This window comes from Taudactylus pleione, unplaced genomic scaffold (assembly GCF_031769625.1).
Source record: "Taudactylus pleione unplaced genomic scaffold, aTauple2 ptg000519l, whole genome shotgun sequence".
Taxonomy (NCBI): domain Eukaryota; kingdom Metazoa; phylum Chordata; class Amphibia; order Anura; family Myobatrachidae; genus Taudactylus; species Taudactylus pleione.
The window spans coordinates 3144494-3288672 of NW_028284921.1; the positions used below are offsets into that span (position 1 = coordinate 3144494).

Genomic DNA, 144179 nt, shown 5'->3' on the forward strand with positions numbered 1-144179 from the left:
TTACACATTTCATTACCTTCAATCCCTGGTACTTGTAATTTTTCCAGATCATTTGCTCCAGTGACTGGAGTAATTTCACCAGTACCATATACAGTGGGACACTCGGCTATGCCAGTAACTGCACCTTGTTGCACAACCCTGACATTTCTCTCCCAAGATATTTCATTTTCCACAAAAATTATATCTGGCTCCCCTTCCAGGTATTCCTGGCTGATTCTAACATGTTTCCCTTCCTGGTATTCCTGGCTGATCCTATCATGTTTCCCTTCCTGGTATTCCTGGTTGATTCTAACATGTTTCCCTTCCTGACCTGCTCGGCTAACTCGTTCTCTTATAGATTCCAGGCTAGGGTCAGTGTCCTGTGCAGCTTTGATAGCATCCCTCTGGACTACCTGGTCACTGTAAGGAGTTAGGGCAGCAGCTGCCCCGCCCTTTCCCAAATCAGTGTCTGAGACTGACCTGTGTACAGGGAGGGAGGGGGGATGAGGGAGATTAACCTCTATTGAGCTGGTTTCCACACCTGCAAGGGTTAACTCACAGCCCCTCTGTGCTGCTGTGGGCCAGGTCATTACTGTAAATGAAGGGGTTACATTGGACGAATTGTTGCATACAGTATTCACTCCAACCCCTGATGATGGTACATTTGCAATATCATCTGTTAACAGTACATTACACAGTTTTTCATTAGGGTACACCGTCAGACCCAGTTCTGACTGACCGGACTCCGGCCTGTGGAACTGCAAAGGGTTATCTGCTAGAACAGAACTTTGTACATCACTGATACCATCACATTCATTTGTACTCATGCTGGGGCGGTCAGCAGGGGTTACCTGGGGAAAAACTGGGTTGGATTGTACCTTTGAATCATTTACAACATAATTCTCAGTTACATATTTAGTTTGCATTTTCCCCAAATCACACCCCAACAGCACTGTAGCAGGTAAATTGTCCAGCACTCCAACATCCCGGATACCTCTCCCAACTCCCCAATCAAGATACACACGAGCCATAGGCACCTCTGGGTGCATCCCACCCACTCCCCGCACTGTAATAGTCTTCCCTGGAATAATATCCTTGGGACCCACTAAGGCTGGGTGGATGAGAGTCAGGTCTGAGCCAGAGTCTAATAGCCCAAGTGCAACTTGGTGTCCTACCTGGACTGCTTGTAGATTGTCCCGGGGGTGTCCTTGGGGCCTTTCCACACACAGGATGGCTGGCACAGGTTTCCCTGCCGGGCCACTCACAGGAGAAGGTGTTGATCTTTTCTTCTTGGGGCAATCAACACTGATGTGAGTCTCTGAACTTTTGTCGATAAGCCTCAGGGGTGATGTTGAAACGCTGTAACAAGGCTTTTTTAATCGCAGCATAATCACCATCCAGTTCCTGGGGAAGATCTGCAAACACTTCCAAAGCTTTTCCTCTTAGCCCAGGGGTTAAATAACTCGCCCATTCACTGGGGTCCAGTGCAAACTGTCGGCAAGTCTTTTCAAACCCCCTCAGGAATGTATCGAGGTCGCCATCCTTCTGCAATACAGGAAATTGATCGTGCCGGGGCTTTTTCCTACCCGGTTCACAGGTAGCATTCTGTCCGCGGAGTCTGGCCATCTCCAGCTGGAACATGCGCTCAGCCTGGCGCTCCTCAGCCTTTCGGACTGCCTTCCGCTCAGCAGCTTCCTGGTCAGCTCGGCATCCAGCAGCTTCCCTGTCCACAGACGTTTGGAACTGCTGCATCAGCTGCAGAGTTGTGGCAGCAGAGTCCCCGTCCTTCATATGCCTGGCAGCAGTTTGAAGGAAACTCTCTAGTGCAGACTCACTTGACCCAGCAGAGGTGTCCGACTCCCGCTGTGCATCTGTTGTAAGGTCCAGTACAGATTGCGCCTCTGCAGCAGGGTTGTCCATTGTCTGGCTACCTTCAGCAGCAAGATTCCGATCCGCCACTTGGAGTAATTGGGCCAGTTGATCCTTGTTCTGGCCCTTCCAGGCAATGTTTCTCTCCATACACATGGCCACAAGGTCATCCCTTTTCTGTTGCAGGTACTCTGTGGTCATTCTGGACCTCAAACTAATTGCCAAATAAAATAGAAAAGAAAAACAAGAGAGGGGGGGGGGGGAACAGAAACTATTTGCTATGTATGTCCGTTTAAAATCTAAACCTTGAGCGTAATTCTCCGGTGAATTTATGATGTAGTTTCTCTCAAGAATTACACACCATTAATTCCCTTAAGTTCTTGTGATAAAAACAAAAATTATCATCATCCCACCGCTTGCCACCAATTTGTCACGACCAGCCGGCCGATTCTCCAGATACCTCAATCTGAGAATCGCCAACTGTGACTTATGGTTACCTCAGCACGTGCGGTTACTATAACACGGTTCTGCCACCACCAACGAAGTTAACAGGAGTCGTTAGGTTCTCCGCTCAAATCTCAATTTGCACACTCACTTACATATAGGTACGTAGCTTTGACCTCACAGGCTCGTGAATTCGACAAGAACACGGAGAATACACTGGATTAAGAATGTTTAATCCGAAAAATATTTCCAAGGTTATTGATTACAGAAAAAGGTAGTACAAATATGGACAATACAAATATATCACAAATAGGTTTCAGAAAGTAAAAGGAATTAAAAATGAAAAGAACCCAGAGTCTTTACATTTAGACTCAGTCGTGAAGGAGACACAGGAGCATTGGATTCTGGCCAGTCGTCAGGACTCTCCTTGGGCACAAGAACACTTATCACTGAGGGAGATGCATAGTTATACCCTCACAGCTGCACTAGCCCCCACCTTTGGGTTTTCCACTCTTTCATTGCTGTACACTGGGCATTAAGAAATCGGCCACACCCTTCCATATTGTCTATAGGAAGTAGGGGGTCTTGAAACAGTGTGAAGGGGTCTTTAGAAACCAATAAGCAGGTAACATACCCTACATTCCTGTCATCTCCCTTCTAAAGGATTTTATATCCCATGACCTGGCTTGACCAGGTCTGACCATCTGCATTAAGGATGTATCTCTCCCCAAACTTTATGGCCTGTAGAGAGAAGAGATGGTTATCTAGATGCCTGGTTCCAGGAAGACAAATCTCCTCCAAGCTTTGTATTCCTACAGGTCAAATACAGGACACTGCCTAGAAACCATGTTGATACACACATTTATATATATATATTTACATGACATCATTCCTGGTGTTTATTCTCTGGAATAAACGCCACACCTCCCCCTGAAGATGGGCACAGGAGAGACAGTGATTCACCCATCACATTCTCTCCTGTGACCCCCACTACCATGTCTTCTAATGGCAGCGCAGCAGCTTCTAAATCCACCAAGGGGTCAGATTTCTGATAATTATCATTTAGGTGACACATGGCTATTACACAAGCTTCCATGTTATGCCAAGCTATGAGAAAATTACTGTGGTGCACAGTCTGCCTCTTCCACCCATCCCCTTGTGCCAACATATTATTGATATCTTGGAGATATGGTACTAGTAGCTGGGGACTTTCCCAGGCAGCCTGTAGCTTGGTCAGCTGCATAGGGCTCAGCACCAGGCCCTTTTGGCCTAACTCAATTGTACCCTCCCTCATGCTGCAGTCATACCAGAGCTTCTGTTTCTCCTGAGCAGCATTCAGATCGTTCTGCGCCATTCCCCTTAGGGACTGCAACTCCTCCCTGAACGTCACCATGTATGACACCACTGACATTTCAGGGGGAATCAATTTACCTTCCCACTCTTTCCTAACCAAATCTAAGTGGTTGCACACCCTGCACCCGCATAGGAGTCCAGAGGGTTCCTGCGGCACATCGCAGTATGGCAAGAGGAGATGCGGCAGGAACCTCTCCTGGTCTCTTCCCTGGGATTTCACAAATGTCCTAAGTATTTGGTTTAGGGTGCTGGAGTGGGATTCAGACCGGTGGGAGTACTCGGCAGTACCTAACATAGACACAACCTTCTCATCAACCTTAGGGGTAGACCATGCAGTCATAGCCTCCACCATGTCTGGTCGTGGGTGAAGGATACCTCCTTCTACCCTGTGCCTTGAATATGGCACCTCACTCATGCCTTCTGGGCAGTCCTGGGCCTCCAGCTCATCTGACCTGGTCTGAATCACTGCTGGTTCAGGTAGGGAGTACTTCCCTTTATCACTCTGCCCTGGCTCCATCTCCTTACACAGTATCTGGGAGTGATCATTGTCAATCTCTAGCTCCCTGAGACATGACATTTTTAAACAGTTGGTTACCAGCCTGCATTTCTAATTCAAGGGGTAGGATGCTTAACTGTGTCAGCTGTGGCTCTGACACACCCTCCTCCCTCACAGGATCATCTAATTCTGATACATTGCTATCCAGCATTCCAGTCAGGTCCTTATCCAACAGCCCAGTGGGGGGTGTATGGCTCATGACTGGGTCAGTGGTGTGTGACAGGATCACAAGCACAGGCTCAGCAGCAGGAAGTTTGAGGCTAAGGTTCTCTCTGTCATAGTTAGTTGGGGCTAGAATCCTTTCCTCCCTCTCATGACCCATCTTAGCACAGAGATACATCACATACTGGGAACTATGTAATTTGGCCCTGATACCTGGACCATCAGTTGAAATACAAACAGGGTTAGACTCTAACACATTACTGACCCTACCAGATTCCATCTTGAAAACTTCCTGTCTTCCTAGATCTGCTGGAATGAGGGTCGGTGTGTGAGGGTGGGGAGACTTTGGACACACAATATTACTGTCCTCTGTGACTGCTAGCAGACCACTGCTCATTCCTTCAGGGATTACTGCCCAGCTCCTCTGTGCTGCTTCCTCCCTGGTATTTACAATTATGGCAGGAGTCACATCAGACACACGTTTACACATTTCATTACCTTCAATCCCTGGTACTTGTAATTTTTCCAGATCATTTGCTCCAGTGACTGGAGTAATTTCACCAGTACCATATACAGTGGGACACTCGGCTATGCCAGTAACTGCACCTTGTTGCACAACCCTGACATTTCTCTCCCAAGATATTTCATTTTCCACAAAAATTATATCTGGCTCCCCTTCCAGGTATTCCTGGCTGATTCTAACATGTTTCCCTTCCTGGTATTCCTGGCTGATCCTATCATGTTTCCCTTCCTGGTATTCCTGGCTGATCCTATCATGTTTCCCTTCCTGGTATTCCTCGTTGATTCTAACATGTTTCCCTTCCTGACCTGCTCGGCTAACTCGTTCTCTTACAGATTCCAGGCTAGGGTCAGTGTCCTGTGCAGCTTTGATAGCATCCCTCTGGACTACCTGGTCACTGTAAGGAGTTAGGGCAGCAGCTGCCCCGCCCTTTCCCAAATCAGTGTCTGAGACTGACCTGTGTACAGGGAGGGAGGGGGGATGAGGGAGATTAACCTCTATTGAGCTGGTTTCCACACCTGCAAGGGTTAACTCACAGCCCCTCTGTGCTGCTGTGGGCCAGGTCATTACTGTAAATGAAGGGGTTACATTGGACGAATTGTTGCATACAGTATTCACTCCAACCCCTGATGATGGTACATTTGCAATATCATCTGTTAACAGTACATTACACAGTTTTTCATTAGGGTACACCGTCAGACCCAGTTCTGACTGACCGGACTCCGGCCTGTGGAACTGCAAAGGGTTATCTGCTAGAACAGAACTTTGTACATCACTGATACCATCACATTCATTTGTACTCATGCTGGAGAGGTCAGCAGGGGTTACCTGGGGAAAAACTGGGTTGGATTGTACCTTTGAATCATTTACAACATAATTCTCAGTTACATATTTAGTTTGCATTTTCCCCAAATCACACCCCAACAGCACTGTAGCAGGTAAATTGTCCAGCACCCCAACATCCCGGATACCTCTCCCAACTCCCCAATCAAGATACACACGAGCCATAGGCACCTCTGGGTGCATCCCACCCACTCCCCGCACTGTAATAGTCTTCCCTGGAATAATATCCTTGGGACCCACTAAGGCTGGGTGGATGAGAGTCAGGTCTGAGCCAGAGTCTAATAGCCCAAGTGCAACTTGGTGTCCTACCTGGACTGCTTGTAGATTGTCCCGGGGGTGTCCTTGGGGCCTTTCCACACACAGGATGGCTGGCACAGGTTTCCCTGCCGGGCCACTCACAGGAGAAGGTGTTGATCTTTTCTTCTTGGGGCAATCAACACTGATGTGAGTCTCTGAACTTTTGTCGATAAGCCTCAGGGGTGATGTTGAAACACTGTAACAAGGCTTTTTTAATCGCAGCATAATCACCATCCAGTTCCTGGGGAAGATCTGCAAACACTTCCAAAGCTTTTCCTCTTAGCCCAGGGGTTAAATAACTCGCCCATTCACTGGGGTCCAGTGCAAACTGTCGGCAAGTCTTTTCAAACCCCCTCAGGAATGTATCGAGGTCGCCATCCTTCTGCAATACAGGAAATTGATCGTGCCGGGGCTTTTTCCTACCCGGTTCACAGGTAGCATTCTGTCCGCGGAGTCTGGCCATCTCCAGCTGGAACATGCGCTCAGCCTGGCGCTCCTCAGCCTTTCGGACTGCCTTCCGCTCAGCAGCTTCCTGGTCAGCTCGGCATCCAGCAGCTTCCCTGTCCACAGACGTTTGGAACTGCTGCATCAGCTGCAGAGTTGTGGCAGCAGAGTCCCCGTCCTTCATATGCCTGGCAGCAGTTTGAAGGAAACTCTCTAGTGCAGACTCACTTGACCCAGCAGAGGTGTCCGACCCCCGCTGTGCATCTGTTGTAAGGTCCAGTACAGATTGCGCCTCTGCAGCAGGGTTGTCCATTGTCTGGCTACCTTCAGCAGCAAGATTCCGATCCGCCACTTGGAGTAATTGGGCCAGTTGATCCTTGTTCTGGCCCTTCCAGGCAATGTTTCTCTCCATACACATGGCCACAAGGTCATCCCTTTTCTGTTGCAGGTACTCTGTGGTCATTCTGGACCTCAAACTAATTGCCAAATAAAATAGAAAAGAAAAACAAGAGAGGGGGGGGGGACAGAAACTATTTGCTATGTATGTCCGTTTAAAATCTAAACCTTGAGCGTAATTCTCCGGTGAATTTATGATGTAGTTTCTCTCAAGAATTACACACCATTAATTCCCTTAAGTTCTTGTGATAAAAACAAAAATTATCATCATCCCACCGCTTGCCACCAATTTGTCACGACCAGCCGGCCGATTCTCCAGATACCTCAATCTGAGAATCGCCAACTGTGACTTATGGTTACCTCAGCACGTGCGGTTACTATAACACGGTTCTGCCACCACCAACGAAGTTAACAGGAGTCGTTAGGTTCTCCGCTCAAATCTCAATTTGCACACTCACTTACATATAGGTACGTAGCTTTGACCTCACAGGCTCGTGAATTCGACAAGAACACGGAGAATACACTGGATTAAGAATGTTTAATCCGAAAAATATTTCCAAGGTTATTGATTACAGAAAAAGGTAGTACAAATATGGACAATACAAATATATCACAAATAGGTTTCAGAAAGTAAAAGGAATTAAAAATGAAAAGAACCCAGAGTCTTTACATTTAGACTCAGTCATGAAGGAGACACAGGAGCATTGGATTCTGGCCAGTCGTCAGGATTCTCCTTGGGCACAAGAACACTTATCACTGAGGGAGATGCATAGTTATACCCTCACAGCTGCACTAGCCCCCACCTTTGGGTTTTCCACTCTTTCATTGCTGTACACTGGGCATTAAGAAATCGGCCACACCCTTCCATATTGTCTATAGGAAGTAGGGGGTCTTGAAACAGTGTGAAGGGGTCTTTAGAAACCAATAAGCAGGTAACATACCCTACATTCCTGTCATCTCCCTTTTAAAGGATTTTATATCCCATGACCTGGCTTGACCAGGTCTGACCATCTGCATTAAGGATGTATCTCTCCCCAAACTTTATGGCCTGTAGAGAGAAGAGATGGTTATCTAGATGCCTGGTTCCAGGAAGACAAATCTCCTCCAAGCTTTGTATTCCTACAGGTCAAATACAGGACACTGCCTAGAAACCATGTTGATACACACATTTATATATATATATTTACATGACATCATTCCTGGCGATTATTCTCTGGAATAAACGCCACAAGTATATGTTGCTGTTCCCCAATGTGGAATATTTGCTGATGACATCCTGAAAGGTGGCATCAGCTATCCACAGGTAGTTGCGGATCTCCATCAGCAGCGAGATGTGAGACTGACTATCCCTCTGCAGCAGCCACTTCTTGGTCCAGCAGGGTCTCAGCCTCCTCGTATGCTGGCCCTTCTCCCTCTCACCTCTCACCTTCACCACAGCATAGGCTAGCAGAACTCTATAGCGATAAGGATCCATCACCATAGAATATAGTATAGAAGCACTTTGTTGAGCCAGGCAAAACAAAGCAGAGCACAATAGCAATGTACAGCATTCAGCAGGTATACACCAAGCCTCACTAGCCACAGAGCAGAAGTGTGCAGAGCTAAAATGGTGCCTGCTTTAGATACCCCCTAGTTAGTCAAGCCCATTATTTAAATTTAGAAGAAATCTTTAAGAAAATTGTCTGGTGTTTTGTTAGCAAACAATATATTGTGAACGCACTAATGATTTGGAGATTGTTAGCGACGTGCGATATATCGTTTCTCCAGGACTGCCGGGGAGCTGCTGGATAGTTCAAAGGAAATCGTTAACGACATTGCATTGTTTGCGAGTTGTCCAGTGTATGGGCACATTTAGGGTGTGACAATGATTTGTGCAACTGTGGAAATGACTTGCAGATAAGCCTAAGGGCATTAAATTTGCTATGGCATTTGCAGAAAGCTAGGAGTAGTAGTGCTCTCTGAAGGAGAACCATCCAAGCACAGTATTGCACAGCCTGCTGTTATGTGGTGTGTAACTGACCTCTGCTGTGTTGATGCTGAGTGACTAGGCATCCCCCTCATCTCACTATAGTATGCTATATCCTTTCCACAGCTCTCAATGACTTTACATGTTGATGTAGAGCAGCCTCTTGTGGTTTGTTTTATGACTGAACATTTTTTATAAGAAATTTAGACCCTTAAAAAGCAACATTTATGAACATTCATGGCATGAGTGGTACACCATGTCAGCGTTCAAAATGTTAACATTCAGAATATCTACATGGTCAAAATGTTGACATAATGTTGACCTCTTCAGAATGTCGACAGTGAGGAAGTCAACAGTACTATTTTACCCTAACTGCAGCCTAAACCTAACCGCAGCCTAATGCTAACCCATAGTGGTGATATGTTTTGAACATGTCAACATTTTGTCATCGTCCACTAGTAGAATGTTGACTTTATGAACATAAACATTTTAATCGAATATATCGACATTCTAAGTGTCAACATTCCTGTCAACATTACAGTGTCGACATTCTGAACGTCAATATAGTAACTACATACCTCATGGCATCTAGAACTCTGAGTGCCAGAGTACTAGTGTTTTTCCAGTAAGCGCATGTTCACATGATGCATCCCCAAATGCATCAGTACTGGAAGACTGGTGCAACAATAAGGAAAGAATTATGGTGACTTTGTAGCTGCTTCTTACTGATTGATTGTTTATTGATCTTTCCAGTAGATAATAATACTTAAACATCAGCATTGCGAATATGGGCCTGATTCAAAGTATCACAATATTGCAATGTTTTCAAAATACTGCAATGTTTTTTGATCTGCACATGTGCAGGTTCTGATCTATGATCTCGTTCGGAGTGTCCCACAGAATACCTGCAGGTGGGTTGTGACAGGGGGGCATCATTAAGCCACGCCCTTTTGTGGCAAATTGCCATGGTTGGTTTAAATTTAAATAGGGGTGGGGCTAAATTACGCTATTCATAGAAAATGGCATCTCTAAGCCCTGCCCCCTACATGGGGACACACGATCGCTGCGGAAATTCTCCCCATTCTGCCCACTTCACTAGGAAGTGGGCAGGATACGGGAAAAGTGCCTACAATTCCAGGGGTGCGGGAGGTTGCCTGAAAAATTGGGAGCCTCCCATGAAAACCGGGAGGGTAGGCATGTATGCCCCACAGCCGCAGCATGATGGACACTTGGCGGATGTTTTGGGGGCATCTTCAGATTCTCACCCCCCAACCAGCAGAGTGGCAATCAGCAGCAGCAGTGACAGCAACCATGCAGTGCCAGATTAAGGTCCACATGGGCCTGGAGCTGAAATTTATGAAGGGCCTACTGTGTGCCGCCACAAGGTGTGTGATCAATGCTGTGGAAGTTTTAGTAGTGTTTTTTTTTGGGGGGTGGCCAATGTTGAGGGGTGTGGTCTGCACAGGGGGTGTGGCTTGTGCCGAGGGGGGTGACTAGCACCTTCCTTTAAAAACCTCAATCTCCCTCCCCTCTTCGCTTAATGTGATAGTCTACAAAGGGAAAAAAAAACTCTTGTTAATGTGACCGTAATATGACAAAAAAGAAAAATGTCTCTTATTGATGATGTAATGTGTAACCCCTCTACTAGATAGCTTACAGGTAACTTAGTGATGTAAATGGGAAATCTCTCTATATAAAAAAAGAGAGACCTTACCATAGGAGCATATCGATTAAAATATGTGGTCTGTCCCCAGAAATGAAGAATCCTAATTGCTGCAAATCGCGGCACTGAGGCTGTGTATTGCCGAGCAAGCAGGGCTAGAAAAGCGCTCCTCTGAGCCGCTATGTGCTATTTCTGCCAATATTTGATCTATCTCATGGGAGGGGGGCGGTGTCGCGGCGCGTGGTTGGGGGGAGCGGCATCTCAGACGGCCACTAGCTGTAACAGGAAAATAAATTTATTGTGCACAGCAGGACAGCAGATGATGTGGGCCTATTTTGAATATGGGGCCTGGAGCTACAGCTCCAACCACCCCATTGTTAATCCGGCCATGGAGTCATGCTCAGAGGGAGGGAAGGGCGGCGCACACTGGTGGGGGCTGGGTGGATGCAGCCCCAGCAACGATCACTAAACATCCAGATGGAAGAGGCTGATGGGGGGCACAGATCCTAAGGGGCCGGCACAGGCAAACAAATAGGCAGAATTGCCATCCTCATCTCTCCACAAATGGTTACATTAACACGCGGTTTCACACTTCTCCAGCTAACCAGATCCCAGCTCCACCCTGGCTATGCTAGGCAAGTCATGTTACAGCCAACTGCCATGCCCAGTGGCGGAACTTTCGATGGGCGTGCCCATCTGCAAAAACTTTCTTTGGGCCCTATCCTTCACCCTACTCTAAGTTCAAAATGCAGTGGGTGACAGGGAGAGGTAGAGGGTGACAGAGAGAGGCAAAAAGTAGACAAGGAGAGGGTGGCAGGGAGAAGCAGTGGGTGAGAGGGAGAGATAACAGGCAGTGGGTGACAGGGATATAGTGATAGGGAGAGGTGACAGGCAGTGGGTGACAGCAGGGCCGGCTCCAGGGTTCTGAGCACCCTGTGCGTGGTGAAGGTGTGGCCTAATTACCATAGGCCATGCCCCCTGTGTGACGTTATTTTGAGGCGTGCCCGCATGGCACACCTCCAAATAATGTCAGGCTGGGGGTAAAGCCCAGCACTCCATCACTGGCTGGGCTTCCCCCAGCCCTCTCCCGTCAGTGAATGATTGCCGCGCACATGCGCGCGGCATCCATTCACTCTCTGGGGTTCCAGCACCGCCGCACAGCTGCGGCGGTGGGGGTCCCCAGCCTCCCGATTTGACCACCCATGGGCCACTTCAGTACTGTCCCGCTGAAATCAGGCTGCTGGGGAGGGGTGCCGCCCTCTACGGGTGGCACCCCTGTGCGACCGCACTGGTCGAAAACCCCTAGAGCCGGCCCTGGGTGACAGGCAGTGGGTGACAGGGAGATATAACAGGTAATGGGTGACAGGGATATAGTGATAGGGAGAGGTGACAGGCAGTGGGTGACAGGGAGAAGCAGTGGATGACAAGCAGTGAGTGACAGGGAGAGAGTGATAGGGAGAGGTGACAGGCAGTGGGTGACAGGGAGAGGTGACAGGCAGTGGGTGACAGGTAGAGGGAAGAGGCAGTCTGTGATGGGAGAGGGTGAGAGGTGACTGGGAGAAGCAGTGGGTGACCAGAGAGAGGGAGATGGTAACAGGGATAGTTGACAGGCAGTGGGTGAAAGGGAGAGGGCATAGACAGTGGGTGACAGGGAAAAGCAGTGGATGAGAGGGGATGACAGGGAATGATGACAGGCAGTGGGTGACAGAGAGAGGGAGGGGCAGTGGGTGACAGGGAGAGGGTGATAGGGAGAGGTGACAGGCAGTGGGTGACAGGGAGAGGGGAAAGGCAATGGGTGACAAGGAGAGGCTGATAGAAAGAGGTGACAGGCAGTGGGTGACCTGCAGTGTGTGACAGGGAGAGGTGAGAGGCAGTGGGTGCCAGGTAGTGTGTGCCAGGCAGTGGGTGATAGGGAGAGGGTGACAAATATATTACTATTTACTTACATGATACAAGACTCCTCCTCTCCTCATTGTAGTTTAATGCTGGGGATGGTCAGGCGCTGACGGCAAGAACTGCCACAGAGGGAAATAGTTGGGCTAATCGGGGAGGAGCAGGGGGGAAGAGGAGGAACATGGAGGAGAGAGGAAGAAAGGGGAGGAGCATGGAGGAGAGGGGGGCCTAGCCTCCTCTGGCTGGATCACAACCACAGTTTATTTTCTTTCCATGATGTTACCACTGAGATTGACTGGCAGCCTGCGTGGTCTATAATGAGTCAATCTGACTCATTATAATGCTGTAGACCTCTATATGGCGGCGGGCCCCGGTGCAGTGCACCGGCTGCACCTCTGGTAGTTCCGCCCCTGTCCCAACATGGTGTCATGATGTCACTAGACAGAGGAGCCAATCATCACCCTCTCCTTGTCATTCTCTAGGAAGACTTCCACCTGGGCTGCTCGGCGCTACAGTTAGCCAATGAGGAGGCGAGATGGGAGGGGCCATCAGACAGCAGAGAGGGAAGAGCTGGAGACATAGCAATAGGTTCCTGACTGCTGTCACTCAAAGTAATGTTTGTGAAAGAGGCTCTGCCCCCCAGATTACACATGGATCTGCAGCTGGAAGAAGCCCAGTAAAGTATCTCTGTAATAGCTTGCTGATGAGGAGAAATGATTAGTATGTATGTATGTAGAGGATCTCAAGAAACATTTCAGTGAAAACCCAATCAAAATCGGTTCAATAGTAAGAAGATATAGACATAGAAAATGTACATACAACCATAAAGCAAAAGTCCTGCACCTGGCTCGGCTCGAGTGGAAGTCGGTGATTACGGAAGTCCCAGCATAACTATCACGACCAGGTCAAGATATTCTCCTAGGCATTGTAAAATCTCCACCAAAAGAACCGGAAGCTGCATATGTGTGGTGTGTGTGTATGTATATGTGTTGTGTGTGTGTGTAGCCAATTAACATGACAGCGAGATAAATCATAGCATGTGTATATAATATATACAGTACATATACAGTACATATATTGTGTGTGTGTGGGTGTGTATATATATATATATATATATATATGAAATAAAAAGGGTGAGAACAAGCGTTATAGTACATAGCATATAGTACATATAGTATAGTATATCTTATAAATAAATACGGTATAATGCTTAATAATAGAATACGTACCATGTATATCTATTTATATAGGCATATAGATTCCTCCTGACGAAGTCCTGCTATTATTGCCTTAGAAACAAAATGCGTTGAGGATGCGGTGACCTCCGTTACTTATAACCAGCTGACGTTTTCAGATAAGCCTTTTTTGAAACTTTTTCAATGTAATTACACATTTCTTATGTGTGTATGTGTTGTGTATAAATAAATATGGAGCTAATTATATCTGCATACTGCATGTGATAGAGAAATCGCTGGATCCAGGAAAAGACACATATTATATGTAAATAGGTATACACGTTACGCATTCTATTATTAAGCATTATACCGTATTTATAAGATTTACTATACTATATGGCGCTTGTTCTCACCCTTTTTATTTCATAAATCTTTCAACCATGGTTTTATTGGAGAACTTTGAGCTGCCACCGTGAGAATGGGATTATAGTTGATTTACCTGTGAACATTGACTTATACAGATATCCACTTAAGGTTGAGCGCTTGTACAGTACCACCTTGTATTAATATATATATATGTTTACGGCAGATGGGCATTCCGGAGCACCTGGAGAAACTGATGCGATCACTCTACATGAGTCAAGAAGCCACAGTCAGGACAGCTTTTGGCAACACGGATTGGTTCAAGATCGGAAAAGGCGTTCGACAAGGCTGTATTCTCTCGCCAGCTTTATTCAATCTTTACGCCAAAATGATCATGAGACGATGCAGTTTGGACGAGTCTACAATTGGAGTAAAACTCGGATGGAGGAACATCAACAATCTATGATATGCCGATGACATGACTCTGCTTGCTGAAAGTAGAAAAGACCTAGAATATCTGGTCAGAAGAGTCAAAGAAGAAAGCGAGAGCATGGGACTGTACCTCAACATCAAGAAAACAAAGATAATGACTACGGCAAGTGACGATGCAGTCCATATTGCAATCGATAATGAGGACGTCGAAACGGTACGAGACTTCCTCTTTCTGAGTTCTAAGATTGATCGCAGTGGAGAATCATCTACTGAAATAAAGCGATGAATTGCACTTGGCCGCAATGCTATGCTAGGAATGACGAAGATATGGAAGAGCAACGATATCAGCAGCGCAACAAAAGCATGGTTGGTCAATGCAATTGTTTTTCCGATCTTTATATATGCATGCGAAACCTGTACACTCAAGAAGGCAGATCGCAAGAGAATTGACGCTTTTGAATTGTGGTGCTGGAGGCGAATGCTGCGCATACCATGGACAGCAATGAATATGAACAAGACAATCCTAGAGCGGGTCAAACCAAAAGTATCATTAGAAGGCAAGATCACCATACAACGACTCTCGTATTTTGGACATGTCATGCGGGCTAATTCCCTAGAAACAGCGCTAATGCTTGGATTCGTCAGTGGGTCCAGAAGAAGAGGACGCCAAAGAACTCGTTGGCTGGACACAATAAAGGCTGACACAAACATGCCCATAAATGACCTGAAGGAAGCGGTCAGAGAAAGAGAAGCATGGCGTTCACTGATCCATAAAGTGTCTGAAAGTCGATGTCGACTAAACGGATAATCATCATCATATATATATATATATATATAATTTCATAAGAAAGTAATAGAGTACACCCACCATGGACTTTTGTAAACAGACTTTATTCTTTAAAAGTTGTATGACATCATAGTGCAGTCGATGTTTCGACAACAACCTGGCCTTTCTCAGGAGAAAGCCCACATCATATACTCTCCTGGAATGTTCAAGGCCTTAATGACAGCATTAAGCATTCCCTGGTCTTGAATCAGGTGAAAAAGTCTCATGCACATATTATTTGTTTAATGGAAAAGTACTTAGTGGGAGGAAATGCATTGGCTCTGGGTGGGTTGGGCCCATCACTCCACGCATTCCATGTATTCCTGGAGAGTATCATATCCTTTGGTTTTGTACCATAGGAAGTTCGGATTAACCCCTTTGGGCAATATGTACAGAATGTGTCCAGGCCTCTATCCTTGTCACTCATTGTACTTGCTATTTATATTCCCCATCTATATTCCAGTAAGGTCCTTAAAATTTGTTGTGAATGTATGTCTCTGTCTCCTGATACCCCAGTTATCTGTGTTGGCGATTTTAATAATATGTTGCATCCTACTCTGGATAGATGACAGGAATGTCCTGTTGTGTGAAGTTCTTCTCCTCATTCTTTTGCCATCTTAGTAGATGAGCTTGGTCTAGTGGATGTTTGGAGGGTGGGGCATTCTCACTTGGCTTGGTACTCCTGCTTCTCTGCCCCCCATCACTGCTTTTCCAGGATTGATCTATCGTTGATATCCAAGACGCTGGTACCGATGGTTGTGAGGTAGAGTATCGGTCTCGTGGTGTGTCGGATTCTGCCCTGCAGTGTTGTCTCTTGATATTGCTGCTCTGCAAGGCCATTAGCTTTGGAATTTCAATCCTTTCTGGCTCACACTAATGGGTGCTGGCTCGGACTTGGAGTCCCAATGGAGAGATTTATTTTCTGAGAAAACTTCCTCAATCTCTTTGATGTTTTGTGTGATGCCTTGAAGGCCATCCTTTGGGGCTCCTTGATTGGGAGGGTAATAAGTATCAAAACTTTTCATAGGCAAAGGAAGCAGACTTAGAATACCGGTGTAAAATGCTTAAGCAGCAGTATCTAAATGACAGCTGTCCTTCTACTAGGTCCTCCTATATGGAGGTAGCTAAATTACTGTCTGATTTCCTTCTTGATAAGTCTAAGAGATGCCTACTATTTGCTAAACATAGTAAGTATATGGATTAAAAGAAATATGGTTTTGGCTTATCTGGCCAGAGAAGTCAGGGCAATCACAGATAGCTCAGATTCGTGATCCTCTTGGTAATTTGTCCTCCTCTAACCCTGCTATAGTAAATTTTGCTGCTTTTTACAGCTCAAAGGCTCATTTAACATTGGAAAAGCTGCTTAAATATTCAGGTCATGTTTCCCTGTTGTCCCTTTTCCCGGGCAGTAGCGCATTTCTAGATTTTCCACTCACCATAGAGGAAGTTGAGGAAGCGGTTTCTTCATTCCTGGATGTTAAGGCCCTGGGAGTAGATGGGAATCCTATTGAGCTATATACGAAACATGCCTTTTTCTTTTTCCTTAGACTACTTGATCTTTTTAATGAGCTGTGTGGCCTGGGTTCTCTCCCTCATTCTATATTGGAGGCGATCGGTTTTATGGTCCCTAAACCTGGCAAGGAAACTCTTTGTCCTGGCTCCTATCATCCAACCTCTCTCCTCTCTACTGACATTAAAATCCTACCTAAGATACTAGCACTTCATCTTAATAAGGTAATTGGTGAAGAGCCTCCAAATCTTAGAAGAGTTTACTTGACCTTGCAGCTAGCAGACTCTGTGGATGATGGAGCAGTGGTTCTACCTTTTAGATGCAGGGTGTGTGGCTGGAGCATCTTAAAGAGCAAAACCGAGCTGCAAGAACTGACTGACATCAATGTCAGGTTTCAATTGAAGCTGTTGATAGTCAGGTTTTGGACAGCAATCTAACATCAATAACGGTCAGTTTTGGTTTAAGACCAAAACCGACCTTTAGTAATCTAACCCCATAGAATCAATTCTTGTATGCAGCTTTCAAGCTGAACAACATCATAAAGTAACAACAACAATTAACAGATAACAATGTTAACCTTGGGCCACTTTTCGACAATCCATTCACAGAGCAGATTAGATATAGTACCGACTGACGAATATAGAGGGAATGAGGGGATAAGGGTAGGTTAGAGGATAATGGGAATGTGGTCTATCAATAGTTGCCAGGAATACCATATGGTGGGGTATATGTACTAAGCCTTGGAGAGAGAGATAAAATGGAGAGAGATAAAGTACCAAACAATCAATTTCTCAAGCACAGCATGTATGTCAGGATGCGGCCTGGGTTAAGCCGCTACTCACCCCTACGCCATCGTCTTCATGCTCCGAGGCATGTGGATGGCAGGCCTAGGAACAGTTGCTGCTGAATATTCTCCCTGGGGTCTGCTAGAATCCTCATGTGCGTGTCTTGGTTCCATTAGCATGGACATGGGTGCTGCCATGTTGGTTTGAGTCATCTGACTAGTATCCTCCACTGGTAGCCTGCGGTTGGTCAGCTGCTTCTTTTGGACAATGACCAGCTACCTAAGGGTATTTTAGCTTGGTCTTTGAAACAGAAAGTTGCCTGTGCAACTTAGCTTCTCTAGTGTTCATTTGCTGAGACTGCGTCCTAGGCTCAACACTATTCTCTAGTGTTCTCTATCAAATTGCAACCCCTATGATTCTCATCGCTATACAGAATCTGGTCCACTTCGAAGCTGTCATCCTTCGTTAAACAGCATCTGGTTCACTCCAAGCTGTTACCCATCACTATACAGCATTTGGTTCACTCCAAGCTGTCATCCATGGCTTTACAGCATCTGATTCACCTGAAGTTGTCATCCTTCGCTATACAGCGTCTGGTTTACTCCAAGCTGTTACCCATCGCTATTTAGCATCTGGATACCCAGGGTTTCCTCTCCGCTATTCAACGACCGAATCAACCAGTAGTACTATTCACCATACAGCGTCTGGTGCCCCAGTGCAGCTATCTAGTAAACATTATCTGGAGTGCAAGAGTTGTCCCCATCGCTATTGGGAACTGCCTTCTAGTTGTCCCTCCAGTACATTTGTGGTTTTGTCCCTTGTCTTGCTACTCTCGGATACCTACTCCTGGGGCCGCAACCTGTTCACTTGGTGCAGGGAAACCCATATCCCGCTTGGAAGGGTCACTGGTGAATGCCGTTAGGTGGATTAGACTCCACGCCCTGGAGTAGGTCTCACCAACATCTGTGAGTAGCCTATGAGGAAGACTTATATATTACCCCCTCGTCTGTTGCCTCCAACTCACCCTAACCTCCCAGATACTGAGACTAAAACTGTGAACAAACCATACCTGGGCCTGACAATGTATACAGTTAGGAGCTGATTGGTTGGTACTTTATCACTCCCCACTTTAACTCTCTCCAAGGCTTAGTACATCTCTGTTGGTATGTTGGAAGCAACGCAAAATTACTTGTTTAGTTAAACATGGAAGAGTATGAATGCATTTCTCTAAACACTGAAATAAGGCAGGAGCCAATAACTCTTTGTTTTGCATGGTATCCAACCAATCCATATTGATATTTTGCAATCTTAAACTTTAGCACTGGTGACTTTTAATCTGTGCTATCCAGCTAATAAGCGCAATATACTGCATAGCCCAAATAAAACACAGCCTGGCTCATTTTCTTGTGTTACAAAGTAAAGCAAAACGCTCTGCTTGTGAATGTGGTATTCATACTGGGAGTAAAAAATAAGCAGAGTAGTGAAGCATTGAATTTTTTCCACACGCTGTCAAATACGAGTGTCCTGCAGAGCCTCGGAAATGAATTGTCTGTGTGGATGAGGCTTTTGATGTGCCTGATAGTAGCACCCACTGATGCTTAAATATCACACTGAAACTCTGGTGAAACTGAAGATCAATCTGCAATTTGTCAAGTGAATGCATTCTGCCTGACATAACTGAGAGCTTTTCTAATGATGGCTCACAGTGTAAACCACATTTTCATTTATCTGTGAGAATCCAGAAAACCAATAAACTAATCATGAACCAGACATAATACATTTTGCTAGACATTTTTTTAGGTCAGAACTCCTAAGAAAGATCATGTGCCAGTTCAGATCCATGTTTGTGTTCTTCAGATGACATTAGTTTGTGAGGCATGGCTGGGGCATTACAACCTCTATTTTCTGGATGTCTTGCAGTGATTTGTTGCAAGAAGACAAAGATATATGTTTTCACATAAACAGAACAATTGTCATTTTGCCATTTCTTCAGTCTGGTATTTATTTAGCAAAAAAAAATAATTTGTCCTCTACAGATAATTGTTAACACTATAAGCTTTATGTACTAGTTACAGGGAACTCTTCCAGCATATTATAGCATGTGTGTCACTGGGTCAATCAATGCAACAGCATATTATAGCATGTGTGCCACAGGGTCCCTCAATGCAACAGGACACAAGAGAGGTGTTTAAACCTCAGTTAGTTCTTCTGAACACAATGCCTCCACTATAGTCAGTTTCTCTCTTCAGGTTGCGGGTCTATGCAGAGTGCAGCATGAGCTCACGGGGGGAAACCCTACCTGACTCCTTAATACCTTCACTGCTAAGGATGAGCCTGGTGGAAGAAAGTTATATATAACTTGTGTGAGTACTGCATAGAAATTGATATTAATGTTGGAATATGATGAGCGCATGCTTGAAAACATTACCTCAGCATAGAGGTGATAATACCCTCAGCAGCAAAGTGAAGAAATCTGAAGCCAGGACATGACAGTTTGTTGAACTTCACCGTCGGTTGCAAATTGCCTTCCAGCCAGATGCTTCTTCTATGGTCCATAGAGATGGAAATCACTCGGTGCCAGGCCAGGGCTGTTCGGGAGGATGATCCAGTACCTCCCAATGGTAGCGCCGTAACAACTCACTCGTGCGGTTGGCTGAGTATGGCCTGGCGTTATCATGCAACAATACGATGGCCGGCCGGATCGCTGCTCATCATGAACGTCTGTCCTGTCATTATCAAAGGCAGTGCACCAAACCTAAAGTTGTTTCAGTGACATGATGTTATCACCGTACACCTTGACTAGTTAGCGATGAATTTCAGCTGTTGATGTGCCCTTTAGACGCAGAAATCTGATCACACTACGCACCTCAGTATCTAACTGATATGAGGCACAGTCTAATGGCCACGAGGGAAAGCAGTGGTCTACCTGCTCTAGCCTAGTGGGAAATTAGAATGAAATAGAGAACATTACACATGTGAGAGGTCTTGTTACCTTACTAATTGAGTAGTAACCTATTGGCTGACATCTGGCAAATAGAGTGTGGTAAAGGTAAATGGTAAAGATAAACTGGTTTGTTCTCCAAACAACAATAATGGAAAAGTTGTAGAATGGTATAACTCTAAGGCTGGGTACACACTATGTGATATGTAGTTCAATCAGGCAACAAACATTATATCACATCGTGCATCGATGGGTGTGTACAGATGATATGTCTGTGAACGATGGCTTTCACAGACATATTGAATCTGTCCTGCAGCACAGCCGATGCCGATATATCGGCATGTCTGGCTGTGTGTACATGCAACCTGCTGACCACACATTCACGAATGAAGGTAAGTCCAGGCACCCTTAGCGTTAGCCGCGGGGGTGGGAAGGTTAGTATTAGGGAGTCTAGCGGGTTGAGGATAGGTTTGATGAGATTAGGGTTAGGCGCCCTAGGGGGGAGGGTTAGGCACCCCCAGGGAGAGGTTAGGGTCAGGCACCGCCCCGGGAGGGTTAGGTTTAGGGAGCGGAAAGAGGGGGGGATAGGTTAGGGTTAGGCACTAAGGGGGGGAGGTTAAGGTTATTCACCGGGGAGGGAGAGTTAGGGTTAGGGGGGGACAGGGGAGGTTAGGGTGCTTAACTGCCCCTGTTGGGATCTTGATCCCATCGGGCAGTGGCGTATCTATAATGGGTGCAGTGTGTGCGGGGCACATGGGTCCCCGGGTCCAGGGGGGGCCCCACACCGCACACCCTGCACCTATATTATTTTAAATGTACCTGTCTGTGTTCCTGCGGCGGCTGTCAGCGCTGCTCAGAACACCGGCAAATGGCCGCGGCATCCATTTTTCCGGTGGTCTGTGCATGCACAGTAGACTCCGGGCACACTCTAGTGCCTAGAGTTTACTGCGCATGCAAAGAATGCCGGAAAATGGCCGCCGTGGCCATTTTCCCGTTGTTCTGTGCATGCGCAGTAGACTCCGGGCACACTCTAGCGCCCAGAGTCTACTAATGCTTCGGTGGCTGGCCAGCCACATCAGTCGGCTGCAGGCCACTGGGGGGAGAGGAGGGTGCACATGGGCCCCCTCCCCTCTTAAGACGCACCTGCCGTCGGGCATCCGGTGTCTGGCATTTCAATCCCATTCTGTGCAAATCATATAGCTGCATATTTTTGGGAGTCTGTCTCATTTTTTTCCATTTAAACAGCAAAGGAAAAAACATGAACCACAACAAATGCAAAAAAACATGAAAATCAGTAGGAAAAAAAAGAAAGTGAAAAAGCAATACAAGATTTCAAATGTCCAAACTTTAACGATTTCATGTGTGTTAGCTAAGTTCTAAGGGCTCTATTTATTATCATTATTTTTGCTAAAATAAAGTGGAAAAGGGTGTTTTCACACCCTTTTCACATTATTTTAGTTTCACCTAAAGTTACTACAGGGCAATTGGAGTAGAATTCATAAAATTCTACTCAAACCCTTAAGTATCACTTACTTTTAGTAATCAGATCGCATTTCCCATAATTGTAATGGGAAATGCGATCTGTGTGCAAGTTACTAAATATAAATTGTGAAAAAAATACCGGGGGAAGCCCTGTGATAATAACGCCATCTGGAGGTGGCATTATCCAGGGTCTCCCCCGGTTACCGGACTCCTGCTCCACTCTAACGTGCAGAGCAGAGCCCGGAGCCAGCCCCAGTGATCAGCTGTTTGGTCTAAACAGACCACATGCTAATACACTGCAAAAAAAAATAAAAAAATAGTAAAAAAAAAATTAACTTACCTGAGTCCAAGGACCAGAGTTTGGGGCTCCGGTGATGTCCTCCCTCCGGTCAGCTGGTCTCCCATACTGCACTGTGGCCCGGTCATCGGGTGACCGGGTCCCAGTGCAGTATGGGATGTCAGCTGACCGGAGTCATGGAGGACATCACCGGAGCCCAGATCATGCTGGTAAGTGCAATTAAGGGAGGGGGTCGCAATCATGGGGGGTGGGGCTTAGCGCCAGGGGGCGGGGTTTAGCATCGGGGGGTAGCAGTGGCGGCCGGTCAGCGCATGCGTGGGCACTTGCCACTGTATTTTTTGTGAATATACCGTGATAAGGCTGCGGAGGGGATTCGCAGGGACAGAGCTTTATCCCAAGCTCTGTCCCTGCAAGGGATTTGTAATAAATCCCTGTGATATTGCTTGAATTCGCAATATGAATTCAGTCGGTAATATCACACTACAATCTGCATTCCCAATGCGGATTGTAGTAAATAAAGCCCTATATGAGAAAAACCGGGTTCCTTATATAGTTACTTTTTGTAATTAAATGATGTAGGTTTTTTTTAAGTCCCGTATATGTTACATGTGCGCGCGCGCACACACACACACACTATTATAAATTCCTATGTTATACATGTCTTAGTTTAGCATTCTCCCCCTTTACTGGATCTGCTGTGACAGTACACAACAGTTCTTACATAATTAATAAGGCATATTCATTTACAGGTTTTAGCTTAAGAGTAACCATAGCAGACAGAAATTCATTATTTATCGCAGTTTCAAAGTAAGCTAGTCCTTACCATTCCAGTTTCCTTATGGGTGCTTTCACTACAAGTAGTATTTCTATTGTTGTGAGTTTGGTAACCTGGCAAACGAGGTGACAATTTGGGTCTGGACAATGTAAGTGGTGGGGTTATTTATATCCATGGATGGAGACTTGCTAAACATGGAGATGAAGTCAGAAGCGGACAGACAACAAAGAAAAGTAAGGTTCAGGATAGCATCCTCTTATAGTGGGCGAGTGCTGAAAGAAGTCTATACTGATGGAGACTCCGTGGATTCTGAATGTGCCAGCAGCTCAGAGACCGACCAGAACAGCTTACCCAGTGAGACAGACGGCCAACAAAATGGCTTCTTAGGTTCGGAGTACGATGAAAGTGAAAATGAGCCAGACGACTTGCTTGTTTTGGCAAGAGCCACCAAGGACAGAGGATTTGGAACAAAACGAGTGAATATACTCAGTAAGAATGGAACAGTCCGAGGAGTCAAACACAAAGTCAGCGCAGGCCAAGCCTTGTTTGACAACTTGGCAAAGGTGTTCCAGGTAAGTGGAAAAAAAAGGACAAACAAAATATATGGAAATAGACATTAAAGTTAAATAGACACTATTGCAATATAGACACTGTAGATAATCTCTTTTTGCATCTTAATGAATTTATAAAGCTAACAGCCTTTCTACTTCTAGGTACTATACTGTACTTGTCAATGTTTGCAAAATAACTCATTAAGGGCCTTATTCTTTGGGCGGCCCCTGATAATTAAGTATCCAAGTCGCCATGAGTTGTGGCAGTGGATACTTAACTACTGGAGAAATTGAGTATTGCTGCAGTGTGGGGACAGCTGCTCTGAGAAGCACAATGCAATGGTGTTGGAGGGATTAGCTTGGATCTCTCTTCGCAACCTTGGACCTCTTCCATAGGATGGAGTGGGTCACCATTTGAAGATGGTGTTAGTTCCCGCAAAGCAATCTCAGTTTCAGTTTTTGGATTTTGCTGACTGCTAGGCGGCCCCATCGGGCCCCTGATAATGAGTGGGCCTGTCCGCATATGTGATAGGCTCATGACGAATAATGAATAAGCCCCTAAAAGGTTGTACCAATTTACAGTTTATTCATTTTGTAACCTACTTAAGAGACTGGAAGATATTACATATAGAATTACACTCTGCCAGCCTCTACCTTACTGGGTGTCTTGTATCTGGTTCAACTCAGGCTGATACTACAGCTCCTAGCACTCTGATTGTCATCACATAGCTATGATCCAAGCAAACTTATTTGTATTTCAATATTAAACCATAGTTATTCCTCACTGTATAATGGTGCAAAAAGCGCTGACTTTTTAATAGTACTAGCCTAATAATGTCCATTATATATTTCTACCAGCATAATTCCTCAGATATATTGCAAAATGTACTGTACTGTGACTGTGCCATATTATTATTACCAGACACCAAACATGTATTGCTGTTGGCTAAGCATTTATTTAGTGTTATTCTAGAATCTGCTATATAAGATACACGGGACCACTTGTCTAACAGGGACCACCAACAAAATAATGCACTGCACAATATATATTATTTATGTAGTTATTTATTGGAAACGGCAGGAAGGAAGCCATCAGATAGTGGTATGGTAATTTATCTGTTTCATTATGACGTATGTTGCCCTGTCTTTGTAAATATTCATGAATTAACATTCAGTGTTCAATTTGATTAATGTCATGCAATTGTATGACTATGGGCTTTTTTACTATAACAATGTATATATGTATAATGTATGTATATCACTATCAGTATGTTACTATAATTATACTTTATTAGTGTACACAGAGCCGTAACTAAACTGTTTGGTGCCCTGTCCCAAAACAGGATTGTTACCCCCCCCCGCCCCATTTTTCAAATAGGGTCATAATATGCGCGCCCAAAAAGTGGGTGTGGCCTCACGGTTAAGCGCAATGACAAATCTGATTTTGTCCTGTACGATGATAACGGGGTACCAATTTTATTGCACCACTGTTATCTGAGTGTGAATCCAATGGCTGCAGTGATGATACACAATAACTGTGCAGTATAACTCACCAGCTCTAGATGTAGGAGAGCGCTGGTGAAGCTGAACCTGCAGCAGGATTTGTCCATCAGAACAGCCGTGCACAAGCCTGGGGCCGGAAGTGTAAATCACTGACTGAAGGTATAGAAAGAGTGTTACTCGTAGTGTGTATGCAGCAAATACCCCAGGTATGACAGTATTTGAAATGTGTGTTAAATAAAAGAGGATGTGACTGAAGGTGCTTGGGGAGATGACCAGGTGGAGGGGGAATCGGTCAGGGAGGAGATAGGAGATGCCGGGGATAATAAAAAAGAGCAAGGTAAAAGTAATAATAATTATAAACAGAAAATTTGCAGGCCCGAACAGCACTCCCTGCAGTGTGGTGCCCTGTGCCACAGCACATATCGCACCACCCTAGGCCCTATACACATAGATGTCCATTCATTATGTTGATTATCAGGGACCTAGCGGCCCTGATAATTTAGTATCCAATTTGTTGTAGCGGTGAATACAAATTCACCAGAGCAATGAAGCATTGCACCGATGCGGAGACAGCTGATCCAAAAATCAGCTGTCTCTGCGGTCTCCTTCACTGCTACTTTCATAGAGTTGCCGAGTCTGACTCTGTAGTGCTAGTGCATACCTCCCAACTTTTCATCCTCCCAAGGAGGGACAGGTAACGCGCCAAAGGTGTGCGCGGCCGAAAAGGATGCTTGGCTTACGCAAGAGGGGCGGAGTCTACTGAAAAAGGGGCGGAGCCTCGCGGCTTCCCCAGTTTTCGTCACTATGGCGGTGTGCCCAGCACTCTCCGAGATGCTGGGCAGCCCCCAGGCAGTCCTAACACATGAGAACAGATGCGCATGGCATCTGTTCTCCTACTGCACACCCGCTGCTCTGCTATGCAAAGCAGTGGCATGTGCTCTCCCCAACTTCCCCCTCACTGCGGGACACTGCGGCCCGCGGGTGGGACAGCCGCAGAAAAACTGGACTGTCCCGCTGGATTCGGGACAGTTGGGAGGTATGCTAGTGCGCCTGCATGAACTGGGCTCCAGGCGCAAAAAGCCCGGGCATCTGGTGGAAGGAGCTGGACAGGGGCAAAGGGGCTAGAAGTTCGGCTGGAGAGGATTCAGACTCAGCAGGTGAGTAGTGCGGTGGGGTTTGGTGGTAGACATACCTAGACCTATGGGAGCCTCATGGAAATTTTGCTATGGGGCCCCCATAGGTCTCGCTATGCCCCTGATGGCAGGCCAAAATAAATGCAGAATAGCTCTGAAAAGTTTGCTCTTCTCTAGTTAATATCATGCAGACAAACTGTCTACCTGCAGCCTTCAAGTGGCATTTACATTGCCTGTTATGTATAGTCTAAAGAAACCACTTCATTCAGGCTTAACTATTCCCTTAATATTCAGTTTTACAGACAGTTGTGCAGCAACAATATTATTACAATATTTTTAAGCCATTTGGAAACCATGACCTTAAGACAATATATTTTCTGTCCTTCAAACCTAGTTCCTGATCAATGGCGCAATCTTATTTTCGTTTGCATATGTAGGAATTGATTAATAATGTAACCGTACAGAGGTGATGTATAAGTGCTCATTAATCAACCCTCAGCTGGATTTAACCCATTTTTTCCCAGAGTTGTTGGCACAAAGGACACTAGATCAAGACTTGTGGCCCCCACACATGGAGCGATATAGCGACCGATTTGACGGATTGGAACAATATTGCAGCTATATCGTTCCATGTGTGGGCATGATATCATCCGCTGCGCGCTCCTGTGGGGTCATCCGTCGCTCCTCCAGATCTTTCTGCATGCACAAGAGATCTGGAGAAGAGATGTACGATCCCATGCTGGCTATGCTGGGGGAGGGACTGGCAAATCAGGCACCGGATCGCTCCGTGTGTGGGGTGCGCCTGATATGTTGGCCTTCGGGTCGTGGATCGCATTGCTGGGTACACATCGTACCATGTGTACCCAGCTTAAAACACAGTGGCCCAGGGTTTTTTATTATATTATGTTTGTTTTTTAATATATACAGATGTTTATTTCTGGTTTTATGCAGTTTAGCTTACATACACATACTGGTTTGCCATGTGACTAACATAGACATTGTAAACCGTAATTTCCTCTTTTGCAAGTGTTTACCTCTATCTCACCTGCCACTCATCTTGAATCCAAATCATGCAACACAACAGGCCTCAATCCATCCAGTCCTCCACAGAACTGAATTGAAGCTCACATGTGGGAGAGAACCAGATTGATTTCATCCTTTGCAGCTTTATATAACAAGAGGAGTGTGATAGAGGGAAGTGCTCCTAAACTGAGCAACTCATTTAATTGGGCATGGTGTGATTACCTATGACGTTGGTGAACTTCAATAGAAAATAATAATTTTCCCAGAGGGTGGGATGTACTAAAGTAAAAAATGCGGTAAACCCCCCAAAAATGCCATTGTTTGGGGTTGTACCACATTTCTCATATGTACCAAACTCCAGAATGCGAAGCATTCTGGAGTTTGGACCCAGTGGTTAACACCATCTATAGATGGCGTTACCCAATAGAAGCCTATGGGCTTCTTTTTTCGACACCTCCCGAGAGGTATCCAATCGGATCCCTCCCAGCTCCACTCATGGTGCAGGCGTCAGAGGGGCTTCTGAGTCATAAATTTAGAAGTCCCTCTATAGCAAAAGACAGCTTTTACTAAGAAAGCTGTCCTTTGCAATATTTTAGGTACATACTGGGGATATTATCGCTGGTATGTACCTGATAATTGGCAGTATGTACAGTATTGCCCAGGATCCCGCCCAGGATATGAAGCCGTTAAGACAGGCAAAAGTGAGTGGTTATATCACTAGTGGATCTTAAATAAAAAGGTAACTAAAACAACAGAAAATACAACACTGGGAAAAATTCTAGGTCTAAATCTGCAAGTTATTAAGTTTTATTATGTGATATCGTCCAAATCCATCCATTGGAAGGCCCAGAACAGGCTCCCTGGGTCAAAGTTCTACCAGTGTACTCTGCCGTGAGGTCCAACTGGGACCGCAACCACTCCATTAGGCATCTCAGACAAATTGCCACCCCTCTGTAAAGCTTTCATCCAAATCCATCCAGTGTAAGGCCCGGAACAGGCTCTCCGGGTCAAAGTTTTGCCCAGTGTACACCAACGGGAGGTCCGACTGGGACCTCAACCCCCTAGTATGTCTTCTGGAATCCAGTGTTACCACTCTGTGAAGTTTTCATACAAATTATGTGATGTAGTCCAAATCCATCCAGTGGAAGGCCCAGAACAGGCTCCCTGGGTCAAAGTTCTGCAGCGGCGCACTCTGCTGTGAGGTCCAACTGGGACCCCAACCACTCCACTAGGCATCCCAGACCAATTGCCACCCCTCTGTGAAGTTTTCATCCAAATTGATCTAGTGAAAGGCCCAAAACAGGAACCTCTGGTTAAAGTTCTGCCCAGCATCCCTGGGTAAAATTTCTGCCCAGTGTACACTGGCGGGAGGTCCAACCAGGTCCTCAACCCCCTAGTATGACTTCTGGGATCCAATGTTACCACTCTGTGAAGTTTTCATCCAAATCCATCCAGTGGAAGGCTCAGAACAGGCTCCCCGAGTCAAAGTTCTACCCAGCTTACACCAAACCCCCCAAAACCTGGCCAGGATCCAACTGGACCACCTTGTGTTGGGTTCATTCCAATTGGTGCAGGGTGTTCGAATGCATAACCAGACAGACAACAAGCAAACAAGCAGACCAATTAATTTTATATATAAGATATACGATTTAAAAAAATTACACGTTGATGTGTATATATCCCAGAGAAAAGATGAGGTTTATAAGTAAAAATTTAAACAAAATAGAGATAAAGAATATATATTTTGGGATAGTTTGTATGCCATTTTTGGAAAAGTTACACTAGTAATTTTTAATGATAAATTATAATATGAGACCTACTCAAAATGGTGGTGGCCATTTGGAAGTCAAGAAAATGGTGCTGACCATGTTTGCATAACTGTAATTTTGTTGTTTTTTGATGAAATACTTATATTTAGAATGGTCTGGGGCATTGGATATGTACAATATATAGATTAAGCCTGAGAAAATTAGGAAATTAATTCTGAACGCTGTGAATACTTTGTGGGCAACTAGTTTATTGACTAAAGAGAAACAACAGGCAAGGGGGATAAAAGGACACTCTGGTGATGATAATGATATACTTATGGTCATGTGGAAGAGGATATACCAAGAGGCCAGGTGGATTTCGTATGGCTGAGGTTCCGGGGATCGGCTGTTTGGTGATGTAATTATCATTGGAAATGTAGATATATGTGACTACTATTGTTATTAAAGTTGCTTTTAATCATTTACTTACTAATGTGTGCACCCTTATCTGTTCAAACGCCTAGGAAATTTGAAATCCGACTGGAAACGTGTATTTTTAAAGGGGAGCTGCCACCATAGTGAAATTCCACCTGGCGACAGATATTGTCTCGAGGTTCCCTAAATTCTTCTATTGCACCCTAAAGTTTTATGCACAGTAATCTTCATACACCTGCATTATACCATTTTGATTTTCCCAATCAATGAGACTGCATGCAAAAAAAATGTATTGTGCTTTTCTTCCAACAGCCCAGTAGAGTTTAAATAATTAATTAATAAATAGTTACAATAGCAACAACATTTCTAATTCAGCAAATCTAAAATACACTTATAATTCTACAATAAAAGAAACCATAGATGGCACAGATAGCCAGATTAAAAAATACTGCTGCTGTTAAGTTGAAGGCATTTAAAAATTCATAAGACTCTATATACACAAAACAATGCATATTTATTTATCTTTAAATTACCTCCATAGTATGTATTCCTGGATACTTTAACCCAGTATGATCTGTTATTGGTTTTCATTATTGTATTTTAATATTTTGAAGTGCATTTGTTAGAAATGAGCCCCACCTCCAGTTTTGGTTGTTGTTTAAAAAACAATTCATGTGTTTTTTTTTAATTGGTCTTGGTGTTTTGTATTTCCATTTCACCCAATAATTATCGTGAAAAGCGGTTATCGCCCAATTTAATTACAGGTGCTAACACCCAATAATTATCCATAGGATTTAATGCAATTTTTTTTCACCACCTTCTGAGCAGGTGAAAAGTTGGGAAAAATCCCTATTTGAAGGTAAAAATTTCGGGACTTGGTTCAGAAGCTCCTTAATGACTAAATCGGGAAAACTATATATTTTTAATTAGACTAATTTGGCCAATAAGGACATGTCATTTTTGGGGTGAAAATGTGCAAAGTGCAGGAAAATGTGGGGGTGCTGTATGAATGGGACAGGTGTTTTTAAGATTGCAGATGGGTATTCGAGGTGTATTTTGAAGTGTTCTCTTTAGAAGTGGCTTAAAATGACACAAATATATACTTACAGGTTTTGTTATGCACCCCTAATATAAGTAGAGCATTATTATACAGAAAAACTTTTTCTTTCTATAAATTTTTCACTGAGAAAATGCTTATAACAGCTATTTGACACAATTTAAGAACCCCAAATACTTTTATTATGGCCACTAATAGACTCTCAAGCTGGGTATACACCTAACAGATATATCTGCAGATGATGGTTGTTCATACACACTAAACAACCATCATCTGTCATCTCACCGTGGGTCCCGTTGGCCAGGGGGCATGTCGCAAGTGTACGGGGGGACGGCTGACCGCCCGTACCCACAGCACGATGCCCTGGTAGATCTGCAGGTATATTGGGCATCAGCTGTGCAGCACAGCAGACGCGATATGTCTGTGAATGATGTCGTTCACAGACATAACGCTGGTAAACACTAGCCGACACACACAATTGATCGGCCAATATATCTGCCAGTGTGTACCCAGCCATATACTGTAATCCAATTCTAGTTTGTCTTTTTGTGGGTTACAGACAGATTTCCCCATTTTCACTCATACTTAACGAGTAAAAAACCAGCAAGAATTATCGGGTGATCACTTTCCTAATTGGATTGCACGATGAGTTCACACCTGTATACAGGTGTTAAATGAAATTATTGGGCGACATGCATGATAAGTTAACACCCGTGAAGACTTTTGCCACTAATTGAATTCCTCCCATAGTCTGTGTATTATACCGTCACAATTAGCAACATTGGGGCTCATGCTGAGTTGGGCTTATTGTTTAGCATGTACTTCTACTGTATATACAGATCTGATATAAGCAGGTCCTTACACTTGAAGAGATGGAGGGGGGGGGATGAAGAATGAGTACAGTAATGGCAACAGTTTGATGTTAGTCTCTGTTCCTTTATCAAACAATAAATTTGTGTTTCCAAAAATTCTTGGTCTTTGGACAGTTCCACCATATATGAGGGTAATAAAAATATCCTTACAACATCTATCTGCGATCTAAGGAGAAATTTTATATACAAATATTATGTTATATACAAATTATTTAATTAATCGTTTACACAAATTTAACTTTTATTAATATTTTCTTTGATTCTTGCCTATTCTTCAAATACCAAGGTCTCCACTATGTTGCATATTTTTGAGTGAATTATTCACATTTGCAAACATGGATAATTAAATTGCCCCTAACTATGTTGATTCATAATTTTTTATATGTTTTGTCAATTCACATACTTGTTTCTCCAGTCCTTATTAGAAACACATAACCATTACTCCAGTACTGTATATACCAGCTTCCTCAGTACTTATTAGAAACATATACCCATTGCTCTAGTACTGTATATATCAGTTTCCTTAGTCCTTATTAGAAATATATACCATTACTCCAATATTGTATATACCATTTTCCCCAGTCCTTATTAGAAACATATACCCATTGCTCCAGTACTGTATATACCACTTTCCCCAGTTCTTATAACAAACATATACCCATTACTCCACTATTTACCAGTTTCTTAATGTCCTTATTGTGTTTAGTCTCATTTTTTTATGTTATATAAGTGTTTCGGCATACAGTACTCATTTCACAAGTCTTTAAATTCCTTCTTTTTTAAATTCTTTATTTAAAGAGCTCATGAGAGTAGATAGACGGAGCATATGAACATACAAATGAGTGCAATAGCCTCAACAATGAGTTACATTTTTAAATATATGTATATATGTACAAAATATGTATGGAGCGGCGCCAGTCAAGAACAAACCCCACTTATTTATAAAGCCGCACTCTCTCAAGCTTGAGAGTGTCAGCTGAACCAATATAATTATAGCATAGGGATGCATGCTAAAGTAATAAATAAATAAATGTAACTAGTTCAAGCGACTGGCGTGTTTTCTATGTATAATCATATGTATTAACCCCACACGGTGAATAATAAAGTGCAATTGTGTATAAGACCTGTATGTAAAACAAATCACTTCAATCATGTGTTAACCATGAGCATATGTAGGGCAGCACAGACGGTGTAATGGTTAGCATTACTGCCTCACAGCACTGAGGTCATGGGTTTGATTCCCACCACGGCCCTACCTGTGCGGAGTTTGTATATTCTCCCTGTGCTTGTGTGGGTTCCCTCCGGGTACTCTGGTTTCCTCCCACGCTCCAAAAATATACTGGTAGGTTAATTGGCTCCCAACACAAATTAACCCTTGTTGCACATGTGATAGGGAATATGGATTGTAAGCTCCACTGGGGCAAGGACTGATATGAATGGCCAAATATTCTCTGTAAAGCACTGCAGAATATGTGTGCATTATATAAATAACTGGTAATAATAATGTACATATACCATTTATAAAAAGTGCAATAGTGCTTCAAAAAGTGCTGACATAAATAGAAAATCAATGATTCTAATACCACCATAAATTAGAATAAAATAGTAACAATTTTATTTCACATAGCATACAAAGATCCGGACAACAACCTAAAACAATCACAGTGTCTAATTAACCCCTGACGGGTAACCACCTAATCTGCATATGAATTTTGTGACAATACACTTTATAGAGCAGTTATAAATAGCATCCAATTCATAATGCAGGCAAACTAAATTCAATAAGATACTAAAAATAATTAAATGGTTTAGTGACACTAGTGCTAGTGGTGAAGTGAATTCTAGTAGGATTATTTCTAAATATATTAATAACACAATAACAGTAAAAGATAATTCATGTAAATTATCAAAAGTGCATACAGTATGACAGCAAACTTCAGAAACATACAATTCATTCTGAATAAAAAATGCCATAAGGAAAAAGTTTCGTATCCAAAGTGCATATAGTACAAATGAAAATAGCAGCAGTATATGGTTTACCATGAACCTCCAGGTGTCATGGACATACATATATAAAGTGCACTGAGTATGAATAAATATAAAATAAATGAGTCCCAAATCTGTAACTGAGCAGTCCAAATCGCTCCCAAAGATTGGTATAAAATTGAAAATGAACGTAAAAGTTAATCATCCATACCATGTGCTGATGGTGAGTGTCACTCCAGGTAAAAATGGGGGTTCCGGTCACCACCCTGTTCAGGACACTCACAGGCTAAAGCCGCGTATCCACTTGTCAATGAAACAGAGTGAGTGAACGATTACGACATCGTAATCGTTCATTTGCTCATTAATCATGCATAAATCGGGCAGTATAATGTCAGAAACGACCAACGATGAGCGCTCTGCTGATAATGACAGATTGCCCATGTTCGGGGATGAGGGAGGGTGCCTGCACTGAACGACATATCGTTCAGTGTGGGCACCAACAGGATGAGGAACGACTATGATGTCATAATCGTTCAAACGTTCCTCAGTCGGCAAGTGGATAAGCGGCTTTAGGTGTAGATAGTCAGCGGTAGAAAAAATACAATAGAAATCAGAATGACCCTCCCCTTTGCACATAGGTTCAATGGGGAAATATAGGGGTCAAGAGTGAGGGTTGCCTTCATAGGAGAGCCATGGAGCCCACACTTGGGTGAACAGATGGCCTCTATCATGGAGATAATAAGTGATATTCGCCATTGCTGCAATATGCCAAATTTGCAATTTTAAGGCAGAGAGAGATGGTGGGAGAGGGTTTTCTAGTAGGGAACTATCAATTTTTTGGCAGCTACTAGAATATGGGACAACAACTTCTGGGAGTGCTTGGAAAGATGGGGAGGTTGGGTAACATAGTAGAAAAATCCATGGATTCCGTGGGGTCAGAGATTCACATAGCTTATTTCCGAAGGTATAGACAAGGGCCTTATTCAGATTGGTCCGCAAGGCTGCGTTCGTATGCAACCCGCTTGCTGCGAAAATATACTAATGAATGCAATCGCACGGCAACCGCAGCACTATGCCAAGACGCCTATCACTGTATAAAGCCTGCCCACTTCCCATGACATGCATCCGCAAGTCAGTGAAAACATCAGTACCATCGAGTAACATTGGAACCATCCGCACAGTTGTGGTTGACCTGACCCTACTGCAGAAACTGCTAAACTTCCTGTCCACCATCTAGACTTTTGCCAGTATATGCTATTGCAGGGCTTAATTATGCACGCCCCTATAAATGCTCGCTTCCCAATCACTGTGGCCGGTTGGCGCACCTGCACTGCGTCTTATACGCATGCGCAGAATGCAGCCTTGCGAACCAACCTGAACCAGACCCTGAGGTCCAAAAAGTATTAAGGACTGGGCAAGTCCAGCAGACATGGGTAAGAGTGCCTTGGAGGCCACAATTTCTCCAGCAGAGGAGTGAGGCGGAAGGAAACATTTGCGAGAGTCTTACCAGGGTAAAGTACCAGTGGTTATATAATTTGTTTGAGGTTTCCTGTGTGGAAAAGGAGGTTTTGGCAATAGCTTGTCTCATGTCATCCCAAGCCTCAAGTGGGAAGAGCAGCAGCAATGAGGATACATACATTTTGGAAATCATTCCCTTGGACATGAGGTGGAACCTGCAGAGGTGTGAGGGGGTGTGGGTACGTAGAAGTGAATCTTGTGGCATAGATTGTAGAAAGTGCAGTATTTGGTAGTATTCAAAGGGGCTGAGGGGTTGGGTAGGAGCTTTTGACTGTTGATATGAGAAGGAAAGCCAGAGCCCACCTGTGCTAAAATCCACAGGAAATTTGAGGGCCAGATGTGTCCATAGTGTCATGCAGGTCACTTGTAGGCCCGCTGAAAAACAGGGATTGCTCCATATGGGTGTAAGGGTAGATATAGGAGAGGTGATGGAGAACTTAATGGAGTATAGATTCCACAGATGTAGTAGAAATGTAAGAGTAGTATTTGGAGGAGGGGAGTGGTGCCTCATTTGTAGGCCCCAGAGAGAAGACCGATGTGGGAAGTTAATAAGGCTGGCTTCAATGTCAAGCCAGGAGGTTGTTCCAGAAAGAGAATAGGAGGAAGCAATTTGGAAGTGGGTAGCGAAATAATAAAGTTTAAAATTTGGAAGACCCCTACCACCCCCAGAAATAGGCTTTTTAAGGATGGTGGAGGTTAACCTGGGGTTTTTGCCATTCCAAATAAAGCAGGCATGTCTTCTGGATTCTATGGAGGAGAGAGTGGGGAACGGCTATAGAGAGTGTCTGGAATAGATAGAGCCATTTAGGAAGAATATTCATTTGACAGAAATTATTCTGCCCAGCCACAAAATGATAAGTTGTTTCTAAGAGGTCAGGCCTGTGTGTAGTTTTGTGAAAAGTTGTGGGAAGTTTTCCTGGTATAGCAAGTCATAACAAGAAGTCAGGAAAATAAGTATTTAAGTTTTTTGTGTTGCCATTTAAAATGATAAAAGGACATAAGGGATTTGGCGTCCCGATGGGGAACATGAAGAAGCATGGCCTCTGACTTAGAGTAATTGATTTTGGACCCAGAAAGTGCACGATAAATATCCAGGAGGTTGTAATGGTTGGACAAAGAGATCCTAGGTTGAGTAAGTATAAGCAGAATCTCGTCCTCAAAAAGGGCAATTTTAGAGGAGATGTTCCCAACCTGGTCACCCCTGATGCTAGGGTTGAGGCAGACAAGGGAGGCTAGAGGCTCAATTATCAGGGCAAAGATTAAAGAGGAGAGGGGACATCCATGCCTGGTGCCATTGGAAATGGGATTCCGTTGATAGAGACTCTAGCAGAAGGGTCAGAATAAAGGGCCATGACACCCATAAGACCCAAACGACTGCAGCGTATGAGATATAAAACTCCAAGAGATCCTATCAAATGCTTTTTCACCATCAAGAAAGAGAATAATAGCTGGGGATCTCCTGGAGTTTATAATGTGAATCAGATCTACTATCCTACGGGTATTATCCCGTGCCTGGCTTCCTGTTATAAAACCAACTTGGTCATAGTGGATTAAAGAGGGGAAGATAAGATTAAGCCTATTGGCCAAAATGTTCACATAAATTTTTATATTGAGGTTAAGCAGGGAAATAGGTCTATAGCTATCACAAACATTGGGGTCTTTGCCCTCTTTAGGTATCACGACAATTCTGGCCTCAAACATTTCTGCAGGGAAGGATCCTCCCCGTAGAATATTATTCAAAAGGGAGTGCAGGTGGGGAACTAGGTGACCTCCAAATTTCCTATAGTATGCTGCAGTAAAGCCATCAGGCCAAGGAGCTTTACTAAATTTCTGCTTTAATTGAGATGCTTCTCTTTCTTCCTCCGAGATCTCCTTGCTCAAGTCATCCAATGTCTCCTGGGACAGTTGAGGGAGGTGAGTAGAATTTCTGTATAAGTAGATGGGGCACAGGAGGGGCAGGAGGCAGACTGCAAGTTATATTACCTGCTCATAGGCATGCGCAGATGCCGGCACAGGAGGTGACGCTTCGGCAATTCCCCCTCCGCCGGGTCATGGACAACCCCATCCACACCTCCCAACGGGACATAGACTACTCACCTGGATGGCTAGGTGAATCCAGGTGAGAAGTGTATGTTCCAGAGGGAGTGGGGACAAGGTAGTCCATGACTCGGCAGAGGGGGAAGTGCAGAAGGGGTACCCCTTGTGCCATCACCTGCGCATGCCTATGAACCTGCTATAGCCATTTTGAAATTTAGTGTGAATGGCGGCAGGGTCATTAAGAAGGTGACTCTTAGGGGTAAATTTACTAAAGTGAGAGTTTTTAGAAGTGAGTTTTAAAAGTTCTAGATATTATCTTCTAGAAGGTGCTAGTTAAATGTTAAGTAGAATCTGATTGGTTGCTATGGGCAACATCACTTTTAAAACTCACTTCTAAAAACTCTCACTTTAGTAAATTTACCCCTTAGAGTTTTTGATCATGAGAATATTCCTATGGGTTCACACTGAAGGAAGCCTAGAGGCCAGGATCTTGTCCACCTTATCGCCCATTTCATCGTAAAATGTCTTAGCAGTGTGTTGGGAGCAGAGCCGGATTTATACCTCATGGTGCCCTAGGCAAAATACCAGTTTGGGGCCCTCTCCTTCAAATAATCCATAGCACTATACCTTGGCGTGTGTGCAGTGCAATCAGGGTGCATACGCAGTCTACCGATAATCGCTCAGCCCATAATTATTAACTATTCAATTTTAAATCAGATTGGACAACACAAAAACTACATAAATCAATCTATAGTAGTACTATAGATTGATTTCTGTAGTTTTTATGTTGTGCAATCTGATTTAAAATTGAATAGTTATTAATTATGGGCTGAGCGATTACGGAGTAATTTCAGAATAAGGCCGGCTACGCACTTGCATGACATCGGCCCGATTTGGCCAAATCGGAGCGACAAATCGGAAATATCGTACAGTGTGTTTGCCCGAATTGTGCGCTCCCACGGTCGCATGCGATATCGTGTCATTGGCTGTGCTGCACAGCTAATCACACGATATCACATACGGCGCCATACATATTAATGGAGGACGGAACAAGTGATCGTTCCGTCATTCATTAAATCGTGAAGTGTGTACCAGCAGTCATGCGATGCCCAGAGTGAAGGCAAATCGCCCTGAACATTGGCATGATTGCTGGTCACTAAGTTGTGTACCCACCCTAATACAGTACCCTACCTGGCTGGCTGCTGTCCTTCCCGGAGGTACGGGACCTTTTGAAGCTCTGCCTGTCCCTCTGGCCTCTGCGTGATGCTGGTGGGCAGTAGCAAGCCTGGCAGTGGCGCTGTGCAGAGGCTGATGTGCATACTGGGGCAAGCCGGGGCCCAGGGGCAAACGCAGCATTTTCCTGGGTGGGTTTCTAAATTATACACACACACACACACATATATATACATAGTATATAACATACACATTGACACATTGACATAAACAGTCTACACACACACACACATATATATATATATATACAAATTAACACATACATATACACTAAAATATACACAGTATACACACACTAACACATATACACAATAACATACATAGACATTAGCACATGAATACATACATACACAAACACACTAAAATAGTACACATACATAAATTACTTACACTCAGCAAAGCAGGTTGCTAATGGGGCAGACACTAAACAGTAAAGACACGCTTCATTAGGCTCCACCCCCTCACTGCGTAATGCCGCTATTTGGGGGTGGAGCTTGTTGTATTAGCCCCACCCATATTGTGCCAGTACAGAGGGGAATAACGGTGTGGCCCGGATTCCGGAGCTAGCTGAAGCTGGGCAGCGAACCAGGTGACCCTCCTCCTCCCCCCTGCTATGCACAGTCACTCTGTAACAGTGCAGGCAGTGAGACGCCCTGAAAAGTAGGTGGGACCGTGTGACATCATGACGTCACGCGGTACTCCTGCTGTGCTCCTCTGGGAGCATTTTGACAGGTCAGATTTCTTGGGCCAAAGGGGCCTGTCCAAAGGGCCCCTCGGATCCCAACGGGCCCTAGACGAGCGCCTAGGTTGCCTGGTGGGAAATCTGGCCCTGGTTGGGAGAACAGGCGAGGGAGCGCCAGACAGTAAGAAGCTCTTTCAGGAGAAAGGGTTCAGGAGATTGCTCTCCAGTTGTTGGAATTTAATAGAGAGAGCATTAGTACAGGTTAAAAAATCTCTCTTGATTTTGGAGGCCATACTAATTAGGTGCCCCCTCAGTACCGCCTTATGCGCTATCCAGATAGTCGAAGGGGAGGTATCTGGGAGGGAATTTTACTAAAAATAATCTGCAAGGAGTTTATTAAGTCGTGTGACCATGTCCTGGTTGTGAAGGAGAGTGTCATATGCCACGTCATTGGACGTGGGCAGTCCGTGAAACCTGAAACGTCAGATGAGATAGGTGCGTGGTCAGACCAGATCAAGGGATAGACATAAACATTCATGAGGTGGAGGTCTAGGTCGTGAGTGAACAAAATCATGTCTATGTGGGAGTAGGAGTTATGTACCTGGGAAAAAAGGATAATCCTAAATTAGGGGTTCCCGGACCTGCCAGGAGTCGTAGAGAAGTTGGGACTTTATGAGATCAAGGAGAGTTTTGTAATTGCGGAAGTCCACCCTGCTGGAGTTGGTGACTTTTGAGGACAATGTGGAATTAAGGACCGCAATAAAGTCCCCTGACAAAATAAGAGGGCCCTGCCGCTTACGGAATAGAAGAGTACTGTATCTAATTTAGTAAAAATGCATGTTGGTTTTGGTTAGGAGCACAAAGTGTTGTTGAGAGTGCCCACAAGTATAAGAAAATTACCATCTCTATTCCGTTAAGGAGTCAATCAAATCAAAAGTTAGGTGTTGGGCTATGAGGAAAGCAACACCCCATTTTTTTTTTATTTAGAGTTACAGGCATGATAGGTAGTAGGGTAGGCCTTAGAGCGCAACTCTGGGTGGAGTTCTTGCAAAAAGTGGGTCTCCTGTAAGAACACCAGGCCACCTTTGTAAATGCTAAGGATGGAAAAAAGCTTGGTACGCTTATGGGTCTAAGACCCTTTACATTAAATGAGATTAGTTTAAGACCCATGCGTGACAGTTGAGAAGGAAGCTAAATAAAGAAACAGTCAGAAATGGATAGGTAGGGAGGGATGGGAGATTCACAGATGGAGGAAAAGAAAGAATGTCCAGTTGGAGATGGAGGGAAGACCAGTGTGAGGGAAGGGGGGAGGTGTGGCCTATTGACACCAAGGCCCAGGGACATATTTACTGACAGAGGGAAGGGAGGCGATGCACTGGGGAGTCACCTAGATCAGCAAGCGGGTATAAAACCCTGAGGAGGAGCGGCAAAGTGTAGCCGCAATTCTAAAAAGGTGACATTCATTTATTTATTTCTATTTCTTTTTCTACTTTTTCCCCCCATAGTTTTATTTTTTTTCCTCTTTCACTTTTCTTTTTCTATATACTGTATACAAAAAGTTGTATTTGAATATTTTGGATTTTTGTATTTGAAAAATGTTCTTAATAAATATTATTGATGTTAAAAAGGTGACATGAGAGAGGGGGGAACCCACCCACAACCCCAGAGATATAAAAAATTCAGCAGAATGTATGTGGAGTATAAGAAGAAAATGAAAAACAAAAACAAAACAAAAACAAAGTAGAGGTAAGAAGGGGAGAGGTCAGAAGAATCGGTGTAGGACGTGACTAAACCCCAGTAAGAAGAACAAGAAGGAGTAAGAGTGTAAATATGGGATGGCAAAGTGATGTAAAAAATGAAGTAGCATAAAAAATTACTAACATATATGTGACAAAATAAGACAGCATTTGGGGATTGTGAGGGGGATGTGATTGCAGAAATGTTTGAACGCTGTTACTTGGGCATGCATAAATTAGCCACAGTGACAGCATACGCAGCTTGTGTACTCACTGCATGCGATGAGAGTTGTAATTTCTGAAACAGGTCAGGGCTGCTGTAATTGTGCATGAGGGGCCGATGTTACTCGATGGTACAGATGTATACGCAGGACTGCGAGGTCTTACGGATGAAAGGCATGGAGTATGGTAATGTATATGCACACTGTATTAGGCACAATTCTAGATAAGTCCTACAAGTTATATACTGTAGTGCAACTTTGGTTCATTTTTGGGGTGTGGGTCCCCCTGGATTGCGTTAGTTAATCTGTCTCAGGGCACCGCATTATAACACATTTTCCTTTAAAACACATTTTAACCCTTCACTGTGTGTGTTTAATATATATGTACTTCACTTTTTTATTTTCATTCTTTATATGCAGCTGCTCCTAACTATCTCTTTACACTGCACTTTTCTTACTATGGTGGTGCCCTGGGGCGGCTTGGCTGGGCCGATTTTGGGGGGTCCTGCGCTCTGGATTTGAACCCTAGTATGTTAGGGACCTACCCGAAAGAGGTTACCTGGATATGGTGGGTGGGCCCATAACCTTGGCCATGATTATGCTAAAAACCTCTATTGATTGCAAAATTTTATTGCATATATATATATTATTAATAATTTGGAGTTGTGCACCTGAGATTTGTCTGTTTCTGTGGATGTGAGATATCGGTAGTGAGAGTCTCTATGCTGGCTTTGCGATTGCAGACATTGGCATATTTTCGCAGCAGAACTGCGTGAATAATTGCAACTGTGGTCACAATAGCGATCCGTAGTGAATCAGGCCCTTCACTCCGTTTAGACTAGTAAAGTGTTTCAGAGTATGCTGGGGCTATCTAAATTAATGCTAATAAATAAAATAAATATCCAATTCTGAAGTCCCTTATTCAGTTATATACTCCTATTATCCAGCCCTTTTTTAATTAGTAGAACCATCTGATCAATCCAAATTCCTTATTTGATTCATATAACCTTCCAATGTAGTAATTGGTTCAAATACCAGTTTTATTTGTGCATTTCATTCATGTCTTTCTTTTCAGGCTGCCTGTGTGCATTGTTACTGACATATATATTTATTCCATTTATTTGGATTGTTTACTAGGCTTGCCTTGCCTTCTGCCCATCCTGACCTTGGATTGTTAACTGGATTTGCCTTGGGTACTGCCTGCCCTAAGGTGCCTACACACATAGTGATATTTTACACGATTTGGCCGATACCGACACATCGGAACAACAGATCGTGTAAAATATGCCCAAATCGTGAGTAAATCGTGAGTCCCCACTCACGATCACGATGCGATGCGCGTCCCCGGAGGTCACACATCGCATCTGCAGATCTGCCGTGCTGTAGGGCAGATATGAAAATTTAAGTCACGATGCACTGGATAGTTTAGGAGGCACGATAGATTGTGTGCCAATTTGGCAGCTTTTCAGACCAAATCGTGCCCACGACTGCCGGGGAGCTCCCGAGGAGAGTTCAGGGGGAAATTGTACACATCGTGGGATCGTAAGCACATTGCTATGTGTATAGGAACCAGGCCTTCTCTCAGATTGTTTGCTGTTGGCACCTTATCCTACTTCTCTGTATCTAGTCCATAAAGTAATCCCGTCTTTACCCAGTGAGCATTTTGTGCGGTCCACTTCCCCTACTCTACAATACTCAGACATAAATAAAAGTCCCTATTAGTTGTTCCTACTGAGGCGCCCACCTGCAGCAGCCCTAATCTGTCTTGGTGCGTCTTTAGATGCACCATCAGTTGCAAAATTGAAGCTTGCACCTGCCCTGTGGCAGATGCAAATTCTCTGTGTGATCATGGCATCCTCTGCTAGAGCTATGTCTTTAGATACAGTCAATGTCAGCGACACACCCACATAGCTGCAGAAAACTCCTCCCCTGGTGTACTCCCAATCAGCCGAATGTGCAAGAACTGAGACGCCCACTTTTAGCATCTGTGTGCGCGGTAATACCGATTGGTGTGTCCTTGTACGTCACCATCTGTTGCACCATCAAAACTTTCACCAGCCCTTTGGCAGATACAGTTTCTCTGTTTGACCATGGCCTCCTATGCCTGCAGCTGTGTGTCTGGGAACGCAGCCTCTTTCATTGACACGCCTACAACACTCCCATAATACACCCTCTGAATGGCCCATTTTTGCTTGCATTAATAGCCACCTCCCAGGTACTGCCCAGGAACACTAATCACTTTTTAGCCTCATTTCTGATACCAACTGATCCATAGGCAATAGCACCTTCTGAGTGTATATTCTGTGTAACACATGCACCATAGTTTTGTTTTAGAAATTTGTACACATGCACAGTTGCAAACAATCAATCAACTACTCAAACATTGGCATTGCATGAGACTCGCAATCCGGCCCAATCATTTTTTTAGTAAAGGGGGTGCAAACTCTCTGGCTGAAAAAGCAAATCTGTAGATAAGTGGCAGTCTGACAATGTGGTTCAGATTGCTGCCTAGGGGACCCAGCCTGGCCCACGCTGATGGGAAGCATTCAACTCAATTTTTCTTCTTCCTATCAATAAACTCTGGGCCTGATTCAGACCCGCTCGCGAGCGCTGAGCGCTCGCAAGCAGGTCGATGTTGCCCAAGTGCGCATGCGCACGACGGAGTCGGCTCCGTCGTGCGCATGCGCGAGACCCAAATAACGACGGCCAAGCTGTCGTTATGTGTCTCGCACCAAAGGGGGTGTGCTGTCGATGGTGATTGACAGCACGCCCCCTTTGGTGGGCGTGCCGGGGGCGTGGCTGCCCCGACGGAGGCGTTCCCATGGGAACGCCTACCGTCTGGGGCCGGCCCCACTGACATCACTAGTGATATCAGTGGGAGTGCTTTTAGCTCTGATGGGGCCAAAAGCACTCCAGGGCTTGTGGCAGCGAGACCCTACCGCAGGGTCTCGTCGCAAGCCCGATGGTCGTGATGGTCTTGATCATTTTGGCCGCTCCCTATAGCTGTGGGTGGTCACCCACAGCTATGCGACCGGCCAGGAGGCGCTCCAAAAAGGAGAAGGGACGGCCCTCCAAAAAGGAGAAGGGACGCTCTGAAAGAGCGTCCGGCTCTGAATCAGGGCCTCTGCCCGATCTGCAGGTGTGTATTTGTGGGGGCGCGATCGGGTGCATTCCAGTACAAAAGAACCATGCAGCTCTCACACTGCAGTGCTGAGTCAATCCAATAAGACTAAGCACAGATGGATAAATAAAGATTACATTTATAGATTGTTTTTGTCTGTTTTTGAAAAAACCCTTTTGTATCCATAAACATCTGTATTCTAGCACCACTATTCCCAGTTTGACTACAGTATCTTTCAACACTCCTCAAATTGGGCATGATTTGTAGATTAGTTGTAGTTACTACTTGGCATAATGGGCCATTAACTACAGAGATACTGTACTTGATGGTGCACATAAGCAGCAAAAAAATTCCAAACATTATCTCTAATTTTTATTAGAAATATAAACCACATGTACTGTATGCAATAAGAATATGAACATAATTCAGCAACATGAAGATACAGAATAGATGAGCTCTAACATGAGGTCAATGACAGAGCCGTAACTAGACTTTTTGGTGCCCTGTGCCAGAAAGAGCATTGGCGCCCCCCTCATTTTTCAAAGGGACATAATGCACCCAAAAAAGGGCCATGGCATCATGGGGAAGGGCCAGGGAAGAGATAGAGGAGGCCAGGAGATGCTGAGGATGAAATAAGAGAAAACTACAAGCAAGAATGATAATATACAGAAATTTGACAGGCCCAAACAGAGCCCCCTGACCTGTGGTGCCCTGTGCGATTGCACCGGCCGCACTACCCTAGCTACGGCCCTGGTCAATGATCACATTAATTTAACCTTTAAATTCACTCCTTTATTCATTTCTGATTGCCCCATTCAAACATCCCTGCGGAAGTTGTAGTACAGGACAAAACATATTAAATGGCACACAGACACTGGTGAATGATGCTACAGAAAAGATCTGACAAGGGCACCATGTATGACACTGGCTAGTGTCTTTTATCTGCACAGCTCGCAGCCACGACTGTTGTGCAATATACAGAAAGTATTGTTGAATCCTGCAACTGAACCTTTAGTACATTCCTGCCTATAAATCTCTAAGATTCACCTGCCTAGAACCTCTAAGACAAAACCTGCCTATACCTCCTAAAACCATAAGGTGTCGCTAATTAGCGCTGTGTTTTAAATGTACCATTAATAAGACTAAGACAGTGGAATAGCGGTCCAACACGCTAAAGATTATTATTCAGGTAAAAGTACAGATGTTACCACGCTATGATCTAACAATGAGCGCAAACTAAATTGTACAAACATTAGGTTATAAGGTACAGTCAATACATACGCGTGCGCTCTGGGACCAGATACCGGCATCAGTAATGAAACCTTCGTCGAAACAGCATAACAGGACCACCGCAGACTGGCATCTCGTTTCAGAGCACTCACATATATACCCGTACTGGGATAAGCAATACAATAGAATACGTTGGCAGGTTCTCATTGGTTCCTCTTCTTGCTTCTTCCATTACGGTACAATTCATAGGTCAGTGCAAAGACTCAAACCAGCCTCTAACAGCCTGATTGTGTCCACTTTCCGGCTGCATAATAAATCTAGTCTAAACTATGGCATACAACATTTCAAGGAGTTATTCTCTCTATCATTCATATTTCATAGCCGCATGTTCTGATCTCCTCACTGATGCCACCGGAACGCTGTGGGAAAAGAGTAGATCAGTACGGCACCAATCACGGTCCATTTGCCATTTACTAAACCATAGTTACAGAAAACATTCATTTCTTCATATGCTGACATTGCGATTAAACCAAATAATAATCATTCCTTTCGTGCTGCGGGACCATATGCGGGGAGAAATGACATTAAATTGTGTTGTGCGTTTGAGGGTCTGTGGGGCACTTAGCGACCAGCACTAAGTTGGAAAGGCTTCTGTGTATGTGTGTGAGCATGCCAGTATGGGTTTGGGAAAGATCACTAAAAAGCTGGCTGTGCGTCTAAATAGCTGTTTTGCGTTGTCCTATGTTTAACATGAAGTGCAGGGAAAACACCACAAATTTGCTACTTTTTGCTACATCGCGTATGTGTTAATGTGAATGCAGGGGAAAACACCACTACTTTGCTACTGCTCAAATATGTTTGTGGTGATTTTAATGTGTTGCAAAGTTATTTTATGTCTGCTAAACACCGTCGGTAGGTGTTTGGGGAAGATTGTGAAAAAGCTGTTCGTGCTACTTTTTAGCAACTTTGCTACTTTTCAAATATAAGTCTGTGATGATTTTAATGTGTTGGAAAGTTATTTTATGTCTGCTAAACACCGTCGGTAGGTGTTTGGGGAAGATTGTGAAAAAGCTGTTCGTGCTACTTTTTAGCAACTTTGCGTTGTGAGTAGCAAAATTGCCACTTTTAGCAATTTTGCACTGTGGATTGTGTACTATGTATTTTTGACAAAATGGCGCTTGTGTAAGCTTTCTTTTCTAAAATGGAGTCTTGCTGCCATTCACAAGATGGTGTCTTGAGGCCAGTCGCAAAATGGCGTCGTCGCGATTAAATTTTAAACTGAACTTGTCTCAGCCAATTATTCAGCTTTGACAGTCCACCCTTTGATAGCAAACAACATGCTATCACAATCTGCTATTAGGATTTAATTTAGGCTTACATTTATATATTATTTAGTGTTATTATGGGATGGCACAAGGTGGTTCTTAATCCATGAATAATGTGTCTCTGGGTGGGGACATAAAACTACTATTATACGCACACCGCGGATCTTGGGAGATCATGTGACAGGTATGGGAATGCACCAGTCTTATAACAGCAGTCTTGAAGGGGAATTTGAGACTTTACATTTTCTGGGTGTTCTATAAATAACATTTCAATAATATCCTCTATGCATGTCTAAATATTACACATTTAAATGATGGTACTTCCTAGCTCAGGGTTGTAATGCAGTTCTGTATCTACCTCGGTATACATATTATCATTTCTAACCACCATCACAGTTTCATTCCTTTGTTTCACTCTGTTTTTACATTTTCCACACTTCAACACAATAGGAACACACCGGTGCATATGCCAATTACTATGATGACAATCAGTATAAGGATCAAGAATTTGCCTATGCTGGCGATCACTTCCTGGACCCATTCCCCTAGACCCGAGAACCATTTCACTGGGTTCAGCCATGACACCCATCCTTCTATCTTTTCCCCTACTTCAGCCACTGAAGCGTTATGGTTCTTGTGAAATTCCCACTTTAGCTGCAGAATTTCATCCATCTTCCGGTCTATCACCTCCTTAGGGTCGCTGGTATCATTGGTGACATAGGTGCAACATTTTACTCCAAATTGAGTGGCCAATGTTATGCAATACCCTCTAGTAACAGCTGTTAAATAATTCAACACTAGCCTGTGTTGCACCAGTACTTTCTTGTATGCTTGCAATTCTCTCCCTGTGTACCTGAATGTGTCATCGTAAATCTCGGTGATATTATCTATTAATTTAGCAAGTTCTTGGATATATCTAAAATTTTATGTACCCCTCGCAATTCTGGTGGGATCCAGGGCGACTAAAACTTGGGAGCCAGTTGTCTCACTGATTAACTGAGCGGCTTTATGCATATCACCAGGTATCATATTTCTCTTGCCTCTGTGTTCATATTGAGTGTGAAGATATGGTGACGGTGTGTTTTTATGTATACTCAGCATTTCAACATGTGTGAGGGTCATAACTTCTGGGACTACTCTTCCCAGGTAACACAAACCATCGGAACTCGGGGAGAGCCATTTATACGCTTTTCTTCCACATATAAAATATACATTATCAGGGAGAACATAAGGAATGGTATGCATCATTATCATTAAACACATTTCTCTTGCAAACAATCCTATCTCAGGCTCTTCCATCTGGTATATGCAAGTTTCTGGTTGTATTATTTTAGCACAATAACCATCTGGTACTTTACCAATCATTTCTTTGGTGGAACTCAATGTATACCGGTACCTAAAATATTTCCCACTTGATTTAATTGAGCGTAGCAGATCATAGTTTATGGACTCATTGTCAGCTCTTTGTGAGAAGGTCATCGTCAGATTATTCCCCGTCACTTCCCAACCTCCGGGTTTATTGGGGTTGGTTATGTTCAAACACAAAAGTGATCTATCTACTTGGAATTGATAGAGTTTGAAATGAGGTGGTTTGGATGAGAGGAATTTTCCATCCAATGTTTTCCCCTTTTGTAATTCTAAAATTTCCGTGATATTCAGCGGAAATGGCACCAACCCTACATTATGCTGTCCCTGTGGCACATGTGAACACACCCAGCAATTGGTTTGATTTAACACTTTGCCTATCACTTTGCTGTGATAATCCTCTAAAGGATACCCTCCCCAGTACGGATTCTATTTTGGTTGGCACCGTTGGATACAGTTCTCATCAACTAGGGACCCACAAAGCTCACAAATACAGGAATCCTCAGACGATAACCCTCCACACCTTCCCCGAGTATCCGGAATGATAGCTCTTTTAACAATAACAGTACTAAGATTGGAAAGACACTCCCCTGATTGGCATTGCACTCCTCCTGTCTCCACTCCATCGGCACTGCCATCAGCTCCCATTTCCTCAATCGGTCCCCCATCACAGACACTGGATATCCCTGGACTGACCAGAATGGTGAACACTCTAAAAGAGAATATGAAAATGAACACAGCAGGCCTGTCCATTTTAACAACAAGTCCTGCAAAATTTCTCTCGGTTCAAGTATCTCACTATGACCTTTTCAATCCTCCCGGAACAAGCTCGCGAGTGACAGGTCCACACTATCAGCCTTGTCTCCAACTTTTTTCTCCACCGGTTGATTGACCTTTTTGCAGTGAGTCGAATGGACCCAGGTATCTCTCTCGGCCACCTTCAAAGATGTAGTACTCGTCAGCAGCACCTGGTATGGACCTTCCCACCGGTCAGTCAAACAACCTGAACATATTCTCCTGGTTCAACATCATGACAGTTAGTTTCAGGCATATCATTAGACAACAATTTCAGTTTCTGCTGCTGTTGCTTTAACTGCCTACTCATTGATATAAGATACTTTACAGTTACCTCGTTGTTACCCTTTAGATCTTCCTGTGGACTTATAATCAAATGAGGTTGTCTACCGAACAATATTTCAAATGGGGACAGATTCAGAGGAGGTCTAGGAGTGGTCCTTATGCTATGTAGGACCAAGGGTAATGCTTCTGGCCATCCTAGTTCAGTCTCTGCCATGATTTTACTTAGCTTATTTTTAATAGTCCCGTTTATCCTCTCTACCTTGGCACTGGCTTGCGGTCGGTAGGGGGTGTGAAGTCGGCTATTAATACCCATCAGCTTACACATATTTTGGAAAACATCACCTATGAAATGGGTACCCCTATCACTCTCGATGATTCTAGGGATACCATACCTGCATACAAATTCCTGAACTATTTTCTTGGCAGTAAATGCAGCAGTATTAGTGGCCGCTGGGTAGGCCTCAACCCAGTTAGAAAATATGTCTGTGCACACTAATACATACTTAAGGTTCCTGCAGGGTGGTAATTGGATGAAATCAATTTGTATCACCTGGAAAGGTCCATCAGTCGGTGGAATGTGGGACGGTTCGGTAGGGATCGCTTTCCCTATGTTCTTTCTCAAGCAGGTCAGACAGGACATTGCTATCTTCTCTGCTTGTGAAGAAAAACCTGGTGCACACCAGTATGCCCTCACCAACTTGCACATACCCTGTTTACCCAGGTGAGTCAGACCGTGTGCTGCCTCAGCCATGCTGGGGTAATATGCCTTGGGGGCTACTGGTTTACCATGTCCGTCCCTCCAGAGCCCAGAGGACTCTTGCCCACACCGCTTGGACTTCCAAATGGATTTTTCCTGAATTGAACACAAATTTTGCATCTCAATTAATTTTAGCATGTCAATGGTTTGGAATTACATAATTGTTTCAGTTGGAGAAAACATTTTTAATCCTGCTGCCCATTTTGCAGCTTCATCGGCTCTGTTGTTGCCCAGTGACACCGGGTCATCCTCACATGTGTGGGCTTTACATTTAATTACTGCCACTGCCTAGGGCAGTTGGATTGCTTCTAAGAGATGTTTTATGTGTCGGGAGTGTGCAACTGGTGTGCCTGCTGCTGTCATAAAATTTCTCAGATGCCATAGAGCCCCAAAATCATGCACTACCCCGAACACGTACCTTGAATCAGTGTAAATGTTAGAAGATTTGCCTGCTGCCAGTTCACATGCTCTAGTCAGTGCTACTAACTCTGCCACCTGGGCCGAGTGAGGAGGACCGAGAGGTTTAGCTTCCATGATGTCTGTGTCATTTACAACAGCATAACCTGTACATAACTCACCTGTGTCTGTTTGTCTATGACAACTCCCATCCGTATAAAAAGTTACATCCACATTCTCTAAAGGTGTGTCATGTATGTCAGGTCTAGCAGTAAAGGTCTGATTCAGATATGTCATACAATCATGCATATCATTATGTCTGCCGAACTCACCTCCCACCAGCAACTCTTCTCCTTCCACCCTTTGTACATCATGTTGTACATATGGTAGGTATGTTGCTGGATTCAGCGTACTGCAACGTTTAACAGTAACATTTGCAGGAGCGATTAGGGCTAGTTCCCATTTGGTGAACCTAGCTGAGGAGATGTGTCTGGTTTGAGCTGAGTTCAACAGAGCAGATACAGCATGGGGAGTGTAGACAATCATATCATGGCCCAATACTACGTCCTCACTTTTACTCACCAATAGAGCGGTAGCTGCTACACTTCTCAAACAAGTGGGGAGTGATCTTGCTACCGTGTCCAATTGGGCACTGTAGTATGCTACGGGCCTACTGGCATCACCATGTTTTTGTGTAAGGACACCTGCAGCACAACCATCGGCTTCCGTACAATACAAATCAAAAGGTTTTTCATAATCAGGTATTCCCAATGCAGGAGCTCTTGTCAGACTATCCTTAAGATTAAGGAAAGCCTGTTCTGATTCCTCTGTGTGTATGACACGATCGGGCTTTGAGGAAGAGACTAATTCCTGTAAAGGTAAGGCCAAAATAGAAAAACCTGGGATCCACATTCGGCAATATCCACACATTCCTAAGAAGGTACGAATTTGCTGTTGATTCTGCGGCAGTGTCATGTTTTGTATGGCTTGTATTCTATCTGTTGTAAGGTGTCGTAACCCCTGGGTTAGGCAGTGTCCCAAATATTTTACTCTGGATTGGCACGGCTGTAGTTTGTCCTTAGCCACCTTGTGTCCTGTTTGTGAGAGATGAAGTAATAAAAGTTTAGTATCATTCAAACATGACATAAACGAGTCAGAACATAGCAATAAATCATCCACATATTGAATTAGAACAGATCCATTGGCAGGTTGAAAAGATTGTAAACAGTCATGCAATGCCTGGGAGAAGATACTGGGGCTGTCTATGAAACCTTGGGGTAATCGTGTCCATGTGTTTTGTAAACATCTGTATGTAAATGCGAATAGATACTGACAGTCAGGATGGAGAGGCACAGAGAAGAAAGCAGAACAGAGGTCAATGACAGTGAAATGGGTTGCTTTTGGTGGGATCTGCATCAAAATGACAGCTGGATTTGGCACTACGGGGATTTGGCTCTCTACTACCTTATTAACACCTCTAAGGTCTTGTACCAGCCTATAGCCCCTCCCACCACTCTTCTTCACTGGAAAGATGGGACTGTTGGCTACTCTAGCTGTACGTACTAAAATTCCTTGTTGTAACAATCGCTCAATTATTGGAAACACCCCTAATTCTACCTCCTGTTTTAGTGGGTACTGGGGAATTTTTGGAGCTTGCCTACCGTTTTTTAAGATTACCATTACAGGGCTTACATTTGCCATTAATCCAGTGTCCTGTCCATCCTTAGTCCAAAGGGAATCTGGAATTAGGGACAACATTTCGTCTACTTGTGATGGGGTTTCATTTACAACTGTAGAGTGATACATTATCCTTTGAGGAGTGTCTAACATATCCCGCACTTCGTATACCATTCTCTCTGGGATATCTAAATATACCCCATCAGGGGTGCAATATATAACACATCCCATCTTACATAACAAGTCTCTGCCCAGTAGGTTAGTAGGAGCCGCAGCAGCCAGAAGGAACGAATGTCTGGTATGCAATGGCCCAATAGTAACCTCTGTGGACTTTGTTAAAGGATAACGTTCCACTTTACCTGTTACACCCATTGTTGGTACTGTCTCATTGGTCACCTGTAAATTAACGGGAGATTTCATCACTGACCTGGTCGCCCCTGTGTCTACAAGAAAAGGATATTCAGTACCAGCTACATCAACCATCATGACCGGTTCTTCCCTAGTACTTCCCGTTAACCTGACTATCTGTAGACTACAGGTATGACCTGACCCCTAGCGTTGGCTACCGTTCTCCAATAAAGCATTTACGGCTACAATTGGAGCTGGTGCCTGTTGAACATTTGCTGGCTTTTGTGCATATCCTTTATGGGGATATCTAAATTTTCCATGATGTGGGATTCCTACTCCTTTTACTGTGCAGTTTCTACTTAAGTGTCCTGTTTGTTAAAGTTAAAGCATGTTCGTGTTTCGGGTGAAGACATGTGGTGTTGTGAAGTTTGCGCAGATGGTAAAGGTGGTGGATATGGGTAAGGATAGGGAGGGTAAGGGTATTGTGGGGGATAAGAAGTTGGTGGATAGCCTGGGACCTGTGGTTGCATCGGGTTAGTGGGATTGAGTTGCGTTTGTTGTTGAGTGGGGTTAGTGAGAGTGGGTGTGTGTGCAAGTGCAAGCGTGTCTGTTGGCTGTGATGTTACCGTCATTCCCTCCAGAGCTTGTATACTGACAGCCATCAGTTTCTCGCTCTGGGCTTCTCTCTTTTTGGAGATGTTCTTATCATGTTCAATGGCGGTTTCTATGAGGGTATCTATTGTAAGTCCCCGCCAGCCAGGCTGTGAGGTCTGTACCCGAGTTTTCAAACTCTCTTTCAGACCGTCCACAAGTACTGTGACTATCATTCCCCGGTGGTGAGTGCTATCTTTAATATCCTCTATCCCAGTGTACTGGGTGATAGCCTGCAGAGCCCGATCGCAGTAATCTTCTGCAGTCTCACTCTCTTTCTGTTTAATTGTGAAAATTTTGTTCCATTTAACTACTACTGGAAAATATATACCCAATTGAGTTACTATGCGGGAAATGTTACCTTGGTTTACTTGATCTGTTAAGGGGACGTCACCATCCAATACACAATCCGTGATAAATTTTGTCACGTCGGTATTGCGTGGCAGACAGGCCCTTAACACCACACGCCAATCTTTATTAGTGGGCTCATGTGAACTACCCAAATTTCTCAAAAATCTTTGACATTTGGCTAATTCCTTTTTGGGATCGGGGAAATCATTTATGATGGAATTTAGTTCTGCTCTTGTCCAAGGACAATGCATTACTACTTCCCTCGTGGGCACTATACCATTTGCGTCCGCATTTCCATTTGGAACAGTTATTGTCCGAATGGGATGCAGACCGGTAGTGCTGTTACCTTTGACCTGGATACCTGGCTGGGGGTTTAATCTGCTGCTGCTACGTATGGTATTAACAACTTCCTCTATGGGTGCAGAGTGTGTTAACACTTCCCTTGCTGTTACCGATGGAGATGGCGGCACCACCCGTGATTGTGGTGATGCAGCATCTATCATCTGCACAGCATGGGAAATGGCAGACATTACAATAGGCTCATCATCCACATCATAAACATTTTCTTTAAGGTTGCTTAAGAGAGGGTACAATTTGTTTGTTACATTTTTATGGGTTAGTTTTCATTGACTGCACCTACACCCCCATCCGCATAGGGTGGTGGTGGTGCGCGTGAACCATCTGTACTACCTTTTGCGATGCTACCTTGCAGTGCGTGCGCGCTATTAAGCGATGCGTCCGCGGTGCTATTTAGCGTCACCGGCACATTGCCCGAGACTGTGCCTCCTTCAGCCACATTTCCCCCTCGTGCTGCCACAGTTTTAAACATTCAAAATATTTAATCTTTTTCTCTCAGGATCGCATCAAACTGATGTGATCCCGGACATTATCTAACACATTTTTATCAAAACTACCAATTCTGGGAAACGGTCTGACACTCTTCCTCGTCATATTAAACCATAAATCACAATACCTTATTGCATAAGTACCGTATTTGGTATGCATGATACGACGGGCCGATCCGATCGGCGCCTCCATTAGCAGCACATCATTGCCTAACATTTCTACTGTTTGCATGGCTCCCATTCTGGGACAACTCCTACGCTTTCCAATAAAAATTTAAACCGGTGAAAGACAATCAAGATACTTTCACTTACCTGCGGACGATTTAAGTCGGCGGCGCCCACACACCTGGATAAGATTTAGTAAGGCAACTTCCACACCTGGATAAGATTTGAAAAAGGCAACTTCCACACCCGGATAAGATTTAGTAAGGCAACTTCTAAGCCTATGAGAGTTTATATGTCGGCCACTCTCACGCACCTCTATACAACAAAAGACAACATGTACACCTGCTACTGTGTATAGAACGGTAAAGCTGCTTACCGAGCGACTAGGCTAACTCTTGCACCTAGCCCTTAAGGATCATACGATACCCTTAACTTTGTTCAACAAATATTCACTGTTACACACTTTTTTCCTGCGCAGAAAAATACACGTTTAATCCAGATATTGGTAATAGAAAAAAAAATGTAAACCTCAATGGCTTTGTTCAAACACGTGGCAGCACAACCGGAAGTACGTGTACACAATTGTGCGACTAGTCACATACACAGTGATGCGACCAGACCCACGTGTTATTACCTTAACGCTATTATGCTACTCCCTCTAAACTTTTATCAACGAGAGAAAACAACTTTTCTCTCCTTGTCCCTGGATTTTGATCAACGCTTCCTCTACACAATAACCGGCAGTACGCTCTCAGCAACACTGTGGTAATGAAAGACTAATGCGTCTCTCAAAAGGCGCCTCCACCCTTTTGCTGAGAGGGAACTGACCGAGTGTTACCGTGTATCAGATAACATGATAAACCTACGAGCCCCCAACTGTTGAATCGTGCAACTGAACCTTTAGTACATTCCTGCCTATAAACCTCTAATATTCACCTGCCTAGAACCTCTAAGACAAAACCTGCCTATACCTCCTAAAACCATAAGGTGTCGCTAATTAGCGCTGTGTTTTAAATGTACCATTAATAAGACTCTAAGACAGTGGAATAGCGGTCCAACGCGCTAAAGATTATTATTCAGGTAAAAGTACAGATGTTACCACGCTATGATCTAACAATGAGCGCAAACTAAATTGTACAAACATTAGGTCATAAGGTACAGTCAATACATACGCGTGCGCTCTGGGACCAGATACCGGCATCAGTAATGAAACCTTCGTCGAAACAGCATAACAGGACCACCGCAGACTGGCATCTCGTTTCAGAGCACTCACATATATACCCGTACTGGGATAAGCAATACAATAGAATACGTTGGCAGGTTCTCATTGGTTCCTCTTCTTGCTTCTTCCGTTACGGTACAATTCATAGGTCAGTGCAAAGACTCAAACCAGCCTCTAACAGCCTGATTGTGTCCACTTTCCCGCTGCATAATAAATCTAGTCTAAACTATGGCATACAACATTTCAAGGAGTTATTCTCTCTATCATTCACATTTCATAGCCGCATGTTCTGATCTCCTCACCGATGCCACCGGAATGCTGTGGGAAAAGAGTAGATCAGTACGGCACCAATCACGGTCCATTTGCCATTTACTAAACCATAGTTACAGAAAACATTCATTTCTTCATATGCTGACATTGCGATTAAACCAAATAATAATCATTCCTTTCATGCTGCGGGACCATTGCTTTTAAATGTGTATGCGGGGAGAAATGACATTAAATTGTGTTGTGCGTTTGAGGGTCTGTGGGGCACTTAGTGACCAGCACTAAGTTGGAAAGGCTTCTGTGTATGTGTGTGAGCATGCCAGTATGGGTTTGGGAAAGATCACTAAAAAGCTGGCTGTGCGTCTAAATAGCTATTTTGCGTTGTCCTATGTTTAACATGAAGTGCAGGGAAAACACCACTAATTTGCTACTTTTTGCTACATCGCGTATGTGTTAATGTGAATGCAAGGGAAAACACCACTACTTTGCTACTGCTCAAATATGTTTGTGGTGATTTTAATGTGTTGCAAAGTTATTTTATGTCTGCTAAACACCGTCGGTAGGTGTTTGGGGAAGATTGTGAAAAAGCTGTTCGTGCTACTTTTTAGCAACTTTGCTACTTTTCAGATATAAGTCTGTGATGATTTTAATGTGTTGGAAAGTTATTTTATGTCTGCTAAACACCGTCGGTAGGTGTTTGGGGAAGATTGTGAAAAAGCTGTTTGTGCTACTTTTTAGCAACTTTGCGTTGTGAGTAGCAAAATTGCTACTTTTAGCAATTTTGCACTGTGGATTGTGTACTATGTATTTTTGACAAAATGGCGCTTGTGTAAGCTTTCTTTTCTAAAATGGAGTCTTGCTGCCATTCACAAGATGGTGTCTTGAGGCCAGTCGCAAAATGGCGTCGTCGCGATTAAATTTTAAACTGAACTTGTCTCAGCCAATTATTCAGCTTCGACAGTATCAAAGCAAAACTCTTGAGAACCCCAGTTTGAGAATAAAAGTAAAATATTTGACTCCTTTTTATGGACAGGTATCATAGATGAACCCCTGGTGACTGAAAACTGAGGGTCTCATTCAGACCCGCTCACCAGTGCAGGATGCTCGCAAGCGGGTCGATGGTACCCAAATGCGCATGCGCACGACGGAGGGAGCTCCGTCGTGCACATGCGCAAGACCCGGATAGCGACAGCCAAGCTGTCGCTCCAGGTCTCGCACCAAAGGGGGCGTGCTGTCGATGGTGATTGACAGCTCCTTTGGTGGGAGTGCCGGGGGCATGGCTGCCAGATGGAGGTGTTCCCATGGGAATGCCTACCGTCTGGGGTCGGCCCCACTGACATCACTAGTGATGTCAGTGGGAGAGATTTTGGCTCTGATAGAGCCAAAATCACTCCAGGGCTTGCAGTCACTGAGACCCTACCGCAGGGTCTCGTCGCAAGCCCGATGGTCATGATGGTCTTGACCATCGCGACCATCATCATGGACGCTCGCATAAGCTGTGGGTGGTAACCCACAGCTATGCGAGCGTCCAAAAGGCAGCTCCACATTTAAATAGGACGGCCCTGATTCAGAGCGAGCGCTCTGGTCAGAGCGTCCAGCTCTGAATCAGGGCCTGTGTGTTTACTCAGTAAGACCTGGTCTCTCCTTAATTGATATTCAGATCATTGTGGTCTTAAAGATTAACATGTACATGTACAGTATATTGCTGAGACACACAAAATGTGTTAAAACTAGGGGTGTGCACCGGCCACTTTTCGTGTTTTGTGTTTTGGTTTTGGATCTGGATCTTTCTTCGTGTTTTGGATATGGATTGGTTTTGCCAAAACCACCCTTCCGTGTTTTGGGTTCTGGGTTTTGTGTTTTGGATCTGTATTATTTTGAAAAAAAGCATAAAAACAGCTAAAATCACAGAATTTGTGGGTTTTTCTGTTCCTATGCTATTATTAACCTCAATAACCTTAATTTCCACTAATTTCCAGTCTATTCTGAACACCTCACACCTCACAATAGTGTTTTTATGTCCAAAAGGTTGCACAGAGGTAGCTGGATAACTATGCTAAGCGACACGAGTGGGCGGCACAAACACGTGGCCCATCTAGGAGTGACACTGCAGTGGCAGACAGGATGGCAGTTTGAAAAACAAGGCCCCAAACAGTACATAATGCAAAGAAAAAAAAAAGGTGCTAGATGGAATTGTCCATAGGCCCTCCCACCCACCCTTATGTTGTATAAACAGGACATGCACACTCATTTCAGCGCCAGGGTCTGCCATACGACTGTGGCTGAAATGATTGGTTCGTTTGGGCCCCCACAAAACAAGCTGGCAATTAATCTGTCCCTGCACAAACTGGCTCTACGGAGGCAAGATGTCATCCTCATCCTCCTCATCCACCGATTCCTCACCCTCTTCAGTGTTGTGTACATCCTCATCCTCACAAAGTATTAATTTGTCCCCGCTGGAATCCACCACCACTGGTCCCTCTGTACGTTCTGGAGGCTGGTCTCCCTGGAAGAGTTGATAATTCATTTTTATGAACATCATCTTCTCCATATTTTGTGGAAGCAACCTCCTATGCCTTTCGCTGACAAGGTTCCCGGCTGCACTAAACACTCTTTCGGAGAACACACTGGAGGGGGGGGGGGGCAACTCAGGTCAAATAGATCCAGTTTTTACAGAGGCCTCCAAATTGCTTCTTTTTCCTGCCAGTACAGGTACGGACTATCTGACATGCTTACTTGGATGCTGTCACCAATGTAATCCTCCACCATTCTGTCAATGGTGACAGTATCATATGCAGTGACAGTAGACATGTCAGAAATTGTTGCAAGCCCGATGGTCTGTCCAGACCAGATGTCCAAACTTGGTCCTGCCTGCGCTGCATCACCGCCAGCGGGTTGCGTAGGATACCTAAGTTGTTTCCTGGCAGCCCCAGTTGCGGGAGAAAATGAAGAAGGAGCTGTTGATGTGTCACATTCCACTTCAGCTGACAGTGTTTTCACCAGCAGGTCTTTGCACTTCTGTAGGCTTGTGTCAGCCGGAAAGAGAGACACCACATAGGCTTTAAACCTAGGATCGAGCATGGTGGCCAAAATGTAGTGGTCTGATTTCAACAAATTGACCACCCTGGAATCCTGGCAAAGCGAATGAAGGGCTTCATCCACAAGTCCCACATGCCGAGCGGAATTGCTCCATCTTAGCTCCTCCTTCACTTTCTCCAGCTGCTTCTGCAAAAGCCTGATGAGGGGAATGACCTGACTCAAGCTGGCAGTGTCTGAACTGACTTCACGTGTGGCAAGTTCGAAGGACTGGAGAACCTTGCACAACACGGAAATCATTCTCCACTGTGCTTGAGTCAGGTGCATACCCCCTCCTTTGCCTATGTCATAGGTGGATATATAGGCTTGAATGGCCTTTTGCTGCTCCTCCATCCTCTGAAGCATATAGAGGGTTGAGTTCCACCGCGTCACAACCTCTTGCTTCAGGTGATGGTGGGGCAGGTTCAAGAGTGTTTTCTGATGCTCCAGTCTTTGGCACGCAGTCGCTGAATGGCAAAAGTGTCCAGAAATTTTTCGGGCCACCCAAAGCATCTCCTGCACGCCCCTGTCACTTTTCAGAAAATTCTGCACCACCAAATTTATTGTGTGAGCAAAACATGGGACGTGCTGGAATTTGCCCAGATGTAATGCCCACACAATATTGGTGGCATTGTTAGATATCACATATCCCCAGGAGGGTCTGTGGGGTAAGCCACTGGGTGATGATTTCCCTCAGTTTCTCAAGAGGTTGTCGGTGGTGTGCTTCTTACTGAAACTGGTGATACACAGCGTAGCCTGCCTTGGAACGAACTGGCGTTTCTGAGATGCTGCTACTGGTGACGCTGCTGTTGTTGCTGCGTAATGTGATACATCTACCCAGTGGGCTGTCACAGTCATATAGTCCTTAGTCTGCTCTGTTCCACTTGTCCACATGTCCGTGGTTAAGTGGACATTGGGTACAACCGCATTTTTCAGGACACTGAGGACACTTTTTCTGACGTTTCTGTACAGTCTCGGTATCGCCTGCCTGGTGAAGTGGAATCTAGACGGGATTTGGAACCGGGAACACATTACCTCCATCAATTGTCTAAATCCCCCTTCACTAATGGCGGATATCGGATGCACGTCTAACACCAACATAGCAGTCAAGGCATCAGTTATACGTTTTGCTTCAGGATGACTGCTGTCGTACTTCATCCTCCTCGCTAAGCACTGTTGGAGGGTCAATTGTTTAGTAAAAGTAGCAGTGTTCCTACTTCCTCTCTGGGATAATGAACGACTCCCAGCAGCAACAGCAGCAGCGGCAGCAGTAGGTGTAGCAATGCAGGATCCTCCGGAGGAATCCCGGATAGGAGAGTCAGTCATGCCAGTGACATGGCCTGCAGGACTACTTCTGATCCTGACTAAGGAGGAAATTGACGAGGAGGGAGTTGACGGTGTGGTTTGCAGGCGCTTGGATACAACAGGACAACGGGATTTAGGTGTCCCTGGACTGCTTACGGTCTTAGCCAAAGTTTCTGAAATTGACAGTAACTTTTTATGAACGCGCTGCAGGTGACGTATAAGGAAGGATGGTCCTAGATGGTTAACATCCCTACCCCTACTTATTTCACCTTTACATATGGTACATATGTCTAGACAGTTGTTGTCCGGATTTGGATAGAAATATTGCCAGACCAAAGAGGTGGAATGTTTGGTCTTCTGCCCAGGTATGACCGTGATGGGCTTTTTCATCCAACGGACAACAACTGTCTGCCCCGGAGCCTGATTTAAATAAACCACATCACCATCAGAATCCTCCTCGTCAACTTTCTCCTCAGCGCCAGCTACAACAGTATCCTCATCCTGTTGCACTTCAAGTGACATCTTCAATTTGAATATCAGCAAGTGGACTGTGGGTGCTCTTTTCAGCACTTGCAGAGGGCATGCAAATGGTGGAAAGAGCCACCTCTTCCTGTCCAGTGTTGGGAAGGTCAGGCATCGCAACCGCCAACCACACTTGGACTCTCCTTGGGGATTTGTGATATCTTCTTAGAACGCACAGTTCTTCGCTGTGCTTTTGCCAGCTTAACTCATTTCGTTTTTGTAGCGGGAGGAGGGCTTCCATCGTCATGTGAAGCTGAACCACTAGTCATGAACATAGGGAAAGACCTTATCCGTTCCTTGCCACTCAGTGTCGTAAATGGCATATTGGCAAGTTTACGTTTCTCCTCAGATGATTTAAATGTTTTTTTAAGGTCATTTTCCTGAACTTTGTCATTTGGGATTGTATATGCCCTCTACTATGACATTGAGCATCGGTCTTGGCAGACAACGTTGATGGCATGTTATCGTCTATGTCATGACTAGTGGCAGCAGCTTCAGCACTAGGAGGAAGTGGTTCTTGATCTTTCCCAATTTTATTTTTCTTGGAGAAAGTTTGGTCCTCCATTTTTGTTATATTGATATATACCTGCAGCTAAGGCGCACACAAACACAGAAAATAATTTTTTATTTTTGTTGGAGACTAGTGCACTTTGGGTGTTACACCATCCTTTAAGAAATGAGCCAGCCAGCTCTTTACTTATGGGACACAGGCGCACGCTTGGCGCTGCTCCTTTGTTGATGGATGTGCAGCTACAGTACACACAATTCACAAAGACAGAAAGAAAAGAAGAATTTCTTATTCTTTGTGGAGTGCACTTTGGGGGTTACACCACCCTTTAACGGACAGACGCACGCTTGACGCTGCTGCTGTGAGGATGCACGTACAGTGCAATGCACAAACACAGAAAAAAAAATTTTTTTTTGGAGTGCACTTTGGGGGTTACACCCTCTAACGGACGAGCCAGCCGGCCCTTTACTTATGACACAGGCACACGCTTGGCACTACTTTGTTGATGCACGTGCGGCTTCTGCGCAAACAAATCACAAACACACAAAAAAAATATTTTTTTTGCACTTGGGGGGAGCACCCCTGATGGACAGAGCACCCCCTGGACAACACTACAGCACCCCTTTAGGACTGGGACACTGCACAACACAGCCCAGCTAGCCCCTATAGACTTTGGAGTGGACACAGCCCCTGTGGACAACTGACTGCACAACACAGCCCAGCCAGCCCCTATGGACAACAAACTGCACAACACAGCCCAGCCAGCCAGCCCCTATGGACTTTGGAGGAGTGGACACAGCCCCTATGGACAACAGCAGCACAGCACAACACAGCCAGCCCCTATGGACTTTGGAGGAGTGGACACAGCCCCTATGGACAGCAGCAACACAGCGCAGCACAGCACAGCACTACACTACACTACACAGCCCAGCCAGCCCTAACTTCCACCCTCCCTCTTCACTGTCCACAGCCGAGTGAGAAAATGGCGCCGACGCTGGTACCTTTTATATCCAAAACCCGCGATATCCAGAAGGCGGGATGATGACGTTTTGCCTCGATTTCAGATCCGAGTCAGGCCGGAAAAGTCGAGCCTGACTCGGATACGACTCGAAGCAGGGGGGCTCGGATTTCTGAAATCTGAACCCGCTCACTTCTAGTTAAAACATGAAGGACATTTACATCTCCACTACTTCCTCCTCCTGCACCTGAACTCCTGAGCTCAATTCACTCTTAGAGCTCTTCAGCACAACTCTGCCACAGGGATCCATGTCGATATTCATAATGTCAACACCATAATGTTGACAGGCACCATGTCGACATCCTCAGAACACAACAAGTTCACAATGTCAACATCAAAACGGCACGTGATATGTCGACATTCTTAGAATGAAAATGATTAGGGTTAGGCACCAACAGGAGAGTCAGGTCAGAGATGGTGTTTAAAGTTAATCACTCGGGGGCCACCAGGGACATTAGGTTGACAATGCAACCAAGTTGACATTTCCATGTTGACCTGGTGCATGTCGCCATAACTGTCGACCTAACATACCACACTTCTGCCACTTCCCCTCAGACCTGCTCTGGCCCCTACACAACTGCATCCTCTCCCTCTGTTACATCCACTTCTACCCACTCCCGCACTCGTCTCATGCATCACACAAGCATTCCCGGGAGGCTTGAGCTCTCCTCTTTTGGCTATTTCTACTTGAGCTGTGGTGTCCAGTGCAGGGAGGCTGCAAGTAAGAAGGAGAAAGGAGAAGTAATGTTGGGTGCGTATATAGAGTATATAAATAGGGGCATGGATGGAACGACTAAAGGGTCTTCAAACAGGTATTATACCTAGGGCCCTATGAGGTCTTAATCTAGCTGTGGATGGCACATTACTGAATGTGAGCATCACTTCATTATCAGATTTGGGAATAGAGTAAGAAAAAGCAAGTAACTGCATCTTGGTGAAACCATGCGGTGCTGCAGGTGGGGCAGATGTAAACTGTGCAGAGAGATGTAGATTTGGGAGGGTAATGTCCTAACTGACATCTAAATTGCAGCATAAAATTAAAGCTGTCCAGGATTTGTGGGCTACATTCAAAGGCAGCCAGTATTTACGTACTGTATATGTCAAAAATGTATGAATTTACACCCCTTGCATTACAACATGGTGTGTCCAGGTGCACAGTTGTATCTTACTCATTGGGCCTGATTCGGAGATTTATACAATGCTGCTATTCACACAGTTGGAGCGATTTTTAGCCATTGTGCATGCGTGAAAGCCGTACTGTGAGATTGTTTTCCGATTTTGCTAGCTCAGAAGATTCACTCAGAAATTCAGTAACGTAGTCAGCGTTTGAGAGAGCTAATGGGGAGTGGCTAAGTAAATGCAGGTGTGTCGAGACCATATAAATGCCATGTGATCTCTTTTGCAGCATGGGAGCTCTCAGCTTGTCCAGAAAGACGCAGTGTTTTAGACAGGTCAAACTTCACTCAGAAGCTGCGTGGCTGCCCGATCTGCATCAATGTTTCTGATGTATACATTGATGCATGTAGTCGGACGGATATGAGATGGCAGAAGTGGGTGTCCCTATGCTATGATAAGCTAAGGAAGGCATTAGCATATTTTTCCAAATGCGATCCACAAGAGATAGCATTTGCGACTGCATTGGTGTAAATTTTGGAATCAGGCCCATTGTACAGAGAAGAGTACGTCTCAGCTGAAGCCCAATACTTTCGGTAACAACCACTTGGTGAAGAAGTGTAGAAGTCTTCTGTCTTATTAATAGTATGGGGCGAGACCTGGAGAAGCACATTGCGAACCAAGGGCCTGATTCAGACCCACTCGCAAGCGGCTGTCCGCTCGCAAGTTGGTCGATGTTGTGCTCTGCGCATGCGCACGACGGCGGGAGCTCCGTCGTGCGCATGCGCCAGACGCGACGAGCGAAGGACTTTCCTTCGCTCGTTGTGTCTGATCAAAGGGGGCGTGCTGTCGATGTTGATTGACAGCACGCCCCCTTTGGTGGGCGTGCCGGGGGCGTGCCTCCCTGATGGGGGCGTTCCCACGGGAACGCCTCCCGTCAGAAGCCGGCCCACTGACATCACTAGTGATGTCAGTGGGAGTGATTTTGGCTCTGATAGAGCCAAAATCACTTCGGGGCTTGCAGTTGAAAACCTCAACCGCAGGCTCCGGCTCGCAGTTTCGATGGTCGCGATGGTCACGACCATCGCGGCCATCAAACTGCACGCTCGTATAGGCTGTGGGTGGTGACCCACAGCTATACGAGCGTCCAGGAGGACGCTCCATTTTTATGGAGGGCGGCCCTCATTCAGAGCGTGCGCTCTGCTCAGAGCGTACGGGTCTGAATGAGGGCCCAAGATAGGTGTGAGTGAGTATAGTGTGAGTGTATGTAATAAATGTATACTTCTAACGGTGTGTGAGTACTGTGTTTAATATTTGCTTCACAGGAGGACTAGAGGTACCAGCAGGCCCTTAATGCCCCACATGCTGGTACTTGTGGTTTTACCGGCATGCGTGGAAGGCTTTCTGGGACCTACAGTACCTGTGTAAAAGACAATATTAGTTTAATTCTATTTTTACACTTATCAACACCACACCCACCACCCAAGGGTGCTGGTCACACCCCCGGGTTTCAGCCCCGGCCTAGGGTACCCTGAGAGGGGAGATCCATTTACTGAGGGGGTGCCCACCTCCTCAGGGATCCCCGGTCTGGGCTGACTAGCTGGGGGTAAGAATGTTTTGGCCGGGGGCAGGCATTACACCCCGCTAGTGGAGTCCAGTGCTGGTTCTAAATATATGGGGGACCCCTACGCAAATTTTTCCCCATATTTTTAGAGCCAGAACCGGTTAACAGAGCCCAGGGCTGGTTATGCTTTTGGGGGGGACCTCATGCAGTCAGAAACATGCATGGATCACTCTGATCTGTATATGTTTCTGCTAAACACACTGGGCTTGATTCAGACCCGCTCGCAAGATGCGGGCGCTCGCTCCCAGTGTATGGAAATTCAGCTAAGTGACATCGAGGCAGCCGCTCGCACAACAAGGTATAAGCACGCCCACTATGTCTTGGCGAGCGATCACTTTGTGTTTACAGACGCCCACCAGCCTGTCTTTAGCCGCCCACTAGCGTACGTCATCTCTAGGAAGTATATACAACCATCGGTACATCGGGTCCCATCGGATATGACCGCAGTGCTTGCTCATGACTGTACTCTACCGCAAGCACTGCGAGCACATCAGTATATTATTCAACCAGGTGATGTGTACTATGAAGCTGCCTGTAAATTATGCAAGCCCCAAAAATGGCGTGAAAACACTCTGGAATGCCTGCGTCCGCAACTCCACTCCCCCGTTACTACTATCCTGCCCCTGTTACCACCCACAAACGGCCTCTCCTGTCACTCAATCCACTGGGCTGTCTTTGCAGGGCGAGCACATTCCGATTGTTCATACTAGTTTGCGCATGCGCACTGTGAACTACACACATGTGCACATTAGCGAACATCATCTGCTGCGAGCGGCCGCTTGCTAGCGAGCAGGTCTGAATCAGGTCCTCTGCTCAGGAGGGGGTAAATTTTAAACTTCTATTTTTCGGACAGAGATTGCTTCATTTACACCAGTGATTGCAAAACACGATTCTTGGTAAATTGGTGTGTTGAACTGTACTTTTATCTATGGATAGTACTTGCAAATTTGGCCAATGGTGTATTTATTTCTATTTGTGTTTTCACTTGTGTTTTGCTGCTTTTGCAGAGAGAATCATGTTTCACACCAGTGTTTCCCTTAAATAAATAAAGTACATTCTTGAGTTACAAAAAATGGGCAAATACACACGAGAATGCAATTTCAACCAAACGTAAATATTAGTAAATTTACCCCCTGATCTCTAACTGCTCTGTGCTCAAATTCAGGCATGATTTTTTTTCTTTGCAGAAGGGTAAGTTCATGCACAGCAATACATGGATCTATCTGAGGTGTCTGATACTTAGCTAAGGTGCCAGTGACATTTGTGAATTTTCAGAATTAACAAATTTCTAGAAAGCAGGTATAGTAACAGCTGACAACGCTGTCCCAGCTCAGCAGTCACTGGGCCTTACAGATGGTAGATACAGGACACAGGTCAGTTCTAGGTAGTAGCTTTCATGCATTATTCAGAAGCAGGAATACAATCTTCTTAAATGCCAGGATCCACTAGATGATGACTTCAACTCTGTACTCTATTATAATAATCAGTGGAATGCAAGTTAAAAATGTTACAACACAACTGGGGTTATCTTGGACTCTGCAAAATTAAGTCATGTTTATAAATGCAATCTAAATGAAAAAACAAACAAAATGCAAGCAGTAATACTTTATAGTTGCACGTTGTAAAAATATAATCTTTCTAATGCTTTTATGACTTAAAAAATCTTTCCCAGAATGCATCACAAAATGCCTTGATTTTGTACCGTTGCAATTTGTCCATGGCACATTATGAGTCACAGTTACTCTATGTCTACGGAGTCATCTTTGCAAACTATAAGTGTGCTCTGATGTGAAAAATATGTAGTGGTGCATTGTGAAAAAGTGTAAAATTGCATCAAACGTCCAAGCTCCCAAACCTTTAGTACCAAGGGCTCTATTTACTACAATCCGCATTTGTAATGCAGATTGTAGTGTGATATTACCGACTGAATTCGCATTGCGAATTCAGGCAATATCACAAGGATTTACTACAAATCCCTTGCAGGGTCAGAGCTTGCGACAAAGCTCTGTCCCTGCGAATCCCCTCCGGAGCCTTATCACGGTATATTTGCAAAAAATACTGTGACAAGTGCCCCGCTCATGCGCCGACCGGCCGCCACTGCTACCCACCCCTGTCACCAAGCCCTGCCCCCGTCGCTAAGCCCCACCCGAGATCACGGACCCCCCGCAACACCCCCCCCAGCCACCCCCCTCCCTTAATTACACTTACCTGCAGTTATCGGCCTCCGGTGATGTCCGCTCAGGCGACATCCCATACTGCATTGGGACCCTGTCAGGTGGCGACCGGGCCCAAGTGCACCATGGGAGACCAGCTGACCAGTGGGAGGACATCACCGGAGCCCCGAACTCCAGTCCCTGGAGTCAGGTAAGTTAATTTTTTTTTTACAGTGAATCAGCGTGTGGTCTGTTTAGACCACACAGCTGATCACTGGGGATGGTTCCGGGCTCTGCTCTCCCTGTTAGAGCAGAGCAGGAGTCCAGTAACCGGGGGAGACCCTGGATAACGCCACCTCCAGGTGGCGTTATTATCACAGGGCTTTCCCCAATATTTTTTCACAATTTATTTTTAGTAACCTTGGCCAGATCACATTTCCCATTACAATTATGGGAAATGCGATCTGCTTACTAAAAATACGTGTTAATAATTAGGGGTTGGAGTAGAATTTTGCGAATTCTACTCCAATTGCCCTTTAGTAACTGTAGGTGATACTAAAATAATGTGAAACGGGTGTGAAAACACCCTTTTTCACATTATTTTAGTAAAAATAATGTTAATAAATAGAGCCCTAAACCTTTTAATGAATTACACATTTCAGATTTTCTCCTAAAATACTATTCTAATATACTACAGTATATCATAGTACCTGACTATGGCCCGTATTCAGTTAGTTTCACATACGAAATGAAGTTTCGCATGCTGGACTTTTCACCTATATGGCGTATTTTAGCTGCGGAAACTTATCGTGCGCGCACCTGCTATTCGCCCTATTCAATTCCAAAAGACGCGAAAACAGAGACACGCGAAGTCAGAACAGGCGAAAAGTGGTGTCAGAATCGGGGAAATCAGTCTGAACCTCCCAAAAAGATGCAGAAACTTGGGCATCAATGTTGTAGTGCCCGATTAGTCCTATTAAAACTGTTTGGGGTACTTAAGTTCGCACAATTGCCTGTAATTAGCGTCTTTGCACAAGTATAGAAGAATGGCATAAAGCAGTATTTTTAGGAGTAAATAAGTAGTCCTAGTAAATTTGGGGTATCTGAAAATGTGTGAAAGCATCTTTTAATGCCTCTAAAGTGTTGTTTTAAAAAATTTTAAATTCCTCCCTCATAAAAGCACCTGCAACCCCAAAAACAGTTGTCCCCTTTTTAGAGCACCCCCAGAACCTTATTTCGCTAGTTTGTTAAGTTGTCTCCCCACTTTGTGCTTTTTCGCCCCCAATTTCAAATTTATTAATTTTTTTAAGCAGTTATCCTTTGGGGGGGCTGTTCCTTGGGTTCTGAGTGGTTTTCCCGCTTTTGCACCTCAAAATTAAAAAAATATTCACTTATTTTCTCCTGCTATTCAGAGGCGAATCTATTTTGCCTATTACATTGCATTGACTTTCCACTTACACGAAAAGCGGATGGAATTGAATATGGAGATAAGTTTCTGACAGGCGAAAAGTCGCAATTTGCGATACTTTTTCGCGGATCTCGGCTTTTCGCTTCTAATTGAATTCGGGCCTATGTTTGTGAGTCTTCTATGGCCATCTTAGTCACAAATTAATTACTGCGCATGTGTTGAAGTCACATGGCACATGCATCCCAATGGATTACCGTTGTTGCCTGCAGTGAGGAGTTATTCGCAAAGTGATTGACAGACAGGGACTATTTGTGGGCGGTAATGTGGGAAAGTGGCATCTCAAAAACAGGTGTGTCACAACCGTTTTTGGGGCATGTCTCAGCCTGCAAAAGTGATCCCATCCGCAGTTGCAAAGGCTCCGGTGTGCATATTTTTACACAGTTGCTGCATACAAAGACACAGCCGCGACTTGATTTGAGTCCATCTCTGAATCAGGCCCTTAGGCTGCATCTGCATGCCTACTCCCCATGTCTGCAAGCCCATTCCAGCCCCCCAGGTAGCAAGCAGTCACCTGTCTCTCATATCACTGACAAAAATGATGCTCCCAGTGAAAGACACATGTGCACCAAATACAATGCAACTTGCTACAAAAGAAAGCAGCAAATTGTGCTTATTGTAGGTCTCAGTCTGAATTATTGCTATGTATGGGTATTTTATTTGGATTGACTGCTAAGGGGCATGTTACTGGTCCTTACTGCTACTGATCACTGCATACTACTGGGCAGCTTTATGGGCATTACTGCCACAAGTAAGCTTCTTACTTGTGACTGATATTAATTAACTATTGAGGTGCGCTGGACCATTTTTGCTGGGATTGGTTCTAATTCGTTGTCCGGTTTTGGTTTTGCCAAAGCGCTGTGACTGGTTTTGGTTTTGGATTTTTTCCCAAAAATTGGATTATAAAGCTACAATCACATAATTTGAGCCGATTGTAATTCCTAGAGTATTATTAACCTCAATAACATTCATTTAAACTCTATTTTGACCACCTCACAGTTCTTAATAATGTTTTCAAAATTCAATTTTGCGACTGGGTCAGTTGTTATTTTTAAATAGTAGTCTTCTTGGTCCCCTTCCGGGATGAGGATCCATCCCCAGAAGCAGCAGCAGCAGGCCTAGCGTAAAGGATTGTTCTGAGGAATCCTGGATAGGGGAGGAGTCACCTAGCCTTAACAACTTGGATGTAGGACTACCTCCGATCATTACTGTGGATATTGAGGATGAAGGAGTTGGTGGTAGAGATTGTAGGTGCTGGGATCTAGTTGAATTTGCGAGAAGGGAGCTATCTTATGCTGGACTGCTTGTTGATATTTTTTAGCACCAGTTTCTGATGTTGTAAAAAAAATGTCATGAGTTCACTGCAAATGACATAACGGGGAGGAGGTTCCTAGATGTTTAACATCCCTACCTCTACTTACCCTGGTTTTACAAACACAACACATGGATTGACAATTGTTGTCAGGATTTGGGTAAAATAATTCCACACATAAGAGGTGCATTTGTTGGACCTATGCCCAGGCATGCCAATGGTCTTCCTCTTATCATGGCCAAGAGCTGCTTCCACTAGTGCCTGACTTACACAAGCAACACCCTCATCCTCAACATCCTCATTAGCACCGGCGTCAGCTACACAAATATCCCCCTCTTGCACTTCCTCGGTGGCATCCTCAATTTTTATGTCATCAGCTATATTTGTTTTGCTCATCCCCACATTTGCAGAGGTAGCAGAAATGGTGGAAGACGGCTTCTCTGTGAGTATAACAGTATCAGAAAGGTCAGGCTCACACATGGCACTAGTGCATATACTTAGACTCTCCTCATGGATTTGTGACATTTTTGTTTCTGAATGTAGTTTGTTCTACTACCTTAGTGGTTTTTTTTTTTTTTTACAGCTTTCTAGACTCTAAGTGAAAAGGTCTTGCATCGTCATGAGAGGCAAAGGAAGATGCCTCCCTGACACATGCAGAACTACCGCTCATAAATAAAGGCCAAGGTCTTTCCATGCCACTGTGTGTGATGAATGGCATAATGGCAATTTTATGTTTTTCTCCACCACACTCCCTTTATTAGATGTGTTTTTTTCTTTAGCACTGTATATTGTTTTTTTTTTTTTTTAGATGCCCTGACTTATGGCCTGATTTAGAGCCGCTTGCTCTGAAAGAGTGCTCACTCTGAATCAGGGCCGGGCTTTTTTTTTTTGGATCGGCCTCTCGGCCACTCGCATAGCTGTGGGTGACCACCTACAGCTACTGCGAGCGGCCTTGATGATGGTCGCGATGGTCAAGACCATCGCGACCATCGGGCTTGTGACGAGACCCTTGTGGTAGGGTCTCATGGCCGCAAGCCCCAGAGAGATTTCGGCTCTAACAGAGCCGGAATCTCTCCACTGACATCACTCGTGATGTCAGTGGGGCCTCCCGCAAATGGCAGGCGTTCTCATGGGAACGCCTCCATTTTGGCAGCCACCCCCCGGCCCGCCCACCAAAGGGGGCAAGCTGTCACTCAACATCGATAGCTCGCCCCCTTTGTTGCGAGACCCAGAGTGATGGAGTGCCCATCGCTAGTCAGGTCTTGCGCATGCACAAGATGGAGCCGGCTCCGTCGTTCACATGCGCTGTGGGCCACCATCGACCTGGTTGCGAGCACTCAGTGCTTGCGACCAGGTCTGAATCAGGCCCTTAGATCCTCTATACCTTTGCACATCATCATCGTGACTGGTGGCAGCAGCTGCAGCGACAGTATTTGGTTGCTCTTCTCTAAACTGAACGTTATCCATTATTCAATTCGCAGATCACTGCGTGGCTTATATATGCATGTGAACACAGCAAACCAAACAGTAAAATTATTTAATTTATTTATTTTATGCCACAGCTCTATTCCTGCATGGACTGGAGCCACAGGGCTTGCCTTATATATGCACGTGAGCAAAGCAGACCAAACAGTACAATTATTTAATTTCTTTTTTTGATGTCACAGCTCTATTCCTGCATGGACTGGAGCAACAGGGCTTGCCTTATATATGCACATGAACAAAATGCATAAACAGTACAAACAATACAATTATTTAATTTATTTTTTTGATGATGCAGCTCTATGTCTGCGTGGTCTGGTGTCACAGGGCTTATATATGCACATGAACAAAGTGCACCAAACAGTACAAACAATACAATTATTTAATAAATTTTTTTGATGTTGCAGGCGCAGCTCATTTTCAAACTGCGTGGAGTCACAGAGCTTATATATTCATGTGAATTTCTTACTGATAGACACAGCACAGCCAATACAGAAGAGTACAGCACAACAGTATGCACCCACTACACACATTGACTACGAAGCACAGCCACTTGTGACTTGTGAGTCTGGACACAGCCTATTCAACACAGCATGCAGAAGCATGCACCCCCTATACACATTGACTAAGTAGCATAGCCACTTGGGGACTTGTGAGTCTGGACACAGCCTATACAGCAGAGTACAGCACAGCATAAAGCAGCGTGCACCCCCTATCAGAGCCATAGCTAGACTTTTTGGTGCCCTCTGCCAGAAAGAGCATTGGCACCCCCGTCATTTTTCAAAGGGACATGATGCACCCAAAAAAGGGGAATTGCCTCATGGGGAAGGTCCAGGGAAGAGATAGAGGAGGCCAGGAGATCCTGGGGATGAAATAAGAGAATGTTATAAGTGAGAATGATAATAAACAGAAATTTGACAGGCCCAAAAAAGTGCCCCCTGACCTGTGGTGCCCTGTGCGATGGCAACGGCCGCACTACCCTATCTACGGCCCTGCCCCCTGTACACTTTGACTAAGAAGCACAGCCGCTTGTGAGTGTAGAAACAGCCTATACAGTAAAGTACAGCACAGCATACAGAAGTGTGGTTCACTAAGCAGCACAGCCACTTATGAGTCTGGACACAGCACAGCCTATACAGCAGAGTTAAGTGCTGCTTACAGCAGTGAGTCTGACAAGGAAATGGCACAGAGTCCCATCCGCAGTGCCTTATATAGAATCCTTCAGAAATCCAATGTCGCAAGGATGACACTTTGCCTCGATGTGGAATCTGAGTCAGGTGGGAAGTTCGGGTATCTTCACTGTTATATCAGATCTTGTAGGACATCAACACTAGGATAATAAAACTTACTATACATCAAAACTGGTATATCAAGTCTTGCTGGGTATACTCCAGATTTTTATTGATGTCTTGAATTGTAATTGTGAAGATGACATAAACCATAACTAGGTCTGTTCCTCTTTAATGGAAAGATTTTGTTCATTCTGTATAGAAGGAAACTTCAAAGAAAGAAAATTGTTGCGTGTGTTTCACCTGTTGCCAGTTTTTGCTGTTATTCATGTGAATTGCACATAGTAATACAGAGTTACATAGAGCTTTGAAACTTATTTATGTGGCCACCTGCAAAGCTACAGTAAATCACATTTTTGCATTTTGTGCATATATAATCAGAGTATTTGTTTCCAGTAATTCATACCCTCGATGCATCATGACTAATATGATAACTGCTAATAGACACTTATAATATACTGTAAGTTCACAGAAGGGTGGTCGAGTGCCAAATAGATAAATTTGAAGACCTATACTGTATGTCTCCTGCAGTTCCTAGGGTTCCAGCAGTGTAGGTTGACAGGTTGTTGAATCAATGTTGCTACTGTAGGTCTCAAACAATTAGCAGAGAAACAGCAGAAAGTAAATAGGATCAAATAAGTTTTGTGGAAAATGTCAGTATCTCCATGTTTAAAGAGGAGGGGACATGAGAAGAAATCTCCTATATTTACTGCAGTCCCTCCAAATTTGTTTGCAAATGCTGGCCCCATAGGTTTTTATAGGGGCTGCTAAATTGTGCAAATTACCAAGTTCTGCCCCATCAGATGGTGTTAACCATTGTAGCCTATGGAGTACACAGTGCAAAGTTTTTCTGGAGAGGGACCCCCAAGGAATCCTCTTCACATGCACATGTGCAGTCCGATGACCATGCATACATAGTAGCGTGGTCAGGTTCCAAACCCGAAAGTAAAGTGATTTACTTTACTGATTGCTTTACTTTTTACACATTGCATGGATGGGATCCAGTCAGAGCCTTTCCCCTGCATGTGTTTATTAGTAAATTCTGGCGATTCATTTCTTATTGCCACGTATGCATCAAAGTGTAGTATTTGCAAGTATCTTTAGTACAAAAAGTAATATATATAATATAATGAGTTGTAAACAGCTTATCTGAATGACAGTTATGTAATAGTATTGAAATACTGGGTCTCCAATTAAGGAAGTCACAATTTCTCTATCAGAGGCACAAGGAGGAACTAATAGGTAGTTCAGAATCTTTTATATAATGTGCTAAAATATCTGTCACAGATGTGCAGTGAGAGCCGGATGGAGGAAGGCACCCCAGTCACCTCGTGACATAACAGGGTGGTACTATGAATATGATGGGCACTAAGCCCTGTGATGTCATGACCTCGCGCCCAAAAGGCGTGTCCACTAGTGCCAGGATGTCCTCAGGCTGCACTGGAGCAGCAATACTGGCTGCAGAGTGCCATTCCAGACACCCCGTTAGCCAGATGCAGGGGTCGTGAGGCAGAGATGATGCTACCCACAGACCTTTGCACTCTGTGGGACGGTACCACTTGCACACCCTAGATTCGACTCTGCTGTGTTCACAGCTCCCACTGACACCAGGGACATACGGATGCTGCTACTATATTCCCTGCCTTGACAACTTTCCCAAGGCCTCCTACTCACCTTCCCATGCACACAAATAAATTCTTCACCTGTTAAAAGCACCCATATTGATTCAGCAAGATGTCCCCCACTGGTAACATGCATGCACAGTTTCGCACAGGCAGTGAGACTTGACCAGCAGTTTGGGTTTATTGCAGTGCACAGTTTTGTACAGATGTACGCTAGAGATGTGTGCGGACCCCAGTGTTTTGGTTTTGGCAAAACCACCCTCAAATGTTTTGTTTAGAATTCAGATTTGGTTTGGGATTTCTTTAAACTTGATAAAAACAGCTCACATCATGTATTTTGGACCTGTTTAGATGCAATCCAAAGCCAAGATTCAGTTTTAAAATCCGAGTTTGGGGACTCGGTTTTACTCAAAACCCTAAAAGTGATCTGAGCTGGGTCTCGATGTGACCCAGAACCCCTAAGTTTGGGTGTGTTAATTTTTCAGGAAAACCAAACTACGCATCTCTACTGCACTCACAGTAACACCAGCAGACAGCAGAGATGGAGTGGAGTAAACAGTGGACCATATGGTCCTGTATGATAGCAGTATATGCAGGACATATCAGTGACTCCCATGGGGCTATGTACTACATGTTCATGTAGTAGTGTGATGCTCGAACATAGGAGCTCATTCAGACCCACTCGCTAGATGTGTTCACTCGCATCCTGTGTATGTAAATCCAGCGCACGCCCAGCAAGGCAGGCGATGGCAAGGCATTAGCACGCCCACTATGTCTTGGCGAGCGATCACTTTGTGTATGCAGAAGCCCACCAGCCATTCATAAGACACCCACTTGCACACGACATCTCCTGGAAGTGCATGACACCATTGGTACATCGAGCACCATCGGATGTGCTTGCAGCGCTTGAGGTTGACTATACATGGTCGCAAGCACTGCGATCACTTCAGTGTGAAATACAACCAGGTGACGTGTACAATGACGCTGCCTGTTAATTATGCACGCCTCCAAAAACGTCATTAAGATGATCAGCCACGCCTGCGTTCGTACCTCCACTCCTCCGTTTCTAGTGGCCTGCCCCTGTTACCACTCACAAACTGCTTCACCTGTCACTCATTCAGCTGGGCTGTCTATGCTGGGTGAGCAAATGCTTCCCGATCTTTCGCAGTGGTTCGCGCACGAGCATTGCGATGCATACGCATGCGCACAATGCGAGCCATCGGCAGCTACAAGCGTTCGCTTCTTAGTGAGTGGGTCTGAATCAGCTCCATAATGTCATAATGGCACAGTACATGCGCAGGTACACTGTTGATGGCCATCTTGATAAAGGACCGATGCTTCACTGAAGGAGCATAATGGTGATAGCGCAGGAGCACACTGCATCTACCAACACCCCCCTCCCTGCAAGCTCTCCCCAGTTACATAAAATATATATATATATAACTTTAATGAAGTGTTGCAGCAATTACTTGTAAACAAAACAGGGGATTGACAAGAACTAACATATTAACAGTATCAAGTATATTACAGTCCACATTTCTCTAGAAAGAAGACCAGTAACCGTATTGTATTGTAACTACTTTTGTGAGTATATCATCAGGATTCTTCTCACATGCTAAATGGATTACAACAACAGATCCATTTTCCTCAACCTCACAGATGAAGTGGTGTTTAATTTCAATGTGCTTGGATCGTCCATGTTGCTTGGTGCTATAGGACAGACCAAGTGCACCCTTGCTGTTACACTCTATGTTGATGGTGTCATCCTTCTTCGAAGATTCAGGCCCTCATTCAGAGCCGTACGCTCTGAGCAGAGCGCACGCTCTGAATGAGGGCCGGCCTCCATGAAAATGGAGCGTCCTCCTGGACGCTCGTATAGCTGTGGGTCACCACCCACAGGCTATACGAGCGTGCAGTTTGATGGCCGCGATGGTCTTGACCATCGCGACCATCGAAACTGCGAGCCGGAGCCTGCGGTTGAGGTTTTCAACCGCAAGCTCCGGAGTGATTTTGGCTCTATCAGAGCCAAAATCACTCCCACTGACATCACTAGTGATGTCAGTGGGCCGGCTTCTGACGGGAGGCGTTCCCGTGGGAACGCCCCCATCAGGGAGGCACGCCCCGGCACGCCTACCAAAGGGGGCGTGCTGTCAATCAACATTGACAGCACGCCCCCTTTGATCGGACACAACGAGCGAAGGACTTTCCTTCGCTCAACGCGTCTGGCGCATGCGCACGACGGAGCTCCCTCCGTCGTGCGCATGCTCAGTCCAGAACATCGACCCACTTGCGAGTGGACAGCCGCTCGCGAGTGGGTCTGAATCAGGCCCTCAGTTCACATAAAATCTCTTTGAGATGTTATGCTTCCTTAGTGCCATGTATTCCGCCTCAGTGGGTTGCCTTCTATTTGACCAGATTACTGATGCTCCTGCTAGTAAAAACAGATATCCCATTTAGGAATATGATCATCCTCATCTGTTCCTCAGTCAGCCTCACAGAATGATTTCAGTGTACAACTTCCAGATTTGTTGAATTCCAACTTTTAGGTATCTTAAGACTCTTTTTATGTAGGTTTACTGATCAACAGATCTGATTCTTTTCTCTAGATCTTGTGATATTCTCATGCCTAGCAAGTAGTGTGCAGTACCTAGATTCTTCATCTTCATCTCACGTCATTTTTTTTTAACATTTAACTCTTTATTTCGTTTTTACAGTCAGATACATGCAGGCATCTTACTGATGTGTGCATGTATCTGTGTTAATTAGTCCTGCTCATGCTAAAATCAAAAGCATGAAGCAGGTCTATTAATTTGGGGATTTGAAGTTTGATTTCAAGTCCAATTTTGTGTTCAATTTCAAATCAAATGATAGTAAATAAGGGTTTTGTGTGTTGATCTATGTAAAAGTACCAATGTTTTCCCGATGTTCGATTTGAGGTCGATATTACATTCAATTTGGCCTTTAGTAAATACCCAAATGTAAAATTGAATACAAATCGAATGAAAATCGCTTGCCAAATCACTGAAAATGCCAAATCGACCTTTAGTAAATGTACTCCTTGGTCTTTTAACTACAGTCCATGTATTGTCATTGAGTGATGTTATCTCCTTATCTATTGCTGATTCATACCAGTCATTACTTGACTTGCTTTGGGGTTCACAAAATGCAATATTTGCAAACTATTTCTTAGATGGTTTTCCACTATTTCATCTTACAGAAGTTCTGTTCTGCGGTTGGTTGTCCATGTTGGTAGTTTCTGATTCAGATGAGTCTCCAGCTGCGGGCATATCCAATGTCACATACTTTCTCTGCAATTCTTGTTCCAGCTTTGTTTTAAGTTGTGCTGTTTCTTGAAATATATCATATTTTGATTTTACAAGCTTTTTCTACTTAGAGTCCTACAGTCTGTATCCTATACTCTCTTGGCAATATCCAAGCATGATACATTTCATGGATTTTAGATCTAGTTTACATCTTCTTAGGGATATGTACATATGCAATGCACCCAAAAACTTTGAGATGGTTGATGCTTTGTCTTCTTTCAGATCTTCTTCCAGATCTATCAATGTCTTATCTTTCACAGTGATTGTGGGAGCATGTTTCTTCAGATATACTGCTGTAGATACTATTTCTGTCCAAAAGCATTTATTCAAGCCAGCATCATTTAGCATAGGTCAAGCTTTCTCCACTACAGTGCAGTTTGCTTGCTCTCTTACACCATTCTGTTCTGGTGTATGTTCTGCCCCTCACTATGTGTCTGACAAATATGGAGCAGACAGTATAACCAAAACTCTATCTTCCAATAATCCAGTCAGATGTGATCTGAAGAATGGAATTTATTATTCAATAGAGGAACTTGCGTGAATGTACACAGATATGTGTGTATAAGCGAGTGTGCGCATGGTAAAACTGTAAATATAAACAATAAAAGGCAATTACAATATGTACATGGAAATGCAAGGCAAACATATACATAACATGGAATATGCAAACAGCATGAAATATACAGTATGCAAAGTATAGGCTGCAGTGTGACATAGTACAGCTAACATACATAACTGGCTAAGCAGATCTATGATGGCACAGTTGAAGCTTAGAAACTCACCATCGGATGCTAAACCAGGTTGAGCATATGTAGTGATAACTGTTTGGGACCATGTGTGTGGAGGAAATGGCTGCTTACAGCTCCTTTAGCCCAGAATGCATTGCTAGACTGCTAGGGCATGTTAGGAGGGACAAAATGGATCAGATTTAAGCTGCTACTGTCCTGACCACTAGGTGAGGCTGCTAATATGAATTAATGTAACATAAACCCTATGCTGAAGGCATGACACTCCCCATCTGGTATCGCTGATACCACAAATTTAAACTTTAAGTAGATAACAGTAAAAACAGTTCAGACACTGGTCTGAGACACAACTTTGTCTCTCCTTGCTTACAGATCTTGACCTCGACCTTGCGAACTTTCCCGTCCTTGCTTGGGAACGTCATGGTAACAAGATTCAAAGCCCACTCGTTACGTTGTGACTGGCAATCTCTGACAATCACAATGTCACCAGGTTTTAGGTTGGGTTTGACAACTTGACACTTGGTCCTTGCCTGCAGAGTAGAGATATATTGTCTTTTCCACCTGTCACGAAAGGTGTTTGCTAGACTTTGAACATGTCTCCATTGTCATTTGAATAAGTCTTTGTTGGTGAACTCTCCGGAAGGAGCATAGATAGTCCCGGTCTTCTGAGTAAGAAGAGTAGCAGGAATAAGCAGAACAGATCTTCTGGGTCATTAGAAACTGAAGTCAAAGGTCTGGCATTGATGATAGCTGAGACTTCAACCATGAAAGTTGTTAAACTCTCGTGAGTAAGTCTTGCAGTACCTACTTGTAGGAATATGGAATCAAGGATTCTGCGTATTATGCCAATCATCCTTTCCCATGTACCTCCCATATGAGAAGAATGAGGCGGGTTGAAAGTCCAAGTACCAAAAGAGGGTGTTGCAGCGCTGCACCTTGATGCAAAATGATATAATACTAACTATCAGTCTTAATCATACACAACAAATGGTATATATGTCAGAATAGAAAAACTGCAAGTTTCACCAGCTACTTGCAATTTTTCTATTCTGACATATATACCATTTGTTTTGTATGATTAAGACTGATAGTTAGTTTTATATCATTTTGCATCAAGGTGCAGCGCTGCAACACCCTCTTTTGGTACATGGACTTTCAACCCGCCTCATTCTTCTCATATGGGAGGTACATGGGAAAGGTGCAGCGCTGCAACACCCTCTTTTGATATATTTACTTTGCAGGTAGGGGTACCTGTCAGTTGTTAGCAGCTCACCCTGTGTTTAGTTATCTTAGTGGGCAGGCCGACCCCGTTATATCATTGAAAGTCCATGTACAACTTTGCTCACTAAGGTATCTCTCCACACCTTTAGTGTTGATGTTTGAGCAAATTTGTAGTTCTTTGATTGCGTAAATATTTTGACAGTGATACCAACCTTTACATTCATTCACCCTTAGAGATGTAGCACATTTAAATAAACGGACTATGTGAGTTAGGCATGTAATTGCTCTAAGAAGTGATTTCCAAGTAGAGAATCTTTGGAATTTGTGTGGCTCACGTTGACAATGTGAGATCATGATATGGATCGTAGTCACTTGTGGACAGATTTCCACAACACTATCTGCGTCTACTAGCTCAAATGTGTCACCTACAGGATTGTTCCCATCTGTTTCATACAAGAACTCTGGTCCTCTGAGCCATGAAGTGTCTTTAAGGAGACTGGTTGAGACAGCTCTTGTAGCATGATCTGCAGGATTGTGAGCAGTAGATACATAGTGCCACTGTTTTGGATTGGTGGACCTCCTAATCCGTAGTACGTGGTTGCTGATGTAAACATGGAATCGCCTTGACTAATTGCAGATGTATTCTTACACTACTTTACTGTCTGTGTAGAATTCTGCTCCGGAGAGTTCAATTGGCAACTCAGATGAAATGAGCTCAGCTAATTCTACAGCTAGCACTGCAGCATAAAGTTCTAGCCTGGGTATGGTATGGTGGTGCTAACTTCGCTTTGCCCATGACAAACCCAATATGATACTGGTCTCTAATATCCACAGTTTTAAGATATGCAACAGTGGCAATTGCTTGGATTGAAGCATCAGAAAATACAGAGTCTCTGGTTTTGTACTTCTGTAGAAGACACAGGAGCATATGAACGTGTAATATAAAAGTTGTTTAAGGTGGACAGAGAACTTCTCCACTCCTCCAACAAATCTCTTTTCTGAGGAGACAGTGGCGCATCCCAGTCAGATGACTCACGGGTTAGTTCTCTGAGCAAGGCTTTAACTTGGATAGTGACAGGAGCAGTAAATCCTAAGTGGTCATACAAGCTGTTTATAACAGACAACACACCTCTGTGGGTGTAGGGTCTTTCCTCTCTGTTCACTTGGAAGGTAAAGGAGTCAGATTTTTAGTCCCATAAGAGTCCAAGGCTACGTTGAGCTGTTGGAGAATCAGTTCCTAAATCTAAATCACTTAAGTCACTGGTATGATCTTGAGAAGGGAAGGCTTCCATCACTCTTTTGCTGTTGGAAGCTATTTTGTGAAGCCTGAGATTAGAGCAGGCAAGCATTTCCTGAGCTCTGTTGAGGAGGCTGATTGTTATCTCATCTGTTGGCATAGATTTTAAACAGTCATCTACACAGAAATCTTTTTTCTCAAGTTGTCTAACATCGGAACCATACTCTAGCACACCCTCTTGAGCTGAACGTCTGTGTCCGTAGATGGCAACTGCAGGGAAAGGGCTGTTACCAAAGATGTGTACCCTCATGCGGTACTCTGCAATATCTTTAGAGGGGTCATTGTCTCTGAACCAAAGGAATCTTAGGAAATTCCTGTCACTTTCCCTCATGGGGAAGCAATGAAACATTTTTTGAATGTCAGCTGTGAAGGCAAAAGAGTCCTTGTGGAAACGTATGAGTACTCCAAGGAGTTTGTTGCTAAGGTCTGGTCCTGTCAGGAGGACATCATTTAAGGAGATGCCTTCAAACTTGGCACTGGAACCAAACATGACTCTGATCTGACCTGGTTTCTTTGGATGGTATACTCCAAACATTGGTAAGGACCAGCATTCGTCTGTGTCTTTAAGAATGGGAGCTATCTCAGCATCACTATTCTCAAATATTTTGTCCATGAAAGAGAAGAAGTGATCTTTAATTTCTGGTTTCCTGTGAAAGCTGCGTTTTAGTGAAGAGAAGCATTTAAGTACTTGTTCTCTGTTGTTAGGTAGGCGCCATCTGTGTGTTTTAAAGGGTAGAAGTGCAACCCAGCTGTTGGCATCATCTTTGACTAGTCCCTTTTTTAGTCATTATTTCCAGGAATAGATTGTCCTCTATGGACATTGCCACTTGGTCATCCCTTTTTTTTCTTTGAAAGACTGTGCACCCCAATTGTTCTTGGTAGCTGTCACAGATATGGTTGTCACTAGGAGAGTCTATGACAGTGCAGTGTGGTAGTTCCTTTATGAGGAAGTGGTTGTGACATGGTTGAAATAGAGAAGGGCAGCCGTTTTCTAAAGTACAGGTAAGTATGCTGTTGACAGTAGCTGGTTTATGCACTTTTCCAAGACATACTTCTCCTATTATGACCCATCCTAGGTCTAATCTTTGAGCAAAGGGAGCATTGTGTGGACCGTTAATCTGACTTCTGGCTTTGTGGACTCATAAGATATCTCTCCCAATGAGTAGAATTATCTGGGCTATTGGGTCCAGTTCTGATATCAGATGAGCTACACGTTTCAAATGTGCATGATGAATATCTGCGTCTGGTGTAGAATTTCAGACCTATTATCAGGGATCTCATTGCATTCAGTGATAGTGGGTAACGGAATGCAATGGACTCGACTTGATAACCGATTTCTCTGCTGCCCATTGTCTCGAAACTCCCTGCACAAGTCCTTAAGGAGTATGGAGTGCTGGGTCCTTTGATATTAAAGGTCTCAAGGAATGTTGATCTAGCTAGAGACTTGTTGCTTGGATCATCTAGGATTACATAAAGTTTGACAGCTTTCTCTGGTTGGCCGTTGGGGAAGACTCTGACTGAACAGATTTTGGAGCAAGATCTGCTGCTAATAGTGTCTTTGCAGACTTCAGTACATTGTGAAGTTATCTCTGGTATGACTGCAGTAGTGTCGCTTTGCTCCACACTGAGCTTCCCGCCATGCGCTGTGTCACCATAATTGTGTTGTAAAGTCAATGGGGAAGGTCCAGGGTGTAGAGCTGTATTGTGTTCTGTGCTGTGACATTCTATGCAGTTAGCACTAACCTTACAATCCTTGGCAAGGTGGGTTGTAGAAGAGCAGCACTTGTAGCAGATGCCGTTTTCTCTTAGGAATGCTTTGCGGTTCTCCAGGGACTTTTCTCTGAAGGCTCTGCATTTCAGGAGAGGATGCGGTTTGTTATGTAGAGGACACTGCTTGGCAGGGTCTTTATCTCTGTTCTCTTGGCGAGTAGAATGTGTAGACCTGTGGGAAGAATCTGTATAATGCACATTAGTCTTGTGAATTGCGACTGACATTTTTCGGGGGTTAGTCAGAATAGGGGTTGAGCTAGTCAGTGTAAAGGCAAAACTAAGATCATTCCTGGTCTTAGCTTGTTGGTGCACGAAGTCCACAAAAACAGAGAATGGTGGAAATGGCACGTTGTGCCACTGCTTATATTTGGAACCATGGATGAGCCATTGCTCCTGCAGATTGTAAGGCAGCATTGCACTATAGGGTTAATGCCTCTGGCTGTGTCGAGGAAGGCAAGTCCTGGTAAATCTCCCTCACACTTGGCTACTTGAAGCTCCATTAGTAGGTCACTTAATTCTCTCAGTCTCTGATAGCTTTTGTTAGGTAACCTAGGGAAATCATCAATTCTTTTGAATAGTGCACTTTCTATTATCTCTGGTGAACCGTAGCACTCATTTAATCTTTCCCAGATCATTTTAAGGCCATTCTCAGGGTGGTTAATATTGATCACTCTTAACCTTCTAGCATGTTCAGTGGATTCATTCCCAAGCCATTTAATTAAAAGGTCTATCTCTTCGCTATGTGAAAGGCCTAACCTTCTAATTACATTTTGGAAAGAGGATTGCCAGGCTCTGAAACTCTCAGGGCGATCATTGAACTTTGAGAGTCCTTTTGTGACCAGTTCACGGTGAACAAGAAACTTGGCAAAGTCTAATGTGTCTTGATTGGCTCTAGGAGATGCTGTTTGTGCATTAACATGGTGAGTAAATGGTGCGTGGTCATACCTGTTAGGATTGTATGGTTCCTGTTGGTGCTTATCATACCACTTTTGCGTGCGGGTAGTTGTGCCTTTGTTGTAGATTGCAGATTCAGACACCTGGTGTGGGGGAAGGTTGTCCCTCATGGGTTCCCTGTGTCTAGAATTCCCTTTTTTGCAAGTTTGCAGTTCACTGTTGACTAGTGGGGGTGCTGAATAGTGTGTTTGGCTTGTTTCACTGACAAAGTCTGAATGCATGCTTTGTACAGATTGAGGTTTGCTACTCATTTTGGATGCTTGATTGACATATTCTGATGTGCGTTGCAGTGAATTCTGCGATCCAAGCTCTGCATCAAGCACATTGATCCTCCTTATATCAGGGAGTTTTACAGACTCTAAGAATTCTGCTTCAGCGATAGCAGCTGCTGCTTCCTTCTCTGCAGTGAGCTTCTCAATAATTGCTTCTAGGTGTGATCTTTTCAATTGCATCTCTTGTTCAGCAAAGTTGGCCCGTACTTTTGCATTTCTCGCTTTTGCACGTGCCATTATGGCTGCATTGCTGACAGATAAAGTATTGGAGGAACTAGAGACTTGGGACCTTGTTTTGTATGAAATGGAAATGGAATGGAAATGCTTGACTGTAGAGGCTGCTGTATTGCAATCTGCAGGTAACTGAGCTGACACTGTAGCAGGTCTCGGAGTTGTCGGGTTCTTGGGACTGTTGTTAGGCTGTTTGACTGTGCAGGGACTGTTGTCTTGCCATATGTAGGTGGCTGTACTGACAGTGTGAAATTCCTGTGTAGTCAATGGCGGTACTCCTATTGCTGAGCTGCCACAGTTAGACTGTATAGAAACTCTTGTGCTGTCATATGCAGATAGCTCTGGCTGGCAGTGTAACAGATCTGTGAGTCAGTATGTGTCCCACTTGCTGCTAGACAAAGTTGCTGATGAAGTCAGATATATGCATCACACGCTGAGAGCCCGATGCTTTACTGTTCTGCCCCTCACTATGTGTCTGACAACTTTGGAGCAGACAGCATAACCAAAACTCTATCTTCCAATAATCCAGTCAGATGTGATCTGAAGAATGGAATTTATTATTCAATAGAGGAACTTGCGTGAATGTACACAGATATGTGCGTATAAGCGAGTGTGCGCATGGTAAAACTGTAAATATAAACAATAAAAGGCAATTACAATATGTACATGGAAATGCAAGGCAAACGTGTACATAACATGGCATATGCAAACAGCATTAAATATACAGTATGCAAAGTATAGGCTGCAGTGACATAGTACAGCTAACATACATAACTGGCTAAGCAGATCTATGATGGCACAGTTGAAGCTTAGAAACACCATCGGATACTATACCAGGTTGAGCATATGTAGTGATAACTGTCTGGGACCATGTGTGTGGAGGAAATGGCTGCGTACAGCTCTTTTAGCCCAGAATGCATTGCTAGACTGCTAGGGCATGTTAGGAGGGACAAAATGGATCAGATTTAAGCTGCTACTGTCCTGACCACTAGGTGAGGCTGCTAATATGAATTAATGTAACATAAACCTTATGCTGAAGGCATGACAGTGTATATGCTCAGTAGATGTTCAATGCCATGATTCTTTATCAATGTTTCAACATCTTTGTTTTGATAATCTTCTCCATTGTCAGACCTCAAGACTTTTAACTTGCGACCAGTTTCAATTTCTACTAATCTCTTGTAGTCTGCAATCTTGCCAGGGCTGCAACTAGGGGGGGGCTGGAGGTGCACGTGTACCAGATGTGCTGCTGCAACCGGCGCCAGTGTCCTCCAGCACGGTGCCACAGGGAGAAGCCAGATGCCCGCTGAGATTTTATTACCATCGGGCGCATGGCTCCTTCTCTGCAGTGCCGCGCTAGCCGGAGGTTGGAGTTCTCTCCTGAACTCCAGCTTCCAGCTCTCCCCACAGGCACTATGGGAGAGACGTCATGACGTCTCTCCCATAGTTCCGACGAGCAGCTGGGCAGACCCGAAAGTGGCAGTCACAGGAGCGGGGTTAAAGGTAAGGATTTATTTTTTGTGTATGTGTAAGCGGCACTATGGTGGCATTACCAGGGGGCACTACAGGGGCATTACCAGGGGGCTCTACAGGGGCATTACCAGTGGGCACTACAGGGGCATTACCAGGGGGCTCTACAGGGACATTAGCAGGGGGCACTACAGGGGCATTAGCAGGGGGCTCTACATGGGCATTACCAGGGGGCACTACAGGGGCATTACTATATGGGAACTACAGGGGCATTACTAAATGGGCACTACAGGAGCATTACTAGGGGTATTACTACATGGGCACTACAGGGTCATTACTATATGAGCATTACTAGGGGGCATTACTATATGGGGACTACTAGGGGGCATTACTATTTGCGTACTACAGGGGCATTACTATGGGGGCATTACCATATGGGCACTACAGAGGAATCACTATGGGGACAATACCATATGGGCACTACAGGGGCATTACTATATGGCCACTAGTACAGGGGCATTAATACGGGGCATTACCTCAGCGCGCATTACTATAGGTGCACTGCTGAAGGGGGCATTACTATGGGGTCACTGCTGCAGGGGGCATTGCTATGGGGGAATTACCAGGGGGGCGCCAAATTACTGTCTTTCCCCGGGTGACAAAAACCCTAGTTTCGGCCCTGATCTTGCTCATTATTTCATTATTTTCTCTGATTAAATAGACATGTGTCATTCTTTTGAATTCATCAATGAATTTTATGAATTATCTATATCCACTTATTGATTTTACTTCCATTGGAATACACACCTTTGTATGCATCAATTCCAGGGGTGCCTCAACTTTAGTTGCTGATTTTGGGAAGGGACAATGGCTTTGCTTGCCTTTTATACATCTCTAACATATTGGTCTTTCTGTAAGAAGTTTCTGGATGCTGTCTTTTCCAAGATTACCTAGCCGTCTGTGCCATAGTTCCATAGATTGTGAGTCAGTAGTCATCATTGTATAACACTCCTTTGTGTCCAGGACATACATGCAGGGGTGTATCTAGGGATCCAAGCGCTCCTGGCAAGGTAATGGAATGGCACTCCCCCGCATAATTTCAGGAAGTGCCCCCAGTAGTAGTCCCCATATGCAGTGACCCCAGTAGTACCCCCTATGCTGTGCCTCCAGTAGTAGTCCCCCCTATAAAGTACCCCCAGTAGTAGCCCCCTCTATGCAGTGCTCCCAGTAGTAGTCCCCTCTATGCAGTACCCCCAGTAGTAGTCCCCTCTATGCAGTGCTCCCAGTAGTAGTCCCCTCTATGCAGTACCCCCAGTAGTAGTCCACCCTATGCAGTGCCCCCAGTAGTGGCCCCCCCCATAATGTGCCCCCAGTAGCGGTCCCCCCTGGTGGCTGTGTGTTTGTTACTGTGTAAGGCAGACTGCTCTCACTGCAGTCTGCCCTACACTTGTGGGATCCGGGGGACTAGCGGGGCTAGTTTAAGCCCCTGGGATAGTCCACCCATTGGCTGCTGGTGGCACTGACGGATGGCGCGCCCCCTATGGCAGATGCCCATGGTGAGTGCCATCCTGGCCAATGGGTAGATACACCCCTGCATACATGTGTTGGCATCAGGTACCTGTTGCTATTACAGTCCCTCTTTTGCCTTTACAACTCAATTTCCTTCTGTGAACTGGACTCTGAATTCTTTCTGCTGTTGGATACTTATGGCAATGAGGTTTGTCCCCATGTCTGGTATGTATAACACATCTTGGATCTTCCCATGTATGACAAAATAAACATGCTGTTCAACATTTTGACCTATGGTTCCCATAGCTTTATCTACATCATTGGGATTAGGACTGTTACCTGGATTGATAATAGTTTTCCACAGCCTCTCATGCTTAAGATGCATATCCATTGCAAACTTCCATATGGAATAGTTCTGTGAACCTGTGATTTTTATGAAGCTCATGGTAGATGCAGCTACAGTACTGTGTGCATGTTGTATGCTGAGTCACTCTGTATGCAAATCTGATGCTTTGCATATGACTACAATGGCAGGTGGACTGTCCAAAGGTGCAGCTGCTGTGTATACTGTATACAACTCTGAGTCAGCCCCTAAGTGCTGAGATATGGGGGTCTATTCATCATGATAAAAAAATAAAAAGTGATATTTTAGTATTGAACTCACCACGAGTTCATTGTTAAATTTAATGCTATTCATCAATCCTCTGTTACAAAAGTATCACTTCCGAAAAGATACTATTTCTGCGATGACATCTTTTCAGAAATGTGATACTTTTCCCCTGTTAGTGTACCATCTCTGCCTGCATCCTCTCCACACAGAGCCCTCCCCCCTCTCTATGGCGTTCCCCCCACCCTTGCTGCCGGCTCCTCTGTATTGTGTCCCCGATGCTTACCCCATTGCCGTGATCTGTTATTAACCCCCTCCCATGTGGCAGCTGGTGTCAGTGACAGCTCCCCCAACGGCCTCCGGAGTCAGTCCCGACTCCCTGCAGCTGACTATGTCCATCCAGCCCCCACTCCAGCTGCCAGGCCCCCTCCCCCTGCAGCTGTAGATGTCCATGCAGCCTCCCCCTTCCAACCACCAATGCCGGCTCCCCCCATGGCTGCCGGTGTCAGTCCTGGCACACAGCAGCTGACGATGTCTGTGCAGCCCCCCCTCTGGCCGCCAGTGTCAGCGATGGCCCCCTCTCCCCCACGGCTATAGATGTCCATGCAGCCCCCCCGCAGCTGCCAGTGTCAGTCCTGGCTCCCAGCAGCTGACGATGTCCGCGCAGCCTCCTTCTGATCACCAGTGTCAATGCCAGCCCCCTCTCCCTGCAGCTGCCAGTGTCAGCACCAGCTGCGGCACCCAACATCCACCGGTGTCTGTAGCCGACCCCCTCTCTAACCCACCGCTGGAGTCTGACCCCGACACCCCCTATCCTCCCACCAACACTGCTCCTAGCCTTCCCCCCATCGCCCCTGCAACACAAGCTCCTGCCGGCAGAAGAGCACAGGAGGGAGCCAGTGACAGCCAGAGATGCCGGAGGTAAGTAGAGACAACTGGAGGGATCTGAATAGATCCCCATGCTGCACAAGCTGATGTGTAAATGGCAGCTTGTGCATGTTATCAGATGCTGTACGCCATCTCAGGGTGGCGTACAGTATCACTCACACATTCCAAAAAAAAGCTTTTTCGGCACTTGATGAATTACACAATTTCCTCATCCCCATACTAAAGTATGGGAACAGTAAAAATTGTTGTGGCACAATTGTAACCAAGAGAAATCTGTGATATCCCCTGTGTTACATGATTGAATGGGCCGACACTTAAATTATACAAAATGAGGTGAAAATCACACCAAATTTCCAGCACTATATACAGCTGCACCTTTGTATAATGCCAACATGAACCCTCGGGTTTATATATGTATATGTAAATCTGTAAATCTGGCCCTGATACTAGCCAGTGCCTCCCCAGCCATTTACCTCACCGCACCTCACTGCCACCTACCAACACCTTTTACATATACTATTATATACTATCTGACTAGATAAGACTGTGTAAATAAGCAACACTTTTGGACTCAGCCATCCTAAAGTGATTGATTTAGGTTGACTGCAGAATGTTTTCTTTCACTTGTTCCTAAATCAAGAATTTGGAAATCTCCCTATAGAAATGGTGCATTTGCCCCTGAGAGTAGCGAGACTTACACCTTCACTCATTGCTCTGCTTCCCAGGAGGTGAATAGTAATATTGTCCAATCAGGGCCCAATACTTCAAAACATAGCTAATCAACAACTGGTCTTTAGACACTAACAGCAGCATTAAAAGAAGCAAGAACAGGTAGGAGAGAGCATCATAGTCTGTCAACTCTCCTGATTCTGGTAGGACAATCCCAATTTTGGGGACTAATATGCGCTGGCATGTCCTGATTCATGCCTCTCTGTATGCTGGAATGTCCTGATTCATGCCTCTCTGCATGCTGGCATGCAGGGCTGCCATCAGAAGTTATGGGGCTCGGGACTGACAAAATAGGCAGGGCCCCAGAGATTCACGCCTCTCTGTACGCAGAGAATGGATTGAGGCAGCTTAAATGGGATACAGTAATAATGTTGACACTAGAGTGTTGACTGTTATGATGTCTGCATCATGCCGACATGTTCACAATGTCAACAAGTAAAATGTCAACATGTGAAATGTTAACATTCTGCAGTTAGGCACTAGGTGAATGGATATGGTTAGGCTACGGGAGGGGAGGATAGGGTTAGGCACTAGGTGAATGGTTATGGTTAGGCTATGGGAGGGGAGGTTAGGGTTAGGCACTAGATGAATGGTTATGATTAGGCTATGGGAGGGGAGGTTAGGGTTAGGTACTAGGTGAATGATTATGGTTAGGCTAAGGGAGGTTAGGGTTAGGCACTAGGTGAAAGGTTATGGTTAGGCTACAGGAGGGGAGGTTAGGGTTATGCACTAGGTGAATGGTTATGGTTAGGCTACGGGAGGGGAAGTTAGAGTTAGACATAAGGGGGAGGGTTTGGTTTCAGTCATACTCCCCATTGGAAGCGATGCAGGATGAGCCGGGTGTTCTCATCGACTGATCATTGGACCCAGAAGACACCGGACCCGCCATACCAGGTACCACCAAGAATGCTTTGTCGACCTTCTAATCATGTCAACATTTCATCAGTGTCTACATGATTAATATCGACGTGGTCAATGTCGACACTACAATCATGTCCATATTTTCATGTCAGCGTTATGAATGTCAACATGATGACTATAAACAAAATAGACCAGACCCGTTTATAGTGATAAACACCAACACAAATGTTGACAACATGCCCTGTACATGTTGACTATGTCCTTACCACCATTTTATGGCATGGTTGACTAAATAGGGGATATCATAGCATTTGGTCTAATTTACCAACCACAATATAATGGAGTTGGCAATTATATGGTCTCTCCAAAATGGTCTTACATAGATAAGCCAATAAGCTAATCTGTAGCTTTTGTAGAAAATACTTATCCAGAAGAATCACGCTGATGCTAACTTAATTGTTCAATGGAAATGAGGTATTCCATGAGAAGGTGACCTGACCATTGTTTTTTCAGAATTATCAAGGTTCAATTTTAATTATTTTGTTAGTCAATACCTCAAGTTTAATCTTCCATGAAAGAAAAATAATTTTGCAGCACCATTTATTGTCTTAAATCATGGTAGAAATTCATATGTTGGTAGATGTCACCATTACACATGCATCAGCTGTTTATGTTCTGCTAGTTCTTAAGGTGCATACACAAGTAACGATTTTTTTAATGATTCGTCGTTAACAACGTCGTTATCATTCAATCGTTCAAAAAATCGTTCAGTTTCTGAGTTATAACGATGACAATTGTTCAAGCGCGCTCCCGTTTGTAGTTTGTAGTTATCATTCATTGTCCATTTCAGACTGTCCAACATGTCGATTTTCATTAAGGGAAGGAACATTATTCATTAATCGTTCAAAAAATCATTCAAAATATCGTTCACTTTTTCAAGGGAAAATCTGAACGAAAATCATTAACGAAAATAGTTGGCTACAAAATCATTACGTGTGTATGCACCATTAGTGAGTCCTGAAGTTACTGTATTTAAAGTGTTAATTTAAAGATTCAGCTGAGAATTTGGGTCAAATGTAATAGGGTGAGAGTTTAGAAAATGTGAGATTTTTCTCACACTTTTTAAACTCGACCAATGTAATAAAGTCCGAGAACATGCAAACTCGTATATTTTTCAGACAAAAAAAAAACTCTCACGATTTAAACTCTCTTCCAGATGTTTTCCCATTTTGAAAATACAACTCGACCAATGAAATAGTGTGAGAGGTTACTGCTAAACTCTCACATTTTCTAAACTCTCACCCTATTACATTTGGACCTTTGTTAGAAAAGGTAATTTTATGTATAGTATTTAACTTGCAAAAACAGAGTGATTTAACTGTCCTGTTGGTGACAAAAAACATACAAAAGTTTTTATAGTGAGATAATGGTTTTGAGGTTAGGTGTACAGTTTGTTAGAAGAAAGCATTTGCTTAAGGTCATTACCTCAAAAAATCATTAATTATATTATACATTTGCATTATCTGGATTTTAACCTTTGTTTAAATGTCCCACCGTCACCTGTGACAAATTGAACACCAAGACCAACAGTTTTAGAACCTCCAAAGGCTAAATTTTTTGTCATGAATGGAGTTTGCCTTTTTATTTCTTAATTCCTGCAAGTTAAAAATAAATCAATGCCATAGTTATTTAAATATCAGTATTAGTGAACTTGAAACTTAAATATTGATTGCTCTTCATACTTAAAAGGTCAAGATCAGTGTTTGTTTTTGAACCAGAGACAGTGCCAATGAGCAGGCCAGGCTATGACTTTTACAAATGAAACTTGGTAGTGATACAATGTTATTTCTGGGAAAGCAGCACATACAGAGGAACTTGATGAGATAGAGCATCTAGGGCAGGCAGGCAGGGGAGTAGCGAGGGTGGTTCCGGTGGAGCATGAGCTCTGACTGCCAAAATGGACAGAGGGCGCCATCCAGGGTTCCGGAATTCATGGGCACTACTCAGTATGATGGCAGCGTGTTAGTTTTATCTCGGTTTGTTTGCTCTATATCCTAAATAAGTTACGGATTTGAGATCCGTTTCTACATTTCATGCTCCCTCAAGCTGCCCAGATTGCCTCATATCTGGCCCTCAATCCTCTGTGATCATCTTCTGTCACTTCCCCTTTCCTATCAGATTGATTGCATTCACCTCTCACCTCTTTAATTCCCTCCCCCCTCTACCCTGTGTTTAGGTCTTTGCTCTGTCCACTCCTTTCTTATTGGCTGCTGTCACCACCCATCTCCTTTTCTAATTGGCTTCTGTCACCTACCCTCTCTGATTGGCACTTTCCTCTCCCCTCTCCTCTTTGATGCCCTCTCTCCTTCTCTCCTCATTCATTCATTGTTCTCCAATGGACTTAAAAGTGACACATCTGAGGTAAAGTCCTAAACTTCAATTATAAGGTATTAGATTAAACACAGTCACTGCTTTGCTATTTAAAGCAATGAGGTGTTCCCAGGCATTAAAAATATTAGGAGACCTGAAATAATAATAATAATGGTGGTAGACAGAACACGATTAGTAGTACTCACATTAATATGGGTGCAATGTATATTTGTGAAGTAGGAGCATAGCTGAGAAGGGAGCTTCCCATAAGTGCTCCCACTCCAGTGATAGGTGCCTGGGGCAGTAATGCAGTAATAGTTATGCACCCTGTAGAATCTCACTCTAGAACATATATTTTGTCAATTTAGGTAAAATGATCAGAATATATAATACAATCTCCTCTATTGACTAATAACAATGTTTAAAAGCAGATAAAAGTCAGATCCTAGGTGTTATACATAAATAAAGCAGTGCCAAAGGAGCTACTCCTTAATGTCAGCCAGTGCCTCAACGAAGCATTCTATTCCCCAAATGGTACCTCAATGCCTAGTGTCATACTGCCAGTGTTTGCTCTTTTCCTCTTCAATTCAGTATTCCCCCACAGGCTGGCCATACCCCACTAGCACAGTTCAGTACAGGGAGGGGGGGCGGTATGACATCCACTTTCTCCGGGCGCCATGGTTCCACGCTACTACTCTGCTGGCAGGGGAGTGCTACCTGATGGTGGTGACACCTAAGCCATGCCTAGAATTTGGAAACAATATCAGGGAAGATATTAGAAATAGAGTTCAGGTCTGAGGCACATTTTATGTGTGTGCTTCCACAGTTATGAATAAGATAATCAATGGTGGTGCACAGCGTGCTGAGTACAGAGGGGGGAATTCAATGCAGCGTGATGGTGAATAGCCATGGGAGGGAGCTCCAGCAGCTATTCAATTCAACGCGCTGTTTGGACGGGCATGGGATTTCTTCTTGCACCCCTTTGGGGATGCGAGGAGAAATCCGACAAAAGTACCTGGCACGCAGCTGTTTGCCGGCACTTTTGAAGAAGCTGGGTGGTCAGTTTTACCCAGTGAAATGTGTTGAGACACCATCTGCACTCCTGTATTACTGCTGGACTATCATTTGGACTTTGCTACACTCCTCCTGGGACCCTTTGGCAAATACTGGAATCTTCCATGTGGATATACTTCACAGCTTACAAAGTGCTGCATCTGGGATGCTAAGGACTGTGCTGGTGACCATTACACCACCTTATGGTAATTAAGTGTTGCCTTCAGACATTATTTCATCTGTATGAGACGTATTGGAGGTTGTCCTAGGTCCAGCTGTTCAATCATATAGGAGCAGATATTTATTCACCTTGTTCTATTGTGAACTTTTATTTTGTTCATCTTGAGATATCTCTACATTTATGCTTTTTAAATAAACCATTGTGTTTTTACTACACCGTCCATCTTATTCAGCACTGGTTTCTGTATATATTTGTATGTTGTATCCCTGGTTTAGCAGACTGCTGGTATTTTTTATTTTTTTATTTATTTTTATTTTTTCATACCTTCTTGAAATGTCTATATAATTTTATTTTAGATTGTATGTTATTTATTTAATAACTTTTCTATTTTCTGTTTATTAAAGTAATATATTTATGAGACACTTTTGTTTATGTGAATTTCCTATGCGCAGGTTTTATATTTCCTTCTAAAGTGGAACGACTGTACGATTACAATGTTGTAATCGTACTGTTGTTCCACTATCTGCTAGTGGATGTGCCCTTTAACCCACATTTAAGTGAATAATGCTTTACATAACATTGTAACACATATACAATGTATAATATGTATTATGCAATACTGAACTTGTTTTGTTTTTTTCCAGTCCTCTACCACCCTGGAATATGGGCGCATAGTGATTTACACCACAAGTCTGCGTGTAGTGAGAAACACGTTTGAGAGGTGTGAAATGGTGAGGAAAATATTCCAGAATCACAGAGTAAAATTTGAGGAGAAAAATATTGCCCTGAATAGTGACTATGGGAAAGAGCTTGATGAGAGATGTCGCAGAGTGTGTGAAATCCAATCACTACCTGTTGTATTCATCGATGGCCATTATCTAGGGGTGAGTAAATGTGACAATATCATTCTACAGTTGTATGCTGCAGTATTTAAATTACTTCACCAGGAGGGATGTAGTTAACTTACCTACAACTGGCATCCCGGCTGGCAAAATCCCGGCGCCGGAATGGCACTACCTGGCCAGAACATCGGCGCCGGAATACCGACAGTAGTGGACATCCCGACGCCGGAAACTCGACAGCCAGGATGCCGATCATTAGTATAGCAGGACTGGTTAGGTCTTAGCCGTGGGGGGGGTTTAGGTGTAGACATCAAGGGGGGGATAGGGTTAGGCTAGGGGAGGGTGAGGTTAGGGACCCTTGGGGTGGGTTAGGGATAGTCTCCACTGGGGGGGTTAGGGTTAGGCACTAAGTGGTGAGGGTTAGGTTAGGCACCAAGGGGGGAGGGTTAGGTTTAGGCACTAACAGGGATGGTTAGGGTTAGAGTGGGGGGTGGGGAGGGTTAGGATGTAGGAACAGAGAGTTAGGGTTATGGGGAGAAGGGGGCGGTTAACATACTTACTGCACCCTTGTCGGGATCCTGAGCATCAGGTATATGTTGGTATATTGACAGCAGGCATCCCAAGTGCTGGGATTTCATACCGATTCCAACCAGAATACTTGTGGTAGTTTTAACTAATCAGATATAGCGTGTACTATATAAGTTATATACTGACCTCCTTATAGTGACAGCTATTGTGGGACAGTACCAAAATTATTTGGGCTGTCAGGAAATAGGAGTGGCCTCATTATAAATGGGTGTAGTATGTGCAGATCAGCTCATGGCTTGTGTAGATTAATGATGTATTTTGTCTATATTACCCAATTGGAGTTATTGCGTACATACCCTATAAATAAAATAGCATAAGTTTCTCTTTCCGAACCACCAGATCCCATTATGATAACATAGGAACTGCATATATACAAATACCGGGGTGGATATCAAGTATCCAGAGGACAATTGCCCCGTTGCTCCCTCAGATTAGTGATGGGACTGAGAGCTTTGATAGGACTCACTTCAGTCCTACACTTAGTCATCTCAACACTGTCCAAACACTGCATCTACAGTATAATAATTGCAGAAGGTATGTCCCATCTCTTCAATGCTCATGGAAGCCCCAACGGCTTCCACTGCTAGGGAGACAGGACAGGTCTAGAAAAGACCGGCCGCTGGGTACGGGGTAAGTATGGAAGGGGTTGGGGGGCATTTAGGAGTAGTGAGGAGCCAGAACAGAAAAGAGGGGGCAGGGTAGGGGCAGAGAAAATGAGGGGCTTCAGCTGATGCGGCCTATGCTGGGTCCAGTAGACTGATATAGAAATAATGTGATAATGTATATCAATTACAGTATATGGCAGTATGACTGTTTACAGGATGGCAATGATCCACCACCTTATAGCAGACTTTAGTGAAAGAAAATGGCATAACCATTACTGCCCTGGTGGAAGACACACAAGTTTTAGGCCAAAAGCTGGAATCCCTTCCCCTACACACATAACACAACACATACACCAATAGTTCTATTTTACCTTTTCATGTGGGTACGTGGGTACAGCCTAGGCCCCCTACATTTGTTAAAAAAAAATCTCACACACATAAAAACAATTTGTAGTAATCTGGGCCTCACAGTGCCATAAGCAGGAGACTAGGTTGCCTAATTAATGATCCGAGTTTGGGCTACACCTATGGAAGAAACATGTACTAAGTTTTCTTGTGTATTCTACTGAGTAGAGACAGTATAGAAAATCTATGGTGTTTTATTTATTTATTTATGTTTTAGCAGTTACATAATGCAATAGACACGATTTAAGAAATGTGTTAGGCAAAGTGACAGCTTCTCTTTATATACTCTTAATGTATTGTATATGTCTCTATTACTTATTCCACTTTTTCTGCACTTACCAGTATGATACAGTAAAATAATACATTAAGTGCAACATTTAGGAGACTTATTCAATAACCTGTAAATATATAGTGTATTAATAATATATACAGGTTGAGTCTCCCATATCCAAATATTCCGAAATACGGAATATTCCGAATTACGGAATAATTTTGGCATGACTGAGATAATAAAACCTTTGATTTTTGATGGTTCAATGTACACAAACTTTGTCTAAGGCACAAATTATTAAAAATATGGTATAAAATGACCTTCAGGCTGTGTGTATATGGTGTAAATGAAACATAAATTTATTTCATGTATGTACACAAACTGAAAATTGAAAATATTGTATAAAATGAGCTGCAGGCTATGTGTATAAGGTGCATATAACACATATATGCATTCTGTGTGTATATTGGGGTCCCATTCCCAAGATATTTCATTATGATATGCAATTATTCCAAAATACGGAATATTCCGTTATCCAAAATACCCCTGGTCCCAAGCATTTTGGATATGGGAGACTCAACCTGTAATTATTATAGAAATGTTATAATAAATCTGTTATATTATGCTTATGAAAAGAAGCCGTCATATTAGGGCATTTTACTAGTGTTATACATGTTGCCACCTGCGTACTAAGCAGGGACCCTATAGGTAATGTACTGTGGATTAAAGTTGTATTATTTCAGATACAGGGAATTTTCTTAATATAATTCATGCCTCCCAGCATTGCGTTTAGCCAACGAGGGTTAACCTCACCCTTACCACAATTAAGACCAGCTAAGGTATGGAAACCTGGTAAGTTTAGTTAGTCGGGTGGAAATGTGAGGGAGAGATTGAACCTTCAGTGGCTCTCTCTATGCTGGACAATCTGAACCAGTGGTCAAAGTGGGAATTTTGAAGTGGGGGTATGGAAAATGCAAGGCTGCACTTATCATGCACCGGAGAGGGGGCATGTCCACTTTAATAGGGTGCGTGTATTTTATGACATGCCCCTTTTTCATTAATATAGTGTATCACACCGTAGTACCGTAGTACCCCTTGTACACAGTATGCCACACAATAGTAGTGCCCCCTATACAATGCCCACAGTAGTAGTGTCCTTTATGCAATGCCCACGGTAGTTGTGCCCTTATACAATGCCCACAGTAGTAGTGCCCTTATACAATGTACACAGTAGTAGTGCCCCCTATGCAATGCCCATGGTAGTAGTGTCCCCTACAGGGCCGGTGCTAGACTTCTAGGCACCCTAGGCAGAACTTCTGCATGCACCCCCACCTGCTGCCCCGTTTTATATATATATATATATATAACACAAAACATATCTGCCACTCCACCTGTGCAAAGTAAGTTTCATCTGAGAGGCTAAATGAGTACGAAGAGGGAGGCGCAGGCAGAAGTATGTATATATACACACATATATATATATTTATATATATAGTATCAGGGGAGTAACTAGAACTTTTTGGACCCAAAAGCAACATTTTTAAGGCCCCCCCCCTAACTTAGGTCTTACACAATACCCACAGTAGTAGTTCCCCTAAAACACTAAATGCCCACTATAATGGTGCCCCTTATGCAATGCCCACTGTAGTAATAATGCCCCCTGTAGTAATGCCCCCTGTAGTAATGCCCCCTGGTAATAAAGCCCTTAAAAATAATGCTCCCTGGTAATAATGCCCCTAAAAATAATGCTCCCTGTAGTAGTGCCCCCAGTAGTAATGCCCCTTGAAGTGCTCCCAGTAGTAAGGGCCCCTGTACTGCCCTCAGTTGTAGTGCTCCCAATAGTGCCCCCAGTAATAAGGCCCTTGTAGTTCTCCAAATAGTGCCCCCACTAGTAAGGCCCCTGTAGTGCCACCAATAGTAAGGCCAATGGATCTTTGTGGGCGGTTCGGGTAGTGCTGCAGTAACCTACAGGTCACCCTGACCTGGGGGTATAGTATAGGTAAAAAGTAACCATAAGGTTTACTGACTGGGTAGGGGGGTTTGCTTCAACACCTGTGAGGTGTCAATGTCTCTTCCTGCATGCAGTAATTTAAAGATAGTACCTTAAGCTATTGTTGGAGAGCGGCATCGGTGCATTTCTTCGTCCTGGTGCTGGGAACCTTTGGGTTGACCGGGTTTTTGTGGCTCAAATGGCTGTCTTACATTCATAATAAATTAATTTAAAAAACAATTCATTGGGTGCAGACCCTGGCTGTAAAATTGATAATAAAGAATTCATTGGTACAGCCCCATGCTGTTAAATTGATAATAAATTAATTAAAAAACAATTCATTGGGTGCAGCCTCTGGCTGTTAAAATGATAATATATTAATTAAAAAACTATTCATTGGGTGCAGCCCCTGGCTGTAAAATTGATAATAAATTAATTAAAAAACTATTCATTGGGTGCAGCACCTGGCTGAATAATTAACAAAAAGAAATTCATTGGTACAGTCCCTGACTGTAAAATTGATAAATTAATTTAAAAATAAATCTTTGGTTCCTAAGCCAAACATAACATTAATTTAAAATGTCAGGCAGCAATTACCCAACCAGCACATAATGGAAAGGAAAAAGGTGCAAGATGGAATAGTCATTGGGCCCTCCCACCCACCGTTATGTTCATTATGAAACAGGACAGTTTAACAAACCAATCATTTCAGCGACAAGGACTGCCAATTGTGGCTGAAATGATTGCTTTGTTTGGACCCCCATAAAACAAGCTGCCAATGTGCATTGGACATGGAAATGAAAATGATCCCATACACAAACTGGCTTTACATTACAAGTTTTCCTCATCCTCGTCATCCCCATCAGTGTGTACATCCTCTCCTTCGCACAATATTAATTAGTTCCCATTGGAATCCACCATAGGTGCCTCTGTAAATTTTTTATGTAATTGTTGGTAGAGGTCTTCCTCGTGGAATTTGTAATTCATTTTAATTAACATCATCTTTTCCACATTTTGAGGAAATAACCTCCTACGCCAATCCCTGCCAAGGTTGTAAGCTGCACTGAAAACTCTTTCGGAGTACACACTGGAGGGTGGGCAACTTAAGTAATGCAAAGCCAGTTTGTGAATGGGACTCCAAATTGCCTCTTTTTCCTGCCAGTACAGAAAGGGACTGTCTGACATGTTATCTCTGAAATAGTCCTCCACCATCCTGTGAATGGAGACCGCATCACACATAGTCACGGTAGAAGACATGTCACTAGTAGGCAGTTCTCTCAGGCCCGACCAGATGTCATTTGTTGGTGAATGATCTGCATGACTAGCAGGCATTCCGCAAGGAAAATTGAGTTTTTTCCTGGCAGCTGCAGATACTGAAGGTGGAGATGATGGCGTTTCACGTGTAGCTGCAGCTGACAATTTTTTTACCGACATCTCTTTGCATAGTTATAGATTTCAGTCTGTTGGAAAAAAACTCACAAGGTAGGACTTAAATTTAGGATCCAGAATGGTCGCCAAAATATATTTTCATATTTCAATAGATTGACGACTCTTGGATCCTGGTGAAGTGAATCAAGGGCTTGATCCACTAGTCCGACATACTTTGCGCAATCGCTCCGTTTCACCTCCTCCTTCAGTTTCTCCAGCTGTCTTTGCAAAAGTCTGATGAGGGGAATGACCTGACTCAAGTTGGCAGTGTCTGAACTAACTTCATGTGTGGCAAGTTGAAAGGGTTTGAGAACCTTGCACAACATGGAAATTATTCTCCAATGCGTTTGATTGAGGTGCATTCACCCTCCACGGCCTATGTCATAGGCCATTGTAAAGCCCTGGATGGCCTTTTGCTGTTCCTCCATCTGCTGAAGCATATAGAGGGTAGAATTCCACCAAGTTACTACCTCTTGCTTCAGCTGATGGCAGGGCAAATTTAACAGTACCTGTTAGTCATGCAATCTTCGACAATCATTTACCGAATGTCTAAAATGTCCGGATATTTTGCGGACCACCGAGATCATCTCCTGCATCTCCTGTTTCAGTTTTTAAAAAACATTGCACCACCAACTTAATTGTGTGAGCAAAACATGGGGCATGTTGGAATTCACCCACATGTAATGCTCTCACAATATTGGTGGCATTGTCCAAAATCACAAATCCCGAGGAGAGTCCAAGTGGGGTACACCATTTAGCAATGATTTCCCTGAGTTTTTCTAAGAGGTTCTCAGCGGTATGCCTCTTAGTGAAACCAGTTATACAAAGAGTAGCCTGCCTCTGTATCAGCTGTCTTTTGGTAGATGTTGCTGCTGCTGTTGCTGTTGTAGGCAATACACCTACCCAGTGGGCTGTCACAGTCATGTAATCCTTAGTTTGCCCTATCCCACTTGTCCACATATCAGTGGTCAAGTGGACAGTTGGTACAATGGCATTTCTGAGGACATTAATAAGGTTTTTTTTAATGTCCTTGTCCAGATTTGGAATTGCTGTTCTAGCAAAGTGGAATCTAGAATGGATCTGGTAGCGAGGACACAGGACCTTAATTAACTGTTGAAAACCCACTGCAGTAATGGTGGATACTGGATGCACATCTAATACCAGCATAGCTGTTATGGCGTCAGTAATCTGCTATGCAAATGGGTGATTGCTGTCTTACTTGTTTGCCCTTGCAAACGATTGTTTAACAGTTAATTGTTTTTTGGAGGATACGCTACAAGTAGTCTTCCTCCTGGTCACCTTCTGGGATGAAGGTCCACTTACAGTAACAGCAGCAGCAACAGGCGTAGTCATCAAGGATCCTTCTGAGGAATCACGCATAGGAGAGGAGTCAATCATACTTCGAATACCAACATTGGATGCAGCAAGACTACTCCCGATGATGAATGAGGATGTTGATGATGCAGGTGTTGGTGTTGGAGATCGAAGGCGCTTGGATCTCACAGAGAGGGAGCAGGTAGGTGACACTGCACTTGTTACATTTTGAGTTTTGGAACTTGGCTACATACACTTTGATATTTGATGAATGCGCTCCAAGTGACGCAACAAGAAGGAGGTTCCTAGGTGGTTTAGGTCCATCCCTCTACTCACTCTTGCTTGGCAATGGTCACATATGGCTTGAGAACTGTTGTCCTGTTCGGGGTGGAAATAATTCCACACGTGAGAAGTAGATTTTTTTGTCTTTTGTCCCAGCATGACAACAATGGGCTTTGGCTTTTCAAACCACGGGCAACAGTTGTTGCCTTACTTACACAAAGGATATCCTCAGCATCAACAGCCTCATCACCAACATCTTCATCATCAACATCCTCATCATCCTTAGCACCTTCAACTACCAAAATATCCTCCTCTTCCATGTGCAATTCCACAGAAGCATCCTCAATGTCTACGTCTGCAAGATGTTGACTGCCCTTCCCCACATTTATAGAGGGCACAAACATGTTGGAACTTGGAGGATCCTCCAGTACACTAGTATTTAGGTCTGGCTCACACATGGCAACCGTGGACACACTTGCACTTTCCTCAGGGATTTGTGATTTCGATTTCTCATGGCACACAGTTGGTTTTTCCAAAGGGCTATCAGAATCAGAACCAGCAGTCTTCCTAAAGAAAGGCCAAGGCCTTATCCTTTCCTTGCCACTTTGTGTAGTGAATGGCATATTGCCAATTTTTTGTTTATCTAGCGCTGGCCCTGGTCCCCTATACAATGCCCACAGTAGTAGTGCCCTTTATACATTGCCCACAGTAGTAGTGCCTTTTGTAGTAGTGCCTCCTATACATTGCCAACAATAGTAGTAGTGCCCACTATACATTGCCCCAAGTAGTAGTGCACCTTGTAATAGTGCCCCCTATACATTGCCCACAGTAGTAGTAGTAGTAGTGCCCTTTGTAGTAGTGCCCCTTGTAGTAGTGCCCACAATAGTAGTAGTAGTGCCCCTTGTAGTAGTGCCCACAGTAGTAGTGCCCCTTGTAGTAGTGCCCACAGTCATGCTTCTTGTAGAAGAATCCCTTACACATAAACACACATAGAAAGAAATACACAAAAACATACTTACCTAAAGCCCTGCTTCTGCGACCGCCGCCATCCACTCCTCACTCTGTGCACTGTGGGAGAGACGTCATGACATCTCTCCCAACACCCGCTGGGGGAGCCAGGTGGGGGAGCTCAGGAGTGAGCTCCGGCCTCCGGGCTCCAGCTGCAGGGAGGGAGCCGCCGGACACCCACTATTAACAAAATCTCAAAGTGGCGGCGCCTTATTCATATACTTCTTGTCGACGGGCGGGCCAGTGCTGGAAGTGCCGTATACACTTCGAGCACTTATCTGAACCATGACTGCTGCAAATACTCTGTGCATTTGAACTGCTGCCTCATGTAAGCTGATTTATTGTTCCTGAACTGAGTTTGCCTTATGTAAGAAGCCATTACACTGGCTATGCCTTTTCAACTCTGGAATAAAAAGCTTACCATTTTGCATCATCTCAGTCTCCTATTGGTTGTCTGAACTTACCAGCTACATTGTGGTGTCAGAGTGGGATTAAGTGGGTCCTGTGCCAGGGATCCTGAAGAGACCACCATTGAAGCTGTTTTGCAACAAATGTTGGATTTTAAACAGCAGCAAGCAGTGGTATCTGATCCAGTACTCCCCAAAATGCAGGCCCCAGATGATATGAAGGCCTTTCTTACCACTTTTGAATGGGTTGCTAACTGTCAAGCATGGCCCAAATATTCCTGGGCCATACGTATTGCCCCTCTGCTAACGGATGAGGTCCAAGCTGCATACGCCGCCTTCTCCATGGAAGATGCAAAAATATATGACCGAGTAAAGGCTGCCATAGCGTATCAGTTTGGCCTCTATCCAGAAGCGTACTGGTGGAAATGCAGGTCTCTATCCTATGATCCTGGCCTAAAAACTGTCCGACCTTGTGTTTAAATGGCTACAGCTGGACTACATAATTCAACCCGGCTGGTGGAGTTGGTCACTTTGGAACAGTTTGTAGCACTTCTTCCTGCCCAACCAAGTTGCTCACTGGGTTTGGCTGTATCGAGTTGAGAATTTTGATTCCAATGTCCAGCTAGTGGAAAATGCCTTGCTTGCACAGGATGGTTTGGAGAACCTTTCTTCTTTAATTATGCCGGAGTCTCCCCATCTGTTTCCACAGTGGGCATGGTCTCAGGATAAGGTGCCCCCATGTATGGATTCAGATAGGCACCAGTTCCCCTCACAGTTGATGGCTTTGTAGAAATTGAGGCCCACAGCTTCGCCATTCTCTTCACATAAAGAGGGTTTTTGGGCCAGAAGTCATTCTATGGGGAATGTGAATTGGCTGCCCATTTTCCAGAAGTTGGAGGTCTAGAGTGGAGGACTTCTCCAATAACTCCAGCTCAAGTGTGTTCCTCCTGTGGCCAAGGTAGGCATCAAGAATGGGCATGTCCACAGATGGATTGCTCTTTTTCTGGTATCTTTACAGACCTGCCCTCTTCCACCTAGAATGTATGTGTGCAAGTCGGTAATAGACTGGTCGAGGGCTTGGTGGACTCTGGCTCTGCTACTACACTGATGCAAAGGGATTTGTTGTCCCCAGAGTTGTTGCCTCACAAACTAGTCCGCATCTGTTGTGTGCATGGAGATGTTCAGGCCTTTCCTGTTGCCATGGTCCCTTTGATAATCAGGAAAAAGACTGCTGATTTGTTTATGTCTCAGGTAAAGGCTCCTAAATCTAAGAAACAAAGGAGAAGGGATCATAGAGATTGGCTTGCTTGTGATGTTTTGTTGGGAAAAATTGTCTCTTCCCATAATGCTACTGCTCACAATGTGCCTGTAAATGCTGATGTTCCTGTTCATGTCAATGTATCTGATAATTCTAATGCAAAGCCTTAACTAGACTTTTTGGTGCCCTGTGCCAGAAAGAGCATTGGCGCCCCGCCTTCCTCTCTAGCAGCCCGCCTAATCCTCGTAGCTCGGGGAATAATTCTGAGATTCAAATAAGTAGTATTAATGAAGAGGTCTTAACACTTCCCCTTGTGCCTCAACCTGATTTAAGAAAGGCCCAACGGAAAGATCGTGCTTTAAAAAGGGCCTTTGAATAGGATCTTTTATTGGATGGTGTCCTCTTGTCACATGTAACAAAAGTAAAATATCCCCATTTTGTGTTGCTTAAAGAGGTTTATATCGACTAGAAAAGCACAAACAAACGGGCGAGGTAATACGACAGTTGGTGGTCCCGGGCCCTTTCAGAAAGCAAGTTCTGGTTTTAGCCCATGCAGTTCCTTGGGGTGGTCATTTGGGATGGGATAGGACGGTGGAGAGAATAACCTCCCGGTTCTATTGGGCAGGTGTTTCTGCTGAGGTCTCACGGTTCTGTTCCGCTTGTTCAGAGTGTCAAAAGACAACAGTAAACTGACCGTCTCTTGCCCTGCTGATCCCTCTCCCAATTGTAGGGGTCCCCTTTAACAAAATAGGGGTTGATTTAGTGGGTATGATTAAACCACCGTCTAAAGGCTATAAGTTAATTTTAGTTGTGGTTGACTATGCCACCCGTTATCCGGAGGAATTCCCTTAAGGGTCGCTACAGCCAAACAGGTAGCAATTAAGTTATTAGAGCTGTTTTCCAGGGTTGGATTACCTAAATAAAATTCTTACCGACCAAGGAACAAACTTTATGTCTAAGTTAATGCAGGGGGTGTTGAAGTTGTTAAAAAATTATTCTGTTAGAACTTCTGTATATCATCCCCTAAATGGATGGCTTAGTCGAAAGATTCAACCATACACTAAAGTCTATGTTAAAGAAAGTTATAGAGACAGAAAAAAGGTGGAATGAGCTTCTACCCTATTTGTTGTTTGCAATCAGAGAAGTGCCCCAGGCTTCTACTGGCTTTGCCCCTTTTGAGCTTCTGTGTGGGAGGAAGCCACGGAGTGTTCTTGACCTTCTGCGGGAAGCATGGGAAGAACAAACAATAGAGGGCAAAAGCATTCTTCAATATGTGGTCCAATGCATTATCACATAGACCTACTAGGTCAATTGGCCCTGGAAAATTTGGTAAATGCACAGGAGGTACACAAACTTCTCTATAACCGTAATGCCGAACTATCGTTTTTTCACCTGGGGATAAAGGACCTGATTCAGATCCAGGCGCTAAGAAGCGTTCGCTCGTAGCTGGCCAATTCTGCGCATGAATATGCATCACTGTGCGCGAACCAGTGCGAAAGTTCGGGAAGCATTCGCTCGCTGCGCATAGACAGCCCAGCAGAGTGAGTGATGGGAGGAGCAGTTTGTGGGTGATGACAGGGGCAGGCTACTATAAACGGGGGAGTGGGGGTGCAAACGCAGGCATGCCTAAGTGTCTCAACGCTGTTTCAGAGCCATATATAATTAAAAGGAGGCATCATTGTACACATCACCTGGATGTTTTTTACACTCAAGTGATCGCAGTGCTTGAGGTAGGGTATAGTGCTGCATTCACTTCCGATGGTACCCAATGTATCGATGGTTGCATACACTTCCTGGAGATGACGTGCATTAGTGGGCATCTTAAGACAGGATGTTGGCGTCTGTATACAAAAAGTGATCACATGCCAAGACATAGTGGGCGTGCTTATGCCTTGCCGTGCGATCACCTGCCGTGCCGTCACTTAGTCGAATTTGCATTCGCTGGGTGCAAAAGAACGCATCTATAGAGCAGGTTTGAATGAGCTCCAAAATCCTTTTATTGTTACCTACTCAGGGAAATAAATCACTAGCAAAGTGGCAAGGGCCATTTGAAGTAATTAGAAAGGTTGGCAAAGTAAATTATGAAGTCTCTCAACCTGACTCCCGCAGAGGTAGGCAGATTTACCATTTTAACCTGTTGAAAGCATAGAAGGAGCCAGAGGTGTTTTTTGTAGACCCTGGTAATGGCCATAGTGACCTTGGTCAAAAGATTCCTCAGTCCGATGAGGTCTCTCCACCCCTTGAACCTTTGAATTCAGACAAGCTGAAGCCTCCCTTGGGGAACCTTGTTAATAAATTCTCAGATGTTTTTTTCTGAAAAACCAGGGAGGACCAAGTTAGTCTTAAATGACATTGCAACCCCACCTGTAGTAGTAGTTCGACAAAGACCCTATAGGTAGGCTTCCAAGGGAAAAACAAGTGCAGGTAATCAAGGAAATACAAGAAATGTTGAAGTTAGGGGTAACTGAGGAGTCATCTAGCGACTGGTGTAGCCCCATTGTTTTGGTCCCAAAACCAGATGGTTCTACAAGATTCTCCACAGACTTCTGCAAAATTAATGTAGTGTCCAAATTTGATACCTACCTAATGTCAAGGGTCGATGACCTGCTTGATTGGTTATGCTCGGCCAGATATATTTCTACCCTTGATCTCATGAAGGGATATTGGCAAATTGAGCTGACAAGGAAGCTAGGAAGAAAACTGCTTTTTCTTCTCCGTTGGTCCTCTTTCAGTGGAAAACAATGCCTTTTGGCTTGCACGGTACCCTGGCCTCTTTTCAGAGGGTAATGGATTGCTTGCTTCGTCCTCATCAGAATTATGCTGCAGCATACTTGGACGATATTGTCATGTATAGTCAGCATTGGAATGTCCATGTTAATAGGCTTAGGGCTGTTCTTCATTCTTTGAGAGAGGCAGGTTTAACTGCTAATTTGAAGAAATGTGTTCTAGGTAAAAACTAAACCAAGTACTTTAGGGTATGTGGTGGGCAGTGGGTGTCTGAAGCCCCTTGTGAGTAAGGTACAGGCACTAGCTGATGGCCCAGTTCCGACAACGAAGAGGTCCTTTTTGGGTCTAGCAGGCTATTACAGGAGGTTTTTGCCTCAATTTTCTACCTTAGCAGCTCCATTAACAGATCTTTTAAAAAATTCTGCTCCAAATAAACTTGAGTGGTCTAGGGACTGTCGGTCTGCGTTCACCAAAATTAAGCATCTTTTCCGTAAAGGCCCGGAATGTCAACATTGACATTCAGAGTGACTATATCGACATTGAGCTGTTTACATTCTTAATATCGACATAATGAACGCATGCTAACCATATGCTGCCCTTGATTAACTGCATGCACCATGCGATAATCCAAACACTTAGCAGAATGTGCCTTTTTTTGGGATGCATGTTGTACTTCACTGCCAGCTCAGCATGTGTCCCATACTGAGCATACTTTGCAATTAACATTAACATAGAGCTCATTAGTTGTGTTATTATTTTATAACAGGGTGCTGAGAAAATCCTCTCGATGAATGAATCAGGAGAACTTCAGGATCTGCTAATGAAGATCGAGGTGACTGAACCTTTCAAAAACATTTTATGTTTACGGTATTACAGTTATAGTAACAAACACATTTATGCAGCAACCTTCAAAAATATATTTAATAATTTTATTGTGTTTGAGCTTATGGAATATTCTGGTTTATGATCCTTATATTGTGTTATTTTATTTATAAACCTTCAAACGGAGCTTTGCCAAATGTCATCATACCAAAAGATCAAATAAATATAAGTGCTTTATTATGAAAATACAAATAAATGGCATCATTGCACATGGCACAGGGCCTGATTCAGATTTGAGAATAGAGTAAGATAAAGTAACTATGGTACTGAAAAACCATGTTGCAATACAAGGGATGTAAATACCTACAGTACATGTTTTTGCATGTGGGGTAAACACTGGCTGCTTTTGCATGTAGCCCACAAATGCTGACAGCTTTATTTTTACACTGCAATGTAGGGCCTTATTCAGCTTGGATCTCATGGCTGCGTTCGCACGCAGCCGGTCGATGTTTGTGCCCTGTGCATTCGCATGGATCTCTGCGCACGTGTGCGATTCGGCCGCTGCGATTGGCAAGCAATCGCAGTGAGCACACAGTCCAACAGCATAGTGATTGACATGAAGTGACCGTTTAGGAGTGGAGTTAGGGGGTGGTCGGTGGAATGCCTGTGCATTTGAGTGCCGTTACACGGGCATGTATAATTAAGCCCCTGCGATAGCATACGCTGGCATAGGTCTAGGTGACAGGAAGTTTAGCAGATTGTGAAGTAGGGTCAGGTCAACCACAACTGTGCGAATGGTTCCTATGTTACTCGATGTTACCTTTATTTTTTCGCTGACTTGCGAATTCATTAGCATTCATTAGCATATTTGTGCAGCTAGCGGGTGCGTTTGAATGCAGCCGTGCGATCTGTTCTGGATCCATACATGTCTACCCTCTCGGAAGTCGCGGGAGGCTCCCGAATTTTTCTGGTAATCCCCCACACCCCCGGAAGGGTAGGCACTTCTCCCTCATTCTGCCCACCTAGTGAAGTGGGCAGAATAAGGAGAATTTTCTTGCGGACCAGCGGGTCTGCGAGTAAGGGACGTGACCTATTGACGCAATTCTATGAGAATCACGTCATTTTGGCCCAGCCCCTTATTGAAATACTTGCCGTTCGCTGGGAATTGCAGGGAGGGGCGGGGCTTAATTGTGCGACCCTTCCAGCCCCTCCCCCAACACCTCCCACCTGCTTCTCCTTCCTGAACTTCTCCCAGGGAGGAAAACTCCAATGTCAGCAAGTATGGCTGAATGAGGCCCTTAGATCTTAGGGCCTGGATTCAGCATGCAGGCAGTTTTACAATTGCGATCCTTGCAGATATGGTAATGCAGCAGGAGGCTTTACATATCTGAGCTGCATTGTCCAACACAGCATTGCATAAACGCTGCCGCAGTTTAGAGGAAGAGGCCAGGAAATCTCCGTCAGCCGACAGAGATCCTGGCTTCTTCCTTCCCCCTTAACGGCGGCGAAATGCCTCCGTTTCGGGAAGTGGAGGACATTGCCACCCCGAATCACTGACAGTCTGCTGCCAGTCTGCGAGTGTGTTAGCAGGGACCCATTCCGCACACTCGCAGAATGGGTCACTGCTGAATCAGGCCCTCAGTTTGGACACACACCTCCCAAATCTAAATCTTTCTGCACACGGTAAATCTGCCCCACCTGCACTGCAGCGTGGTATTATCAAGGTGCACAGTTACTTGCTCTTTCTTACTCTATTCCTAAATCTGAATCAGGTTCACAGTTAAACACTCGCACATATACAAAAACACAAAGACAGAAGATGAGAGGTTTGGTACGCTCTGTTGCACTGGACTTGTGAGGGTATTTATATGCGAGTGATGTGATGGTGGCAGGCAGAAGTAGGTATAGAAAGGCTAATGTCTTCTTTCTGTAAAACAGAGGGTATTTATTAGGCTAGTGGTTCTCAGTCTCACCCTCATGCTTTCCCAACATGTCATGGATTGAGGACGTCTGTCTGCGGAAGCAGGTGGTATAATTACGGACCCAGCAAAATAGATGAACACTTCGGTGCATGATTAATGAAATCCATAAAACATGACCTATTTGTGGTACTTGAGGACTGGAGTTCAGAACCCCAGTATTAGGGCATTGAGGTTCCTTGTACAAGTGATTCATTTTTTATTCTTTTTTTTTTGTGTGAGGGAGACAGATGTACAATAGTGACAATAGAGGTGGAATGACAATATTAAATATGAAGCCCATTAACATCCTATTTGGTGTTAGCCGCAAGATGCACCTTTTATTATAATTAGGATTATATTTTTGTATAACCAACTAAAAAAAGATTTTGTGCAATGACAATTGTGTACCAGAAGAGAAGGCTTTGCCGTTACTCGGCTCCGCCATCACCTATCACCACTTACTACTGGGTGTTTGATATTGTTGCTGCAGCACCACCTTACTGGTTAATATGACTGGCTTGTCCTACTGTAACTGCTTGCTTAGGATCAGGACTGCAGGGTAGCAGACAGTAGCGGCTCCAGGCACGGGCAAGCCGGTCGGTCGCCCGGAGCGCTGCTGTTTCCGGAGGGCACAGGAAACGCCCACCACCCGCCCGGCGGTATAGGACATATTTAAGCACAGGGGGGAGGGAGTGGAGGAGGGAAGGGGCGGCAACACAGGACGGCGCTGGGCGCAGCGCTGCCTAGCGCTGGCCTTGGTAGCAGACAGAACATTAACTGAAGGTGCTAGGTTCTACACAGCTGAGGGAGCTGATTAGAATGTTACTGTAGCTTTTATCTTTAGGTCACAGGATTACAGCAGAAAATAAATGCTGTGATTGAGAGGCAGTAGACTGCACTTAGCGAACCAATCAAGACAAGATTTCACTAGACCAATAGACAAAGACTTTATGCTCATCTATTATCCATATATCCCTTGGATATCCATGAGGACAGACCTCACCTCTTGCAAACAGGAGTGATTTCAATCACAGTGATGTTATATATTTGAGCATAGACTAGAGTACAATACCATCATTCAGTGTAAGACATAACAGGGACATACAACATAATGTAGGGAGGACCCAGCTCGTGAGGGCTTATATCACAATTTGCCTATTTTTTTCCCCCGAAGGGGAGATGCCGCTGAATGGTGATGGGGGAAAGGTCGGGCACCTCTCGTTATCGATGGCATAGTGCCATAAATATTATATTATATTTGGCTCCGCTCTATCACCTTATAGACCTGCATATCGCCTTATTATACTCTTTGTCCTGTCCACTTCACTAGGAAGTGGGTAGGATGCGGGAGGCTTGCCTACTCTTATGGAGACCTGGGGGTCTCCCTAAATATTTGGGAGTCTCCCTGACATTCCAGGTGAGTAGGAATGTATGACATACATTCTAGAGGGAGGTGTAAGTAAGAGACATTAGAATAATAAGACAAAAATGAATGTGAAGTGTAAAGGATGAATAAAGAGCAAGTGAATATGGGCTCTAGGAAGAAAGGCAGGTAATCTTGAAAAGGTACTTTTTGAGGTATCGCTTAAAGCAGTGGTTCCAAAACTGTGTGCCTCGGCCACCCTGAGGTGCCTCGGGACACTTCCAGGGGGGCCTCAGGTTGGTGGTCCAGCACCAAATCAAATTATTTATGGTTAATGTATTGTAAGTATGTGGACAAACAGAAGTGCAAACCTAACCACCACCACATAACTGACCCTAAGGATGACAGGTAAGCACAATTTACTTCACTTTATTACTGTACTTAATTTTTTCCTGAATTTCTCAGTAACAAACTTAAATTTAGGGGTGCCGTGAAAACAATGCTGATACTATAGGGCACTGTGATTCAAAAAAGTTTGGGAACCACTGGCTTAAAGGATATAAGCTTTGGGAATGTTTGGCGGAGATAAGTAAATTGTTGCAGAGGTGAGGAGCAGCATGTGAGATCTTAGAGACTGGAATGAGAGTAAGTTATAAGCGGACATGCCTAAGCCATCGGGAGAAGTCTTGGAGACTGGAATGAGAAGGATTTATGACCAGGACCAGACATGGCCAAGCCATCTGAAGAAGCTTGGAGATGGGAATGAAAGGAAATTATAAGCAGACAGGCCTAGGCCATCTGGAGAGGTTTTGGAGAGGGGAATATGAGGGATTTATGAGCAGACATGCTTATGCAGAGATGCCCATATTACGGATTTCTGGCCACCAAATAGATTTGAAAAATTACAGGGGACATTGTTATGAGCTTCGTGATTTCCCCTCATTCCTTTTAATCAATACAATGTTTGCAGTTCATAGCTTTCATCATGTCACTTGAAGTATTAATAAATCGTAAATTAATATTTCTTTATGCTATATCTTCCGTAAATGTGACATATGTTCTAATAATGCTCTTCTTTGTGTTTCTGTACAGAGAGTTCAGCACCCCCATGCATGTGCCTCTTGTGGGGGGTTTGGCTTCCTTCCTTGTCTTGTGTGCCATGGAAGCAAGATGTCAGTGTTCCGGAACTGCTTCACAGACTCTTTTAAGGCCTTAAAGTGCACAGCATGCAATGAGAACGGGCTGCAGCGCTGTAAAAGCTGCACTGGTTAAGGCAGTCAAACGTTATTTGCTAAGCCTCATTTTGCAATGGATCATTTCTTACACATTTTTTAAGGTGATATTTACATCAATAAAATGAATTTGTAAATACTTGTTCCTCAGTGTTTTATAACTTGTATAAAGCGTCTGTTTCCCTATGAAATAGAAACAATCACATACTGTACCATTCCTGGGGCTACGGTGTTGAATCCAGGGTGTCCTCATATTGGGCCTGATACTGAGTCACATGTAATGTCAATGCTTACAGAATTGAGAGACTTCTAGCTACAGCGCATGCATCCCATGGCGTGTATGTGCGTAGGACGCGTGGGCACAGTTGTGATTGAGATGCACAGTATTTATTGGAAATGTGTTGGGAGTTCCTGGGTGGTGTCAGGGGATTGGCTATTTAGATAGTTCATCTTATTCATGTGTTATGTTGTGAACTCAAGTTTTGATGGAGAGACCGATGGTTACATCAGAGATGCCCTAAGCAGTACTACAGCATCTGAAGATGCTCAGTGGGTGTCCCTATCCTTGAACATTCAGAGAGGGGCTGATACTAGCATTAGCATAAAGTCACAGACTCACACTTTGCAGGCTGTTTCAAAAATGACAGTTAGGAGCTGATTGGTTGGTACTTTATCTCAATCCACTTTATCACTCTCCAAGGCTTAGTACATCTGGACCTATGCATGTTAGATTGCTGGGGAAGAATAGATGAGAGAGATTATGCCCATGGACAAGGGAGTTTACTGCAAATGTGGTCAATGTTGTGTGTTGGGTCATACAGATTTGGCAAAAGTTACTATAGCGTAATGGATTTGCTGGTAATCCCAAACAGTATTGTGAACTCAGGGCCTGATTCAGACCCGGTCGCTAGGCTGCGTTCGCACGCAGCCTGCCGATGTTTTCAATGTGCGCATGCGTATGCATCACAGTGCGCGTGCGTGAACCAGTCCATGTGATCGTGAAGCGATCGCCCCTTGTACACAGACGCCTCGCTAGACTGAGTGATGAGTTGTTTCTGGGTGGTGACAGGGGTTGGTTGATGGAAACGGGGGAGTGGTGGTGTGAACGCAGGTGTGTCTGAGCGTCTTAACGTCGTTTCATAGGCGTGCATAATTAAGATGCAACGTCAAAGACTATAGTACACGTCACATGGCTGAGTTATACACTGAAGCACTCGCAGTGCTTGCGGTAGTGTATGATCTGCCACAAGCGCTGCTTATGGATCCGATGGTTCTCAATGTTACCGATTGTTGCATACACTTCCTGCAGATGACGTGTGTTACTAAGGAAAAGTGGGCATCTTAAGACAGGCTGGTGGGCGTCTAAATACATATCACAATCACGCGCCAAGACATAGTGGGCGTGCTAATGCCTTACAGTGTGATCGCGGGACTTGCATATTTTGGCTGCGTGTGAACGCATCTAGCGAGCAGGTCTGAATCGTGTCCTCAGTTCATATTAAGATACACTGATTTCCTAGTCACGTAACCTTGATGGCAAATTTATGCCCATTTAGGATATTCCCTGTTTAGATCCATAATAAGAGTGGAGACACATTTCCTCAATGACTCTTTAATGCTAACAATTGGGTTTTATTTATCCAAATGTGTTTAGCATAGAGGATACAGATGTGTCTTCACTCATCTTTGCTGCAGTCGTGCCAAACAGCCCCTCTTGGTGCGACTGGTCCCATGAGACTCTGCTAGAGCCAGGCATATTTTTTTGTGTCTTTTTTGCCAAAAATTTATCTAATGCGACCAGCGGCGGCTCCTACCATCTTAGATGAGGGGGGCTGCTGCCACTGAAAACGAGAGGGAGCAGGGAGGGTGCAATCACTCACCCGCCGCCGCTCCTCCTGGACGGGTCCCGGCGCCTGCACAATTGATCTGTCAGGCGCCGGTACCAGCGCATGTGCACTAGCTGCAGGGAGCCATGCATGCCACTGGCATTCAAAGGGCTGAATTGTCTGCAGCCCCTAGGAGCCAGTTAGGGCTGGAGAAAAGGCAGAGTAGCGGCTTCCTCCCGGAAGTCACTCTCTGCTAATAGCAGCCCGGACTGGCAGTCCCACGGGGAGGAGACACATACCCCTGGGGCTGCCTGGGGTGTATGTGACTGGCAGGTAGCGCTTCCAATAGGAAGCCACTGCCAGTCACACAGTGTAGCCAGTGCAGTCACGGACTGCACTGACTACACAGAGGTGGTGGATTTTACTGGGGGGAGCTGCAGCCTTGCAGCCCCTAGGCGAAATCCGCCACTGAATGTGACTAGAACCAGGAGACTGTGCTGATTAATTTGATGTGTGACATTTGTATAGCTGTGTGCAACTAAAGCAGGGCATCCACTATACAATTTTCTGTCAGATATCTGTCCAATCTGGCTGGTTGGAATGAAAACCTGGTAATGTATGGGAGCAAATGACAGTTGATCATATGGTTTTAAACACTGAAAAAAGGACTAAAATTGTTCAAATTGGTTACATTTGTGTGTTTTAACTAGGGATGTGCAGGCTCGGATAGGTTCGAGTTTGCACGTTGAGTTCGGATTTTTCCCTCCAAAAAAACGGAACTCAGAAAGAGGCAAAACGTCATCTTGCATGGACGAACGTCATCTTGCATGGACGAACATCATCATTCCTGGACAAAAGTCCAGGAATGATGATGTTCGTCCATGTAAGATGACGTTTTGCCTCTTACTGAGTTCCGTTTTAAGTCCAGGAATGATGATGTTCGTCCATGTAAGATGACGTTTTGCCTCTTTCTGAGTTCCGTTTTTTTTGAGGGAAAAAACCGAACTCAACATGCAAACTCGAACCTATCCGAGCCTGCACATCCCTAGTTTTAAGATATCTGACAGAAAATTGTATAGTGGATGCCCTGCTTTAGTGTCTCAATGCAAAGTATGCAAAGTGCTACGATGCAACGGTCGTAGCTTTTTTCCATACCAAGTTCCATTTACAGTCTCAGTCACACACAGATATACAAGTGTCACATATCAAATTAATCAGCACAGTCTCACATTTTTCAGCAAAAAAAGACGCCCGACGCTAGCAGAGTAGTGCGGGTCCTGGCGGCTCACTCACGCCAAGCATATCACGCTGCATGGCGTAGTGAGGCTAGATGAGAAAGGATACAACTGTACATATGCTCACACTCCAATGATGTTATGACCCATTCACCATTATATCATACATATCATATCTCCAGAATGACAGATGGCAGATACTGTAGGCATATATAGAAATGAGAATTAATAAATCAACTGAAGCAGATGGGCATTGTAAGAATTTTCATTGATCTTGCTTAAAATTGTAATAAAGCTGGGACCTAACTTAAAAGAAATGGTAATATTCTTATATTAGAATCTCACACAATATGAATAGAGATGAGAAGTTCGGTTCTACTCGGTTCTTTTCGCCAAGTTAGCGCAAGTTCAGATTTATCCTATTGGCTATCCAAAACACATGAGATCCACATAGCCAATAACCTGCCGTTTTCAGATCCGAACCTAACTGAGTACAACCAAACTGCTCATCTTTAATTATAATGTATGTTAATTTGTGCTACCTGACTTGTTTTGAAGGGTCAATGAGAGCCCTAGTATAACCAAATATGACCAAGAGTGGAACTAAGAGAAACAAAGCACAAATTATCCCCCCTATCTGCACTCTGTAAATTCTAATAAGTGAGTCTAAAAATCTCACAGGGAGCTAACTCTGCAGCCCTACCATGTAACTCCACAAGAAATCCAACAATAGAGTCCAAATGTGAGACACCACTGGATGTAGATGGCATAGGTGGTATTCTTCATCACATTAAATGATGGTTGATATAGTAATGATTCACCCTCTCTCCTCATGAGGGCCATCATTTTTTAGTTGGAGCACGGGCAGGAGAGAATCCAAAGCAAAAATAAATAGGTCATTTATGTAATGGGAATTATGCCCTGTAGACTGGAATATTGTACAGTAAATATGTTCTTCTTCCTGACAGGCTGCATATGAGGTACAGTAGGATCTCTCTGCTATGGTATCATGAAACCATATACTGTACTGTAGGTACTGTACCTGCCATTACTAAAAAAAAATATTTTATTTAAAACTGACAGTGATGATGTTCCTGTTTTGTTCAACCATGTGCATATATTATTTACATTATAAGATAAAGGTCCATATGTAATAGGCTCCAGTGTTCCCGTATAAATAACTAGCATTTTTAAAACCTATGTGCAATATACCAAATTAGCTAAAAAAAAAATGAAGAAACTCTAGAAGTAACTTAAACATTTTTTAAATTAACATTAATTACATAAAGGACTCCACAAATCCAAAATGCTTGGTGCCAGGGGTATTTTGGAAATCTGAATAATTGCATACCATAATGAAATATCTTGGTAATGGGACCCAAATACAGAATGCATTTATGTTTTATCTTTTATTAGGTTTCATATACACCTTATACACAGATCCTGAAGGTAATTTTATACAATATTTTAAATAATGTTGTGCCTTAAACAAAGTTTGTGTACAATGAACCATCAAAAAGCAAAGGTTTCACTCTCAGTCCTGCTAAAATTAATTTCGTATTTCGGAATATTTGGATATGGGAGACTCAACCTGTAGTAGTATTCTGTGCTTCTCCAATATTGTTTGCATAATGTGTAAAAAGCTTTACTCTTTACGCTGGATGACAATGAACAGCAGTCTTAAGCTCCGTACACACTGGACGATGTGTGTACAGAGCGATATTGGCAGCAGCGGGCCTGACGGGGGTGCTGGCATCGTTAAGTGCATCCACACTTGCCGATGCCGGTAATGACGATCATTGAAAAGGGTGGGAGATGGGCCCAGCTGCATTTGGCAACATGGCATCGTTAACTATATCCCTAGATTGGACTGCATGTACATACGACTGGGAATATTGTTAACGACCCACGGGAGCGTCCATCATTCATTGTTAAGCTCATACACGCAGGACGATTTGAACGATATATCATTCAACGATATCATTATCGTTCATATTGTTCATAAAAATAGTACAGTGTGTACAGGGCTTTACTTTGATCTGACATCAACAGGTACCGAGAGACAATAAATTAATCTCTACTGATGTGGAGAAGAAAGAAAATACAAAAATGCTACTGTATGTACAGGTAGCTCAGTTTTACTGGATCCATTAATTTCAGTGGGGATTCCACAAGTAGAAAGAAGCTGTAGACCACATTGAAATAAGTGGACAATTTAAATGAATGAAAAAAGATTGAACATTTCGGGTAACTCCCTTTTCAAAAATAAATCACCCAAATTGATCAAAATCACTACAATTTGCTTGCCTTTTAATAACATACTGTTTGTCTGATAAAAGGGATTAGATAATAGATTCCCCTTTTCTCTGAAGAAATTAGGGTGATTTTCATTTAAACTAGTAACACACACACACACACACACACACACACACACACACACACACACACACACACACACACACACACACACACACACACACACACACACACACACACTGTAATACACCATATATTACCTGTTTGCTCAAGATTTTATTACTGTTTTTTATCTTCATTTGTTTTCCAGTTCCATCTCGTCTATTGCCACATGCTTTAGCCTCATTCCTGAATAATGCAAGGCTTTTGCAAGCTAAGCGCAACAAATTCCTATGTGAAATAAATAATTTAGGAAGTTTCTCACTGAATGCTTTTGTGGTTTCGTTACGTGGCTTAGCCAAAGTGCATATGGTGTAATTATCATTAGTTGGGGGGAAACACAACAAGAACTATAACAGATGGATGCTCTATTTATAAAATACTGACTGATCTGTGCTTTAAGGCTTTTACTACGATTTCATGTATTAAAGTATTGCCATAATCCATCAATAGGAGTATACCTCTATGATGTAAGAAACTATGATCTGTACTTGGTACAAATATAGCCTGAATATTCTCTAATTACAGTCATAATTATAAAGATTTGATATATATATATATATATATATATAAAATAATATATATATATATATATATATTTTTTTTTTTTTCTCATGTATAGTCTTACTCTACTCCTTGTGCAGACTGGTGTCTTTTTAAAGCACTAAGGTAAAATTAACCTTCTCTTATGCTATGAGTTGTTTTTACAACTGTTTATCGGATTTCTCATGAGAGCCACTAGTGTTACAACAATAGCAGCTTATATTCATATCTAGAAATAAAATAAATCATAAATAAATATATTTAAAAAAATTAGATAAGATGTAAAAGTGCTTTTTTTAGGCAAAAATGTTCCAATGGAATGTATTTTGGAATTTTGATATGTTTTCACCAGATGGCGCTATTGTGCTTTAAAGGACTTTTTAGTAAGACATTCAACTTCGTTTTGTTTATTTTTGAAAAAAGTTATTTTTAACTAGTTTGTTTACATGGTTTTATAATGGACCATTAATGGGATTTTACATTTTGAAGAAGGTGCCAATTTAAAGATTAAAAGCATCTGTCAATACTGAAATGATATCTCTATATGGAATAAGTTACAGTACCAATTATAAGTATAGTATCACAAAGTAAAGCAGCAAAAATTCCTGTCTTTCCATTCAATGTTATCTTCTTAACAAATTTCCACCCAACCTAAAATCTTAGCGACACTAACAATATCAAATGAAAGGAGCTCCTCAAATTACTCAGTACTGGTCCTTTCCTGGTTTCATTTCCATGGAATGAATAAATAAATTAGTCAGATCACATTCAATACTTTATGTAACATCAGAGTCAGATCACCGTCAGTACTTTATGTAACATCAGAGAACCAAGCATGGCCATCCAATATCGTTCTAATGCATAATCATTACTGAAATATGTATATAGGTGAAGTAAATAAAATTGATAAATCCTTACAATGGCACCTGTCAAGGGGTGGTATACGGCAGCAAGTGGACACTCATTTCTTGAAGTTGATGTGTTGAAAGCAGGAAAAATAGGCAAGCGTAAGGATCTGAGCGACTTTGACATGGGCCAAGTTGTGATGGCTAGACAACTGGGTCAGAGCATCTCCAAAATGACAAGTGGTGTGTTTCCGGTATGCAGTAGTTAGTACAGTACCTACCAAAAGTGGTCCAAGGAAGGACAACTGGTGAACTGGCGATGGGTGCCCAAGGCTTATTGATGTGTGGGGGGAGTGATGGCCAGCCTGCCTGGTACTATCCCACAGAAGAGCTACTGTAGTAAAAATTGCTGAAAAAGTTAATGCTGGCTATGATAGAACAGGATCAGAACACATAGTGCAGACCAGTCAGAATGCCAATGCTGAACCCCCCTGTCCACTGCCGAAAGTGCCTACAATGGGCACAAGAGAGTCAGAACTGGTCCATGGAGCAATGGAAGAAGGTGGCTGGGTCTGATGAATTACATTTTCTTTTACATAATGTGGACGTCCAGGTACATTTACTGGGTAGAAAGATGGCACCAGGATGTACTATGGGAATAAGGCAAGCCGGTGGAGGCAGTGTGATGCTCTGAACAATGTTCTGCTGGGGAACCTTGGGTCCTGGAATTCATATGGATGTTACTTTGACACATACCACCTACATAAACATTGTTACAGACCAGAAAGGGTATGTAATGCCAGCTGTCGGGATGCCTCCTGTCAGAATAACGACAGCGCGCATCCTGATGGTTGGTATTCCGACAGGGGTCGGGAAAGTATACTTACCCTCCACCCTTCCCCCATAACCCTCCCTTCTTGTAGCCTAACCCTAACCCTCATCACCCTGCACCCTAACCCTCCCCATTAATGCTTAAACTTAACCCTCATGTCTAAACCTATCCCTCCCTCCTTAGTGCCTAACCCTAACCCCCCCAGTGGTGCCTAACCCTAACCCTCCCCCCTAGAGGTGTCTATCCCTACCCCCCATCAAAAACCTAACCCCGCTATGCTCCCTAAACCTAACCCTCCCCTATAACAGCTAACGATAAGGGCGCCCCAGACTTACCTCTTTCGGGCTGGCGTCCTTTGGCGTTCCAGCGTCGGAATTAAGATAGGCGTTGTTATTTTGATGCCTATCTTAATTCCCTTTTCAAGATTTCCCTGTTGATATTGAGACAGGTGGCATCGCGGCTGCCGATCTCAGAACTACATCCCTTACAGACCATGCACACTCCTTCATGGCAACTGTACTCCCTGATGGCAGTGACCTCTTTCTCCAGGATAATGCGCCCTGCTCTACACTGCAAAAATTGTTCAGGAATGGTTTGAGGAACATAACAAAGAGTTTCAAGGTGTTGACTTGATCTCCAAACTCCCCAGATCTGAATCAGATGGAACATCTATGGGATGTGCTTTAAAAACAAGTCTGGGCCATGTAGACCTTGCCTCGCAACTTACAGGACTTAGAGGAGCTGCTGTTAATGTCTTGGTGCCAGCTACCACATGACACCTTCAGAGGTCTTGTGTAGTCCATGCCTCGACAGGTCAGAGCTGTTTTGGAGGCAAGAGGGGAACCTACACTATACTACGCAGGTAATTTTAATGTTATATACATATATTAAAAATGAAAAAATAGATAAATGAAGAAAAGCAATATGAAAAAAGTTGTAAAAGACAACTTCAAAATATTGCCCTTCATGTCACATGCAGTCTGCATGACACTGATACAGTATATGTTTCATGAGTCTCAGAAAAAGCATGCAGCAACTAAAATGAAAATGGATTTAACCCTTCATGAACGGAATCAACTTTTGCTTGCCCCTTCGAAACTCTGCAGCCATTTGCTTGGGTTATTCCACTACTAAGACGACTACAGCTGGAGCACTTACGAAATAATGGAAATAGCTTGTTTTTTTTTTATTGGCTACATTTTCTTGATAAATTGCTTTAAACTAGTATCTCTAAATTCCATGAATAGCAACATTTTGGGGGGCAAAATTGGTAATTATGCCCAAATAGGCCCCTAATTGCTGCTTGTCATCACTTGATGGTAATGGGATCTGTGAGCCTTCTTTGCTTGACTCTGAAAATTATTTTGGATTATTTAGGGGGGAGTTCAGGAGTTGATTCAGACCCAGTCGCTAAGAAGCATTCGCTTGTAGCTGGGCGATTTTCGCATTCTGCACATGCGTGTGCACGAACCAGTTCGCACCAGCGAAATGCGCATGCGCGAACCAGTGCGAGAGATCGGGAAGCGTTCACTCGCTTTGCACAGACAGCCCAGCAGAGTGAGTGACAGGAGAAGCTGTTTGTAGGTGGTGACAGGGGCTGGCCACTAGAAAGGGGGGAGTGGAGGTGCAAACACAGGCACGTCTGAGCGTCTCAACGCTGTTTAAGAGGCGTGCATAATTAACAGGCAGCGTCATAGTACACATCACTTGGTTGTATTTCACAGTGATCGCAGTGCTTGCGGCAGGGTATAGGCAACCTCAAGCACTGCGATCGCAGCCGATGGTGCTCGATGTACCAATGGTTACATGTACTTCCTGGAGAAGACATGTGCAAGTGGGCATCTTAAGGGGATCGGTATGATCTACCCCCTTCCCCTAGCCTAAACCTGACCCTCCCAGGGGGGTGCCTGACCCTGTGTCTCCCTGGAGCCGCTAACCTAACCCTACCCCCCCGCGGCCTTCCGCGCCCGGTGCCAGGCTTACCTTCGATCGGGATGCCAGGCGTCGGGCTTACGGTGTAGGTAAAATGACAGGCGTCGGGATCTCAATGCCTGTCATTTAACCCTTGCCGGGATTAGACAGTCGGGAAACCAGTGGTCGAGATTCCGTCCGTCGGCTTCCCGACTGCATCCCATCTTAAGACGGGCTTGTGGGCGTCTGCATACACAAAGTGATCGCACGCCTAGACATGCGATCGCCTGCCTTGCTGGGTGTGTGTCGGATTTGCATACACTGGGTATGAGCGAACGTATCTAGCAACCGGGTCTGAATCAGCTCCTCAGTTAGCTGCGTGGTTTACACCGCAGCTAAATGACCACACCGCCCGATTCATTTATCTGCGGGAATCCCTCTCACCAATTAACAGAATTAAAGGGTTAGCACTTGTTAACCCAGTGTTTACCACGTGAGGAAAGGGCTAATTAATTGAAAAGCTATGCTACAGTATTTGCATCCAAAAATGGTGCATCTTGATGGTTATGTTGAGATGCATTTGTCTTAATATATGTGCAACTGAAAACAATTTGCTATATGCAACTGTAACTATGCTAAATACATATCAACATATGCTTTAAGTACGTTCTGTTAAAACTGCATACTAAAGAAACACCAGTCACCATGTGTCAGCTTGATGATTATAATGATTGATGATTATAACTTGCATTTTGATGTATAATGCATAAAAGAAAATAAATAAATAAGAAAATGTTTGTATTCTATGGCACTGGGAATAGAAGCAGCAGTAGTTGATCAGATCATCAGAATTTGCAGAGAAGATAGGTTGGAGTATTTTGGGGAGATAATTATGCTGATCTTGTAGGAGTAGGGGATCTTGTCAGGCAGGGGCTGCAGTACATAAAGTGGGGGGTGCTACTGTGTCACTCACTGTTGTCCTGTCAATCAAGGGGCAGGGGCTGCAGTACATAAAGGGCTGCTGCTGTGTTGTCCGTAAAGGGGCTTCAGCTGAGGTACATAAAGGGATGCTGCTGTGTTGTCCTGTCCATCAAGGGGCTAGGGCTGCAGTTCATAAAGGGGTGCTGTGTCATCCAGGGGTGCTCTGTCAATTCAGGGGTGCTCTTTCCCAGTGTAAAAAAAATAAAAGTTAAATTACATTTTTGTTGTGTGTGCTAGATAGTTACTAGTTAGTAACTAGTTACGCTTTTATTGTTCGGTGACACTGCTGATCAGACTGCAGTTTATCATTTATGTATTTGTGACTCTGCAGGTGGTCCGTCAGCACTCCGCTGCTCCGCAGCGGTGCTTTGTTGTCCATAAAGGGGTGCTGTGATGTTCATCAAGGGACTGCTGCCTCGTCCAGGGGTGCTTTTCCCCAGTGTAAAAAAAATTAAAGTGAAATAAAATTATCATTCCTAAAAAAAATAAAAAAAAAAGTTTGTGTGTGTGTTAGCAACTTAGCTGTGCTGTTATTGTTCGGTGACACTGCCAGCCAGACCGCAGTTTATCATCCACATATTGTGACACTATAAGTCGTAGGGCAGTGTGTTATTCTTATTTATAATAAAATATTGTGACACTGTAATTGGTAGCGCAGTGTTTTACTCATAAAAAATCTTGTGACACTGTAAGTGGTAGCACAGTGTAATATTCAACTTTTCACTTCTTTCATTAATCATGAATAAATTATTAGTCTACATGCCGACTACAAGACCACAACAAAGTGCTAAATAACATGCGTAATATATAAAACATAATGACATCACTGTAAGTGGCAGCACAGTGTGTTATTCTTATTCATAAAAAATCTTGTGACACTAAGTGGTAGCACAGTGTGTTATTCTTTTCTTATTCAGAAAAAATCTTGTGACACTGTAGGTCATTGATATCGCAGTGTAATATTTAAAATTGGTACAAATTGACATGTGTGCTGTACTCCACTTCATTCGTGTTTGTTGATATGAAGAACGATCAGTTGAGAGGAGAGCTCAAGGGCATAAAGGGCTTAAGTCAGGGCAACTAAAATGAAGAACCAATCTTTTACAGCGGTAAAGAAAAAAACATCAAAGGGAAAGTTATCTGCAGAAAGACATAAAATTGGCAATATGCCTTTCACCACACGAATAGGCTTTTATTTATGACTGGCGCTTCTGCCTGTTATGATTACGTAAGCACAAGTGAACATGCTGACATAGAAATCGAGGATGCTTCTGTGGAAGTGCACCAGGATGAGCAGGATATTTGTGTAGCTGATGCTAATAAGGATGTTGTTGATGAGGATGTTGTTTGTGTAAATCAGGCACCAGTGGAACAAACAGTTGTTGCCCATGATAAGGAAATACCCATTGTCATTCCTGGGCAGAAGACAATTAAATCCACTTCTTATTTGTGAAATTATTTCTACCCAAATCCAGACAATTGTCAAGTCATCTGTACCCTTTGTAAATCCAGAGTAAGTAGAGGTAGGAACCTTAACCATCTAGGAACCTCCTCATCTGCATCTCATCATTCAAAAAGTTTTTTTAAAAATTCAGACACTTTGGCTAAGTACCAACAAGCAGTCCAGCGTCAACTAGCTCCCTTCTCTCTGCTAGATCCAAGCACCTGCCATCTTCACCACCAACACCTTCATCAACAATATAAATCATGAAGTGATTGGTTTGTTTGGGCCCCCACAAAACAAGCTACCAATTGGCAGATTACTTTGCTGGCAATCATCTCTATGTGCACAAACTGACTTTACAGAGGCAAGATGTTGTCGCCATCATCATCCAATTCCTCACCCTCATCAGTGTGTACATCATCTTAACACAATATTGATTCATCCCCACTGGACTCCACCATTACAGGTGCCTCTGTAATTTTTGGATGTAAGTGGCATATAATTTGTAGTTCATTTTGATGGACATCATCTTTTCCACACTTTGAGGAAGTAGGCGCCTATGCCAATCGCTGACAAGGTTCCTGGCTATGCCAAAAACTTTCTGAGTACACACTGGAGGGTTTGCAGCTCCAGTAAAGCAAAGCCAGTTTGTGCAAGGGCCTCCAAAATGCCTTTTTTTCCTGCCAGTAGTCAAACGGACTGTCTGGCATGCCTATTTGGACACTATCATTAAAAAATTTAAAATAGTCCTTTCATAATAATTCTGCATAATTATTACTGTGCTTAGTGAATGTGTGTAGATTAGACATATCCGTGACAGCTGCACCCCAAAAATAAGTAAGTGGAAATAAGGCATTTAATTTTTTTGGTGTCAACAAAAATCTCCAGTCTTTTAATAAAACTGCATGGTAAAGGTAACAGTTCCTCCTTTCCCCTATCTTATTGTACATTCACTTGGTGTGGTGGCAGTCAAGTTCAACTACAGTAGCTTTACCCCTGTCCTGGTGTAAAAAATAAAACCAATCATAGATCAGTTGATAGAAGGGCAGGAGCAGCCCAGTACTAGTATGACATACGCCATCCTGTTGCACAGCAGATCACTGAAGCGATGATGGCTATGTTAGCATTAGATCAGCATCCAATATCCACCATCAATGCATTTGGTTTTAAGCAATTAGTTGAGGTCTCGTATCCCTGCTACCAAATTCTTTCTCGGTTCTATTTTACCAGAACAACAATTCTTCACCTGTAAATGGACATAAAAACCCATATTCTTGGCCTACAAAATGCCATTATACAGACTATCTACTTACCACAGATATGTGGACAAGCGGTACTGTTCAAACTAAAGATTACATGCCTTCAGCAGCAGCAGTAACTAACACACAACATCAGCTAATTCACATACAGGCTAGTCTTTCTATCACTGGCTTCACTGAGCAGCATGCCAGTGTCAATCTGTTGGAAAAACTCAGGGATGTGTTAGCAAAATATCTTACCCCACTAAGACTCTCCTCAGGATTTGTCATCTCTGATAACGCAAGTAACATTGTGTGAGCATTACAACTGTGTGATGTTGAACATGTACCATGTTTTGCACACACAATAAACTTGGCGGTTCAGAATTTCTTAAAAACTAACGTGTGTGCAGTAAATGCTGACTGTGGCAATCGCATATAGATGATTGCAGTGGCTGCAACAACAGTATAATTTGCCATGCCTCCAACTGAAGAAAGAGCTCTTATACGCTTCAGCAACTGAAGGAACAGCAACAAGCTATTCAAGCATACATATGAAACCATGAGAAAGGGAGAGTGGGCATGTTACCTTAGTCCAGCACAGTGGAGAATAGTCTTGGTTTTATGCAAGCTACTTAAACTATTTGAAATTGTAACCACTGAAGTGAGATCAGACACTACCCGTCTGAGTCAGGTCATTCCCTTAATTAAACTACTGGAAGAGCCACGAAGAAGCTGAAGATGAAACTAAGCAATTCCACTAAGTATTTTGGACTTGTAGGTCAAGTTATTTTTTCACTTCACCAAGACCAAAGGGTTTGCAACATCCTGCAATTGGATCAGTACATTTTGGCTACCATGTTTGTTCCTAGGTTTAATTTATATGTAGTATTTCTTTCCAACAGTCACAGATCTTAATGAGATGTAAATAACTTCTTATGAGCAAGTTGTCAACTCAAATGACACATGACACAATGATGTCTCCTGCTTCAGTTTCTCCTGCAAATGCTGCTGCCAGGCTGACCTTTTCCAAGCAACCCACTGGTGATGATGATGAGTCAACTCAGTGCACCAAAGTGAAAGACCTTTATGACATCTGGTCAGGCTTAAAATAATTGCCCATAATTATTGACACCTCTACTATGACTCAATCTGATACAGTAAACATCAATAAAATGGTAGATTATTTTAATGATAATGTACAAATTATCATGTCACGCAATCCATTTGAATACTGGGAGAAAAGCAATTTGGAGCCCCTTGTATAAACTAGCTTTGGTTTAATCACTCCCCAGTGTGTACTTGGAAAGAGTATTTTGCACATCTGGGATCCTAGTGAGTGATCGATGTAGGAAGCTGCTTCTAAAACATGTGGAAAAACTGATGTTCACAAAAATGAACTACAAATTCTATGAGGAAGACCTTTGCCGCCATCACAACAAAGTATAGAGACTTATGTAATGGTAGATTCCAGTGGGAATGAGCTAATATTGTGTGATGATGATATTAACCGTGATGAGGGTGATGAAGATGATAATGACATCTTCCAATTTTGACAATGATTAACAACACTGTTAGCCACCTTAAGCCTATTGATAGCTTGGTTTGTGGGGGCCCAAACAAATGAAGCACTTCAGCCACAAAAGTGGCAGTCCCTGCCGCTGAAGTGCTTGGTTTGTTAACCTATGCAGTTCCTTTTTATATACATCATAAGGGTGGTTGGGAGGTCCCAAGGAAAATCCAAACATGCCTCACTTTTCATTATGGGCTTTGCCAAGATTGTGTTTGTTTGACAGACAGTGTACTGTATATTATTGTACTTTACTGGGACATTCATGCTCTTTTATATCTTGCAAGGTCATCTATCACCAGCTTCATATCTAGGCATATTGGCCCTATTTCCTGCAGCATATCTACATATACAGAGTACTATAATCAAAGCATATGATCATATAATTAATAATTCTCAACTTTGATTAGGCTGTTAATCTGCCTGTAATCTCTTGTATTGTACTGAGGCCTGTGATTTGCTGTTTGGATTCAGTTTCCATTTAAAAAGTCTCTTTGGGATTTTGGAAGCTTGTTTTTTAATAGATTTTTCATGTCTCTGATGTATTGGTCTTTATAGTTATTAGTACTGTTAGTAAACAATCAATCAATATTTTACCTGGTTTCCACTAAATCATCCAGTTACATTTACATGTGCTGGCCTGATCTAGTTCTTGATTAATAAAAACATTCTATAGGAACGTATAGTTTTATGAACAGCGATACTGTCTGCCAATGTAGTGCCACTATGTTTCATAGATGTGCTATATTCTCTCAAATTTGCATGTGTTTGTGCCGCTGCTCTCTCGCTTAGTTTAGCCAGCTAGCTCACTGAAGCCTTTGGCCAATATTGGTGAAAACAATATTGTGAGCTGTGAGGTGGTCAAAATTGACTGGAAATGATGTTAATAATACTGTAGGAACACGACAAAAATTTTAAACCAAAACACGGGGTCCACTCACATCTCTAATATACTGTACAGTAAGAGTCCTATATGGAGCAAAGCATACAGATCACCAGCCAGTGACTGTATGTGGGTATCGGTGCAATAATAAACAGCGGCTGTATCATTTTTGGATCTTTTAGAGACATTAACTGCAGGGTCTCTCTGGAGCTATGTGGAACACTTCTGTGTTCCTCTGTGGCATTCTTACACAATGACAAGATGGCACCACGCATACGCAGAAGACCAAAAGGCAGCCATCTTAGTAATCAAAAAAGATACTCCCCTGAATGAACAAATGTTATATTTCAACATCCCTTGCACTGCGAAATGGCTTTTCCCAAGAGCAAATTACAACTTTTTTGCTCCTCTTTGTATTTACTTACAATTCTGCATAAACTTCAAAGTTACAACCATACTTGCTGACCCATAAATATATGGTAGACAGTGCCATTACTGTTACTGCATGTAGAGATCAAATACAATTTATGTAATTCTTTTAGTTGACATTTGGTGTTTTAGCTGAAAACTACGTCGCTCTAATGAAGCTGTCAGGTTAGTTTATTTCCTAATGGATTTTTGTGCCATTTTGATCTTTATTAATTACAGTAAATTACTCCATGGCCAGTTTGATCTCTACAATAATGCACTGGGATTAAAGAAATGATGTGTTAAAATTTTCTACCTTAATAAATTACATAACAAATTATGCTTTAGTAGAGATATAGCACAGTATTCAAATGTTTGATTATTACAGTGTTTTGTTTCCTATTTAAAACATATATTTCTCGCTGAGCATACTAATCAAAGTTGCAGTCACTCATTCAGCGTCGTTTTTCTATGTGATGCTAGAATTTCATGTTTCAAGTTAGCAGACAAAAAATAAAAATAAAATCTCATACAGTATTTGTTTGTGATACATAACATTTTTTTCTCCTTTTAAGAGAATTTGAAATTAGGCACGCACCAGCTGTTACACTAATTCCATTGTACTGTATAAGAGACAGAGACAGATGCAGAGATAAAGTAGAACTGACTGGAAGTAAAAATGTTGATATTATCACATGCAAAAAACTGAATATATATCTGCACACTGACCTCTTCCATCTTTTAAAATGCCCCAGTCTATAGCCTATAGGATGGATTGGTCTCTTTGGTGTGTTAACTCTCTTTAAATATCTTGCCAGTAATTCTAGATACATTGTTTAGCATCCATATTAATAAATACAATTCAATGCATCCTATATTGATTTTAATATTATCATGATTGAAGCCTCTTATAGAAGGTGGTAATAGATCTCTCTTTTAATACAGCTTAATATAGATTATTCTGGGAAAATAAAGGGGCAAATGTACATCTAAGGGGTAAACCAGGTTGGCTTTGCCTTTTAATTGATTGCTCCTTCAAAATATTGGGCAGACACGCTGGAAACTCACTAATGCCTGCATTGCACAGGCTATTAAATTTACCCCTATATATATATATATATATATATATATATATATACACAGTGCATCCGGAAAGTATTCACAACGCTTTACTTTTTCCACATTTTGTTATGTTACAGCCTTATTCCAAATTGGAATAAATTCATTTTTGTCCTCAAACTTCTACACACAATACCCCATAATGACAACGTGTAAAAGTTTTTTTTGAGATTTTTTCAATTTAATGAAAAAAAATAAGAAATCACATGTACATACATATTCACAGCCTTTGCTCAATACTTTGTTGATGCACCTTTGACAGCTATTACAGCCTCAAGTCTTTTTGAATATGATGCCACAAGCTTGGCACACCTACTGTATCTTTGGGCAGTTTCGCCCATTCCTCTTTGCAGCACCTCTCAAGCTCCATTAGGTTGGATGGGAAGCATCGGTGCACAGCCATTTTCAGATCTCTCCAGAGATGTTCAATCAGATTTAAGTCTGGGCTCTGGCTGGGCCACTCAAGGACATTCACAGAGTTGTCCTGAAGCCACTCCTTTGATATCTTGGCTGTGAGGTCAAAAGCGCTCTGGAGCAGTTTTTCATCCAGGATATCTCTGTACATTGCTGCATTCATCTTTCCCTCTATCCTGACTAGTCTCCCAGTTCCTCCCACTGAAAAACATCCCCACAGGATGATGCTGCCACCACCATGCTTCACTGTAGAGATGGTATTGGCTTGGTGATGAGCTATGCCTCGTTTCCTCCAAACATAATGCCTGGCATTCACGCCAAAGAGTTCAATCTTTGTCTCTCATGGTCTGATAGTCCTTCAGGTGCATTTTGTCAAACTCCATGTTGTTTGGCTGCTATGTGCTTTTTACTAAGGAGTGGCTTCTGGCTGGCCACTTTACCAAACAGGCCTGATTGGTGGATTGCTACAGAAATGGTTGTCCTTCTGGAAGGTTCTCCTCTCTCCACAGAGGAATACTGTAGCTCTGACAGAGTGACCATTGGGTTTTTGGTCACCTCCCTGACTTGGGCCCTTCTCTCACGATCACTCAGTTTAGACGGTTGGCCAACTCTAGGAAGAGTCCTGGTGGTTCCAAACTTCTTCCATTTATGGATGATGGAGGCCACTGTGCTGGACCTTCAAAGCAGCAGATATTTTTCAGTACCCTTCCCCAGATTTGTGCATCAAGACAATCCTGTCTTGGAGGTCTGCAGACAATTCCTTGGACTTAATGCTTGGTTTGTGCTCTGACATGCACTGTCAAGTGTGGGACCTTATATAGACAGGTGTATGCCTTTCAAAATCATGTCCAATCAACTGAATTTATCACAGGTGGACTCCAATTAAGCTATAGGAACATCTCAAGGATGATCAGTGGAAACAGGATGCACCTGAGCTCAATTTTGGGCTTCATGGCAAAGGCTGTGAATACTTATGTACATGTGATTTCTTAAGGTGCATACACACACAACGATTTTTTGAGCGATTATCGTTAAACGATATCGTTTAACGATAATCGTTTGAAAAAATCGTTCACTTTCTGAGTGAAACGATGAACGATTATTGTTCATGCGCATTCACGTTTGTAGTTTGTAGTTCAGTCAGACTTGTCAACTCAACGATTTTCATTAAGTTAATATGCAAAAATCGTTTGTAGTTCATAAAAATCGTTCATTACATTTAAATGAACATAGTAAATGAACAACTTTAGTAAACGATTTTAGTTCATTTTTTCAAGGTAGAAAATCGTTTACTAAAATCGTTCATTAACTCAATCGTTGTGTGTGTATGCAGCTTTAGTGTTTTTTTTAAATTAAATTAGCAAAACTCTCAAAAAAACTTTTTACATGTTGTCATTATGGGGTATTGTGTATAGAATTTTGAGGACAAAAATGAAGTTATTCCATTTTGGAATAAGGCTGTAACATAACAAAATGTGGAAAAAGTGATGCGTTGTGAATACTTTCCGGATGCACTGTATATAATTAGTACATATACCACTATGTTGGTAACTTGTCCATGGGTCTGATTCAGCGAGGATTGCAACTGCGTTAGCAATAACGAATATGCACGCAGTCTCACTGCAAAGATATGCTAATCCATTGCAACCACTATGCTGTTGCAGCACTACATAAGGACGCCCATCTTACCTTACACACATCCGTAATGTTTAGCAAAACTGCGAAACCATCTGTAACATCGAGTACCATTGCGTCCTCACGCACACTTGTACAAGCTCTGACCTTACTCAGAAATTGCTGACTTTGTCGCAAGCTACGAGTACTCAAGCTGCGTATGGCATCGCAGTGGATAATTTATGCATGCCCATGCAACGGCGTTCAAAGCACTGGCACGCGTTCAAAGCACTGGCACTGGCATTTTGCTGACATCCCCATCACCTCCCAGAAATGGCACTTCTTGTCAATCACTCTGCGATGGGTCTGCGTAGTCACTGCGCGATCGCAGTGGCTGGTTCACACACGTGCACTGCGATGCATATGCATGCCCAGAAAATCAACAATCAGCCTATTGCATGTGTACAGGCAGTTGCGATCCTTGATGAATCAGGCCCCATGTCTGTTGCCTTAGATGAGGAGTAACATCTTGTTGTAAGAATTGCAAGTGATCTGAACTCTGTCAGAACATCTGCATTGAGGACAAATACTCTCACATCCCAAATGAATATCCTCAACAAGTACATTAATAAAAATCGAAGGGGCCCCCAATGCTACAGTATCTCCAAAGCAGTTGTTAATGTTATGCCCTATAGTAGTGCCCTAGTTCAGATTATGCAACAGAATGCTTCCAGTTCACTTTTTGTGACATTGTAGTGACTCCAGTACACATTAGGCCACACAATGCCCATATCCCTATTATGTTACACCATACCACAAGTTCACATTAGGCCACACCATGCCCCAGTTCACCTTACATCATGCCCCTAGTTCATATTATGTCACAGTGTAATGCCCCCAGTAGGTATGCCACACTGTAATGTTCCCAGTTCACTTTATGTCACACAGTACCCCAGTTCACATTAATGGGCTTCTGCATACTGTGTACATTGACCTTGGGCAAATAATTTCTTGTTTGTTTTTAATTAATTTATATTTTATACAGGACACTATTTAAATTGGTTCTTCTATTACAGGTGGTGATTATGCCTGTAAATGCCACTCTCCACCAAGAGTGAAGGCACATTCAGGGACACAGAGCGGAATAAGTGTGTACAAAGTACCTGGGCCTGTCTAGGGAGCCCATGTTGCAAAGATGAGCAGCAACACCCAAAGATGGTGTGACAACACTCTCTTCCGCGGGTGACACATAGGGCCCCAGTATTCACAATGGAGCATGGATACAGCCCCACTCTACTTGGCCATGGTCCCCTAATTCCGTGACCCCAAGTGGCCTTGGCTACATTCTAAGCAAGGTAATGAAAAACTTCACACACACAAAGCCTAAACCATATTTTAGCGCAAAAGTTGAACATTTTATTTAGTCCCTATTTCAGGACTTCTAGGAGGACAACTAGAGAAGGATAGGGGCAACCTAGCACTTTGCAGTGCTAGACATGCCCCCTCATTGGCATATATATGTCTCCTCCTCGATAAAACCACGTCCATTGAGGTTCACCAGTACAAATGCATGGTGCTTTACAGAAGACATTGCATGCTCTTTGTTAATGAGGTCCTATGAGTTTTTCGGTGGGTGATGACACATAAAAAAGTAGGGTGGTTTGCTTATTGCCTACAATAGTAGAAGTTTTTTATCCGTAGATAGATGACATCACTTGCAAGTCATTAATGCCATACTATATTTCTAAGAAGGAAGTTTCTTTTTAAGCAAAGTTACACCTCTGCTGAGCACTGTATCCGTGGCGGTACAGAAGTGATGACATTGCTTTATATCATCTACATAACTCACTTATCTCCAGATTACTAGCAAAGGCTTTAGGATTGTTCTTAGTATGCATTTCCCTTTTATTCAGCATACACAAATCAGGGTTATCTGGAGGTTAATTTATTTCAATGTTTGATATTTTATCTCACGTTCTGTTTCATCAGCAACAATTTTGCGCTTTCAATAACAAATGCTATATGGGTAATATTATTCTAAGAGCCCATTGTGACTTGGGGTAAAGTTGAAAGTTAGACTTTCTTATGCACTTCATAGTTATAAATAATGTTTTCAAGACTGTGCATCAGATTTATTGCAAAAGAAGCAAATAAATGGAATATGTGTTTACAGTGGCTTAAGGGCATAGAACGCGTTTATTCCACATTGCTAGACTGTTAGAATCAAGATATTTACGCACTTTTTCATTACAAATATTTCTGTCTTGTGCTGTAATGATTTTTAAATCAATTCTCATTCTGTTCTGGATGTCAATTTTAAACCTGTGCTGCAGTTCAGTGATTTGATTTTTGTTCTCATTTGTTTTCATTATTGTTATTTTTTTTTGCCTTGGAATTAGAACCATGATAAATGTAAGATAATTATTTGTTTAGCTCAGCTCGTGGTGTTCCGAAGAACTCCGTTCCCTCGCCACCTGCAAAATCATGAATTTTAATGTATTGCAGACACACAGTCCATCTAACTGGTGTCAACACAGGTTGCTTTAAGCACTTGTAGAAATAAATTACACCTATTTATAATTCAGTTTATAGATGGCTGAAGCAACTTACTGCATTAAGTATAAAATGTGACTAAGAACCACTGTATTAGTTATTACATGACCTACAATATTCATCTTTTACAGCCCAAAAATATAAATATTAGCAGTAGTTCATTATCTTCTCTATAGCCAAAGTTTAGTTTCATTAGCAATCATTAGAGTGTGCTTCATTTAAAATAATTAAACATTTGGGGGGTCATTTAGAGGTGGATATATTTGCGTCCAGAAAATGTAAAATGCATGGTATGTTTCATTTTAGTTGCACATTTTTTTATTATTATTATTACTATTATTATATTTTATTATTATTAACTTTTATTTAAATGGTGTTACCATGTAGGCAGGTTTTGGCAGCGATTGATGGCAGACATGCTTCTGTGGATGCTCTATGAGGAGCAGTAGCTCAGTTACACCACCGGCCTAGCTAATATAGTAGTGAGTCAGTCACCAGCTCTTCCTCCCCATTTTGGAAACTTATCCCTTGGACACCTCTTCTCTTGTAATTTGTGGAAATCCTTAATCATTGCCTTGCTATAAATTAGAGGCTAACAGCACCCAACTTAAATTTATATATTGATGAGGTGTCATACTGGACACGGACATCCAGGTGATAATTAGACACACGAGGATAGCAGTTTCCTAGGGATCTCTATCCCCATGCATCACAGTATGATTCTGATACTGGGAGGTAAATGATTACTGGTGTCTCCTGCATAAAAGGGATTACCTGGATTTAATGAATTCCAGATAATTTCTGTCACAGAGTACCTAATTTAAGTAGGACAAAGGAAGCTACCGCACTGGTTCAAATCGATAACCCCCTCAAGATTTATAAAGCAGGAGATCTATTTCCTATTATATAGGAACAAGGGGTGTGCTACCAACTACCAAATTATTGTACAACAGCAAAAGAAAAATGGGTAGTATGATAGTGCATCGATCGATTGATTTGTGAATTAAAATATAACTTTTATTAGGTATTCATTAAGAAATAATTCCCCTCCTAGAATAAGTCGGCGAAATATTGCTAAGTACAGTATGTGTTTCAAATGAATAAAGTATGTCATTTGACAAAAATTGTGTATTGTTCTTCTGCATCATATAGAACACATAACTGTCATGTGTGTAGGTATCATATATATACACAGAATAGTCTAGAAGTGCAATTATGAACTTGTATAATTAGGGGTATCCATCTCCTATTATGAGTTAATGATTACCAAATTAGGTTATTACCCCTTAATTAATTATCTAGTCTTGGAGCTATGCAAGGTAATATTTGCCCATTTATTCATAGATACAATAACCTCATAGGTTTTCAACGTGATTCTAGAGGTTGGTTATATTATTCTATGTTAATCATTCTTTTTTAGCCAATCATACTCTTTTCCAAAACAATTATAGATTTATTATATGGTAGTATGTAATCAGGTTGTATGATTACCAGTACAGAACTGGTCACTCTGAGATATAACATATATAACAAGTATGACTGTAATTGGTGACACAATATTAAGGAATAAATCAAGAAATCCCTTGGTTTATTCCTCTTTTAGTCAATCGATTGCATGTGATATCGACCATCCAGCACACCACCAACCCACCAACAATGGCCAACGACCCGCGATCGTTGACCCTATAGTAACCTGGTCGATATCGACCAGGTTAGACTGCATGCATGGGCGATGGACAATATCTCTATCGTCCATACGTGCCCACGCATTGCAGGTCATTGGTGGGTTGAAGGTACCAAAAAATGCACGATATGAACGATAATGATATGAACAATATAATTAACATTCATATTGTGCATTATTACATGTTACTTTAAATGAATCCTGTCTATAACACTATACTGTGATTAGACCTACCCGTACTCACCCATATAGGCAGGGCCTGCAACAGAAACCTTGGGGCACGATACACTGATATCTCTGGGGCCTCCAACCCCCCCCCACCTTGGGATTTCGTCGGTCAGAATCCCAATGCTGGCATCCTGAAACGGTTAGGATATCGACACCCTTCTCCCTACCCCTCCCTCCTTGATGCCTAAACCTTATAGTGCCCCCTTAATGCCTCTCCCTAACCCCTCCCCAGTGGTGCCTAACCCCCCCCCCGTGGTTCCTAAAGCTAACCCTCTCCTCCCGCGGCTAACAACTAAGGCGCCCTGCTATACATACGGGATTCCAGCATCGGTATCTAAACTGGCGTTGGAATTTTGACACCTATGGTTAGTCCCGAGTCGGGATTTTGACACTGGGATGTCTGCCGGCAAACTGACTGTATCCTCTCTATCTAGCTCATGTATGGGTTAGTGTAAAAAAAAAGAAAAAATAATATATATATATATATATATATATACACATTGTATATATGGAGAGAACGGGGGATTGACTTTGGGCGACAGTTCCGCTATTAGTGTACACAGTAATAATCAAATATAACCATAAAGTCTGAACAGGCGATAAGCAATAAAAAGTGCTTAGATAAAGTGCATGATAGTGAATAAATTAGCAGCATATAACAGTGAGATAAGAATGATAAAAATACCAATATAGAATTAAAAAGTAAACAATTTATTCTAGACAAGGTAAAAGAGAAAATATAAACACATAATAGGGCCCCTATGTTAAGGAAACTTCATTCAATAAAATACAACACTTTCAATAAAGACAGGAAAAGTTCATTTTTATACATACATTTATACATACTGTATACATATATATATGTATATATATATAGATATATATATATATATATATACATATAAATACACATACATAGATTTATACAATTTAAATACACAAACACATACAGTACATATATACATTAGAGATGAGCGGGATCTCAGAGATCCGAACCCACCCAAATTTTGAGATCCGGGGCAAGAATCGAATTTGCGTTTGGTTCCCCCGCCGGCCCCGGTTCGCAAACCGAGGCAAAACCTAAATCTCGCGGCTCACGAGCTTTCGTCTCTATGTATATAAGGGACCACGCGGCGGTCACCATTTCACTCCGTCTGTGTAGACTGAACAGGGAGGGTGGGTAGTGTAGGGCTGGTAGAGGTAGTACTTACCTGTGCTGGTGCTGTGCTGTCTGCTGTGTCCTGCGCTGGTGCACTGCTGATCCATCTGGTGCTGTCACTGCTGTGCTGTCTGCTGTGTCCATCTGGGCTGGTGCTGTTGCTGATCCATCTGGGCTGGTGCTGTGCTGTCTGATGCATCCATCTAGGCTGGTCCTGATCCATCTGGGCTGGTGCTGTGCTGTCTGATGCATCCATCTAGGCTGGTCCTGATCCATCTGGGCTGGTACTGTGCTGTCTGCTGTGTCCATCTGGGCCCCAGTTCTGGACCTGAAAAAAAAAAAAACTTTATATATTGTCTTTTAATTTTCTTTCTGTTTCTGTGTGTGTGTGTTAGGCATAGCCGCACAAGATACAGCAACGCAACCTAGTGCTGCCCGACTTGAGTCATCACCAATCTGTGCTCTGGGCCAAAGTTCTGGACCCCCCCCAAAAAAAATTGTGTCTTTTTTTGTCTAATTTTTTTCCGTGTGTGCACAACTGCACGTGTGTGAATTTTGTAACCGCATCTTGGCTACACTATTGGTGCTTGTGACACTGCTTCAAGACCGCAGAAAATATGGAGGGCTGTCACATGACAGGAGAGCAAGGCCAAGAACTACATGTTGTAGCTGCCGCCAGCAGTCATCATGATAATGCAAGGCCGTCAACTTCCTCGTCCTCTATAAAGGCCCATGCCCCAGGGCTTAAGTTACGCCATGCATGTGGTAAAGCTACTTTTACTGTAGTAAAGAAAAAAAAAATCGAAAGGCAAGTTGCCTTTAGATAAACAAAAAATTGGCAATATGCCATTCACTACACGAAGTGGCAAGGAAAGGATAAGGCCTTGTTCTTTATTTATGATGACTCCTGGTTCTGATAGCCCTTCTGCTTGTAGGAGTGGTGGTGGTGGTACCATTAAACAAGTGAAAGTTGTTAAGAAGAGTAAGACAGCTCCGGAAAAAGCAACTGTGAGCCCTGAGAAATCAAAATCACAAATACCAGAGGACCATGTGTGAGCCAAACCTAAATACTAGTGTACTGGAGGATCCTCCAAGTTCCAACATTTGTGAGCCCTCTGTAAATGTGGGGAAGGGCAGTCAACATTTTGCAGACGTAGTCAGTGAGGATGCTTCTCTGGAATTGTACATGGAGGAGGAGGATATTTTGGTAGTTGAAGGTGCAAAAGATGATGAGGATGTTGATGATGAAGATGTTGGTGATGAGTATGTTGATGCTGAGGTTGTCCTTTGTGTAAGTAAGGCAACAGCTGTTGCCCATGGATTGAAAAAGCCAAAGCCCATGGTTGTCATGCTGGGGCAAAAGACAAAAAAATCCACTTCTCACGTGTGGTATTATTTCCACCCAATCTGGACAACAGCTGTCAAGCCATATGTAACCGTTGCCAAGCAAGAGTGAGTAGAGGGAGGGACCTAAACCACTTAGGAACCTCCTCCTTGTTACGTCACTTGGAGCGCATTCATCAAATTTCAAAGTGTATGTCGCCAAGTTCCAAAACTCAAAACATAACAAGTCCAGTGTCACCTACCTGCTCCCTCTCTGAGGGATACAAGCGCCTTAGATGTCCACCACCAACACCTGCATCATCAACATCCACATTCGTCATTGGGAGTAGTCCTGCTGAATCCAATTTTGTTATTTGAAGCATGACTGACTCCTCTCCTATCCATGATTCCTCAGAAGGATCCTTGATGACTATGCCTGTTACTGCTGTTGTTGCTGTGAGTGGATCTTCATCCCAGAAGGGGACCAGGAGGAAGACTACTTGTAGTGTATCCTCCAAAAAACAATTAGCTGTCAAACAATCATTTGCAAGGGCAAACAAGTATGATAGCAATCACCCAATGTTTACATATACAAAAAAAAGGGTAAGGTATCACACCCTAGCGCCAATTATCAACAGCATCAAATGATACTTATCTTAAATGTATCAATCATGTCTTTTCCTTGATTTTTTCATCTTCAAGGAATGGTGAGTTATAATAAATCGTAACATGCAAAATGAAGAAGAATAATATCTAGTGCAGATCGTCATACAACTCCACAATGATAATTGAACAATATATGATAGAAATAATTTTGCCTAGAGGACAGTCTATATGACCATACCTCAAGGAATAATTTGCTTCTATACAGCAAAAAATAACATATCATGTTTATTTTTATGCATAAATAGAAAAAATATATAAACATATCAGGTTTGATCCAGTAAAAGGAACAAAAAGGCCCAAGATGTGTAATGGGCTTCCTTATACATAAATTAGGTACATCATCACAGGTGAAGTTGGCCTCCTACCAGAATCAGGTCAAACAGATGCATGTAACAACTGAAGATATGTTTCTAACCCGGGTTAAACCTAAGCTGTTAGTGCTCATCAGTCCCACACCGGCTCTGCATAGGTCCTGCGGTATACTTCTGCTTCCAACACGTTTCGACCAATTCAGGGTCTTTGTCAAGGTGATGAAGGTATGCTTACTATGGGCCCCTTAACTACCCCTTTCAATCAAGACCTAATCACTGGGAGGAGCCATCTCCATTACAATTCCACACATGTATCTACATAAAAGTACATTTATCTTTCCATTTTCCAAATTTAATTTCCTATACAACAAACATAATGCTGACCTTATATGATTAAAAATAAAGTATATGCAACAAATTGTCCCATATTTTTCTGAACCGGAAGTCCACGTGCATTCAGCTTCCAGTCACGAGTTTAAACAAATACACATATAGTGACAAATTTCATTCTCCTGGCCGGTCCCACCAATAGGGAACTCTCTGGACTGGAACCGTTTAAACAGGATATCTGAAAATTGCAGTGTTTTTCTCAGGATGATGCTTCTCTATCCCGGAAGTGATGTTGCGGTATCTCATTACAGATACCAGAAGTAAGCATCATTCCACCCAAAGGAGTCTGGGACCTGTAGTTTAACATCCACTTACAATTATAGCCTGAAAAAAAAGGAAGCATGCGACATGTCGTCCAGAGGAATCTGGGATTTGTAGTTTTTTGTCCAATTATAGTTGTAACATGATATTCAAGTTTGTCTTAACTTGCTATCCTCAGCGTAATCCTCAGCAATCACCCAGTTGCACAGCGGATTACTGACACCATAACAGCTATGCTGGTATTAGATGTGCATCCAGTATCCGCCATTACTGCAGTGGGTTTTCAACAGTTAATTGAGGTCCTGAGTCCTCGCTACCAGATCCCTTCTAGATTCCACTTCGCTTGAAGAGCAATTCCAAGTCTGTACAAGGACATAAAAAAAAAACCTTATTAATGTCCTCAGAAATGCCGTTGTACCCACTGTCCACTTGACCACTGGACAAGTGGGACAGGGCAAACTAAGGATTACATGACTGTGACAGCCCACTGGGTAAGTGTATTGCCTACAACAGCAACAGCAGCAACATCTACCTAAAGACAGCTGATACAGAGGCAGGCTACTCTTTGTATAACTGGTTTCACTAAGAGGCATACTGCTGAGAACCTCTTAGAAAAACTCAGGGAAATCATTGCTAAATGGCTTACCCCACTTGGACTCTCCTCGGGATTTGTGATTTTGGACAATGCCACCAATATTGTGAGAGCATTACATGTGGGTGAATTCCAACACGTCCCATGTTTTGCTCACACAATTAATTTGGTGGTGCAACATTTTTTTAAAAATGACAGGGGCGGGCAGGAGATGCTCTCGGTGGCCCACAAAATATCCGGACATTTTAGACATTCGGCAAATACTTGTCGAAGATTGCATGACCAGCAGGTACTGTTAAATTTGCCCTGCCATCAGCTGAAGCAAGAGGTAGTAACTCAGTGGAATTCTACCCTCTATATGCTTCAGCGGATGGAGGAACAGCAAAAGGCCATCCATGGCTATGCAACGGCCTATGACATAGGGCGTGGAGGGGTGAATGCACCTTACTCAAGTGCAGTGGAGAATAGTTTCCGTGTTGTGCAAGGTTGTCAAACCCTTTGAACTTGCCACAAGTGAAGTCAGTTCAGACACTGCCAGCTTGAGTCAGGTCATTCCCCTCATCAGACTTTTGCGAAAACAGCTGGAGAAACTGAAGGAGGGGCTGAAACAGAGCATTTGCACAAGATATGATGGACTGGTTGATTAAGCCCTTGATTCACTTCACCAGGATCCAAGAATCGTCAAACTATTGAAATCTCAAAATATATTTTGACGACCATTCTGAAATCTAGGTTTAAGTCTTACCTTGTGAGTTTTTTTTCCAACAGACCGAAATCTAAAACTATGCAAAGGGCTGTTGGTAAAATAATTGTCAGCTGCAGCTGCACATGAAACACCATCATCTCCTACTTCAGTTTCTGCAGCTGCCAGGAAAAAACTCAATTTTCCTTACAGAATGTCTGCGGTCATGCAGATTGTTCACCAAAAAATTACATCTGGTCGGGCCTGAGAAAACTGCCTACTAGTAACATGTCTACCATGACTATGTGTGATATGGTCTCCATTCAGAATGGTGGAGGACTATTTCAGAGATAACATCTTAATAGGCATGTCAGACAGTCCCTTTCTGTACTGGCAGGAAAAAGAGGCAATTTGGAGTCCCATACACAAACTGGCTTTGTATTACCTAAATTGCCCACCCTCCAGTATGTACTCCGAAAGAGTTTTCAGTGCAGCTGGCAACCTTGTCAGTGATCGGCATAGGAGGTTACTTCCTCAAAATGTGGAAAAGATTATGTTAATTAAAATGAATTACAAATTCCACGAGGAAGACCTCTACCAACAATTACATAAAAAAATTACAGAGGCGCCTATGGTGGATTCCAACGGGGATTAATTAATATTGTGTGAAGAAGAGGATGTACACACTGATGGGGATGACGAGGACAAGGATGACGACAACTTGTAATGTAAAGCCAGTTTGTGTATGGGATCATTTTCATTTCCATGTCCAATGCACATTGACAGCTTGTTTTATGGGGGTCCAAACAAACCAATCATTTCAGCCGCAATTGGCAATCCTTGTCGCTGAAATGATTGATTTGTTAAGCTGTGAATGTCCTGTTTCGTATACAACATAAGGGTGGGTGGGATGGCCCAAGGTCTATTCCATCTTGCACCTTTTTCCTTTCCATTATGTGCTGGTTGGGGCATTGCTACCTGACATTTTAAATTAATGTTATGGTTGGTTTAGGAACCAATGATTTTTAAAAAAATTTAATTATTATTAATTTTACAGCCAGGGGTTGCACCAATGAATTTCTTTTTATTAATTATTCAGCCAGAGACTGCACCCAATTAATTGTTTTTTACTCTTTTAATTAAATTATTATTAATTATTCAGCCTGGGGCTGCACCATTGATTTGTTTTTTATTTAATTTATTATTAATTTTACCGCTAGGGGCTGCACCAATTAATTGTTTTTTAATTAATTTATTATCAATTTTACAGCCAGGGGCTGCACCAATGAATTTATTTTTATTATTAATTATTCAGCCTGGAGCTGCACCAATGAATTGTTTTTGCATTTATTTATTATCAATTTTACAGCCAGGGGTTGCACCAATGAATTTATTTTTATTATTAATTATTCAGCCTGGAGCTGCACCAATGAATTGTTTTTGCATTTATTTATTATCAATTTTACAGCCAGGGGTTGCACCAATGAATTTATTTTTATTATTAATTATTCAGCCCTGGGCTACACCAATGAATTGTTTTTAAATTAATTTATTATCAATTTTACAGCCAGGGGCTGCACCAACTATCAATTCTTCAATCCTCAACCATCATCTTTGCACAGTCCTCAACTCTTTTAATAATTATATCAATCAGTTTTGAGCCAGCAAGCTGGATGCAACCTTTTGGCCCTTTAACTAGATGAAAAAATCAATATTGTGAGCTGTGAGGTAGTCAAAATTGACTGGAAATGAGTGGAAATAAATGTTAATGAGGTTATTAATACTGTATGAACAAAAAAAGGCCAATTTTATGTGATTTTAGCTGTGTTTTTGATTTTTTTAAGAAAAAATTCAGATCCAAAACCAAAACCCGAAAACAAAACACGGAGATGAGGTTTTGGAAAAACCAATCCAGATCCAAAACCAGGGGAGATCCAGATCCAAAAGTAAAACCAAACCAAAACATAGGGGTCAGCGCACATCCCTAATATACATATATATAATTGACATACACATGTACGTACATACATACATACATATATATGATAAAAAAACTGACAATAACAGTTATTTACTTGGCCTGAGAGACTTTCTACACTTTTCAGGTGAACCACTTAAAAAGGAGGACTTGGAGTGTGGGGGTGGGGGAGATCAGGGGGAGGGGGGGCCTTCCGCAAGTGGGGGCGTCAGGTGTGCTGCGAGTAGGGGGGATAGAGGTGCCTCGATGGGAGGGTTGGGGGTGCTGCAAGGGGGGATGGGGGAGCCTTGAGGGGGGATAGTGATGGGGAGTTGGACAACAAACCGATGGGAGAGAAGATGTATAGGAAGCAGGAGGGGTGAGAATTTGAATTTGTTGCTGTTGTTGCTGCTTGCTGGAGCTGGGTGCAGACGGGGATGCGGCTCCAGGAGGAGGAACATACACAGGCCTCTGCGTGTCAGTGTGACTGGTGTTTTGACGTGGGGGAAGGAAGGTTGATAAAGAGCAACTGCTGGACTGCTGCTGTGGCTGTATGATTCCTGTCTACAGCAGCACAGCATTTAAAAAGTAGGTGTTGCAGACCGATTTTTTTCTGTCTCTGAATCCTCGGGGCCCTTCTGAACCTCGGGGCACGGTACTGGTGTCCCCTTAGTCCCCACCCTGTCACCGGGCCTGCATATCGGAAGAGCTAATGTGTAGATTGGGAGAGGTCAAAGTACTTATCACATCTATTATACTATTGGGTATAACCTTATATTATTAACAAAAGATTTAGGGCTGAATTCAGACCCGCTCGCTAGATGCGTTCGCTCTCTCAATGCGTATTCAAATTCGGGAAGGCAGGGACATCCATGAAGTGATATTTCTGATTACTCCAAATCCCCCTTCCCCCTCTCTGACCATCACCTTCTCTATTTTAACCTATCCCTCTCTCCTTCCCCTCCTTTACCTCCTAAGGCTACCATTAATTAGCTTAATATTGAGGATATTGACATATTGCCTTTTCCTCCCTGCTGGACTCTCTTCTCTCCCCTATCCTTTGTCTCTCCTGTCCTGAACAAGCTACTTCCCTGTACAATTACTCCCTTACTTCT

The 144179-nt window shown here is 43.5% G+C and overlaps 1 protein-coding gene across 2 annotated transcripts; it reads left to right on the forward strand.

The window, feature by feature from the left end:
• The first annotated feature begins 23096 nt into the window (after window positions 1-23096).
• GRXCR1 (glutaredoxin and cysteine rich domain containing 1) lies at window positions 23097-112020 on the forward strand. Of its 2 annotated transcripts, XM_088450547.1 has the most exons (5): window positions 23097-23544; window positions 26181-26183; window positions 94122-94361; window positions 107369-107434; window positions 111841-112020. In XM_088450547.1, the coding sequence occupies exons 1-5, from the start codon at window positions 23146-23148 to the stop codon at window positions 112018-112020; spliced, it is 888 nt and encodes a 295-aa protein (XP_088306673.1). In that variant the 5' UTR covers window positions 23097-23145. The 2 variants fall into 2 exon arrangements, with proteins under 2 accessions (XP_088306673.1, XP_088306672.1); XM_088450546.1 differs by lacking the exon at window positions 26181-26183.
• The last annotated feature ends 32159 nt before the right edge of the window (window positions 112021-144179 follow it).

Coding starts and splice junctions, on each gene's coding strand:
- GRXCR1 (XM_088450547.1), top strand. CDS start 23,146: ATGGATGGAGACTTGCTAAACATGGAGATGAAGTCAGAAGCGGACAGA. Junction 94,362..107,368: donor TCGATGGCCATTATCTAGGG/GTGAGTAAATGT, acceptor ATTTTATAACAG/GGTGCTGAGAAAATCCTCTC. Junction 107,435..111,840: donor ATCTGCTAATGAAGATCGAG/GTGACTGAACCT, acceptor GTTTCTGTACAG/AGAGTTCAGCACCCCCATGC.